Below are 104,231 nucleotides of genomic sequence, written 5' to 3'. Positions count from 1 at the left end.
AGACTTTTGGGATGTGTAAGTGACACTCCCTGCCCTCCCCCAGGGCTTTGTGTGGGGAATGGAGGGCCCTGTTTGGGTTCCCTTTTTATTAGCATTAAAAGCAAAAGAAATAAAGAGACAGTTGGGAAGCCACCTGTGTATGGCCAAGTGTAAGGAGCACAAAGAAGGGCCATTTTCTCCCCCCAGCCCTGACTGGTTTTGAATTTTAAGATGAGCATGGGGTTGTTTGCCTACAGTAACTTTATTTTCCCTTGTTATTTCTTCCTTGACACCTGACTGATGCTGAGTGTCTCTAAAGAGGAGCAGAGTGTCCCAGTCTTAGTTCAGTTTGTCAAAAGCAAGGAACACTGGATAAAACAAGTGTTTAAAATTATGTTTCCCCCTCAGATTTTAAACCTCTCTTAGAGGCAGTTTTAAAGGTTAATGAATCAAACTGATCAAAAGTTTTCAGCAATCCTGAGCTTTTCAAGCAGACTGACTATCCTGGGCCATTAATGATTTATTTTATGAAGGAACAAAGCAGGCTCAGGGTTATTTACTGCTGCTGCCTGCTGCCCTGGCATACCCACTGTGCTTCCCTTCCCTTTGGAGGACAGCTTGTGAGCTGGGGCTGGCTCTGGGGACGGCTGGAGAACCCTTTCCGGGACAATTGCATTATTTAACAAAGGTGAAAATGAGACATCTGCCTGACATTTGGGTTAGGGAAGGATTTCTGGGCTGTGTTTGATGCTGGCAGTGAAGGAGAGGGTATTGCTGAAAGCAAAACTTGTGTTTGGCTATTCAGTGCTGCAGAGTAGGGGTGGAGGAATGGGACAGTGGGATTTGTCCTGGCCACCATCCCTGTGTCTGTGCAATAACCAGAGAACTGGCCCTGTTCAGGGCATTTATCACAGAATTGTGGGATGGTTTAGGTTGGACCATCCCACCCCCTGCCATGGCAGGGACACCTTCCACTATCCCAGGAGGCTCCAAGCCCCATCCAGCCTGGCCTTGGACACTGCCAGAGCAGCCACAGCTTCTCTGGGCACCTGTGCCAGGGTGGGGAGGCTGCAGAGAAGCTTTGATATTGTTGCTGTGAGACTTTCCTGCCCTGCTAGGGTAGGTCAAGCTCTGCTTTACACCAGGCTGGGTGTGTGTCACAGAGAGGCAGGCACAACACCCAGAAGGCACACTATACTTCAGAAGGCTAAGATCTGTTTATTACAACAACACACCATCTTTTATACCCTTTACACAGTTTACATTTTCATCATTGGTCACAATTAGTCAACATAATATTCATTGGCAGAAAGTTTTACCACTCCTGTTCTTCCCAGGACCTTTCTAAAAATACTCTCCACAGCTGTGGGGTATTTTTTCTAGTTATCTTCACTTTCTCCTTCTTCTCCTCTTGGTCTCTGTGCCAACAGCCTTGGTTGAAGACTACTTCTCTAAACAAACCTGGTTTATTAACCCTCTCTAACCCACAGACCAGCTGTGGCTCCTACTAAAGGTGTGTGGGTGGGAGGGCAGAGATGATCCCTGGCTGCTAAAGAGACCCAAAGCAGGGCCTGCAGAGTGAGCTGGGAGCTGCCATGGCTGCCTGGTGCTGCTGGAGCAACCAGATCCCTGTGCAGAACCCTGTGCAGATCCCTCACCCAGGAGGAACTGCTGGGACCCAGCTCGTTTTCCCTGCATCAGCACAAAGGTGACCTTTGGATAATAGCCCGAGCCGTGCACTGCTCCCCATTTGTCAGGTTGTGTTTGTCTCCCTGGCTCATGGCAGCCTGAAGCAGAATGTGTTTTCTGATGCTGCTTTTGAAACCTAAAAGATAAGGGAGGAGGGGAAATAAGGCGTCGTGTCTGCCTGCCACTGTTAATATTTTTGGAGTGTTAATCTTGAGTTTTCAACCTGTGTGTTCCTACCAGATTGCTGGAGGAGGTAACTTTTTTCTTTACTTAGAAGAATTTTCATGTCTCTGGTGATGAGGAGGGAGAAACACAAAATAAAAGCTCTATAATACAGGTATTATTACCTCTGGTTTTGATATATATTTTGTATTCGTAATTGCTGTGTAATCCAGGCCCTGATTTTCTGACAGCATAAAGAACATAAACTCAGGTAACTTATGTGACACTGATCAGAATGCTTGTAGAAATATCTTTGGTTTTTTTTAAACAAAAACCAAGAGAGGGCAGGGGTTGTTGATGTAGCTCTGCCCACTACAAATTGCCTTGTATAACATAATTGTGGTAATTATTTCTGTATAATCACTCTTTGAATATGACAATACTGTGCTTTCTCTAAAAATAAAAATCCTAATTTTTTGTCTTTTTTTACTGTCATATTTTTTAAGCTAAAATCTATGATGCAGTGCTTGATTATTACATGTCTGTAGTACTGGATGTAGAGAAGCCATGGACAAGGTGCAGTTTTGGCATGGCTTGGGCTCTGGTGTTACCAGTTTGGAAACAACAACCAGTGCTGCTTTGACCCCACCATCAGATTTAATTCCTGCAGGGGTAAGGATGCCAGCTGCAGAAACAAATTGGGATGGCTGACACCCTTTTTCTTTTAAATATGACAAATAGAGAAAATAAAGATGCCTATGGATGGTTTTGCTGCCTCTTCCAAGCTAAAAGTTGAGGGAATGTGCTGTAGAGGTGACTGCTGTGGCAGTGCAGATGAAGCAATTGTGTGTGTAAGACCAAACCTCCAACTTTGTAGCTGCTGAAGTGCTGGAGTGTCCAGCCTGGGCCCATGAAAAGCCAAATTAACACCTCCAAACTGATGCCAGTCCTACTTTGAAGTGTTTTTTCCTCCTTACAGTGTGTCATACTCTGTCTGAGCCCTTGTTCTGCTCCAAGTGAAGCTCTGGTGACCTGCAGGTTTTGTTCTGACGAGAGCAAAAATGTTCCAACACTTCTGCTACATTTTGGGTTCTCAGTGCCACTGACCATGCCTGGAGTGCCGGGAAGTTAACCTGGACTGGCTGGAGACACTAAGGAGAGGTAGAACCTAGAGCCTGGCATACTCCTAAATCACTCTTCAGTAACCCCCAGGCTCCCCAGAAACACTTCAGCCTCTCCAGCCTTCCATAGGTTTTGAGTGAAGGAAATGGAAGAGCCTTGTGGAATGGAGTGGCCTTAAGTGTTTGTGCTGCTTTGGCTCAGAGGATGAGACAAGGCTGCCCTGGCTGGGTGTGAAGAGCAGAGCAGGAGGGGAGGGGGCTCCATGCCTATCGCTTCCACTGAGAGACACTGCATGCTGTGAGCTTTAAAAACAGATGCCACCACAGGAGAGGAGGAGATCTCATTGCTGAGTCTCCAACAGAGGAGCTGACCTGGTGTCCTGTGAAAATAAGGGCTGTGTCATCTGTAAAGATGCAAGGGATCCTGCTTTTGGGACTGGACTCTGAGAGGAACACCTAAACCAGGGCTGCTCCCTTCTGCCTGGCCACCTTTAGACGCTCAGTTTGTGCTTCCAGAAGATGGCTTTGGTTTGCACAGAACAAAGTGATGGCTCAGGTGGCAGAGATAAGGGACTGTAGGGTCAGGGCAGCAGAACTGGGGGGGTCTGGGCTGTCCCCGGCTGCCTGTCCCCACCACAGGAAGATTGTACCACACTGCCAACTCACCATCTTGTGAGGAAATCAGTGAGCTGACAACAGGGACATTGGCAGGAGACCCCAGGGAAGCCCTGCTCCCCTTCGTGCCATGTGCACATTCCGGGTGGGAACTGCTGGAGGCAGGACCGGCTGCGATGCAGGGACAGTAAATGTGCTCCTCCACTGAGCACCCTGATGGGTGCAGGTTGCATCCTGCCGGCTCTCCTCCCACCCTGCACACTGCCAGGTGATGTTCCAGCGCAGGTACCAGCTCTAGCTCCACCTGCAGCCTTTTCCCAGCAGAGACCAAACCCAGCCACTGCCGCGGGCTAAATCCTGCTGGGGCACGAAGTGTCTGAAGTTTGCAGCCTCCCTGCTGGTGTCCAGGACAGAGCAGGGCTGTGCAGACAGGACTTTATCTGGGAGCAGCACCTGCCAGACAGCTAATCTGGGGAGCACGTCTGCACTCCTTAGCGGGGCTGCGGGGGCCGGGGGGAGGCTGCAGCTGTGTGGGAGACGGGATTCATCTGCTTACCCTCATCCCCATGCAAGGAGAGCCCTGCCCGCCCTTCTCCCACAGCGTTTGCCTTCCATTTGTCTGCACAGCCGCCCCTTTCGCGCCGCCGGCGCTCAAAGCCTTGGAGAAGTCCGGGCGAGGGGGCAGAGCCGGCTCCCCCCGAAAAGCTCCTGCATGAATTAGGGGAGGGGTGAAGCCAGCCTTTGTGCGCCGAGCGGGAGCAGCTGGTGCAGCAGCTGTGTCCTAAACCCTGCCTCATCCCAGGAAGCGCCGGGCTGAGGCTCCCCAGGGATGGCGAGAGCACCGCCAGCCATGCGCTCCCGCCCGGCTGCTGGGGTTGCCTTGTCCCCCTCCCCAGATGGAAGAAGCATTAACTGTGTGCAAACATCTGGTCTAACTGTTGCTTATGCTTCGCAGTAATGATAATATCGCAGTGGAAGGGCTCTGGAGAGTGGGGCCTGCAATATTAGAAGGGCCAAGTGTTAATTAACTGTATTAATTTCCTTTAAGCAAGGCAGTGTCTCTATTTGCTCTCTGCTGATGAAGAAATGAGGCACAGCGAGTTGATTTGATTGGTCACGGACATGCACCATGTTGCTGCTGTATTTAAGGATGGAGGGATCCAGGGAAATCACGGCCCTGTTCCCAGGAGAACTGCAGCCACTGCCAAAGTATCCAGCATAAAATCCTTTAAAGCCAGAAACCTGTTAGGCCGGCACAGGGGCACTGCATGTCAGGATCTGCTCTGCAGCAGAGGAGTTAACTCATCCCTGTGAATGTCTCCTGCATCCCACGCACTGCTGGAAGAACAGCCCATCTCCTGCATCCCAGGCAGGTCAGGGTTGGCAGCAGGGCCGGCAGCCAGCGCTGGCTCACGGCCCTGCCTGGCAGCACCAGGGGGCTGGGGCCACTGTGCTTGACCACAGACCTGCAGGGACATGTGGGGCAGCTCATGGGGGGCACAAAGGGGTGAAACCCTCTGCTCAGTGATGGTTTGGGTGGCTGGCTCAGACCCCACTCCACACTTTCCTCATGAGCTTCCCCACAACTGGGCCCTGCAAAAGGCCTGATCTTTAAATGCTTTTTTTCTTTTTATTAGCAGGATGTACTTTTTTCCTTTTTAATTTTGCTTCCTCATGCAGCAGGAGATTATCAGTGTCCTGCAGGCAGGAGATACTGGTGCTGGGAGCCGCCTGTCCCGTGTCTCGTGTCTCGTGGGTGGACTCTCATCTCCCTCAGCATATGGGGCCACTCCCAGCTCCATCGGCGTCCCCTGTGTCCCTGCCTCTCGCCAGCCACACAGTCCCACGGCCGGAGATAACGCCTGGCAGGGTCAAGGGCAGGTTGTGCTCCCGGCAGAGCTTTTCCTCTGCCCTCTAAGGGGTTATCAGCCAGTCCTGAAGGAGCTGCCGAGATCCGCAGCTGTTTGGTGTTTGGAAACAGAATGCCGTGAATCATCCGCCGAACGGATGGAGCAGATTGCAGCATCCCAGTGCTTCCGTGCGCGCTGGACCCCTGCAGCAGCATCTGAGCCTGACGCCTGCAGACTTGCCCGACAGCCTCCTTCATGGTCTGGGGGCTGCTTTGAACAAGGGAGATGGACAGCCCTGAACTGATCCCTTCATTGTTCCAACACTTTTAGACTAAAATCCTGCAGACACCTAGGCCCGCAGTACAGGAGAGCTCCTGCCCCAGCACAGCTGGGCACCCGCTGATGTCCCAAGGCATTGCTGCGGGGCGTGCCACGGGCCTGTGCCAGGCTGGGGGTGCTGTCACACCCGGGGAAGGGGAGCACACGGGGGGCAGCCGCGCAGAGCCCAAAGCCATCCTCTTCCCCAACAGTGACACCCGTGATTGGGCAGAGTCCGCAGGGCAGGGGAGCGAGATGAACTTTGCTCGTGGGTGCGTGCCGCTGTCCTCCCGGGCCATCCGGAGCGGGGAGCAGCCGCGCCCGCAGCCGGAAGCCCATTACCCCGGCGGGGCTGAGCCCGCCCGGGACCGGCTCTGCCTGAGGCTGAAAATCCCCACGAGTGGGCACACCGGGAGCCGGGGCCGGTTCGGAGCGAGGAATCCGCGGCGGCACACAGGAGAGGGACACCCCCATGGGGAACATAAACAGGGACACGAGAGAGGACACCCCCACGGGGGATACGAGGGAGACGGGAGGGGACACCCCCGGGGGGAGACACCCCCGGCGGGACACAGGGAACACAAACAGGGACACGGGAGGGGACACCCCCGGAGGGGGCACACGTCCCGCGCGCCGCACCCACGCGGCGCCCCCGCCGCGTCCCCGAGCCGCGCTCCCATTGGCCGCCGCCCCGGAGCGGCGCCGCTGATTGGCCGCCTGTCAGCGCGTCCCCCGCCCGCCAATGGCCGCGCGGCACCGCCCGCCTCCCCGAGCGCCGCAGCCAATGGCAGCGCGTCCTCTCCTCCCCGCCGCGGCGGGCGCAGCCAATGGGCGGCCGGCGGGGCGGCTCGCGCCGCTTTTCGCGGCAAAAAGGATTTGGCGCGCAAAGGCGCGCGGGGCCGGCGCGCCGAACAATCCGGCGGCGGGCGCGGAGCGGAGCCGAACGGAGCCGGAGCTGGAGCGCAGCGGCCCCGTGCCCGCCATGGGCCGCGCCCCTGTCCGCACCCTGCCCGCCGCGCCGCCCGCCGCACCGGCGGCACCGGCTGCCATGTGAGCCATGGCGGCGGCGGGCGGCGCGGCGGGGCTGGCGGCGCTGCTGGGCAGCGCCTCCCCGCACCTCCTGATCGTCTCCTCCGCCGCCGCCGAGGAGCCCGCGGGCGGCGGCCACTCCGATACCGACCTCCTGCTCTTCGCCACGCCGCAGCCCGCCCGCCCCGGCGCCGCGCCCAGACGGCCCGCGCTGGGCCGCCCGCCGGTAACTCCCGCGAGTGGGATGGGGAGGGGGCGGGGGCCGGGCGGGGGCTCCGGGGACCGGCGGGGCCGGGCTGTGTTCCTGGCTGTGCAGTGTTTGGCCTCGTCGAACCGGCCGTGTCCCGACCGGGCCGTATACCCAACCGGGTTACACCGAGCCGGGCTGTACAATGGGCCCCGCTGGGTACCGGGCCGTGCTGTGTAGCGAGCCGTGCCATACCGAGCCGGGCTGTACAGCGAGCCGTGCTGTATACCGGACAGGGCTCCGGACCGGATAGGGCTCCAAACCGGACCCGGTTCCATAGCGGGCCGGCCCGTACTGCTCCCCGCTGTGCCCGTGCTGTGCCATATGCCGTGCCCTGCTCCGTGTCCGCCCGTGCCCGGTGTCCCCGGCTGTGCCAGGCTGTACGGCCGGGCCGTGCCACGCAGCACCTGCCGGGCCGGCCCTGCCCCGCCGCCGCTCCGGAAGCCGCAGGCCCAGGCGCCGGGCCGTGCTTTGCCTCCCCACCCACGGCCCACGCCGGCTTTGGGGTGCTCCCTGCAAGGCCCCCGCGGCTGGGACAGCCCCCATCCCCACCGGCGTGTGTGACAGCTCCTGCCAACTCTTTCCTGCTGGGATCTGGGGTGTCTGCACCCCATAGTGCTGGGGGGTTCCTAACAGGGGAAGGGAGCCTCGGGGGTGGCTGTCTCTCTGCTGACCCCATCCCTTGCAGGTGAAGAGGAAGCTGAATTTGGAGACAGATCACCAGTACATAGCAGAGAGTTTGCCAGTGAGCCGGGGCAAGGCCAGGAACCCTGCTAAAGGTACCAGCTCCACTCCCCCTGGCCCCCCTTGCCAGCCCAGCTCAGAGCAGAGGTCCAGCAGCCCCACTGTGCTCCCAGGCTCAACCCTGTAGGTTCTTCCAGTCCCTTTGTGTCGGTCTGGATGGGCTCTTCCTGAGGCTGGCCTGCTTCTGCCCACTCTCTGCACCCACTGCTGTGCCCTGTGCTGGTGGCATGGTTGTCCTGCCCATCTGCTGGCCATCACACTGGTTCTGTCCCCTCCCTGTGAGATGGAGCTGTAGGTGCCAGCATGGTGTCGTGCAGTGTCCCAGGTGGAGCTGCTGTTATCTCCCCCCTGAGCCTGCCACCACTCGGTGTCTCAGTCACAGTTGTGGTCAACACCCTTCCTACAGGGGATTTGGGCAGATCACCCCATTGCCCTGAGAAAACAGATTGGGTTTGGGGTGCCAGTCCTGGTCACTAGTCCACAAGCCACCTGCAAGTGAGGCAGGTTTTGTGACCTTTCAGCTTCAGCTCTGGGTTTCCCTTGTGGCTAAATGACACTTGTCCTCCACGCCTGGCAGGGGCAAAGTCTCCTGGAGAGAAGTCCCGCTATGAAACCTCCCTGAACCTCACCACCAAGCGCTTCCTGGAGCTGCTGAGCCAGTCCCCAGATGGTGTGGTGGATCTCAACTGGGCAGCCGAGGTCCTGAAGGTGCAGAAGAGGCGCATCTACGACATCACCAATGTCCTGGAGGGCATACAGCTCATCACCAAGAAGTCCAAGAACCACATCCAGTGGCTGTATGTCCCCTGGCTCATGGGGCTGTGCCTGGCTGTTCCCTGGGGTGGGGGAGCTGTCTGGGCCAGACTCTGGGTGGAAGAGGTTCTTACTTGGGTGGAGAATTTCAGGGTAGAGTCACCAGAGCTTCTGCTGCAGGCTACGTGGTGGCCCCCTGTAGGGAGGGCTATGCTCAATGGCACGAGGCTCCTGACCAGTGTTGATATCACCTGCAAGTCCCCCTGGGGCTCCCCAAATCATCCAGGGGAGTGGGGGGGGCTGCATCCAGCCTTGGGGAGTGGTCTGCTGCAAAATCCCTGCAGGACCAGTTCCCTGGCTGTGGGGTGGGGATGTGGCCTGGCCTCGGTGGGGCAGAGGAAGCTGTGGGGGTTGACTCCTGATGGACATGGTGCTCCCCAGGGGCAGCCAGGCCAGCGTGGGAGCGCCAGGCCAGCACCGGCTGCTGGAGAAGGAGCTGCGGGAGCTGCAGGCAGCCGAGCGGCAGCTGGATGACCTCATCCAGATGTGCACGGTGCAGCTGCGCCTGCTCACCGAGGACCCCGCCAACCAGCAATATCCTTTGGTTCTAGGGTGGGGCTGGCTGGGTGGTGGCTGTGGTTGAGCCCCAGTGTCACAGGCAGGGTGTTTCCCAGCCCACATCCCCTTTTCCCTTCCTTGACCCGCCCCACCGCAGCCTATGTGACCTGCCAGGACCTCCGCAGCATTGTGGACCCCGCGGAGCAAATGGTGATGGTTATCAAAGCCCCCCCAGAGACCCAGCTGCAGGTCTCAGACCCAGCAGAGGTGAGCTGGGGTCACGCTCTGCTCCTCCTCTGCCCTCCCTGGACAGCCTGGTGTTCCCTGGGCATCCTTGTGCTGCCTTGTCTCACTCCTGTCCCCTCCCCCAGGCGTTCCAGGTCTCTGTGCGAAGCACCCAGGGCCCCATCGATGTGTTCCTCTGCCCTGAGGACAGCTCAGGGGTCTGTAGCCCTGTCAAGAGCCCCTTCAAAGCCCCTGCAGAGGACTCTTCTCCCAGCCATTCCCAGCCCAGAGCCGCCCTGCTCCTGCATCCTGCCCAGGATGTGAACATGCCACTGCTGCCTGGAGAACAAGGTGGGGCTGGGGACACCAGGGGGCTGTGGGATGTCACAGTGACTCTCATCAGCCCCTCTGCTGCTGGCACAAGCAAAGAGCTGGGATGCTGCTCAGGGACCACAGCAAGGCAGGGAGGTGGGAAGGCAGGATCTCCATAGTTAGAAAAGCTTTTTGGGGTTTATTTAGGGAGTACTGTGGGGTTTACAGCTGCTTTCCATCCCCACAGAAACGCTGCTGCCAGGGCCGAGCACGCTGCCCAGCAAGAGCCCGGAGGAGGAGGAGAGCCTGTCTCCACTGGCCTCCATGGACATCCTGCTGGAGCAGCAGAGCAGGGAGGAGGACTTGGTGGGCTTCTTGGCCGATGAGTTCATCAACCTGTCACCGCCACAGGCCCAGGACTATCACTTTGGGCTGGAGGAGGGCGAGGGTATCAGCGAGCTCTTCGACTGCAACTTTGGGGACTTCACCCCCTTGGACTTCTGAAGCTGTGCCCGCCCAGCTGCTGGGGGGAGCTGCCAGGGGAGGGGGCAGCCCTGGCAGGGTGGGCAGGGCAGCTCCTCTGGCTCCAGCACCCGCTGTTCCTTCCCCATCCCTTTTTGCAATATTTTCTCTTTATCCCCCCAGCCCGGTGGGGGCCAGTGGCATCCCCAGCTCCAGCCCCACAAGGAGGATGCCAGGGTGGGGTTCCCATCTCGGGGGACCCCCCCCAACAGGGCCCTGATCAGGGGGAACTGCCCAGGGCAGAGCCAGTGCCCCCCAGGAGCCCATTCCAGAGCTTTAAGCAGTCCTGTGTATAGATTAAGGATTTGATTAATTTATTATTGTCCCCTGGGGACAGCGTTTCATTTCCATGGGGGTTTGGGGGTGGGGCTGTACAGCAGAGTGGGGGTGCTGAGAGTTTTTGTTGTGCTGGGAGGGGGTGGTTGAGATGGGGGTGCTGGGCCAGGGCTGTCCCCTTGTGTGGGGGTGCCCACAGCCTGGCTGAGTGTGGGGTATTTATTTATTATTTATGGCATGTGGAGCTCTCCCAGGACATGGAGGGGGCAGGAGGGAGCAGAAGGACAGTGCTGGTGCTGGTGGGACAGACAGGGTCCACCAGGGTCTCACCAGCACATCCTGGCTTTGCTTGTGTCCAAACCAAGGCTGGCAGGGCCATGGCTGTGGCAGGTGGCTGTGGGAGCAGGGATGAGGCTGGGTGGGGCTGGTGGCCCTGGGACCGTGTGTGTGTCCCCTCAGGGGACACAGAGGTGTCCAGGGGAAGCGTCTCTGCAGGTGAGCACTCAATGCTGTCTCCAGGCTTTCCTTCCCCTCCCTGTGCAGCCCTTCAGCCTTTTGGCTGAGGCTCCCCAGTCCTGGGCCACTGGGGCTGGGAGAGGAGATGGGGGGGTCCTGGGGTCCCCCTGGGCCGAGCTGGAGATGCACTTTCACTTTTACTGCCATTTAACAAGCTTGTGTTCCTCTGAGCTTTGTGTTTAATAAAGGTTTCTACTGACTGCCCTTTGGCTGTGCTCAGGTGCCTGAGGGGGGTGTGACAGGTGGGGGGACCTCAGCTGAGAAACCAAGAGGTTTGGGGTTATTTTGTGGTCTGTTTTCCACTTTGAACTTGAAATACATGACCAGCCATGTCCATACCTGGGACTGCAAGAGGTGCTTTAGTCCTTGGTCCCACACAGGATGGGATCTGTGCCTGATCCTGCTCTCCCTGCTCCTCCAAAGAGGCTGTGCTGCAGGAAGATGGGATGATGGATTTGGATAGTGTTTCCTTTCAACAGTCCCTGTCCCCATTTGGCCCCTCTCCCTCTCCTCTCCTGCCTGGTCCCGTTCCCACCTTCCCCCTGGTTTTGGGGCAGCTGTGCCACTTCATCCCCTGAGTTCCCAGCTTGCCCTGTTCACCCCAGCTCTTGGTGCTGCCTCAAGGCACCTGCTGGCACCAGTTTCTGGCCCAAAGTTCGAGGTCCCCGTGTCCTTGCTCGCTGGGGACACGCTGTCTGCCAGCAGCAGCCCCGACCCTGACTCCCTCTGCAGCACTCCAGGGCTGAGGGACATTGGGGACCCCCAGGGAGGGATGCTTGGAGTTGCCAGGGCCACCCCAGCAGCCAGGATGGGGCTCAGCAGGGCCGTGGCCACTGCCACAGTGGCAGCCATGGGTGTGCTACTTCCTGCCCGTGTTTGTGCACTTTTCCCCTCCTCCTGCCCAGCCTCCTGCCTGGTTTTCCTTTAAACAGCCTGATAAATATTTCACCCTGACCATGTTATGTAAACTCACCCTGCACTGGCAGGGAATGGGATCCCAGGCTCAGGCCAGGCTGCTGGTGGGAGCTGGGTGGCACAGAGAGCCCACCACCACTGCCTGGCCTCCTGCCTGCATCCCTGTGCCTCTATCCCCTCACCTGAGGGATCCCTGGCTGCCTGTGCTGCCCCTGGGTTGTTCTTACAGCTGGACACGTGTGGATGGCAGTGTGCAGGTGAGGGTGCCAAAGCCCACAGCTCAGCTCCACACTCCATTCCCCTTCCCAGCTTTCCCAGCCCTCCAAAGCAGGGCAGCACGGCCAGCCAGGGCCCTGCCAGCTCCAAACAGCAGGGCAGTGTCACACAGAGGCTGTCATGGGTGTGACAGGGGTGTGTGTCACCCCTTCTGATGGGGCTTTTTCAGACCATGACACTGGAGCAGCATTCCTGCTGCTCTGATCCATGGGACTCCCGCCCCACAGCAGGGCAGGAGGGTGGGGACCAGGAGGGAGGGCACAGACCTGGGTCCCCGCCTGCTGTGTCCTCCATTGCCGGTGTTTGTCACCTGAGGTGGCAGTGCTGGAGGTTTTATGAGTTCCTGCAGGGTGCCCAGTCCAGCCATATGCCAACTCCTCCTCATCCATCTCTCCTCTGCTCAGTTCTGTCTGTGATGGATGCTGATGGTGATCTGCAGTGCTGCCACCCCAACACAGGCAATGGTTTTTGTGGGAGCCAGGAGACACAGGGAGAGGGGAGAGGACTTACACTGACATCCTGAGCTCCACAGGGCTGTTCCCAGAGCCAGCCAGCCCCCAGCAGCAGCACAGCTCTGCCTGTTTCCCCTGAGTGAAGGCAAACTGATGGCATCACCATCACACTGCCCTCCTAGGGAACCTCCTGGGACTCCCAACACCCATGGGAGCAGCCCAGGCAGGGACAGGGCTGTGTCCCACTGCAGCAGCACAGCCCAGGCAGGGACAGGGCTGTGTCCCACTGCAGCAGCACAGCCCAGCCCGGCCCTGGGGGCTGCATTGGCAGCTCCACGTGAGCCACAGCACCGCAAAAATAACCACTCTGCCTCCCAGGATGATTCATGATGCAGCTGAAGGGCTTCCCTCCTGCTATTTCAGTTCTCTGGAGAAGGAGCTGATGGTAGCTGCTTTGGAAGAGCACATGGCAGCATTGGGAAGCAGCCCCAGGCACTGCCTGGTTTTATTTATCTGCTCCAAGATGCTTTTCTCTGTCAGGTGAAGGCACCATGCACACATCCTGCCTGCTCCATGGGCTCTCAGCTCTCACTCCCAGGCAGTGTGACCCCCACAGGGACCATGTCCATCCAGCCCTGGGGTGCTGTTGGGCTGCAGTGGTGACTCCACTGGCACTGGAAAATGCTGTGCAGGATCTGGCCACGGTGCTGAGCCCAGGCAGCCCTGGGGTCTGCTGTCCTTGTGCTGTAGGGTTGGGATCTGGGGGAGTCAGGAGAGCTGCACGGTGGGATGAGCTCTGGGACAGGCTGGCCATGGCATTAGGTGCCCCCCCATTAACCTAATCCCCCTCAGAGGGTCCTGTAGGGGCTGGGATCTCTGTAGGCAGAGGTGTTCTGCTCCATCTCTGTATCCCACCCCATGCTTCCCTATTTCCACTTCCAAAAATCTCTCCTTTTCTTCCACACAGAAGGAACTTGGGGAGGTGAAGAGCAGCATCGTTTATTTCTGGGATGCTGTTGAGTGGGTGCTTCCTTTAAATCCACCTCTTTGAGGTGCTGGGGAGCAGAGCATAGCCCTGGTGTCCCCCACAGCCAGGGCCATGTCCCTCTTCCCTGCCATGTTTTTCTGGAAGCACCTGTGAAGTTGGAAGCATCTGTTACATCCTGTTATCTCCTGCCATCAGCAGTTTTGCCCTGAACTTCATCCTCGCTCTCAGGCTGCTCCTTCCCTCATGGAAACTCATGCTGACTCTGAGGGGTCCCATTGAGCATCAAATGTGGATTTTTGGAGCAGATAGGAGTGTGGGAAACCCTTCCAAGGGGGGGATTTTGATCCATGGCAGAGCCTCACCATCACCCAAACGCCTTTCATGCCCCTGTCAAGGTGATTCTCCTGTCCTTGCTGCACCCCTTGTCTGTGTTTTGTTCCTGCTCCCATTTCAGTTGGATTTGATGATGGCCACACTCAACAGCTCCAGCCCTCGGACCTTGCTGCCTCCCTGGGGACTGCCCTGTGCCAAGTGTGGTGAGTGCATGTGCACCCCGGAGCCCTTGGATGCCCCTGCCAGGGCCCAGGTGCACTTTTTCCACTTCATTTGCCTTGCATACACCTGGAACAGCTGGGAGATGGTAAAAATAGCTGTGATGCCATGGGCTCAGCTTGGAGCACATTATCCCCAAGGGAGCAGGAGCTGAGTGAGCTCCATGTGCTGCAGCTCGGTCACATTGGGGTGGGGAAGGAGCTTGGATCAGAAGCAGAGCTGAGCTCAGCATTCAGTGTCCTGGAGAGCTCCATGTGAAAGCAGAGGTGTTGGTGAGGGAGGCAAAGCCTGTCTGGGATTTTGCAAAATCCAAGCAGAACTGGATCATGCCCCTTTCTCAGTAAGGGAAATCCTGGAATGCGGGCACAAGCTCCCACGTGCCTGTGCCAGCAAGAGATGGGGACAGCTCCTCCTCCTCATCTCCCCCAGCCTGCTGGGGCAGGGGGTTTCACATCTCTGGAAGTACTGCAGTCTCAGCATGTTGCCCCAGAGGGAAGGAGCACGGAGCAGAGGCTGCCTGGCACTGTGGGCATGGAGGAGTCTGTGCCACCAGGAACTCATTTGGAACCACCCTGGGTGTCAAGAGACCACTCCAGGGCCACCAAAACCACAGCAGGACCACCTGTAATCAGACTGGGACCAACTGGGGCCACAGTGGGATAACCAGGGCTATGCTAGGGCCAGCTATGACCACACTTCAACCACCCATGGTCAAACTGGGGCAGCCTCGGGGCCATCTGGGACTACCCTGGGGGCAATAGCAACCACACTGGGACCACCCATGGCTCAACTGGAACCAGCTGGGGCCACATTGGTGTGATCAGGGCTGCAGTGGGACTGGCAGCAACCAAACTGGGACCAGTCATGGTCAAACTGGGACCACTTGGGGCCTCAGGTGGGGTCAACAACGATCAAACTGGGGCCATCCATCATCAGTGTAGAACCACCCTAGTGCCAGCTGAGGCACCCAGCGCTCCTATGGGGCCAACAGCGACTACACTGAGACCTGTGGTGACACTGGGACACTCAGGGATGGCCACACAACCCACGAGTGGGAGCGCACTGGGCTGTACTGGGTTCGACTGGGACCAGCCCAGGGCGAGCGGGCACCGGGACCCAGCGCGGCCCGGCCCCGCCCCTCCGCCAAGAACATTGGTGGTTTCTGGTGCCAATCACGGCCCGTGACCAATCGGATGGCGGCGGGGGCGGGGCCTCCGCGCAGCCAAAGTTGGCTGGGGCGGCGGAGCCGCTCGGCTGAGTCGGGATCGGCGGGGTGCGACCTGTGCACGGACCGAGCCGAACCGAACCGAACCGACCGAGCCGGGCAGAACCACCCCTGCCGAACACAAGAGAGCCGAACCCATCCCTACAGCACCGCACCGAACCCGTCCCTACCGCACCGAGCCGATCCTACGGCACCGAACCAAACCATCCTTACCGCACCGAGGCCATTCCTTCTGCACCAAGCCCATCTCTACGGTACCGCACCGAGCCGTGCCCTAAGGCACCGCACCGCGTCCTACCGCACCGCACTGCACCCCGCGGTACCGCACCGAACCCGTGCTTACAGCACCGCTCCGTGCCCTGCGGTACCGCACCGAACCCATCCCTACAGCACCGCTCCACGGCACCGCAGCGCCCTAAGGCACTGCACCCTCCGGCACCGCTCCGCTCCCCGGTGCCCGCAGCACCGCGCCCGGCGGGACCATGATGTCGTGTGCCGAGCTCCTGGCCGTGTGCCTGCTCTCGGCAGATCGCGGCCCCAAGCCCCACCGCCAGCCGCTGCCCATCTTCCACGACGTGAGTACCGCGGGCGGGACCCCCGCACCCCTGCCCAGCCCCGGGAGCCGCCCGTGTGGGCGTCGGGGTGAGGGTGAGGCTCCGGCTCCTTCCCGGAGGAACCGGCCCGAGGGATGCGCCAGAGGCTCTGCGCCCCTGCCAGCCCCGAGCTGTGCGTGGTCGTGATGGCTTAAATAATGATGTCGTGTCCTCCTGCTGAACGCTGGGCCTCTGGGTGGCTGGAAACAGCCCACGCCTCATCCAGAGCTGGCTGTCGTGACTCCCGGAGCGGGAGCTGTGTCTGGCAGAACGCTGTGGAAGGTTCCCTGGAGCTGTTCACAGCCACGGGATCCGACAGAGCGCTGCCCCTGGGTGCAGCCCCTGTCCCTGCCCGCTCCCGACGCGCCGGGGCTCTGCAGGAGGATGCTCCGTAAGGGCTAGAGGTCGCCCGGGCATCCTGGCGGCTGTGGGCGGCACGGGGGAGTGGAAAATGCAGGTGGTGGCTGTCTTTGTGTTCAGAGATGCTGGCACAGTTCCTCCTGTCACGCCGCATCCCCGCCAGGCCGTGCTGCTGCTGTGAGAGGCTCCGGGGCAGGCAGAGCATCCCGGCCACCTGCCAAGGCCAGTGGCACAGCCCGGGTCAGAGCCCAGCTCTGGAGCACCTCCTGCTCCGGAGTGCCTCCCGTGAGCTGAGTCGGGACAGCGCCCAAATCTCCCTGGTCGAGAGCCCTGGCATTGCCATGTGTCTGGCACCACTGCGCTCTGTCACCCTGTGGACCAAGGAGATGTGGGGGCAGAGGTGCTGCCCCTGCCCTGCCGCCGAGGAGGAGAAGGTTAAGGATGGCGAGGGTTAAGGATGAGGGCTGGTGGTGCCCGGGCACCTGCACAGCCCAGGTCGGTGCCAGCTGGCATCTCCCAGCTGGCATCTCCGTCTTGTCCCGATACAGCTTCACCCCCGTGTCCCAGTCCATCCCAGAGGAGGGGAACATCAGATCCCAGGCAGCACTTTGGGAGGGTGAATGCCACGTCTGGTCCAGTCCAAGAGCTCCTGGCATCCCCAGCAGGGCAGCGCGGCTCCCTCGGCCGTGGTGCTGCTCGCAGCTGCCAGCTGGGGGTCAGGGTCTCTCTCCTGCCCGGGGGGTTCGGGCTGCCAGGCTCTCCAGCCAGCATCATTAACCGCACTAATTACTTGTCTGAGGGAAGATGGGCAGGAGGGGGCGGGTGGTGACAGCTGTGTTCCAGCTCAGCTCCTCAGGGCACTCGTTGAGTCGCACATCCATCCCTCAGGGTGTCATTAAAGCAATTAAAATGGGAAATGTTAACAACGCTAGCAGCTGCTTTCCGGGTTCTGACGGCTTCTCTTCCTCTACCCTGTGACTCCTTTGCTCCCACCTTTGCTCCAGAGCTTGGCAGGTGAGTTTAATCTCGGCACTTTTGGCTCTGGGCACTTGGCCGGTGTCCAGCTGCCCCCAGGCTGCTCGGGGTGAGCATCCCACGGCAGCAGGGCAGGAGCCCCGCCCGCCTCCCCACCACACATCCCCTGCTTCCCCTGGGACCTGCCTGCACATCTCCTGCCTTTGGAGAAGTGAGGAGGAGGAGGAGGAGGAGGGCTTTGCCCGAGACGCTCAGCTGCAGGTGCGGTACGAACCGCAGTGCTGCCATCGCCCTGAGCAGCATCTCAAGCCTCAGGGACATTTGTCCCTAGGCTGGTGCCTGGCGCTTGCTCGCTGCCCTCCGGGGATACAGGAGCTTCAGGAAGGACGGAGCTCTGGTGCCTGGCCAGCCTGCCTTAGCCTGCCCTGGATCGATGGGTGCATTGTCCCCAGGGCAGCTGTCCCCTCCCCAGCAGCCGCGGTTGCTTCCAGACGTGCAGGCAGAGAGAAAGAAATCCTATAATCTCCTTCCTTCTCGGGTACTTGTGGGGCTCATTCTGTAAATAAATGCTGTTTCAGTGCCTCTTCTCTCAGTCCTGGCTGCGGCTGCTTGGACACAAGCCCGAGGGCTGAGGGAAACATCCCGGGCTCCAGGCAGTGCCCCTGTGCCTCTGAGGCTGCCAGTCCGCCCTGAGGCAAGACAGGGATTGCTTGTAGGGCCCTCCAGCAGCCCGTGCAGACCTAATCCCACTCCCAGCCTGGCTTTGCATCACTTTTCCCTGGCTTTGTCCCAGGGCTGCTGTTGGCACTGGGGACAGTGCTGCCATTGCAGAGTGTGTGCCTGTGCCCAGGGAGGGGACAGGATTGGCCCTGTGGGGCATGGAGGTGGCTCTGTACTGGTTGTGCTGGGCTGAGCTGGGTCCTGGCTCAGCCAGGCTGCAGGCAGTGTGGATCCCTGCCGTTCCAGGGGCTCTGCAGCAGACATGGCCCTGCCTCGGGGGGCACTCACAGCTCCCTGCTCGTGCCATGTTCATTTTGAGCTCCAGGCAGCTGTCGTGTGTGCACTGGCTCGTGTAACTCACTGAGCCTTGTGTGTGAGGGAGAGGCATCCCCTCTGTTTGCTGAGGCTCCTGCTGAACCCAGATGGGCTCACCCCGGATTAGAGACCTTCTCAACCCCAGGGGATCTTCCCTGAAATTGTGTTCTCCCTCTGAGCCCACAGATAAACCCTGCTGAGCAAGGCCAACCTGCCAGTGGGAAATGTTTGCCCTCGTTCAAATCTGCACCCAGTGCCTGGGTGACTCTTGACGGCCCCTGGGATGAGCTGGGTGGCCTCTGTGACACCTGGAGCCATAGAGGTGTCATTGCACGAGCCATGTGTCCCTCTGATGACACAGAGCTCTGCAGGATGAAGCTTCTCCCTTGGCAGAAAGTCCATGGCAGGGTAGCATGGACATGTGGTACCCACAGGGGCTGCCCTTGCAGCTGTGAGACCCCACAAGGAGCCCATTAGCCTGGAGAAAGCTTTGCTTTGAAATCCAGAGAAATCACCACTGTTTGGGAGCTGCAGGTTCCCATCTCAGCTCCAAAGTGCATCCAGCAGGTCCTGTGTGGTTCTCAGGGAGTGCCTGCCCCACTTTCCTGCCAGGGCAGCAGTCTGGCCAGCTGGAATCCCGGGGGATGGTTACCTAATGCTGCTCAGCCCAAGGCAGCCTCCTTCCTGCAGCAGCTGGGGGCAGGAGCAGCTCCCTTTGCTCAGAGGAGGATCCTCCAAGGAGCTCTCCCTGCCCTGCTTCTGGTCCTTTTTGGGGAAGGAACCAGGGAGCTCCAGCACTAGAAAAGCCTCTGCCCAGTTGCTAGCCAGGGGTTTTCCTGGGCAGCTCTTACTTTACCTCGGAGCAGTTTCTCAGGGAGATGTCAGGGCTGGATGTGAGACCCTGCAGAGCTGGTGCTGCAGGAGGAGCTGGGGGCAGAGGGACAGCAGGGCTGCTCTGGGGTGGGGTGTGGGCAAGAAAAGTTCTCTCTCCATTCCCGACCCTTTTTCTTTCCTAATCTTTTTTTCAGGCCTGCAGATTCCTTCATCACCTAGGATGATATAAAGGATAGTTGCCACATAGACAGTTTTCTGTAATTGATTCCATTAGGATGTGCTAGACAAAACCTCATACATTTTGGTGTGGGAAAATGTTCCCAGGCTTTGGAAGTGATGCTGTTCCTCACAGACCTTGCAATAATTACTGGTGAAACAGATCCAGGCAGGGCTGAGCAGCCCCAGCTTTCTTCTGGGTCATGGGAGAAGCCTCATGGCTGGGAATCTGTGTTGAGACCCTGAACTGGAGCAGCTCTCCAGCTGTGCTCTGAGGCAGAAGCAGTTACAGATTAATTAATTCACTAATAATTCATTACAGAGTGTGTGCACACCGAGGTGTTGCAGGAAGGGCTGTGCTTACAAAGCTCAGGGCAGGAGCTGCTGCTCAGAGCAGGGGTTTGAGTGTTGGTGATGCACAAAGTGCTTCCTTACCGACAGGGTTTATACCTAATGTTCTTCCATTTAAATGGACTGAAAAATTAAACAGTTACTATCACAAGGATGAAGCAAAATCCTTTCTGCTTCACTTCTGTGTTCTCTAAAATGTGCTTGCTGTGAGTGTGGGGCTTGCTCAGCCAAGGGCTCTGTGCATTAGAGGCAAGAAATGGGTTTAATCATTGGCAAAGGGGAATTTCCCAGAGCAGCCTGTGCAGTCCCAGCAGCTGGGGCTTCTCCACGGCTCCCTGAGCTCCTGGAGGTGATTTTCCGTGGTGCTGGGTGCTGCCAGCCTCACTCACTGTTCAGCTGCCCTTCTCTCCCTGCTGCCACACTGAGTCCTGCTGTGTTTTGTCTTGCAGATTTTCCGGCGAGCCGACAAGAACGGTGAGTGCTTTGTTCCAGCTTCTGCCTCCCCCTCCCTGCCTGGCTCTGGCTGAAGCAGCGTGGCTCCTTCCCACTGGGAGGTTTGCCTGAAAGAGGGAGGGTGAACAATGCTTTTCTGCTTTCCCTGGACCCCAAAGCCTTGGCAGAGCCTGGGGATTGGGCTCCCCCAATTCCCCATCCTGCATCCTGCAGGACACAGCCCCTTCCAAGCCCTTCTCCTGCCCAGGGGCTGCCAGGCTTCTGCTCGGTCCCTCCCAGGACTGGTTCTGTCTCTGTGCTCAGTCCAGGGTTTTACAGGTGCTCCTGGTTGGATGATCCTGTTTCTGGGTCCCCCTGGAGCCCCTGGCATTTGGGAGTTAGGCTCTGCTTCCCAGTTTTTAATCCAGCACCCATGAACCAAGAGGTCCAAAATCACAAGGAGGTGCTTTTATTGCAGATCACAATGCAGCCCAGGAGCTGAAATCCTCCACAGAGAGGAAGGAAAAAGCTCTTGAGTCAATGGAGATCACTTTCTTTCCATGAAAATCTGATGCTGTTTGTTCTTGGACAGTCTGCATGCATTTCCAAGAACACCACGATGGGGCCTTTTGGGAAGGGTTGGAATTCCCACCTGCAGTTCCAGCAGCACTCCCGTTTTTGCTGGGCTGGTGGGCCACCTTCCCAGGGAGATTTGTGCTGTAATTTCCATACAGAACACACCCAGCTGTCCCACATGCCCCCGGAGCATGGCCGGGGTCGGGATGCTGCTTTCCACAGATATATAATTACTCTTCCTTTTATCTGAATGCAGATGATGGGAAGCTGTCATTTGAGGAGTTCAAGAACTATTTCTCTGATGGCATCCTGAGCTCGGAGGAGCTGTGGGAGTTGTTCAGTGGCATTGACAGGCGTCACTCAGAGTGAGTACCGTGGTGGCAACGCAGGAGAAGCTAAAACTGCCTGAGTGGAGCTGGAGGACGCTTGGAGGCGGGTGTGATAAATAGTCAGGGTGAGACAAACCCACCTCTTGCCACAGGCAGGTGTTCAAAGCCTTAGAGCACCAGCAGCGAGCCCTGGTGCTGAGAGCACTCAGACATTTTGAGAGCAGCCATGGGATTTACTGCAGTTCCAGAAAATGCCATTCTTTTGGTTTGGAAAATGCAGTCCAGGAATAGCCAGCCCATGGAGCAGGGTGTGTGTCTGCAGGACCATGTGGTGGTGTGGGGACATGGCACAGACTGTGCAAAGTCACAGACTCTGCCACTGCTGACTCAGGGAACTGCTTCTCACTTATGTAAGAGCTGCTTCCCACCACAAGTGGGCCTGGTGCGTGTAACGGGAATTTAGGCCAGCTACTTGTAAAAAAAACAAAGCCCCAAAGAGCAGGAGGAGGAATTGTGTTTAGCTCTGATCTCTTCATGAGTGGTGCTATCCACAGGGGTCTGTTGGGCTCAGGTCCCATCTTTTTGGGTATTTTTGGTGTCACTGGGGTCTCTATGCTCAGCTGGTTGCTGTGGATGAGTCTGTCCTGGCACTGGGAGGAACTGGGTGCTGCTGAATTGCATGGCTGGGTTCTGTCCAAACCCTGGGTGCTGCTGGGGACAAGGGGCTGGGTGGCAGGTTTGGCTTCCCCAGCATCTCCTGCACGTCTAAAACCCTTGACCAGGGCACAGGTCCCTGCCAGGGTGAGGAAATTTGGGGCTGCCTGAGCTGCACACGCTGGTCCCAGGGCTCTGCAGGAAGCCAGGGCAGTGCCACTGAGGGCTCTTTTCACACTGAGATGCCAACAGCCACCAAATGCCACCAAGAGCAGACAGCCAGGACTGGGGCAGTGGGAATGATGGACTCCAGTGCTGCTGGAGCTGGGTTTAGTTCCCACTGCAGGGATGGGCAGAGGAGTGGACAGGTGTGGGCAGCCTTGTGCTGCTTTCCTTGGAGCCTGGCTGCTGCCTGTCCTACTGGTTGGGCTTGTGGATATGGGCAGCAGGAAGTGTCTCCTGAAAACACCTCTGTCTCCTTGGGCTGTGATCCCAGGAAGCTGGCAGTGAGTGTTCCCTTTCCTCTGGAAATGCTCCTTTCCTCTCACTCCATTTCGGGTGATCTTGGAGTAACAACACCCCTGGCAAACACAAGGTGCAGCCAAGCTGGGAGCTTTAACCCAGCTCAAAGCTGAGCAGGGAAGCTCTCCTGCCTTCAGGGTTTGTTCCATCTGTGTGGAGCAGCTGAGGCCCTGACTGGCCAGTGCTGCCCGGGGAGCTGTGGCTGCAGCAGTGCCCCCACAGCTCGTCCCCTAACGAGGGGCTGTGGCAATGTGGCACCTGTTAGCAGGGCAGGAGCCTTGGCTTTGTTCTCTTCTTGCCACCAAGGGACCCTCAGAGCTGTTTCCAAATTCCTGCCTTCAGTGGCTTTAAGCAAATGTAGGAAACCTGGGCTTTGGGCTGTGCAGGATTTGGTGTCCTGTGAGGGCTGTGCTGGTGTCCTGCTGTCCCCATGCTGGGGGCTGGACTGCCCTTCTCCCCTGGGCTTCTTCCTTGCACTGTCAAGAACTTAATATTTCAAAATGTGCTGCCAGACTGAAGAGCTGGAAAGCAGCTCCAAGTTCTCCAAGCGTATCTGGGGTGCTGCTTTTGTGTCCTGAAGCTTTTGTGCTGCTGGGGAAGTTTCACCCTTAATCCAGCAGGTGGGTTTGGTGATGTTTGTCATGTCTAGGCTGGAATTTGTGTTTCCTGCCAGCCTGACCCAAGGAGGGGCAGTAACAGAGACCTCTGTGCCAGCACTGCCCAGACCCATCCTGACCCTCACCCATCCCTGGAATGTGCAGCTGCTCCCCTGGGCCCCAGAGCTGACAGCTGGGAACATGAATATTTCAGAATTTTCCCACATTTCTTATTCTCCTTCCAGAGAGCCCCATGCTCTCCTCTCTCCACCTCCCACCCCTCTGGCTCTCAGGTGGGATGCTGGGGCCTGTGCATCACACACCTCTGCTGGGCTCACTTCAGATTCTGCATTTCCACATGAGGCTGTTTTTGTTCTCTATTTCAGAAAATGGTTCCATTTTGGTGTAAAGTATCCCCTCACTTTAATTCTGTGACATTTAAAAGTTTATATTGAAACCAGATTCAGCTCTGGATGGCAGCTGTCCAACAGCAGGTCCTGGTTTTGTTTGGCTGCTCCAGAGCTCCACACCAGCTCTGGCAGTGGCACAGTGAGGTTCACCTTCCTGGGAAAGAGCATTCTGATCCTCTGAAATGTGGGTGAGAAGAGACTGATGGTTTTGGAGGTGTGAGAGCTCCACAGCTGAATCCAGAATTTCAGGGGTTGAATGCCTGCACTGTGAAACCTGCCCAGGGAAGTGCTGTTTGCTTTTACCTGTCCTTCTGTCCTGCACCTGTTGGGAAAATTTAGAAAAAGAAGGTTTGGAAAATCCATCTTTCCATGAGGCTGTTCAGGAACTGGGTGCAGATTGCTCAGAGCCTTTAACCTGGAGCCACAAGGGGTGGAAGTGCTGGCCTGGTGCTTCTTTAAGTCTCTCAGTGGAAATAACCTTAAGCCTGTGATTGTCTGGAAGAAGGGATTTGAGGGAATTCCCTCCTCTCTCTTTACTCAGAGACTCAGAGCCACAGCATCTGCCAATCCCTGAGGATGGAGAATGACTGAAACAGTCTTTGTCACATGAGAAAGGTTTGGAAACCAGATCTGTGATGGCAGTGGAGGTTCCCAACATGATAAATGATAAAAATAAAAAAAATCCCGTCTGCTTTTCTGCAGCTGATTGCTGTTTTCCTGCATAAATTCCAGGCACATTCTGACAAAATCCCAACAGCATAATGATGACAAGATCCTCCATCATCAGTTCAGGCTTAATTACAGTTAATCAGTGGTTTGAGCACAGTCAAAATACAGCGATGGGAAATGTGGAGAGTCTCAGGATGAGTGCTTTGGAGGCAGAGGATGGCTCTTCTCGTGGAGTGGGAATGGCAGAGAGGAGCAGAGGAAATCCTGCTGCCCCTGGCAGCCCTGCAGGATGGGTCAGGATTTGGTGTGCACATCCTGTCCATGAGCTCCACCTGGTTTTTGTGTGAATTAGTTCTGCTGGAATGAGAATGGCCCCAGCAGCCCTGGGGTTTGTCTGTCCCACCCTGCCTGTGCTCTGAGGCTGCTGTGGGACGTGGGGAGAGGTTCCTGTGCAGGGCTGCTGATGGAACAGGCTGCACCAGGGAGGGAAGGGACCAGATCTTCCTGGACAGCTCCAGAAGGATGATTTTTGCCATGAGACGTCATTGATTGGTTCAGTGTTCAGTGGTTTAGTGATTGATTAGTTAACATTTCTTTTTAAGTAGCAAGCAGCCAAGATCTAAAGAGTTATTAATGACCTTAGAAGCCACAGGGTGGGAGCTGATGGCAACTCTTTGTCACACCGTGCTGGAGCTGAGCTGGGAACTGGCAGTGGGTTGAGCTGGGGGCTCCTTGTTCCTGCTGAAACCAGTCCCAGCCCCAGGTGCTCACTGGGACCAGTAGGAATGCCTGAGTGACAAGTGCCCGAGGTGCTCACATCCCCTGCTCGGTGACTTTCCCCTTCCCTCCGGTGGGAGCCAGTGTTTCCCTGCAGCTCTGGGGCACAGGGCTGGCAGGCTGTGCTGTGCATGCTGCAGTGCCAGGGCTCTTGCAGCACTGCAGCAGCTCTGCAGGCTCCACACAGCTGCCAGAAATAAAGGGGAAAAGTTCACAAGGAGCAAAACCTTTTTCCAATGCGCACTGCTGCTCCAAACCTCAGTGTGTCTGTCTAGCAGAGCTGCCCAGAGATGGGATCAGCAAACTTGGATGGAGTGGAGCTGACAGGAAGAGGGGCTGTGGCTTTGCAGGTTTATCTGTATTGAGTCTCAAGGGAAACAGGATTTTTTTATCCACCTTTGAAAGTGCCAGGTCAGTGCACAGAGCCCTCCCTAACTCAGCTCCTGCGTGTTTAAAATAGCTGAGCTGAGTGCCAGCCTCACACTGCTCCTCTCTGTGCCTGCAGAGCTCCAGAGGCACTCACAGAGACAGGCTCTGCAGTGCCCTGCCCTGGCTCTGCCACCCCTCACACCAAAATGTTCTCATGCTCTGAACCACCACTACTGGTAAAGTGCTCTCAGTAGAAGCCCAGAAGGAAGTGAGACAGGAACCAGCCTTTGATGTCTCGGGAAAAGCTGTGAGAGGATTTTGACTTAATTATCTCACCTTAAATGGCATTTTGGACACTTCACAGACTGTCCTCTAATTTGCCATGGGGGTGTTTTTGTCCCTTTGCCCTGTGAGCAGTGTCAGAGGGGGGATGTGGCTGTGGTTTTCCACTCCCTGGGCAGCAGCACTGCAGCATTCCTTGTTCTTGGAGCCTGGCAAACTGCAGGTACCACCGATTCCTCCATGTGTGACAGCACTTAAACACTTAAAAAACACTTCAAAAGCTCTCTTTGGGGCTCTCTTCTACTTTCCCAATCAGGATTAAAAATGGTTGTAATCATTTGGGGATTTTGAGGTAGCAGAATGCCTTGAGCAGAGGCTGATTTGAATAAATGACATCCTGGGGTCTGTCCCTGCAGGCTCTGGGTGATGCTGGGCATTGAGAGCAGCTCTGCCTCCATGGCTTTGGCCACCTGGGCAGATCCTACAGCCCCATGCAGACCCATCCCAAAACCCGGGGCTGGTTTTGAGCATTTCCTCCTCCCCCTCCACCCCAGCAGCTCCTTTAGCAGCCCCAGGACCTGTGCAAGCCCTGCAGGGATGCCAGGGTGGATTGTGCAGTGCAGTGCTCTGTGTTAGTGAAAAGGGTGGGGGTCTGGCCCTGCCTCCAGATTTTTGGAGCCAGATTCAAGTGCTTTATCGTCCTTCAGGGCAGGAGCAGCCACTCAGGAGGGCTGTGAGGTCATCCAGCCCCTGGGAGCCTGCAGACAGCCCCACATCACCTGGGCTCTGAGCGAGGGAAGAGCGGCTGGAGGGGGCAAAGGGGAGAGGAGGGGGTCTGGTGCCACGGGAGAACCTGGGCTGAGGTCAGGGATAAACAGAGGGAGCCTGGCTGGATGGGGGAAGAGCTTGGGTTGAAGAAGCAGTTCCAGGGCTCAGAAATGGGGCTGCCAACCCAGCTGGCCAGCCAGGGCTGTGGGGCATCTCCATCCCAACCCCACTCTGTTGTCACAGATGCTCTCCCAGCACACTCCAGCTCCAGGAGATGTTGGTGGAGCAGATTTTCCTGCTCTTTCAGCCCCTGGGTGCTGCATGGCTCCTGAGCTGCTGGATCTGAACCTGTGCAGCTCCTTATTTTCCTATTGCAGCTTCTGAAAATACATGAACAAGCAGTAAATCCACTGGGACTCAAGCCAAGCCCCCAAACCCCTGCTCAGCACCACTGTTCCCCCCACACCAGCCCCACTATCTAATGGGAGCTTTTTTGTGTTTCTTGCAGCAACGTGGACACGGAGAAGTTGTGTGGTAAGTCAGGAAATTCCTGCCCTGGAGAGCTCCCCCTCCCCAGGTGTGTGTGCTGAGGTTGTGTGTCCTGGGCAGGGCTGGGTGGCATCAGGGGTCCCATGGCTGGATCCCAGCATGGATTTTCCCAAGGGGATAGGGAAAGATTTCTCATTTCAGTCCAAGTGGGAGAATGATTCTGGGAAGGGAGGGGAATGCCCCCCTTGCAGCTGTGGCTGTGTGTGGGGAGCAGGGATGGAGGTGCTCAGCCAGCTGACCGTGTGTCCTGTCCTGCTGCAGATTATTTCTCGGCGTACCTCGGGGAATACAGGAATGTGCTCTCCGCCCTGGAAACCCTCAACGCTGCCGTGCTGGCAGCCATGGACAAAACCAAGCTGGTAAGGATGGCACTGGGGAGAGCAGCTGGGAGTGAATTGGATCTGTGCTGAGCTCAGCTGCTCCTTAGTGTGAAATCTGGGGGTTGGAGGCAGCAAACCCCTCAAATCAAGGGGTGTCTGCATGTGCAGGCAGCGCTGCAGCCACACAGCCTGGAGGGTGCAGAGGGGAAGAGTAAATCTTGTGTCAGGAAAATTGATCCACAAACACCAGAGGTTTATGTCCAAAAAGGAGACAGAGGAGTCCCTTTTGCTTTATTCTAATAAAGGCAGAGGCCATGGGGCATTCCCCTGGCATCTCTCCAATTTTTGGAGGACACAACCTCCCTTATATAATATTTTCCTGGCCACATTTCCCTCTCTCTTTTCCCATTGGCTGAGGTACTTGAGAGGCACAGACTTCCCAGAACTACTGATACTTGAGATTCCCCTCTAATGTATAACCCTCCCTTTTAATTTTTAATTCTTAATAGAATTCATAGTTTTTCCCTGTTGTTTCTTTCATGTTTCAATATCCAATTTCATTTATCAGCAGACCTACAGTTTGTTTGTAAAGGCAAGTATCTTGTTCCATTCATCAATCAGTGGAATCCTTCCCATTGTTTCTTTTATCTCTCAGTGCTAGTCTGATCTACCAGCAGACCCACAGCTTGTTTGTAAAGACAAATCCATCATTCCTCTCACTTTGTTCGAAGCAGATGAGGGACATCACCCGTGTGAACGCTCCTCTGACCTCTTGGTCAGTCAGAGAGGAAAAGGAGGAGCAGTCCCACACTCAGCAGAGTGCTCTTTGTGCCTCTGTAGTGTCAGTCTCTCTCTGAGTTTCCCTCTGGCCAGAGCCACCTCAGCAGGGTCTCCCTGTCTGTGTGGAAATGTCATGACAGGAGAGGGAATCTCCTGAAAATGCATTTTCTCATTGGTTCAGGTCCCTGGTCCCACTCACAGTTATTAAATATAAGTCCAGAGGGAGAGGAGGAATCCTCTCCAGAGAGCTGTGCTTTATTTCAGTTCCTTTCTGTTCTGTTTTTTAGGTAATGAATGTGTATAGTATTGTAATTCTCCAAAGGGCAGCACAGTCACTGTTGGTGTGAGGCTTTCCTCCCTCCATAGCTCTGCTGTTCCCTGGAAAAGTGAAGCAGGTTTTTCCTGTTGAAGCAAAATTTGATGGAGTCATTTCTCCACCTGTTTGGCTCTGCCTGGAGCCAGGGCAGCCCAGTGTTCCCAGCAGTGCTGAACCCCAGGAAGGGTCTGTGCTGATCAGGTGCTCTGATCCCAGCCCTGAAGTGCCCCAGTGCAGCTATTGATCCTCCTGGGAATCCCTTCCCTGCCCTTCCCTGGTGTGCTGGGCTCTGCTCTGGAGAGCAGGCAGGAGTGGGCAGGGCTCCTGCAGGGCTGTGGGACAGCTGCCACTGCTGGAGGCTGCCAGAGGTGATAAATGCTGCATTCCTGCCTGCTGGGACCTGCATTTATCCCATTTTTGTATTTCCAGAGACAGACTCCAGCTAGAGTTATGATTATGCTGTGGGGTTAGTGGGCTGGATTTTAGCCAAAGTTCACACCTCTGGGAGCCAGGGCAGAGAGCAGATGTGCCATATTGCACCTGCCCCTCAATTCTTGTGTTTCAAACACCTCTCTGAGCTCTGGGAGCCCCACTTTGGCACAGAGAGCACCCTCATGGAAGAACCCAATGAATTTTCGTCCCAGGGAGCTGCTTGTGCACTGAGAAAACTGGAGGAGCCCTGCTAGAGGATCTGCATGAGGCCTTTGCCTGACTCTGGAGCAGGCAGTGATGTCCAGCTGGCAGGAAGAAGGAGGAGGAGGAGGAGGAGATCTCTGGCTTGAGCCATGTCTCAGCACAGCATCTCTTGGTTAGGGCATGATCCATCTCCAGTAGCTCCTCAGTGCTGCAGCCACAGGGCTGCTCAGCCCTGCATCCTGCAGGGACCCACAGCTGGAAATGTGAAAATGAGCAGGAAAACAGCCTGGGCAGCTCCCTGGGGACTGCTCAGACATGGCAGTGAGCTACAGCCAGGAGGGAAATAAAGAAATCAAGGCTCAGAGGGAATGTGCCATGGGGGTATTTGGGAACTGTGGTTTGAGGCAGTGCTGCCAAAAGCCTTTTTGGGATTGAATGTTCCCAGCTCTGTGCGTGCCCCTGCGGGCCAGGATACCTGGCATGGATCACTGGGCTGTGTCCCAGCTGTCTCCTGCCTGGCAGGCTCCTCGATCTGCTCCTTGTCAGGAGAGCCCTGGGGTGAAGTGTGGGCAGTTCCAGCTGGGTTTGTCCTGTGTGACTGCAGTTTCTGCAGAAGTTTTGTGTGTGTGAGAGCAGCAAACCTGCTCGTGCTTGTTTCTGTGGATCTCCAGGTCAGCAGGAGGAAATCAAACCATTAGGGGTTCCCTTGTCTCCATCCTTCCTCACTGGGCTGCTAGGAACATGCTGAAGAAAATATGCCTTGCCAAAAAGAGAGCGTTTTTTCCCTCCACATTCTGTCATTCCCACTTATTTGTAAAATATAATTTGATAGCTGTGCTGTAGTGTGCTAATTACACCTTATTTTGTGGCTCAACTTCATGTTTGCAGTATAATTGCATCAGGGTAGGAGGTGAACAGTGGAAGTGCCTCAGAAAACAGCCTGATGTCTCTCACAGGGGGTCTGTATGCTAAAATCTTCCAGTCTCCAGTGTGCAAACATTGCAAACCCTCACATAAATATCAATATGGCCAGGCAACCTTATTCATCCTTTGACAGGAATTATGTGGCCACCCATTCCATTCTGTCCTGAGCTTAACTATCACCCTAAGAAATTCAAAAGCAGAATCACAGCGGCTCTTGGCAACTTGGTGATTTTCATCTGGCTGAAATACCAGTGCACCACCAAAATTCCTAGTCTTGTGCTTGCTGAGTTGTTTCCTTTGTGACTCCCAGCCATGGGGCTTTGCCATGAGCCGAAAATGCTGTGCTTGGTGAGTTTATTGGACCTCTGATAACAGAGGGTTTGAGCTCTGTGCAACATCTGATGGGAGAATTTGGGTTTTTTGCCCCAAAATGAGGAGTGTGATGGGGGCGGGACTTTGGGTTCTTTTTCTCCCCGGCAGGAAATTTTCCAGATTGATGCTGAAGGGTGAAGCAGAATTTGGAGCTGTCCTGAGGGGTGGTTATTTCCATCCTTGTCTGCAGCAATTCCCCTTGCTGTGCTGTGTTTGACAAGGCAGGAGGAGCTGGCAGTGCTGCCGTGTCCCCGTGGGACCCTCTGGAGCTGAGTCCCCTCCAAGCACTGGGCTGGCACTGGGGTTCTGGGGGCTGTCACCCCACACTGGTGCCTGGTTTTGGGGTGTAGGGACTGCCCTGGGTGAGCTGTGGGGCTCATGGCAGGCTGAATGTGGTGTGGGTGAGAGCAGCTCTGCTCCTGCCATAAAACTCCATCCATGGGGGACGTGGGGCTTGGCCATGCAGGGTGGAAGCTGAGAGGATGGGTGTCCTAGTTTAGAGGACAGGTGTCTGCTGAGAAAGGCAGGAGCTTCTCTTTGAAATGGAGAATGTAAACCCCCTCCCTCCAAATTATTATAATTTTGAAATCAAGAGGCTCTCAGGCAAAGATATGGGAATAGGAACAACAGTTCTTTACTAGGGAAATTAAAATAGAAATACAGCACTACAAAGAAACAAACTCCAAACCCTGACACAGTCAGAGTACAACTTGACACCCTCTCAGGCAGGGTGTTGGCAGCAGTCCCATTCCATGGTGGCTGCATCCTCCTGCAGTGACAGATGTCGCTCAGTTGGAGCAGTGCTCCTGTACAAGGTGCAGTTTCCCTCTAAAGGTCCAGTGGTGATGTGGAGAAATCCGGTTTCCCTCTGGAGTCCAGTGGAGAAAGGGGCTCCCTTAGTGTCCCAAAACCTCTGTTTTATCTTGGTAAGAAATGTTGGGCTCTTCCCCCTGGCTGGAGCAACTCCCAATGGGATGCAGTAATTTTATCAGTCCCACAGTGGGACTCAATGGCCATGAGCAGAAAATGACTGGCTGGAGGAAGGATGGGTTGAGAAAAGATAAAGAACAATGCCCTGCCTGGTTTCCATGGATGGGCCATTAGCAGAATATCTCCCATGGAGATAAGGATCACTGCCCCCACCCTCAGCAGATGGTGATAGAATGGATACCTTTTATCACACTCTGTATTGTAACCCAAGACAATGGGGAGTGCTGGGAGCCAAGGCTGGGGCTTCTCCCAGAACCTGGCCCTGGGAAGGGCAGTGATGTCCTTGGGGAGAAGCCTCCAAGCCCCAGGCGGGGGGAAGTGTCTGTGTCAGGCTGTGGCAGGGCTGGAAGGACACCTCAGAGGTGGGAGCACACCTCATGTGGCTGCTTGCTGGGGGAAGGGCCTCGGTGGGGCCAGAGGGATGGCAGCGTTTGGATTTGGATTTTTGGCACAGAACAGACTGTGCAGGGCTATGTGGTGGGTGAACAATGCACCTGCTGTGAGCAATGCTCACTCCAGCTGTGTCCTGGGAGCCTGGAGTGTCCCTTGTTCCCCTTCAAGCAGGGAATGAGTCCAGGCTGGCAGGGGTTGGGCAGGCACAGAGAGGCAGTGCTGGCAGGGATTTCAGTGCCTGCACACCCTGGGATGAGGAGGGGAAGGGTGGACAGGGATCCCCAGCCCTGAGCTCTCCATTTCTGGGGCTGTGGGCAAGGAAGGCTTTGTGGGAACACGTGGGATGTTTGGCTGGAGAGGCTGGAGGTGTAGAGCTGGAACTCAGTTTGCTGTGGCTACATCTTGTAGTGTTGCTGCCACCCTCTTCCTGAGGCAGGAAAATGAGATTCATTTTCCAGCAGAGATGAAAGCCTCCACCCCCCTGGCCCCTGGTGCTGGGGGTGGGCTGTGAGCATCCTTTGCTGACTCCAGCATGAGCCCAGAGCTTGGGGGATGAGCATCCATCCTCTCCACTCTTTCCACTTCTCTTCCCATCCCACCCAGCTGTACCCAGTCAGACATAGCTCCTGGACTGGGCTGGTGGCACAGGGCAACCAGAAAACCACGAGAGGCTCAGGACCCTCCCCTCTGCTCCCTTTCTTTGGCACCAGCAGTGGAAGGGTTACAACAAAATCCTTCGGTGCAGAGCTGCTGGAATTCCAGATCCTCAGTGTGCTGGAGAGAAATGCAGCAGGAATTGGAAATATTTGACCCGAGTAATGGGGTGGCATTGCTGGACATGATTTTGGACATGGTTCATGGAGCCTGGGGGTGAGGGCAGCCTGGCTCTGGGTGCTGCAGCCTTGGGGTCACACGAGGACTCCATGGGGAAGGCAGGGATGCTGCTGAGCCTGGCTCCTTGTCGAGGAAGGGTGTACCTCTCCTGCTGGATGCTCCTGGGGAGCACCCAGCCCTCCTGCATCGTGTGGAGGCTCCTTCCTCCACCTGCCACTGCTGGTCCTGTCTCTCCCAGTGCTCACAGGGGCATCCTGTGGTTTCTGTGTCCCTTGAGGAGCTGGCACGGGGCTGGCCATGGGGACAGGAGTGTGCTGTGACAGCTGGGCTGTGCTCCCCAGCTGCTTCCTTCACAGCCTCTGATCCCTTTCTAATCTAGATCTGCCGAGCTGAGTCAGTTCAGCGAGGCAGCAGCAAAGCCAGGTGAGAAAATGCCTGTTCAGGGAGCTGAATCAGCTCCCTGAAATGCTAAATGACCTTTACACCAAAATGACAAGGAGTGAGGGCAGCTCCCTGGTTTTCAGCTCCTCTTCCTCAGCCAGTGCTGACCTGTTCCAGTGCCAGGATGAGGAATCACCTCCAGCAGCAAGTGGCTGCTGTGCAGGTGCTGTGGGGACCTTCCCCTGCTCAGCTCCTTCCTCCCACACTTGTGGCTCTCCTTGGGGGTCCCACAGTGCTGACAGCAGGAGAAGGTCCCTTCCTCATCCTGGCAGCTGCACTTCCAGTTGGGAAATGCAGCCTGGAGCATTAGGATTGACTGAGTGTACCCAGAGCAGACACTCAGCATGGCCTGGATCCCCAGCATGAGCCCCAATTGTTTTCCAGCCTGATGGGACACACCCTTGTTAGATGGTGGACAGGCAGTAACCTGGAGTGTCAGTGAGAAGCACTTTGTTTCTTTTGGAGCAATTTAATTGACTTTGCACCCCTGCAGCAGCACAGGAGCGGCTGGGTCAGCACTGCCGCAGCTGTGCCCGGAGCAGGGCAGGGTTTCAGAGTCACTCCTGCAGTGCCACAGGGATGGCTGCCACTCTCTACTGGAATCTCGTGTGCACATACTCAGCCCCGTGCTCCTGGTACTCGCCCTTTGTCATCCACGTGTGCTGGAAGGAGGTGAGCGAGGCTGCCATGGAGCCCCCGGCCCAGGCCGCCGAGCCCCTGCTGGGGTTGGCCAGCACCTCGATGCGCGTGCCCGTGCATTGCAAAAGGAAGTTCAGCTCCAAGCACATCCTCTCGGGAAAGCCAGGAAACATGGAGGAGCCCCCTGAGAGCACGATGTTCCCCAGCAGGTGCTTCCTGGCGTGCTCAGGCACCGTGTGCAGGCTCTGCCGGGCCAGCTGGGGCAGGCCGGGGCAGCCGTGCTGCAGCATCTCCGGCCGGAACAGCGGCTCCGGGCAGCAGAAACGCTCCTTGCCCAGCGTGATCCAGTGCCCGTCGGGGGTCTGGAACCGGGCTGGCTGATGGGAGCCTTTCTGCAGCAGGTCTCCCTCGTAGTCCAGGGACACGTAGCAGCATTGCTCCTTCAGCTTGGTCAGCACCTTCTTGGTCAGGGCCTGCAGCACCGAGAGCTCGGTGGGGCTCTGCAGCAGCAGCCGGTGCAGGTGCCCGGACAGGTGGTCCCCGGCCACCCCCAGGCAGCGGGTGCCCTTCCTCAGGGTCTGGCCTGCACACACGGGGGTGACGTGGGACATGGCTGCCCCCGCCTCCACGGCCAGCCCGGTGACTCTGCCGTGGGCGCAGAGCGACAGGAACCCCGTGTTGGCCACGTGCAGGGCGGGCACCCCGAAACTCTCGAACAGCACCTCGGCCGCCTTCTGCCTGTCGCTGGCGGGGCAGGACGGCGATTCTGCCAGCAGCACCGGGTGCTCCTCGGGCAGCACTTTGAGGCAGCAGCACAGGAGGTGCCTCCACAGGGTTCTCATGCCGTCCCAGTCCTCAACCACGCCGTACTTGAGCGGGTAGGAGCGGGGGTCTGCGGCGAAGCCTGCCGGGCTCTCCGGGGCAGGGGAGGGCTGCTGGCCATCCCTCGGGGTGCCTGCACTGCAGGGCTGCACCAGCACTGTCCTCAGCACGCACTGCGGCCGCTCCTGGCCTGCAAAGCCCCCCCGGGTGAAGCAGCTGCCGCTGTCTATGACCACTGCGCGCTTCAGCATGGCTGGAGCTCCACGGGGATGCTGAGCACGGAGGAAGAGCCTGCGGAGGAACAGGAGGGGTCTTGTGAGGGCAAACCCGGCTCAGGCACCTCTCTGCAAGGGGGGCTGGCTCAGCCCTGCTGCAGGACTGCAGTGTGTGCTCTAAGTGCCTGGGTATGGCACAGCCTTCCCTCCTGTCTCCTCACTCCCTGTCTCACTGAGCATCCCTCCTTGGGCACCTTGTCTCCATGCCCAGAGGTTTTGTGACAGTGCAAGGACACAACTTCAGGTGTTTTTAAGGAAGTAAGTGGACACTGGACAGGAAAGTTGAGTGCTTGGACCTGGGCTGCATCTAAAGGAGTGTGGCCAGCCGGTAAAAAGAAAAAGAAGTGATTCTCCCCATCTGCTCTGCTCTTGTGAGACCCCATTTGGAATATTATGCACTATTTGTGTTTCCCCAGCATAAGAAGGATATGTAACTGTTGGAGAAGGTTCAGAGCAGGCCATGGAATCACTGAGGGCACTGGAGCACCTTCCCTGCAGGGAAAGGCTGACAAAGTTGGGGCTGTTGAGGCTGGAGAAGAGAAGGTTGTGTGGAGACCTCCCAGCACCTTTCCAGGATGTGAAGGGGCTGCAGGGAAGCCAGAGAGTGACCCTTTGTCAGGAGCTGTAGGGACAGGACAAGGGGGAATGGGATCAAACTGAAAGAGGGAAAATTTGTGTTGGATATTAGCAAGAGGTTCTGTACTGTGAGGGTGGGCAGGCCCTGGCACAGGGTGCCCAGAGCAGCTGTGGCTGCCCCTGGATCCCTGGAAGTGTCCAAGGCCAGGCTGGATCAGCTTGGAGCAGCCTGGGATAGGGGAAGGTGTCCCTGCCCACAGAGGGGGTGATTGGTACTGGATGATCTCCAAGGTCCGTTCCAATCCCTCAACATCCTATGATTCTATGAATGCTGCTGCCCATAGTGCAGAGCCCACAGTCCATGGAGAGGAGCAGAGAGGATCTGTGATCCCAGCTGGCAGAGAAAGGAAGGAGTTTGGGGTGCCTCTGTGTGTGTCTAGGCACTTCCCTGTCTCTCTGTGCCCCCCAGACCTGCTCCTGTGGCATGGTGTGCCTCTGGACCCATTCTCTGGGCACCCTCCAGGCCAGGTGACCCCTTTGTTCTCCCCAGACAAATTCTCACATGTTATCATGTGCCTCTCTGGACCCACTTTTACACCCCCCCAGTGTAAATCAGAAATTCAGTGAATCTCCCATGGAAGCAGACAGGCTTGGCACTGTTTTCCTGGGCAGAGAGGGCACACAGCCAGCCCCTGGGCTATGGGGGTCCCTGCAAGGAGCTGCCAGCACCCAGGGGCCACCACAGGCTCTCAGCCTGGAGCCTTGGAGTGAGCAGAGCAGTGTGTGAGCAGGGGCACAGGGAATGCTGTGCCAGCCCTGGAGCCCTCCCTGGGGCTGGGGGCTGTCCCTGAGAGTGACCTTTACCTTGTAAGAGTGACCTTTACCTTGAGAGAGACTTTACCTTGTGGCTTGTGCCCACGTGCCCTCCTGCACGACTCCTGGAGCTGGCAGTGCCAGGGCTGGTGTGCCCATGGAACCGTGGCTGCATTCCTGTTGTGATCTCACAAGCAATGCCCCCCGAGGGTTCTCCTGCCCCACAGCATCATTTCTGCCCTGAAGTGTCACTTGTGGTGATAATTAAAATTTGAGTGAAATCCGTCCTGTTTGTTTTATTTAAGGGACAGCTCCTTTCAGGTGTGGTTTTGCTCTCTGACAGATGCTCTCCCCTCTCCCCCAGAGGTACGAGACTGCCTCGAAGATGGAGCAGTTCCTGACCCGGTTCCTGCTGCGGGAAACCATGCACCAGCTGCAGTCCCTGCAGGCGTCCCTCGAGTGTGCTGTGGACACGGTGGAGGTGCAGGCGGGACGGGACAGGTGGGACCTGCTGGCACCGCTGTCCCCAGCCCCTCCTCACTGGGAGGGACATCTGCGACTGGGATCTGCCCTTTCCCAGCCTGGTGTGGAGTTGACACCTCTAGGAATGACTTCAACCCCTCCTTTTGCATTTTTTTTTTTTTTAATTCCAGAAAGGAGATAAAGAAATCTGAGGCTTCGGTTGCCCTGAGGCCAGGGAGGCGGTGTGGGCGCAGGGGACAGAAGAACCTGTGCCTGTCCCCAACAGACCCCTACTCTGGGATGCTGACAACAGGTACCTGCTGTCCCTCAGGCTATTTGTGCTCTGCTGGAGCCTGGAGGGGGTGTGGGAATCATAGAACAGAATCACAGAATCAGTAAGGTGGGAAAAGATCTGCAGGATTGAGTCCAACCATTTCCCAGCACTGCCAAGGCCACCACTAACCCATGTCCCCAAGTGCCACGTGTCCAGCAGCACTGGGCAATGAGGGCCTCTCCAGGATGGGGTCTGGAGCATCTGAGATGCCAGCTGGAGCTTCTGAGGGATGTTGTATCTCTCAGGCAGTAGGAAAAAAATCAAGTTTTTTGGATAAAATCAGAGGTTTAGAAGATTTTGTGGGTTTTGGGTCTTGAGTAAGCTTTGGCCATAACAAAACTGAGCTTTTTTTGGATGACATCTCTGTGCCCTTTGCCATGCAGGTGTTTGTGTCGAGAACAACAGCCAGTGGATGGCTCAGATCAACAGGCTCCAGCAGCTCATCGAGAAACTGGAGTGCAAGGTGTGTGCCCAAGGGGCTGCTCCACACCTGGGCATGGCCAGATCAGGGCTGGGACCCTCCCCCTGTGCCAGCAGCCCCCCTCTTCAGCCCTGGCATTGTCACAGAGCTGCACCAGCCCCAGCCCTGCATCTGCAGAGCCACCCTTCCCTCCCAGCTCTGCGCCCCTCTGGCCCCACAGATGTGCAGGCACAGCCCTGCCCTCCGCAGGTGCCACAGGGAATGTCCCTGGAGCTGTCCTCTGGGTTAGTGCCCCTCCTGCTGCAGAGCTCTCCCAGTAACTCTGGTTTTCCCCTGGTGGAATGCAGAGCCCACGCCTGGAGCCGCTGAAGGAGGAAGCCATGTGCAAAGGACAGGATGCAGTAAGTCCCTGTCCCTGTGCCTGTCCCTGTGCCTGTCCCTGTCCCTGTGGTTTGCAGGGACCCCTCTCTCATGCTGCCTGGGGGAGCTCTGCTGTGACCTGCTGATGGAGCAGGCTGGGATTCAGGGCTGTGGGACCATCCAGGGGACAAATGCAGCTCCCTCCTGTCCCTGCCAGCCCCGGGCAGTGCCCACAGCCGGCGCAGAGGAAGGAGCCCAAATCCCCCAGGAGTGCTCTGAGTGCTCACAGACACGGGGCTCCCCCTTTCTGCAGCAGCCCCAAAACAGGACCCCCTCCTGGGGGATGAGCATCTCCTGTGTGTGGTCCCTGCAAAGACAACCTGTCCGGGTGGGACAGAGCCGCTTCGTGTCCCCACTGTCCCCAGCACGGTGGTGCCAGAGCCAGTCCCCCAGCACTGCACAAAGGGGGAGCAGGGAGGGCAGGGGGGGAACAGGCCAACCCCTGACACCCCTGTCCCTCGGCAGCACATCCTGGTGGCCAAGAGGCAGATCTCGGTGGCCACGAGCAGCATCGAGGAGTTCCGGCAGGCGTTCCGCTCCTACACCGAGGGCACGGCCGGGCACAGCAGCTGCCTGCAGTGAGTGGGGTGCTCTGGGGGTGCTCTGGGTGAGCTCTGGGTGAGCTCTGGGGATGCTCTGGGGATGCCCTGGGGGTGCTCTGGGGGTGCTCTGGGTGAGCTCTGGGGGTGCTCTGGGGATGCTCTCGGGGTGCTCTGGGGGTGCTCTGGGTGAGCTCTGGGGATGCTCTGGGGGTGCTCTGGGGTGCTCTGGGGGTGGCTCCCCCAGAAATGGGGGTTCTAACACAAGGACACGGGTTTGTGTGGAGTGTTTTGTGTGCTGGCCAGGGCAGGAGTGTCAAGGCTGCAGCAGTAACATCACATCTGCTGCAGGTATTCCCAGTAAGAGCCAGTGCCTGGTTTATGCACTGGTTTATGCCAGCAGGAGTGGCTGGGGCTTGTTCCTGTAAATGAATGCACGAGCTCCTCCAGCACTGAGGGACTCGAAAGCCATGGGAAGGTGAAGGGCAGAGCTCCTGCAGGGCAGTGATTTATGGACAATGTGTGGGAAGCTCCATGAGCACCTGGAGCTGCCCCTGGTGAGGCCAAGGCTGCCCCAGAGCCCTGCTCTGCCTGCAGGGATGTGGCAGTGCCAGGCTGGCCCTGGTGGCACAGCTGCTCCCTTCCCCTCTCCCACGGACACTCCAGGCCACTTCCAGCAGGGAATGTTCGAGCTGTTTGCATTTCAAGTGTCCTTTTTCAGCTCTTCACTTCCAACAGCACAAATTCACATTTTCAGTCCAAACAAAAGGAAGATGCTCGCTGTGACACGTGCGGTGGAGAGAATGGGAGGCTTTTTCTTTGGAATTGATGGGCTTTTTTTGTCATCAGGGCTATTTGTGGGCACAGCGGGGTGGCTGCGTGGGCTGGCTCTCCACGTAAGCAGAAAGCTGGAGCCGAGCCTGGGGAGACTCCATGGGCCTGGGTCACTCCAGGGAATCACAAAGCTCCTTTTGGAGCAGAGGATGCAGCCTCAGAGCTGCTGGATGACATGCTGTGCTGTCCCCCTGGGGCTTGGTCCCCTTGCCAGCAGCTGCAGGAGAGGCTCATCCTCAGCTGGAGCTGCTGCTGCTGCAGCCCAGCCCAGCTGCTTCCCCTGGCCCTGCACCCCGAGCACTGCACTGCTGCCCCTGCTGCTTCCCCTGGCCCTGCACCCCGAGCACTGCACTGCTGCCCCTGCTGCTTCCCCTGGCCCTGCACCCTGAGCACTGCTCTGCTGCCCCTGCTGCTCCCCACCCACCTGCCCGCGGGCTGGGGGCAGCCCGAGATTCTCCTGGATGTGGAAGCATCACTTTGGGGGCAGAGAGCTGTGGGTTTGTGCTGTGAGCTCAGCTCCCACCCCTGTGCCTCAGTTTCCCCCCATTTGAAGGGTGACAAGTGACACACACCTACTCCAAGGGCTGGCAGGATGAGCTGTGTCAGTGCTAGGGAGGAGTGAGAAATAATAAAAGACAGAACGTGCTGGCTCCTGGGCAGCAGCAAAAACTGCAGTAAGAGCTGTAAAGCTCCTCTGGCACCTGGACACAGGAGCTGTGAAGCAGGATTTGGGTTCAGGATCCTCTGGAGCTGTTCACAAACTGTGAATACCCCAAATTGTGCTTTGGGAGCCCTGTGCTGAGGCTGATGTATCCCAGGCTGCTGGGGTACACGTGGCCACACCATGCCAGGGCCATGCCAGGGCCATGCCAGGGCCATGCCAGCCTGGGCAGCCCCAGCTGAGGGTCACTCTGTCCCCACAGCGTCTCTGCCTGCAAGCTGTCGGACGAGGCGTGCTTCATCCTGTACGAGTTCTGGCAGGACGTCACCTCGTGGAGAAGGTGGGACAGGTCCATGTGTGGCGCTGGGGGCTCAAGGGGGTTCCCTTTCCTTGCCCAGCCTGTCCCACTGCTCTGCCCTGTGTGCCCTGGGGCCATTTGTAGCTCACAGGGGTGAACACCCCGATAAAGGATCTGGGGAGCAGGGCAGGAGCAGGGGCTGGTGCTGGGGGTGCAGAAGTTGCCCTGTCCCTGTGTGTGGGCAGAGGCTCCCAGCACCACATCCCCCTGACCCTACACCCTGTTTTACAGCCACTTGCAGTCCAGCTGCAGCAAGACCTTCCAGCAGTCCATCCTCAGCCTGCTGGAGTCCCCGGAGCTGCTGACCACCATGCTCTTCCCAGGTGAGGGGTGCTCAGTCCTGCCCTGGGTGTGTGCACAGGTGGGAGCAGGGCAGGAACAGGCACTGGGGCTCCCTTCAGAGCGGAAGATTGGTTTGGGGTGACCTAAATGAGGTTTTTCAAGGCAGGGTGAGACCTGCTGTCCCCAGCAGGTTTGGCTGTGTGAGCTGGGTCCCCTGCCCAAGGGTGCTGAGGACAGCCAGGAGCAGGGACGCTGCCTGGGGAGCAGATAAGCTGAGTCCTGTCCCAAATACACCTGGTGCCTCGTTTTGTATTTCACCTGAGCCCTGAACCTGCTCTGCAAAGCGCTGCTGCTCCTGGGTCAGGCTGCATCCAGGGTTACACCCAGTGCTGGGACAGGGGAAGGAACGTGCACACACAAATGGGACCAGGTGTGGGAACTGGGAACCAAATGAAGCCCCAGTTTGCTTTCAGGGATCATTTCAGGTTCTTGTGAAATATTAGTCCATAATGCATGGACTAATTTGGACTGAACCCTGCACTGCTGGTGCTGCTCCCAGCTTCCAGCCCCACTGAGCACATTCCCAGGGCTGTCCTGCAGAAGGTGCCACAGTTCCAGGGGATCACCCCTCTCCAGGCCATGCCATGGCCATGCTCCCTGCCTGGAGAGCTTTAGAGCACTGCAGGGTCAGGTGCCCATCTCTGCCAGCCCAAACCCCCATTCCCAGTTTGACACTGCTCTCACCTCCCTGCTTTCCCTCTCTTCCCAGCTTCCTGGTGGATCATGAACAACAACTGACCCGGGGCAGCGTCTCCAGGACACCACCAGCATGCGGGAGGATGTGGAGCCCTGGGCACAGCTGTCCCCTTTGTCACCTCCCTGTCCCTCCATTCCCTCCTGTGGCCAGCGGGGGCTGCCTGCTCTCGGCCCTGCCAGTGTTTTGCTCCTTTGCTCTTTTCATGTTAATTTATTTATTTATCCTGCTCCTAAGACAGTGTCGGACCTGCCTGGGGGAGCCGTGTGTGGGGAGGGCAGCCTGGCCCTTGGGGGAGCTCTGGGCTGGTGCTGCATCCCAGGAGCTCTCAGTCCCTCTTGCACTCAGCTCCTGTTCCTCCTGCTCTGAGGCTGCCCAGGGGAAATGGCACTGACCAGCTGGGACATCCTACCCAGGGAGCCAGGTGCCCTGATACAGATTGTGAAGTGGTTTATAGGGAAAAAATATCTCATGAAGTGCTTCTGGCAAGGTGTACCAGATCATGTGCTGCCACTATGGCAGCTTGTGCTGGAGCTTTGAGACTGACTTTCTGCCCCACCAGCTGTGCCCATGGCTGAACCTGTCCCCAGCACATCCCACTCCCAGGACAGGCCAGGGTGGCTCCAGGCTCTGTTGCTTCCTCAGTTCCCATAAATCAGTGTTGGCACCGGGCAGTGGTGCCAGAAGCTGGAGCTGAGTTCATGGAGGGGTCTGGGGTGGGGGGCACTAAATGAGGAAGGAAGGCTGGAGCAGATCCCACCTGCTCCAGGGCTGGTACTGGGGGTTTCCTTGGTGGTGCTGTAGCAGCAGATCCTCTGCTAAGCAGGGAAAAAATACATTGTCACATGTGCACTACCTGTGGAGGGAGTGGGAGGGCACAGGGGGCAGGAGGGACACCAGCCACCCTCCTGGCATGGCAAACATCATCCTCTTGCCCCTGCCTGTCCCCAGCACCCCCAATCGTCAGTCCCCTGGGACCTGCTACCACCCCCAACCTCTTCTCCCACTCCCTGTGGGTGCTGTTCCACCAGAAACATTAATGGTGTTTCTCCCCCAGGGCCTGGCTGCAGTCAGTAAAATCTGTGCCTGAAGGGGCAGTGGGTGCAGCTCCACCCTGGGGACCCCTCAGACACTCTTTGACACGGTGTCACCCCTGGCACAGGAGGGCTTCTCTGGGTTTTAGGGTCCCTGTTTTGCTCCAACAGAAGCTGCCTGGGTTTGGGGTGCCAGGGGGGGACCTGGCTGATGCCAGGAGCAACCTGCAGAGATGGGATCAGGGTTGGAGGAACAGCAGCTGCTGCTGCAGCCTGGCTGGACACTGTCAGACCCCAGCCCAGGCCAGGCTCAGGACCCAAACCACAAATGCCCCTCCCAGGGATGCAGTGGCAGAGCCTGTCCCTGTTCCCATGCTCCAAGCACCCAGTTGTTCACCTGATTATCCATACCTGCTGCTGTGCCTGGCCAAAGCCAGGAGTTGCTGTGATCCTGGGGCAGCTGCTGTGCCCAGGGCCACATTCCTGCCCTGGGAGTGACAAACAAGGGACTGGGGGATGTGCTGGAGCCACAGCAGCACCGTGGGCCATCAGGAAGGGGGGGTTGGAGAGGGGCACTGGGGCAGCCACAGAGGCAGAGCTGCAGCAGGCACAGGTTTGGGGTTCCTGAGCTGCCTCCCCAGCCCCCTGTGGGTTCACCCCTCTGGTTTGGGTTTCTTCCCCACTGGATTAATGTTTGCAGCAGCCCAGAGACCAAAATCCTCAGAAGAAGCCAGGTGTGGGCAGGGGGCATGGCTGAGGGGCACAGGGCTGGCAGTGGCAGCCAGCTGTGACAGCTGTGACCCTGCAGGCTGCTCTGTGCTCACAGAAACAAAGATCATTTTAAAAATGCTCAGAAAACAACACACTGAACTATAAACTCAAAGAAATCACTGAGGCTCCAGCTCTGCCTGCTCTTGCTCCCAGGCTTTGCCCACAGCATCACCACCACAGGGGAGGGAATTTTGTCCCTAGAAGTCCCATGGCCAAGGTGTGGCAGCATTCCCCAAAAACCCCAAGAGCTGCCTGAGCACTGCTGAAAACTTCTGCCCCTTCCCAGAGAGAAGGGGGAGCTGGAGGATGAATATAGTCTTTTTATTGACTACTTTTGAGTAGAACAAACTAAATACATCTGTAACAGTTTGGGTTCCTTTATACAGGACATTAAATAAGTTATGCACAGGAATGAAGTAACAAATTTCTATTACAGAATTAAATGTCAAAAAAAATAGAAACCTCAACCCAATGTCTTCCCACACCCCAAGTTCACATTTATCATTCCATCTTTAAAAAAAAATCCAACAAAAAAGAAAGAAGCAATCATTCTAATCATGACTGTTAGTATTTCATTCATTTACACTGGGGTTAATTTTAATACATGGCCATCAGTGTTGCATGAGAATTATGGAAGACAATCTATTTACAAGCAATTCCTTCCAGCCCTCCCCTGCTCTCCCTTCCCACCCCACCCTGGCACTGCCACCACGACCCACAGCATGGGGCTGGGGCTGCAGGTGAGGAGGGATGACAACCACGTGGGATTGACCTGAGGCTGTTCCAAATGTGTCCCTGTCCCCTCAGAGCAGGAAATCCCTTCCTGGCTGTCCTGAACAGCCTGAGGATGGGCTGCTGCAGGTCAGGGTGGCTCCAGTGCCACGCTCACAGGGAGCTGCCTCAAGGCCAGTGCCTGTGCTGGGCTCCAGCACTCCTGGGGACACAGAGGAGACATCCCCAGGGCCACTGGAGCTGTCTTCAACACCGGAGACCTCGTGGCTTTTTAAAATAAAACCTTGCAGACAGGGCATCAGCAGCTCTATCCCACAACAGCAGCTTCCCAAGGAGCCTTCCCGAGGGGTCAAGGCTGGAGCAGCAGGTCCCCTGCTCACCCCAGAGCACTGGGACAACTCATTACAGCTCCATTATTCACCTCCAAGTGAAAAAGTGACCCAAAATAACCTGGGAATTGCTTGCCTCATTGGGCTCCAGCCCAGCAGTAGCACACACAGCCAGGGAGGCACGGCCCTGCTGAAGAGATGGATTTCCAGAGCCTCTGTGTGGCTGTGGGAGCTGGGAGTAGCTCCTGCAGGGCACATGCCCTCCCTCCCACGGGCAGTGCCACTGCCAGCCTCTGTGACAGCCCTGAGACAGCCCTGCTGTCACAGCCTGCATGGCCTGAGCCCCTCCAGTCCCTCCTGGCACACCACAGCAGGGACTCTGCCATGGACAGCTCTGTCCAGGCTGGCCCCATCCCCACAGAACCTCACTCTCAGCCCTGTCTTTGGGACAATCTCTGAAGGTGGATGCACATCCCTGGGTGCAGCACTGCAGGAACCCCCTGGAGCTGGGGATAAGAATTGCCACAGGACACCCAGTCCTGCATTTCTTTTACTGGTGTGGCTGATGTGTGTGGAGAGCATAGGCTGTAAACAATCCCTCACACCAGGGACGATCCTTGGGCTCAAAAACAACAGCAGGAACTCCCAAACCAGCAGCTTCCAGGCAGTGAAAAACCAAAACAACGGCCCCCAGGTGGAAAGGGCACCTGCACCTAGCCCAGATCTGCTCTGCACGTGTTCCCCCAGCACAAACACCCAACTGTCTGCCTCACCACAGAGCAGGATGAAATCCAGCCATCCAGCAGTACCTCCCTGCCACTGCCACTTGTGTTAGAGCAGACAAATCCTCTCCTCCCCCTCTGCAACCCTCAGCTGCCAGCCTGGAGGCAGGAGAAGTGGGCTCAGCTTTTGCCATTGCACAGAGGATGAGATTGGCTCTGGTCTGTTCATAGCAACAACTGGCCCACAGGGCCACCTGAGGCACAGCTGTCTGGGAGCAGGGAAAAACCATTGGATAGCAAGGAGGAAAGGTGGCAGAAGGAAGCAGTGGTGGCTCTGAGACCTTGGGAAACGAGCATGCCACAAGGACAGGGCTCCCTGCTTGGGCACCACTCTTAGCATCTCTGGCGTGTGCCAGTGCTCTCCCCCAGTCCAGGTTCCCCAAGCAGGTGCCCAGTGTCCCCCAGTGTCCCCCAGGTCCTGATGCTGCTCTGGTGTCCCCCTGAGAGGAGCAGAGAGATGCTGCAGGCTCGGCTCAGCCCCGTTCACGAACCACAGAGGAGAAGGCAGGATGGGAGGGCAAAGCCAGAGTGTGTCAGGTGGTAACAGTTGCTGCGGGGGGAAGGTTTTCAGCTTAAAAAAACCCAGGGAACTCATCCAGCAGAGTGAAGCAAACCCTCCCTCCTAGAGTCCGTTCGTGTCTATGGCTGTCACAGACGCCGGCGTGGAGGAGCGCGAGGTGGTGGCCGAGGTCTTCTCCAGGGCAGGGCTGGGGATGCCATCGAGGCTCTTGGCTGCTGCTGCCACCCGGCCCGTGGGCAGGGCCAGGGTCTTGCTCTGGCCGTGCAGGCCTTGCCCACAGATGCGGTGGTGCCTCTCCCAGTCCTTGTGCTGGCAGAAGGAGCCGCAGTACCGCGCGATGTTGCAGCCGCTGCACGTCTCGCTGGCCTTGCGGCCGCAGTTCCAGCAGCTCTGCAAAACCAAAGACAATGTGCTCGAAAGGGCTTTAGTTTCCCTAAGAGCTACAGCACGGTGCTGAGTCTGGAGGGGACTGTTCATCCCCTCTGGCCCACATTTGGGAATATTGAAATGAGCAATCCATGAATTCCTGCTATTCCCCAGCTCTTTGCCAATGGTTCTAACCCCATGCTCTTTGCCCACAGCCGCTGTCACACTGCTCCAGGCACATCCTTTCCCCGAGACCCACCCGAATGCAGAGAGCAAACAGCAGGCATGGACTGAAAAACACGCTGCAGATGCTGCTATTGGGCCTTTTTATTTCCTGTTTTAAGCAGCTCTATTTCGGTCTCGCTCCCAGCCAAGCGCTCTCCGCAGGGATCACGGCGCGCTGCACAGGCACCATTTGCTCCGCACCCTGCCTCCCTGCACAAGAGGTTGGAGCAGGCCAATTTGGAAAAGCAAATGCTCATTTGAAAGCCTCCCAGCCAGGTGGAAGCACTGCCAGAGCCTGAGCCTCAATCTGGAAGCAGAGCAAAGCCCCTCTGGCCACGGGGAGAGGTGTCAGCTGGTGGCTCCCGGGGTGCCACTGCTTCCCCCGGAGCGCGGGGCGAGCGGCCAGCCCGGAGCGGTGGCCACAGCTGCTCCAGGGAGGGGAGGAACGGCGGAGCAGCTTCCCTGCAGCTGGACCAGGGCGTAGCAAACATCCTGGGGAGGGCAGGCTCAGCTGTGGGAATGCAGCCTCTGGCAGAGCTGGCCTTTGTGGAGACACTGCTGCTGTGCCACCATCCAAGAGCTGTGGGTGCGGGGTGGTGGGAGATGCTGGGCTGTTCCAGGCAGCCCTGTTGTGGGGAAGGGCTGGGAGATTCCCACTGCCAGGCTCAGCACTGCAGCCACCAGCTCACAGGGATGATTTGTAGGCAGTGAAGCACCTGGCCAGTTCACTTTGGAGTGAGCTGCTCCAGAGCCTGTGTGTCCCCAAGGGTCCTCCACCTTCCAGGAGAAGCATGACTTGGGACCAAAAGGCCCCTAAAAAAGGATGTGGTAGTTCTTGGAAAACTGGGTCACTGCTTTGCAGCTGTTTACACTTCAACTGTTTTTCAACTGTGTTGCAAAGGTTACAAGATGTGCCAGAACACAGGACAGCTTTTTGACAAGGGCTCTAGGGCTTGCACAGGGGTGCTCAGCAGCTCCCAAGGTCCCAGACTGCTCCTCAGCACAGCTGGAGGAGGAGGACACTCCTCTGCTAATTCCCCTATGGAGAAATCACTACTTGCCTCATTCCTTGGTTTCCTGAGCAGTTCCACCCACTCCCACCATGTGACTGGTGCATTCAACCCTCAGCAATTTCATTGGGAATTTCAGGATGCACATAATTCTCTGGAATGACACCTAATAATTCCATGGTTCTGGCCATGGAATTATTCCCAAGCCCCAGTTGAGCTGAAAACCACTAGGGGGAGGGGATGGAGCTGCTGCCCCCACAACCCAGCAGACATGAACAGCATAGTTCCATCAGATTTCTCCTCAGCAGACATAAATCCTCTGCTCTTGTACGTGTAGAGAAATTAAAATATGGAGCAAAGCCCAGGTGGATGGGATGTGGTAGTGCAGGAATGACCCATGTGATTCCCCTTGCCCAAAATCTCAAAAGCTCTACCAAGTGAACTTCCTGTTAAGCAACAGGGAGGGTAACTGATGATGGAAGAGTAAAAAGAGATTGTCTGAGGCACCCATTCAGCACATGTCACTGGCTGTGACAAACCAAGAGCCATCCCTTCTTTTCCAACATGCAAGTGAGGTACAGACCACCAGGAATCTGCAGGAGCTTTTCCTGCAGCCTAGCTTCTGCCCTGCCCTATTTTCAAGCCCAGAAACAGCAATTTCTTTTCTGCAAAGATCAAGTACCCCACCATAATTTCTGAGGTAAACTGCTGCATGCACCAGCATCCTTTTCTCTTGGCTTCTACACCTCTTTCAATCCCACTAAATCCCTGGCCATTATACTGAGCCCAGCTCAGGGTACCCAGTGGTTGCACACACACGTGTCCACAGACATTGTTCAGGCTGATTCCCTGCCAGCAAAATCTAAAAAGGATTTTTGATTATATTGGTGCATTGCTTTAGTTATTGATTGGAGAGAGACTTCTAAAAAAAAAAAGATTAGATGGAGCTTGGAGCACCCTGGTTTAGTGAAGGTGAGATGGACTGAGCTGATCTTTGCGGTCTCTTCCAACCCAACCCACTGTGTGATCCATGATTCTGTGAAAAGGGGGGGTACTCTGCAGCCTTGGTAAGCCCTTCCCAGGCTGTGCCCTGGCAGCTCACCTCAGTGGACTCCTCCTGCTCGTTGATGACGAGGAAGGCATCCTCGGTGGCCTGGCGCTTGGCGTCGGCGATGGTCTGCTCCATGCGCGCGCGCTCCGACGCGATCATCTCAAACGCCTTCTGCTCCGCCTCGGCCACCGCCTTCTGCACCTCCGACATGGCCTGCCGCTTCACCTCGTTCACAGCTTCTTCTGGAAGGAAAGAGCAGCCTCACCTACCCACCCTGGGAATGGAGAGCCTCCCAGAGAAACAAGGTTCCAGCAGCTGTTCCCAGCACCAGCACCCTGACCGCTCCCAGGAGCAGCGAGGCTGGGCTCAGCCCCACAGGAGCCCAGAGCCCTGTGGAAAAGCCAGGGTGGGATGTTGGCAGCCAGATGTGCACATCCTTGGGCGTTCCTGCAGCTGGGCTCCTGCTGTTTCTGACAGCAAATCTGCAGCATCTGTGTTTAGCCCGGGCAGGATCCCCGGCTGGGGTCACCGCAAACACTCACCGGCTTTTTTCCAAATCTCCTCCGTGACGTAGCCCGGTCCCGACCTGCTGCTGAACTCCCGCAGGGAATCTGCTGGAGTAAGGGACACAGGGAAAGGTTGGCAAAGCCTCATACCACACCCAGCTGCTGCTCATGTGCCCAGTGGTAGCTCAGGACACCACAGGGCAGGGAAGGATTGACCAGCTCAAACTCAAAGCAGAGGATTCCTACGGTTAAAGCCATTCCTCAAACACTCAGATGATAAATTACAGCATTTAATTAGCACCTTGCATAATTTATGACACTGTATAACCTATCTCCTGGTACTCTAAAACAACAGGAAATGCTTATAAATGTATGTTATCCAACCTCTGCACTGTCCAGAGGCTGTGAGCATCAATCTGCAGACCAGCAGTTTATATTAAGCACAGCACTTCCCAATCCCAGGGCAATTCAAAGGCTTGAACTGGTGGACAAACTGTCCTCCAAGACACCTGGAGATGCTGCTTGATGCTTAACTGCACCTTTTCACAAGAGCAATAGAGCTTGAAAATTACCCCTAGGTCCCACAAGGGGAGAAAGCAACAGCATTCCAAATTTACATCAAAATTTTAAATTATATCACATTTAACAACACAGGGCTGGAAGTGTATTAGTCATGATATACTTAAATATAGAAGGGCTAAAAGCTGACTGTGCCCCCCAGGCTGTCACACACACCCACTGCTCCTCAGGCTGGAGCCTGTGGCAACTGGAGCAACTTGAAGGAAGACTCACTCTGTATTTTGTATACAAACAAGTAGAATATACATCAAATTGACATTTATTCTTGCCAGAAGAAATCCATTTCTATTACTGAATAATCAGAGGGTTTTTTCCCCAGAACTTGATTTGCAGTGGGTTTGTTAGGATGGAAATCAGAATCACATTGAAATAAATCAGCATTTTAGACTTGTTTTTTCTATAGGGTCAAAGCCTTGCATACTGGAGGGTGAAACTAGTCAGCTTTGATAAAGTTGACTCATAATACAAAAATAGAATTAGTAACACAGGTAGCTATTACACTTACAAAAGCCTTGGATATTTTTAGAATAAATAGACCTTGACATTTAAAATCCTTCAGGCAAGAGGGACTGGAAGGGGAACAGTGGTGGAGACTAACACCTCTCCCCCTTTTCCCTCTGGGTTTTATCAGCTTTGGCCCAACTTTGGCCAGCAGTGACAACGGGTGAGCAAAGCCGCCTTTAGACATTGTCAAAAGCCGCTTCCTGTTTTGCCTCTCTTTTTCTCCTTGAGAAAACCACTTGAGCAGTGCTTAACCAAACCTATCCCAGGCTGGACAGCGTGCCCAGCCCTGCGTGCCCAGCCCTGCGTGCCCAGCCCTGCGTGCCCCCAGCCCTGCTCACCGCTGCCCACGGAGTCGGCGCTGGCGGGGCTGTGCTGGCGGCTCAGCAGCTCGGCGCCCGCCTTGCGCGGCTCGGCCGTCTCGGAGCAGCGCCGTTTCCAGTAGTTGAGTTCCTCCCTGTCGGCCTCCTGGCAGCGCCGCAGCACCGCCATGGAGCGCCGCGTCTTCTCCACCATCTCCATGATGCAGTTCAGGGCCTGCGGAAGGAAGGGGTCGCAGTCACGCAGGGTTTCGCCCTGGAGGGACCATCCCAGCAGCTGAGACAAAAGCAAGGTGCTTTCCCAGGGTTTGGCATTGCCATGCCCAAGGATACAGTAGCAGGTAGCTCAACACCTCCTGACTGTGATCCTAAAAGCAGAGAGGAAAGCTCCACCACTTTCCTACAGAATTAGGGTTGGTTGTGATCCTGGTGTCAGTGCTCCACAGTCACAGCCTTACTCCAAATATTCAGATACAGGGCCTCTGTTCCACCCCAACCCCATCCCCTTCAAAAAACCCATTAGCTTTAGACCATGAGGTCTCTCTGCATTTATGATCAAAGCTGAATTTTAATCCCATCTCTTTGAGGGAAACAGCAGTGAAGTGCTTGGAGGAGCTGCCTTGCTCAGAAGGAAAAAGCTCAGCATAAAATCTGCCAGAAGCACCAGGTCTTGTTGGTGCCTTTTTTGGTCCATAAAAAGCTGGCACCTCAGGGGAAAAAAAGTCTTAAAATACAGTAATGATAGATTTACTCCTTTTTTTAGTCCATATCCTGACTGCACTTAGCACACCTGTGCACTTGTGCTGGCCAGGGCTGGGGCAGAAGAGATCCCAGTGGGGATAAGGCTGGGTTTGGTTGCTCAGCCAGCCATGGCAGCACCTGGCCATGCCCTGCAGGAGCAGCTCCCCAGCTCCAGACACTTCATCCATATTGATTTTAGTTTCCACTGACCATGGGCAGAGAAACCTGACAGGAAAGTGCTACAGCTCCTCTCAGCCCTCCTCCACCTGCTTGTTCCTCCACCAGTCACCAGGAGAGCCTGGATATGGTTTCAACAAGGAAATCACCAAGTGAAGCAGGTGGAACACTGGGGTGCTGCTTCCCACAGAGCTTCCCACAGCCCCTGGAGTTCCTTACGTGATCGAGATGCTTCCACTCATCCGCCCACTCCCGCTCTGTCAGGCGGTGATCCACCAGCTCGTCCTGGTAGCCTCCATTCAGCCCTGCAACAAGCCAAGCCACACAGGGATTAGATGGGCCAGTGCAAAGAGAAGTGGCCCCAAAGCAAGAATAAAGAGCTCCACTTCCAGCTCTACACAGCTGGGATTTTAAAACACGTCTCCAGGTGGCAGCTCTACAGGGGTAATTCCATGCTGGTGTTTTTTTATCCCTGTCTGCTCCATTATCTGAGAAGTGCTACCAATCCACTTGTGGCTCCAGCTCTGACCTGCTTGTGGAGCTGGTTCTCCTGTTATAAAGTCACAGCAGCTCAGAGTCTGTGATTCAGGCTGTTGTGTTGGAAACACATCATACACCTCCCACACATCCCTTGGAAAAACAGGGCAGGGGGTCAATCTCTGCTCTCTTGCTTTGGAGATTTTGGAAAAGTTAATTTCTATTTCCCTGTCCTCTCTTCCTGCCTGCTGCATTGGCTACACTCAACTCACACACCCAGTCCTTCCTCCTCACCCCTCAGTGACTCCAGCTCATGATACAGAGAAATACAAACTCTCAATCTTCCTGTTTGTAACTTCCCATGGGGAGTTGTTTCCTCTGAACTCCCTGCAAAAACTCAGCTGTGAGGACATGTCCAGCATCACACATGTTTGGGTACGAGTGGCCAAGCAGAGACCAACACCAAAGCTCAATGAGGAGCCCTCCAGACTCTCACCAAGCCCGCCGTGCCTGTCCCGGATCTCTCTGTGCTCCAACATCTTGTTGGGGTCCCTGTAGAGGTGGGAGGTGGCAATATCTTCCAAGGTGTAGTGCTGGAGGGGTGGTGGGGTGGGGTGGAACTGCCCACTGGGGTTCATCAGGGGGATGGTGAGGGCAGGGCTGTGCCGGGGCGCGGGGCTGATGGTGCAAACCCTCTTGGCCGGAGGCTCTGTCGGCAGTGGTTCCCTCTCAAAGCTGCTGTCTTCCCTCCTGAAATCACAACAGCAGAGACAGGCTTTCCTTAGCATCCCATAAATGTACCTAGAAAGATGCAGATTCAGAATCAGCAAGGTTTGGGCAGCAATGATTTTACCATGGGGTAAATGCAGGGAACTCAAATAAATGTGCTCAGTTTCTGAGGTGATGCACAAAGTGACCCCATCAAAGAAAAGGGTTCAGGATGCCTGAGTGTTGTGATTCATCTCTCTGAGCATGACCAAATTAAAATTTCACAGTTTTTATAAATTTGAGGCATGCTCCACATAATTGCATAACAACTTTTATCTTGGAATAAAACGTGGTGAAAATGAAGCGCATCCTTCCCAGCCCTGCCAATGCCTCTGTTCTTTGCCTTGGGGGTGGGAAGCTGCTCAGCTCTCTGGCTCAGGCTTTTCAGCACTACCCAAAAGTCCCTCTGGGACGGAACCTGCCTGAAAGAGGAACTCAACCTGAATTCACAGTACAGTAGGAGCAGTCATTGGAGTCTTAGAACAGCCAGAATAGTTGTTGGGAGTGATAAGATCCTGGATGCTGCTTAAAGCTTTGTCAGCAGCAAAGATAAAACAGAAGTCACAACTTCAACAGCTGAGCAGAGACAAAAGCTGTTTTTCACCTGTCTGGACTGTGCCTCTTGCCATTGCCATTGACCTCGATGAGCAGCTCAGAGGAGTCAGCAGGGGACGTGGTGTTGGTGTTGAGCAGGATGTGCTCGTGCTGTGCCAGGTACTGGGAGGGCGTTTGCTTGGCAGCACGGGCACAGTGCAGCAGCTCCCGCTGCAGCAGAGGGAGGTTGGCCTGGAAAACAAGCACAGGATTGCATTACAGCAGGGCAGGGGTTTCCAGTTGTTCCAAAAGGTTTGGGTTTCATTAATACCTCAGAGCAGTAACACTTGTGGCCCTTGACCCCTACTCAGGATCCTCCAGCTCCTGGTGTCTGCACTGTGAGATTTACTTGTATTTTCCCAGGAGCCTGACGTCGGTGGACCCAAAATCCAAGTGTTACAGGAAGCACTTTGTGCTTCCAGCATCTGGTTACCCAGAGATGTTGTGGAATCTCCATCCCTGGAAGTGCTCAAGGCCAGGTTGGGCAGGGCTTGGAGCAACCTGGTCTAGTGGAAGGTGTCCCTGCCCTGGCAGGGGCTGGAGTGAGATGGGCTTTAAGGTCCCTTCCATCCCAAACCATTCTGCAATTCTGTGACTGAACCATCCCAGGCAGACTCCGTGTGCCAGCACTTCAAACATTCTAGATCTGAACATTTGCAAATAAGATTACAGGCTCAGAAGCTGCCACATTGAGCTTGGTTTGCCTCCTTTATCTCCAGCACACAAGCAGACATATGTGGCACACGGCACAACGTCAGCCAGTCCCACACGGCCAGCGCTATGCTCTGTGCAGTCTGACTTGGACTCCAGCAGAATTGCTGTGGTGCTTGCAAGGAGAGCTTTCCCAGCAATGTCACACTGCCAAGAGGCACAGGCAGGCACAAGGAGTGTCAGCAAGCCCCAGTAGCTCCCTGTCACCTTCAGGAAGGGGATCACAAACGGCCGGAGGGGGAAGTTGGTCGCCTCTTGCAGCTTGCAGTGAAATTCCTCGATTGTCACCGTTGAATTCTGAGAAAAGAAATTAAGAAATGAAATGACAATTTTCTCTTATTTTAGACATGTGGGAAATGTCTCCAAACGAACAGAACTGGGAGGGAGACAGCATCTGCCACTCCAGGACTGACAGTGTTTGCATTGGATCCTGCTGGATGCAGTCAGCAAGGCTCAGACCAGTGGAGCAGGAATGCTGCACTAGGAGAGGGGTGGGAGCTGCCTGGCTCAGCATCCCCCAGCTCCAGGGTGGGAGGCAGAGGCTGACTCCAGGGCAGCAGGACCCAGCTGGCATACCCAGCTGGCATCTACTGCATGCTGGAGCAGGCTGTGAAGAGTCAGACTTTGATCCCAGCTGCTCAAAACTACACACATTCCTCCCCTTCCTCCCTTTCAGTTCTCCTTATCTAACCTATCCATGGAGTCCCATCAGCCTTCTGTTCACTGTGGTCCTCTCCTGGTCCAGCTCTGCCTCCCCCAGGGCTGCTCAGGCTGGGGAATCCCTGGGACAGCAGCATTTGATAATCTGCATGTACAACACTGACCTCTGCAGCAATAAGCACAGTCTAGGGTGAGAACAACAGCCAAAGGGTCCTGGACAGCTTCTCCTTCCCTTCCCAAAAGGGCAGGCTAAGGTACTCCCCTACATCCATGGAATTAAATGCGCTATATAAATGCAGAAGTAGCATTTTATATCCAGTGCTTAAGCCCTGGGAGTGACCCTGAGGACATGGACAGACTCAGGTTTGCTGCCAGCCTTGGAAGCAGAAGTGGCCCAGGCTGCTGCAGTCTAGCTCCCTTCAGTGCCTGGTGACTCTCAAAAGAAAATGTGCCAAAAAGCAGAGGTCAGTACAGGAGCCCCACTGGGTGCCCTAAGGGACCACAGCTGCCCAGGGCTCCAGGGCCTCAGTCCAAGCTCACAGAATGGTTTGGGTTGAAAGCATCCTTAAAGGCCATCTCATTCCACCCCTGCCATGGGCAGGGACTCTTTCCACTATCCCAGGTTGCTCCAACACATGTCCAACCTGGCCTTGGACACTGCCAGAGATCCAGGGGCAGCCACAGCTGCTCTGGGCACCCTGTGCCAGGGCCTGCCCACCCTCACAGGGAAGAATTTCTTCCTAATACGCAATCCAAAACTCCTCTTTTTCAGTTTAAAGCCATTCCCTCTTGTCCTGTCACTCCATGCCTTTGTCATGCATGTGAAGTATCATATCTAATGCACTGGACAGCATTTCTCCCAGTTATTCTGTATAAACACAAATGTTGGATACTATTCTGCAGCAAGACCTGTTCACTCGGGTATGAAGGGTATTCTCATGGCAGGGGTAAGGATGAGATGATCTTTAAGGTCCCAATCAAACCATTCTGTGATTCCAGGATTTACAGAAAAGTTTTGTCCAATTCCTTCCAGGTTTCCTTCAGTTTAGCTGCACACAAGCTCACGCCTAAGCTACTGGACCAACAGCTTTTTGAAACATAGCAAAGGCAAGAAAAAAGTCATTGAGTTTCTCAAGAAGCACAAACATAGGAGTCTTGCTCAGCAAAGATGCAAACAGACAATTGTGTGCCAGGATGTGGGAAAAGGCAGGCAGCCTGGGATGGTGCAGGACTTACCACGAGTGCCAGAACAAGGGTCCGGACCTTCTCCCCGATCTCGGGTGAAATGTCATTCCCAAACTGCTGCAGGGTGGTGAGGAAGCGCTTCAGCTTGCTGAGCTGCCGGGCCCCACACGTGGCTGGGAGCTGCTGGTTGGTCAGTGAGGAGGAGGAGGATGAGGAAGGGCCGTTGCTGAACCTCTGGGGTGGGGATGGGGCCCCGTTCAGCGTCGGGGGGGAATGGTTTATTCCGTTGGGCACTGCAAAGGGGACACAGAAGCCATGCTGAGCACCAGATGGGCACATCCCTGTGCTCTGCTGCTGAAGTGGATCCAGCCTCCAGCCAGGAGGCTGCTGCTGCTGAGGGGCAGCTCAGGTGGCTCCACCTTGTCTGAGGAGGGCTGACAGACCCTGCCCTGAGCCTGCCATCCCTCCCTGGGGATTCTCAGGGAGTTTCGCAAACACAGTTGTTTTTTCCAACCTGCTCCCATCTGCAACTTTGCCTCCTGTAACTGGTGAGCATGTTGAAACAGACTGAAGGGCTGCAAGTCCAGGAACTCAGCAAGGGATTAGGATAAATTGTTGACATCCCCACACTGTGGTTGTGCAATGTTGAGCCCTGTCTGATGAGCAGCTGTGCACTGGGTCCCCAGCTCAATATAAACCCAGAATTTCAGAGTGAAAAGCATATCACTGGAAATAGAGTCATAGCTGATCTACTGGGTTTATCCTTAAAAACCCAGCCCTGAATCCTTTATGGATTTAAGTGCTGACAAGGGAGCCACAAGGTACAAAAACCATTTCAAGTGATGGTGTTCAGAGAAGTCCTGAAACCACCTGGTAGAGCTGCCCCTTGCCTGTGGGAGGAGCAGAAACTTGTGAGAAAAGATGCCAAAATTTCTGCTGCAGCTTCACAAGGATCATACCAAATCCTGGTGAACCCAGTGAGGGGTTTTTCAGAGAAGACAGGAGGTGCTTGAACAGTTAAACCACTCTGGGGCATCCAGGGTCAGAGGCTGGAAAGGCTCCACACACCTGGACCTTCGTGGTGAGCACAGGAGGGAAACTTAACCAGAGTCAGTTAAGATGCAAGGAAAGATAAGGCTACAGAGACCATCAAAGGTGGTTCCTGCTAACCAAGGGGTGACAGCCCTCACAGACAGATGATGAGATGAAGGTGAAGGCCAGCACTGAGAGGATGGAGGTGCACAGGCAATGCAAGTTCATGCCTTGTTTTATGGAGCAAAGTAAGCTGAAAAACTCCCGTTCACACTCCCAAAGCAGCAAAGCAACAGGGACATCAGGATGTACCCACAGGTACAGCTCCACAGAGTACACCAGAGCTGTGTGAAAGGCAAGGCCTTTCTGGCAATTACTCATAAAGGCCTTTATTTCACTATAAAAGGGTTATAGATAGGGTGAAGTTGCCAAGAGAAGCTCCTCTCAAACAGCAAGGGTTGTGCAGCTCCGTGCTCTCCGGCAGCCACAGCTGAGGCACTTTCCCCCTTCTCTATTTCACTTCCTCTTATTCTTTCAGATGAAAGTCTGGGGAGAGCAACGGGCTCTATTAATACCTCAGCAGAAAGAGGAGATGAGACACCCCTGGGGCTGTGGGGCACCTCAGGAGAGGCTGCCAAGGAGGGTGCACAGGGGGTGCCAGGGGTCGGGTTGCCGTTAGACACAGCCCCGTAACTGCGCTCTGTGTTTCTGGGTTCCCCCCTCCTGACCCTCTGCCAACGGCACCACCGCAGGGCAGCTGGCAGTTATCTGATCCTGCACATCACCAGGACCTGCTCCACCACACACCACACAGCCAGGCTGCCACCTCCACTTCCAGGTGAGAGAACAGCGCTGGAACAAGCGAGGCAGTGCACCAAGAGCAGTGGGATTGCAGGTTTGGGGACAGGATGATAACAGTCCTGGAAACAGAGTTCTCATCTAAGGCTACTCTTAAATTCTGCCTGAGGTCCTACACAGTGAAAGGTTTTGTTGCTTCTCCAAGCCTGTGTTAGTGATCTATAGGCATGGCTTTATTTCAGTGCTCCACCTCACCTGCCCAAGCCATGGGCTTTGACAGGGCAGGTCACACCCCCACTGAGTGACCAAGACCCTCTGGTGCAACTGAGAAATGAAAGAGCAAGGAGGAACTCCACCACAGGTCGCATCTCTCATCTATCTTGGAAAGAGGCAATTAAGTCATCTGCAATCGGCAGATTCAGGCTTCTTGGCCCTTAACAGCGTGCCAAGCATCCTCATTGGAAAAATTAATTTCTGTCACTTTGCTAATGGTCTTTTTCTGCCTGAGCAAAAGGAGAGCCATTAAAAACGCCTGAGCACATAAAGATGGGGACAATGTGTCTGGCGGGATAACCCGGTGATTAGTGCTGCTGCCAGCACCACGCAGCACATCACAGTGTGTCCTCCAGGAGGCTGGGCTGGAAATCTCCAAATCCCACTGCCAGCATGGAACTCTGAGATAGCCCAGACACTGTCATGGACAGCACAGCAACGCAGAACCAGCTAGGGAACATCCTGTGCAGGGAAAAGGGGTGAGGAGAGCATGGAAAATATGTACATGCCATGTGTGGGGGTCAGATAACTCCATGCCTAACAAAGTAAAGCAGCTTTGCTCTGGAACAATGCTTTTAAAAAGACATTAAATGGCTTAAATGTTGGCTAAAGAAGGAAAAAAAAAAAGACCCTTTCTAGGCTGTAAAAAAAGGCTGAAGGTCCTTCCCATCCATGAAGTCACCTCTGAGCAGCACTCAGTTAGAAGTGGGTGCAAGGCTGTGCTACAGCTGGGCAGGATCAGGACTGACTGTGGCTTAATAGGAAAGATTATAAAGAGAAGATGGAGAAAAGAGAATCTGGATGGACAGCAAGGAATTTTCAAGGCTGGGAAATTAAAAAAAAAGAAAAACTTTCTAATCTCAGCTGCAGGAATGGTGTCTGCAAAGTGAGATAGAGCAGAGTGGGAATTAACTCCTCCAAAAGATAAAGAGGAAAGCTCAGCTCTTGGCTTGCTTGAAGCTGACCTGATAAAAGATTCAATTTCTTAAGGAGTTTATGGTGGAAATCAAGGCTGCACCTGCGAAGGGAAAGACTCAAGGCAGCAGCACCAGGAGCAGGCAGCAGGCAAAGGGGGATAACACACCTTGTTTTATGTGCTGCATGCACTACAGAACTGCAGCACTGCCCCAGTCCCCACTCCCTCCCTCCCTCCCTCCCAGGCTGCATCACCCGCCGTGCCCCGGCTGATGGCTGGGACATCCCAGTGAGTTCCATGAGCACAGCCTTCCCTCCTGCCCAGAGCTGCTCCCTGGCTGGGACATCCCAGTGAGTTCCATGAGCAGAGCCTTCCCTCCTGCCCAGAGCTGCTCCTGGGGACCCCCAGCATTCCCTTACGTGCAGCTGGAGTGAAGGACACGGGCCGGGGGCCGCCAGGGTTCACGGGGGGCAGCGGTGGCATGTTGGGAGGAGAGGACCTGGACTGGATCTTCACTTCCACGGGCGATCCGGGCATCACTGGCACCCTCTTCTCACCAGCAACTGTACCAAGAGAAGGTGGCAAGGCTTAGTGACAGTCACCAACACGCATTTCCCCGCCCAGCACGCCAGGAACAGTGCAGGGGTGAAGATAAGAGCTGGGGAAGTCACGCAGGGCTCCCACGCTGCTCTGCTGGGCCCACGGTCATGCCCGTGGTGTCTGTGCTCACCACCCCAGTCTCAGACTCCATCTCCTCACCCCTCATGCCCAAAGATGCTGTTCAAAGTGTTTCTGTCAGTTTGCTTTGCCCCTGTTTAAGATCTCTCTGACACTCCCCAGATGTGCCCACACTCATCTCGCTGAGCCTTTCCAGAGGAATCCCAACCTCTGGGAGCCCTGCAACAAGTCATGTGGATTTGGGTTGTGCCAGAAGTGACTGGAATGGGCCTGGGGCTGTAGAGGTGAGCTGATATCAGCTACTCACACCCCACTCCTGTGTGCAGTATTTGTGTCTAATCTATCACCAACTCAAACTGCAGCTTCCTTTCCATCCTTGAGGGATGTCCCAGCTCAGGGGAACAGTGTGACCACACTCCCAGCTCCAGTTGCTGGCATCAGCTTCACAAGACAAAAAGGAAGAAACATCCTAATGTTTTTTTACTTCTGAGAGGGGTGTTTTGAGGTATTTTTGTTTTTTAAAATGCAGACACCTCAGCAGACAAAGTCTAAGAATCTCCAAAGCACAGCTCCTGTGGGAGCCAGCCCCATTCCAGGGGTGCTCTGTATTGCACTGCCAGCATCTCCAGTGTCCATGACCCCAGAGAAATCACCCCTCTGGGATGAGATCCCCACTCTCCTCTCTTCAAGCTGCCACTCCCCTCGCTCAATTAACTCACTAAGGAGATGTGAGCAGCTTGTCCCACCCACAAACACAGCCAGGTCCCCAGCACGTCCAGCTGCACCCCAGCTCAGGCTGTGACAGAGCTCAACTCAACTTCCACCTCTCCAGTGATGCAAGCTGGGCTCGGGACCATTACCATTTAATTTGTTATCCACAGTTCTTACCAATATCTGTCAGCTGCAAGAAACTCAGCTTTTGAGCCCGGGCAAAGCCATTAAATGCTGCATTCCCATAGAGCACTGAATAGGTAGCAAAATTCTGCACTGAAATACAACCCAAACCTGCTACTTCTCTACTCCCAACAACAAAAACGCTGCTTTCAAGAGCAGAGAAAACACAAACTGGCACCTGAGCCCTTGTGCTGCTGCCTGGGATCTGCTCTGTCAGCCCCAGCACCTGCTCTGCCACTGAGCTGCCTCATTTATTTTCCTTATGGCAAGTCATGGGGAATGCCAGGAGGTAACAAATGAACTTTGTTATTCCCAGCATTTCTTTTTGCTGTTTGCAGGAAGGGAAACAGGGATGATACACACTGAAAATCCATGTTTTCCTGCCCTGTCAGTACAGGTGGAATAACTTGGGTTGGAATTGCTACAAAACCCACGTCCCAGAACATTTGTGTCTTCATTTATCTAAGTCTGCTTTCAAGAAAACGAAAAAATTCTAGGCTTTGCTTTCATGAAGTGGGGAGATATTGAAGTCATGGGAAAAGACTATTAATTTTAATATATAATAACTACATTAATCCCATATTGCAAACTACTGTACATGTGGTCCAGCTTCCATACAACTGAACCCTGATGTGCAGACTCTCCCTGTCATTCCCATGCATGAATATGATATTCAGATGAATAACCATGCTTTGATGTAGGAACATGACATTATTTATAGATGTCAGCACCTATTCCAGCAGGTGAGTTTATCAGCAAGAGCACGGAAAACCTCCTGACTTTCTATCCTCTCTAAATAAATGCAGCAAAACTGAGATTTTGCACATACAGTTAAGGGTAATTCTACCACAAAAAGTATGAGTTCCCTCTCCCAGGTAAGGAAGGGACACACTGCTGAATGACCCAAATTTTTCTATCAAAACAGCACTAATTGTGCCTCTCCAGCACTCTGTGTCAGCTGTCTGATGACCATCCAGGGACCCACTGTCACCCATCTGCCTCCTCCCTCTTCCCATGAAACCCCCTCTCCCAGGTGTACATGGCCAACCTGATACTGCCATACTCTGGAGAGCATGAAATCCTTAAGTCTTCTCTTATTCCTTCCTAAAAGGTTCCTCCTAGGGCGCATTAAGAAAGCAGAACTAATTTGCTGAATTTACAAGGAGGGAGATAAATTTTGCATAGAATTTATAACCCCCCAAAAAAACCCAGCTACTGTGTGAGACACTGAAGCCCACAAGAAGCCAACACTTTCCTTTCCAAGCCCACTACAACAGATAAGAAGCAAACAGGATTGTTAAATTTAAAAGCTTCCTGCTAATGACCTAGGGCATCTATAAATGCAGATAAAAACCATCTTTCTGAAGCTTTTCATTTTTAGCCTAAACATGTCCATTTAATGAGAATCATCTGAGCAAACCAGGCTGTGACTAAGGGCTTGAGTTAGCTTTGTGTTGACCTGGGGCTAAAATTGAGCCAGTGAACTGCTCCCTGAAGAAAGGCTGCCTTCCTGGTCTCATTCTTTCACTTCCACCACTTGGAAATATTTACTGGCTCACCAAGAGCAGCTTTTTAGCACTGCCTCCAGATGCACAGGGAGGATGCTGAGATGCTCCTCAAAACATCTGCAAGTCACTCAGCTGTGTCACCTAAAGAGTCAAATGCCATCAGAGATTTTGGATGATACTCTAATAAGAATAATTGTTGTCAATGATTGAATGTTCCAAGCACAGAGCAAGATACCTGCCCAAACTGGAATCAAAAACTCCTCCTTCCAAACCTCACCTGGATTAGAAACACAAATGCTTTTGTTACTTCCCAAGCAGTGCCTGAAGGAGCAGGACAGACACGTTTATGGCACAACTTTTTGGCTGCCAAGCTGCCAATTGTCCAAACTTTGCAGTGACCTGTCCAGGGTGACCAGGGAAAAAGGCAGCAGCGACCTGGACACCTGGGTGGGAGAGCTCTTCCCCAGCCTCAGACATACTGGAATTCCCCATGGGAGGGTGACTCAGAGAAAATGAAACCCAATGAGATGCTGTTTGAGTCTTGGCTCCATGCAGGAATTCCATCTCCTCCCAGCAGTGGCGGGCTGTGCAGCGCAGATTTCACAGTGCTGAACTCCAGATCTCAGCTCACGGCTGAGCTGGGCACAGACCAGCCTGTGCTCCTGCCCTAGATATCTGTGTGTCCCATTTAAGGAGCCCAGGTGTGCAAGAGAGCAGAGAGCCCAGAGCTGTGACTGCACCTGGAGCTCCCCCTCCCTCCCCGGGTTCATCTGCCTCCTCTCTGGCTGTTGGTGTGCACCAGATTTCCTTCACTGCTCCACTTCCCATCCTGGCGGAACAAATTAAAGAGGAACATATGTCAGCATCAAGTGCAGCTGATGATTTTCCTTTCTGGAGAGGAGAAAGAGCAAAGTGAGACAACGGGATGAGATGGCAAGAGAAAATCTGGGGTCTCAATGGATTCTCAGAGAGGTGCCACTCCTGCAGTCCCAGCTCTCCAACAGCACATTTCAGAGGGGCAGTTTCAACACCAACTCCAGACAGATCTCATCCTATTCATTTTCTTTAAAAAGTCTTCCACCTAGGGTGTTTAGTACAAAGAGTGTTGCTGTGAGAGGTAACCCCAGTGTTTACTTGCACTATAAACTGTATAAAGAAGCTGCTTTATTAATCTCTTCATGCCTGTGGGCTTCAGAAAAGGGAAGAGGCAGAAGAAGAAAAAAACAGCAACAAGTTAGGGAGTATCTCAAGTACACTGGAATTTAAATTAATCCTTAAATTCCTTTGGCAATTAGAGAATAAACTAAGTGATGAAAAATAAGTAAAAACAGTGTATGAGGAGAACTGGATGTTACCTTCCCCAAAAAAGCAAGATAAGGAAGTGGAGAAAAATGAGAGTGAGGCAGACAGACACAAATGGTCTCCTCCTCATCCTCTTCCCAAAGTTCAAAATATAATTCAAGGCAGTATCAAGAGGTGCTCCACTCTGCTCAAGAGAAAGCCTTGATCTAGATTGCCTGACAGTGCCATGGATTTGCTGAGACCAAGGGAAGAGAGGAAGAGCCACTGCTACAGAGCAGAAAATGGGGATGTTTTATATGAATTTACACTGCAGTGTCTGCATGGGCACAATTGAATCCAGTCACCTCCCTGAGTGATCTCTTCAAGCCATTCCTGATGCACAGAGAGGATTCCCCTTGATTCCATGGCACGAGAGTTAAGGAGGAAGGATGAACCTGCCTGCCCTGGAGTGATTTTGGAGCTCTCATTTGTAAATAAACTGCAAAGAGTCAGAACTGTCTCACCAACTCACGTGGCAGACTTGAGCTCTCCAGCTTTTTGCAGAAGTCAAACCATGAAATATCTTGGAAGAAATAAGAGAAATCCACATGAAATATGAGGCTGTCCTGCCACACCAGCAGCTATACCCAGGTAAGGGTTTGCTTTTCCCTTTGGCAGCTTGCAGGACAGAGAACAGGCTCCAAATTAGACCTTGTCAACCAAGCTTTTACCACTAAGTAGTTACATTGCAAACCTGAAAATTAACAAAGGTATTTTTTTAGTAAAAGGCTGTGTACAAGAGTTTGCACAGTAGTTCAGTCTCAGGAGGGAAAGCAAGTAATGATTTCAGACAGAAAGAGGAGGTTTAATCAAAGCAGACGTTTTCAACATTCATAACCTAAAAAGCCTCTCCTCACCCCAAAAAGTTAAAACCCCCAAATTCACACCTCCCTCTTGAGAGCAAGTGACTGCAAAACTGTCCCAGTAACAACAGCCAAGGTCAGGCCCAGAAGGAGAAATTCTTTGGTCACCCACAAGCCAGGTCTGAGCTTATTCCAGAGCCAGGGGACAAACAGACACCCCAAAGGTGATCCAGACCATCCCAAAACATCCCTCAAAGCAGGGGAGATCAGCCACCCTCCAGCCACATCTCTTTCCACTGGCCCTGACACCTCAGGTGAGCACTGGGGCTAGAGGTTCAGTGAATTATATGAAACTATGAATGATATTAATCTATTATTATATGATCTGTGAATTATAGATTGTCTACAAGTCAGCAAAATGACCCTTCCTACAAGCAGTCCTTGGAAGTTCTTTCCCCACCATTTACACAGACCAGAATCCCTGGTTTCAGATAAAGCAGTGCCAAAGCTGGCTAAATGGATAGAGAGGCCACTGGAAAGAGGGAAGTGAAGGAGGGACAGACCTTTAACAGCCCCCTCTGACACAAACTATTCTGTAATTCTGCAAGCAGCTCCATGTCTCATGCTGGGGGACAGGCCAGGGAAATGCCCAAGCCCAGCCATGCCAGCCCTGCTGTCCCCAGAGAGGAGGAGTGCTGCAGTTGGCTCTCACAGGGTCCCTGTTGATCGTCTGAATGCAGACTAGAGGCAGCATCAGTGTAACCTGACCTGATAATGTAAATAGGGTGAAATGAAATATGGTTCGCCACCTCCCCAGCTTTGGCGAATGTTTATTTTGAATAACATGCTTATCTGCTCCAACTGCTCACCATCTGTTTTCAGTCTCCACCAAGCTAATATTTTTCACATTTAGGAACTGAGAAATGGGAAGAATTACATTTAAATTTTATTAACATCTTTCCTCCGCTCCAAGGTTGCCTTTCCCTCCCCTTGATGGCTCTAAGCCATCTGTAGAGCACCTTTGCAGTTCTCCAAGGCATGCAGATGAGAAGTGATCTACATGCAAAGCAAGAGCATCATTACTCAGGCTTCCAGAAGATGCCATTTACTCCTTCTCCACTGCAATTCCCTCCCTCACCTGCTTCCAGACAGCTTCCCCCAAGTGCAAACTCAAATCACATCGTCGAGGGAAAAGTAATGTTTTATCTTTTTGCAGCATTGCTGCATCAAAAAGCAATGGAGAGGGAAGACTGAAGATAAGCACCAGGAACAAGGCAGCCAACACAGCAGCTTTCAGAAAAAAAGGATGGTTGGGTCTGTCCCACTTTGGAGGGTGAGACACTGGAAGGTCTGCAGTCAAGATGACTTCTCTCTACAAATACTGACATTTATTGGTTTGTGGAGTGGTTCCTAGAGGTCTCTCTTTGCTCAAGTCAACAAAAGGTGATTTACAACCAGCACTGGGGGACAGGAGTGTGTGGCATAACCAGGTCACCAGCAAGGGCTGGTCACACAAGGTCTCTCCATCCTGTTCCCCCCATGCCATGGAGCTGGCCAAGATGCTACTCCAGCATCAGTGGCAGTGGGTAACTCATGTCACTGTACAGATATTTCCTCCACTCCATGTGATCAGCCTATTTTTACCCTGTTTAGCTCTGTTTTATGGCACATCCCAGCTCCTGAGCTGTAAGATGCTGTGGGAGTGGAGAGGGCTCAGCACCTCTCAGGAGAGCCTTGCATCACACAGGAGGGAGCTGCTGAGCCTGGGATAGGCATTTTATAAATCAAAAATAAACGCGTGTATCTCCATTGCCATCTAGTCCTCTCCCACACACAGCTGTTTCACTTTAAATCTCAATTCAATGTGAAACTCAGATAGAAGAACTTGAAAGAGCAAAGTATGTTATCGTTCACAAGCAGTCCAGAAAGCAGTTAATAAGGGAAATAAGATTAATAATTTATTCCTGAAGGCAGACTGCAGATCTTTATCTGTCTTGCCCTTCAGTGATTTTTATAAAATCCTATTAATGTGCCTGGCTCTACGAACTCAGCGGTAGCACAGGTTGGATTTCGGAGCAGTTCCCAGCCACACAAGGGGCTGCAGCTCCCGCTCTGCCTGTGCCATGGCCATGGCAGACCCAGCAGCACAAACCTGCCTGCATGGCACTCCTGCCCCCTGAGCTCTGCTCTCCCCTGGGCCAGGGACTCAGGCCAGGACCAAACCCTGGATGTGGGATTCACCCCACAAACTATCACATCCAACACACCCCACAGCTCTTGTACACCAAGCCCCCAAATTCTGGTCATCTCACTTCTACAGGAACAGACACCACCCTGTTGTGGTAATCCTCACTCTCCTGCTCTCTTTTCCATGAAGGAGGCAGGCAATAGTTACCCTGACAGCCATTTCCACCCAAGAGCTGTTGCTGCTTTAGCCACCACACCACAGCCTACAAATTTCCTACAAATAAATTTTGGGAACCCAAGTTCATCCCTTGATGTCCCTGGCCACAGCTTTTTCTCATCACTGTCTCAAAGGGATGCTGTGAGCTCTGCCAGGGAGCCCATGGTGTCCCAGGGCACAGAACCCTCCTCATCCTCACTGGCTGACTGCTCTGCCCTCATCAGAGACAGCCACCCTGGAATATAGCCCAGAGGAATACATTCCTGGAAACCAAGGCCAGCATTGCAGTCTTAGGCTAGGAAGCACTTTAGGGATTGAGGGGAGTCACACAGCCTCCCCAAACCACCCCTTTGGCTGGGTTATAACCTGGGACAGGGCACTTGTTCAGCAAAACCAGAGTTGCTCACTAGTTCATTTGCTTAGTTACTGATAAGTATTTCGGTAATTTTTCATTAATTCCTTGTTCCATTTAACATTACAGAATCAAGATTTTTTTTTTAAATCACCCACTCCCATAACAATATTAAGAAATATTTCCTCCTCCACACTATTTACTCCTTGGGCTAAAGCACTGGGAATGAAAAATGAAAGCAGTTACAGATATCAAACAGGCAATTATCACAATCACGGCAAAAAATTAGTTCTTAAAGTCTCAGCCTGCTGCACTGCTCTCCAAAGCTCTGACTGGAAACAACGGTGGCAGGAGCAAAGTTTCCAGATGGGAACATCTGTGTCTCATTTGCCGCAGGGAAGAAAACACCAGGAAGATTAACAGCTCCCGAGGCCGGCAGAGCCCAGACACAACACGTACAGAAGGGACACCATGGAGAAAGGCTTGCAGCAACAGCTATCAAAGACTGGCATTTTTTATTTCATCATTATTTTGTGGTGCTTCTACACGTGGGGAAATGAGATGTCAGGGCAAAAGAGAGCTTGGGTTTTATTTACTGGAAATGCTGTGTAGCGTGAAAGCAAGAATTGAGTTAATTATGTTCGTATTTAAAAAAAATAAACGCAGCACTTTTACCCTCTCATCTGCTTTTTTGATAGAAAAATTAAGAGTTGGCTTTAAGGGGTTACACTCCCAAATGATGCCCTGCCCAAGAGCATCAAGGCCATGGATTCACCTCTCTGGGGTCCAGTGAACACCAAGTTTACACCAGAGAGTAAGAAGTGATCCAACAAGTGGCAAACTCATGGTTGAATGATCAAGTGTCCCCTGGCAATGGCAGCAAAAGCCTGTTTCCCTCAAATTCTGCCACCATTTAGGGACTACATTTCCAAAGGTAGGCAGGCATATAATCCACAGGTTATACAGAAGAACAGCTGAGCACTGTAATTTTGAGAGCGTAAATCTGTTTTTCATTCTGCTTAGGCTAAATACCATGGAGTAAATAAAGCTGGAACTTTTGTACCTGTAAAATTTTGGGAGGTCCAAAAGAGGGGAAACATAGTGAAACAAGCTCTAAGTTTAGAAAGCATTTTCCACCTTAACAGAGGCTTCGAGACAGCCTTTAGGACATGATTTTATCTAGCCCTCATAAATCCTTTTAAAACTTGGATTGCTGGCCATTTAACAAGCAGCTCCACCCTTCTCCTGCTCTCCAGATGAAACACATTCGCACTGGGCTCCATTTTGTTCCCTCCTTCTCCGACCCAGCAGTACCAGCAAAGCACCAGAGCCTGGGGAACCGTGGTTAATTGGCATCCTCTAATTACTAATTAGCTCCAAGGGGCTCTCTGCAGCTTGGAACAGTCAACGGGAATGCATCCACTGATTTAAACAGGCTTGGGAAAAGCAGAGCTGCTGGAGCAGGCTCCTAGGAATGACCCAAGGAACTGCGCAGGGAATGCACAGCTCCCCATGGAGGATCCAGCACAGGGCCACCACCTCTGCAGTCCTTGCTGGGCTTCTCAGGAACGGCTCTGCAGGAGCCTCAGGGAAGGTTTCAGGGTTCTCCCATCCAAGGGGACCGTTCCCAGGGGGTTCTGGCTGCTCTGCTGCTTCTCACAAGAGCCTCTCGCACAGATGCTGCAATTAGAGGTGTCCGAGCAGCATTTGTGGTTTAAAAATCCATTTTAAGAGATTTACGCCACAAAATTATCCCACCACCACTCCATTTCAGACCCTGAGCCTCCTCCCTGCCTGACTTTACCATGACAGCTGAGGAAAGGGCAATGTGCAGAGAGCAGATCCCAGCAGGAGCTGCCAGCAGCACACGCAGTGAGGCCACAGCTCCTGGCCTGCAGCACTGCCTTTCTCCCTGCTGAGCTGCTCCAGGAAATCCAGCTGAGCACTGCAGGTCTGCCATGCCCACGGCTTCCCTGGGAGAACCCCTCCTCAGCTTCTGCACTGTGAGTCTGCTTCATCCCAGGAGTGATGGTCATGGGGTCAGCGAGCCTCCTTTCCTACTGCCTGGTGTTTTACATCCCAGCTCTCAGTTTCAGGAGGAAAAGTTGTGGCAAAGGAGGACATTTTCTAGGAAATGAGAAATTTAGGAGGTGTTGAGAAGGATGCTGTTTCTGGGTCAGTATAGTGAGCCCCTTTGCTGAAGGCTTCCCACAAGCAGTCCTGCTCTGCTCACTGCAGGATGAATCCCTGTCTCTCCAAGGACAATAATTTTGGGAGTTTCCTTTGAGAAAAGCAGCCCATTGAGCAGATGGGATCCCATCCCACTGCACTGCCTGCTGCATTTTTAACCCCAAGAAGCTGAGGGATGATGTGCTACCCCTTACTACAGTGAGTCCAGATCCCAATCCCACAGCTCCTGGCACTTCAGATCCTGCCCACCCCTGTGTCTCTGCTCCCAGTTAGCTGCTGGGAGTAAGTTTGGCCACATACAGGACAAGTTCCTACAGGGATGCACGTGGTCTGTACAAATCCCACAGATTGCTATGAGGGCAGCAAGGTTTACTCCAGCTTTTTGTCATCAGAGAACCCAGAAATCCTTCAGCCACAGCAGCTCCTTTGGGAGAGACTGCCCTGCCTGTGTTCTTTCTCCCAGGCATCCTGAGATCGGATTGGACCTCCACAGTGATCCTGCCTCACTGGGTACAACAAACACAGGCATTGTCCATGACTTGGGCAGGTCCCCATCCCACACTGACACACCCCAGGGGTCTGCACAGCAGGGCAAGACACCCTGCAGCACCGCAGAAATCCAAGCAATACAAGGAAGAAGAGGAACAGCCTCAAAAAATCATTAGATCTTTTGAAATAAAAGGATGAATTCAAATCCACCTTAAAATCACCTAGTGACTGAAGATTTGGGAGCTTTAAAACTGATTACTAAAGACATACAGGAAGAGTTTAAAGTCAAGCTTTAAAAACATTTAAGAAGACATCCCTCTTGCTGTCCTCCATCTTCCAAACAGTGCTGCTTGATGCTTTGGTCCCCAACACTATAAATCAAATTTAAAATCAGCACTGACATCAGAAAACTACCAGTACTGAGCAAATCTGGATTTCTTAGAGCACCATGAATATCACTGAACACACGGGGATCTGGGCTAATGAGAACAGGAACACAGGTCTGGGGTTTAAGAGTAGGGGTATCCAGTGAGCAGAGAGTACTCCAAATGAGTAAAATGCAAACTGGGATAAAAAGTCTCTGCATACCAGGCAGACACAAAGCAGCAGTGCCAGCAGCTCAAGCACCACTACCAATAACTGTAAATAACAGCAATTAAAAAAAGCAAGGTCACTTCTGAAAGAAGTGAGATCTCAAGGCAAAAAACCACATTTAATCCATAACAACCAATGTGACCACAGAGAAGCGCAAATAATACCAAGGACACCCAAAGCTATTACAAGAGCTTATATTAAACTAGGAAAAAAACCCCTAAAACTAACAACAAACCTGTTTGTTAAGCACAGAACAGGTACAAATCCTGACCATCTGGAGAAGGAAGCAGTCCAGCAGCTCATAGTCAGAGGGGCCAGTTTAGATGAAAACGATGGTCATTTTAGCAAAAACAAAACAGAAATCAAATCCAGTGCAAAACAAACCACTAACCAAGTTCTACCACAAACCCAAAATGAAGCAATCAAGGAAGGATACAGAAAAACATCCCCCTTGGGTGTCTGAAGTCATACCATTTCCAAATATAAAGCAGAGTCTAACACAGAGTCTCCCTTCTCCAGATGGAGGCTGAGGAGCAGGAACTCAGCACTGCCAGCCAGCACTGGGGCTAAAGCTCAACCAGACTTTATCCAAAACTGGGCAAGTTGTTCAGGAAATCAAAGAGGAACTTGGGAAAGATTTGGGAAATCTCTTTCATCCTCATTATTTACAACCTCCTCCAAGTGCCAGAGGGGACTCCATCCCTCTGTCAGTGTCTGCAGGGAAGGGTCAGAGCAGGGACCAGACTCTGCTCTGTGGGACAAGAGGAATGGGCAGGAATTGATGCCCAGGAAGTTACACCTAAACGTGAAAATTCTTTAGTGTTTGGGATTGCCCAGGGAGGGCAAGTATCTCCCTCACTGGAGTTACTGCAGAACTGTCTGGACACAAGCCTGTGCCACATGCTCTGGGATGACCCAGCTGGAGCAGGGATGTGGGACCAGAGGCCACGCTGTGGTCCCTCCCAATGGGACCCAGGAGAGTCTCCTGCCCCACAGCCAGGGTGGCTTTGCCAGGCAGCCCTGGCACGGTGCTGGCAGTGCTGCCCACACCAACACCCCTCTCCCTGCCCTGCTGATACTGCTGAGGTAGCCAAGCCTCACTAATGACTCCCCAGCTCTGTGGAGAGCTCACTTCATTCACTTGGGCGCTAAGTGCATTCAGTGCTGCCCAGCTAATAGTCCCTGCCATCAATGGCACACACAGGAGCCCTGCCAAGATGACAATTCTGCCTCTTAAAAACACTCCTCACACCACTACACAAATGGCTCTTCCTCTGTGCCCCAAGCCTGACCAGCTTGTGGGAAATTTCCACCATGCCCCAGAGCTGGAAACACAGGAGGAATGCATTTAGGGGTGTAGGGGCCTGATGATGTAGAGGGGCCCCAACATATCTGGAGCCCCATGAGCCAGCATCTCCTGCAGAGTCCAGGCACAGAGAGATCAGGATGGACAGGAGAACCATCAAAATTCACTATTAAGAATCATGGAATGGTTTGGGTTGGAAGGGACCTTAAAGATCACTCTGTTCCAAGCCCCTGGACACCTTCCACCAGACCAGGTTACTCCAAGCCCTGTCCAACTGGAATGTGAACACTAGCAGGGATGGGGAATCCACAACTTCTTGGTCTGTTCAGGGAATGATCCCAGCAGAGATGGATGCACAGCAGTGACTGTTTCTGCTGTGCCTCCTTCCCCTCCCTCTCATGGGCAGCAGAAGTGGGGAATAACCTCTGGACATTCAGTGATGCACAGGGACTGGAGAGTGAGGGCTGGCCTCAGCTGCTGCTGCACTTGCTTTCAACCCATTACACAGCAGCCCAGCACAGATAAAACTTCCCAATTCATCATTCTTAGGGTTGTCCTCAAGTAGTTACCAGTAACCTGCATTAACCTGCTCCACATCAACTGGAGCACAGGGAAAGACAAAACCCCAAAAAGCTCAATTACCAAAATTGTGAGCGAGACCAGGGCACAAAACAAGCCAGCAAACCCCCAAGTTTGTTCTAAACTGCCATTTTCCTCCCCTGGTCACAGCAAAGCCTGTGACACAGTGCCTATAAATTTCCTCTAATGATGCAGCAGTGAGGCAGAGCCCCATCTGTGCCTGGGCACAGGTGAGACTTTTCACTATCGTGTAAGTGCAGGCTGCCTTTCAATTACACTCACCAGCCCATTAGGCAAATTAGATTTGCATATGAGAGGATAACTAGAAAGTCAAGAAATAGGCCCTGAAGGAAAACACATTCTATAAGCTACATGTCCCTGAGAAGATGTGGGCAGGGAGTTTGCTGTTCAACCCTTTAGGGCTACTTTAGGGTTTCATGGTGTTCAGGTTTCTCTCAGAGCTGGCGTGGGTTTGAGGACAGCCTCTCCACCAGGCAGAACTGAAGCCAAACAAAGACATCTGCGTTCCCTGCATCCCCACCTCCCTAAAAAGATGCCCATATTTCTGCAGGGCTTTGCACCCATTGCAGGTTCTGCCTTGCAGTATGCTGGAAAGGAGATTAAAATATTACTGGTGTGAGAGAATTTCAGTTGATTCCACCTGGGTTTCAATAATGTATCACTGAACTACTGAATTATTTCCAGCACCCAAAGAAGGTCCAGAGGGACATGATACCCAGTGGTATGGCATTACACAGGTGTCCCATGTCACTGAGGACACTCATGTGGACTAAACAGTTCTGCTCAGGTGATTCTGAAGAATTCATCTGCCTGCACACACTTCTTTTTTTTTTCCTGGTGAGTGTATGCAAAACATAGACAACCTAGCTCATCTCCCAGAATCCAGATGGCACTTGCAAACCTTGTCTGTGTATCAAATGTTGTTTTTTAGATCAAGTGTCCCTGGTTGACAACACAGAACTTCACGATGCTATCTTTAGAGAGGCTTCTCTGCAAAGAAACACCCTTGGAGCATACGTTGCAGGAATATGCTAATGTGGCAGGGTGTTTTCAGCGGCCACAAATGGATCTGTTCCTGGGAGCTCACACACCCCACAACAAGCTGAGACTGGCTGGAGATGAAGGGTCACCCAGCCCCTATGGAAAAGATGCACCAACAAGTCAAAAATTGCAGAGACAGGTTAAGTTACACCACTGGAGAGATGCAGGGTGAGCTCACAGCAAGTGCACTCACACACAACAATGATGATTGCCAAAAAACCCTACCAAATGAGTGAGGGCAGCTCAAAACAGACAGCAAAACCCGAGACTTTCCATTCCTTGACTTCTCCTACAACTTTAGAGATTCTTACCCTATTTCCTGTACAGCTAAGTGCAAGGATCTTATAAAAACCCAATGATTTTTCTTCCTCGAGGTCTTCACTTCCTCCTCCACATTTCATGCAAAAATAAAAGCAGCACATGTAAAGTAAGTTCTTTAAAACCAGCCCATCAGTAAAGAACAAAACTCCACAAAACTTGCAGTTTCACATATTCCTGAGATGGTCATGCTACCTTCAATTAAAAAAATGGTAGCAGTTGTTAAAAGAAAACACCAGCACCCCCCAAAAAACCCACCCTGAGTTGTTTTCTATTCTCCTCAGCTCCAAGAACAAGAATCATCACCTGCATGTGAAAAAGGATGAAAAAACCCCTGACTTATACATACACCCCACTAAGCAGCTAAACAGCCTAAGAAAAACCAAGAAAAACCAAAGAAAGCTGCAGAAACAGGTTATGGTTCAGCTCAACCCTGGGATCAGAAGGTGACACCAACAGCACTGAGGTGGCAGAAATAACCCCTTGCGCCTGCTGCTGAAAAGAACATTTCAGAACAGTGACATCAGGTAAAGCAGCAGCTTTTGAAAAAAGAAAGTGATCCAGGAGGTAGCTCCTTCCATATTGCAGGCGCTCACAGTAAACACCATATGGCCTGTTAATTTAATTAGGGAGAAGAAACCCCCTAAGTTTGAGATTTGACTTTGAAGGGTTTAAAACAAGCCTGAGGAAAATCGCTCGAGATATTCCATGAAGTTCCCTTGCCTCCTTCATGCACCTTCTGACCCTCTGTACCTGGTGGCTCTCCCCAGGCTGGACAGCAACCCTGCAAGCTGGAATTGTTTTATAATTCTAAAATTCACTGCCTTCCCCACCACTGCACCTGCATGGATGCTTCCCAGGAAGATCTGGGTGGTCCATGCCAGGCAGCCAAGCCAGGAGAGGTCTGGATCAGGAAAGAGGGACATGCAGTAAATAAACCTGCTGAATAATATTCTCAGATAACAACCAGAATTTTTATTTTAAATCCTCCCCATCTACATTGGCAGGTGCCACCTGTCAAAGGGAGGATGGAACTCATGGTGAAGGTCAGTGTGGACAAATGGTGGGAGCACCAATGCTGAGACACAAAGCCTCAGGGCAAGTCCACTCCCCATCCATAAGTAAGTTTGCATTTGTAATGTTCAGATCAACCAACCAGGCTCCAGCTGTCCCTAAAGACTTTTGTATCTGAGCAAATTCTCAGTGTAGTGTCTAATTCCAGACTAGCCAGGAGACTCTGCTGAATAAAATGTCATTCTACACTATGAATGTATCTTGCATGTCTCTTTGTGAGCAGAGAGGGGCATTTCTAGGATCATTTCCAGCTAGGGGTTTGCTTTCCTGCATCTGTACCATGATGGGACACTGCAGCACCATGCCACACTGCCCTGCCAGGTCTCAGCACAAACTGCTCAGTGCATCACCAGCAAGAACAAGAGAGATCCTGTGGAAGGGCTGCTGCGGCACCACCAAGAAATGAAAGGTGATGATTCCCTGAGGAATGGCCTCCCAAGCTCTAACAGCTGAGGCTCTGGTAGGCTCTCACCTTCCGTACCCTCCAAGGCCCAGAGAGAAGCAGGAACATCTCCATGGTGCTCCATGGGCCACCATGCCCTCATGAGCTGCTCTGTCAGGAGCCTCCAGCACAAACCCCAGCAGCGCAAACCCCACCAGCGCAAGCCGAGTGCAAACCCAACACAAACCCCACCAAACGCAAACCCAACGCAAACCTCAAATGCAAACCCAACGCTAACCCCACCAACGCAAACCCCACCCAACGCTAACCCCAGCAGTGCAAACCCCACCAACGCTAACCCCACCTAACACAAACCCCACCCAATGCTAACCCCACCCAACTCAAACCCCACCCAACTCAAACCCCACCCAATGCTAACCCCACCCAACTCAAACCCCACCCAACGCTAACCCCACCAAGCGCAACCTTTAGTGATCCCAGCTGGGTAAGGGAAACCCAGCATTTCTACAGAGAGGTGTGACCCACCAGCCTGGGCCAGGGCTTTGACACCCAGGCTGCTAGGGCACAGAGGGAAGCTCTGACACTCTCCTCTATTCCTGCCTGGCACAAAGGGGGTCAGGGCTGTGTGGGCTAGTCCCACGTCACAGGAGATGCTCTGTGCCTCTGAACAGCAGGTGCACTTCCCAGGCACAGGTAGGGCAGCAAGGGATGCTCCCTCCCTCCCTCTCTCCTCCTACTACCTCTTGTCTTGAGGAAAACCCAGGGTGCTCCATGCCAGCACTACCTCAGGGAATATTTTGGGAGGTTTGGACTTTCACAGAACCTGCTGCCCTGTAAATAAATATTACCAGGAGAAAATCACATTGTTCCTAGAAATTTGTAACTCTCAGTTGGCATGGAGTTTCTCCTTGGCTCCTCTCAACAGCTGACTACACTCACAAATTAACATCCCACTTGTTTAATTATGGTTTCCTTTTCTATCCAGACCCAGGCTGGGATCTGTGTGTCCCTTTAATAGGTGTGTCACAGCAGTATGCCAGACTTTCTCATTTTCTAGTAAAGAAAAAAAGAAAAAAAAAAAAACCCAAGAAACAAGCCCAAACCTAAATAACAAAACATCTAAAGCCCAGCAGTCTTCTTCCTGCTAGCAAGGAAACCTCCTCTCAGGACACTGCAAAGATTTAATTTACTACCAATTGCCCTCTGGTTATTTTACATTTATGGGGTGGGGGCTGAAGAAAGGAAGAAAGCAGAGAGGGTGTAATTAGCTTTGCTTGTAAAATGTTCATCCCAGTTGTAACAGCAACCGGAGCCTATCGGGGGCTTAATAGATTTCAGGGTTTTGTTGAAGCTGAAGGGTCTGTGTGGGGTGGGAATAAAAAAAAGGGGAAAGATATTAAAAAAAAAAAAAAATCAATAAGCAGATCCTACATCTTGCCACAGCCCCATATGGAAGTAATCAAGCACAAGGGTGGCAGCTGGGGCCAATAACAGTCACCTGCAGTTGAGGGACGTGGGGGTTTGGGATGGGTTTTTAATGCTAATTTCCTGCAGGAACAATGCGGGCGCGGGCAGCCGCGGGCGCTGAATGGGAGCAGCGGAACAATGGCTGCACCTGGCGCTGCGGGCAGCGCACCGAGCGCGGCAGCGCCCGCACATCTGCTCGCACAATGCCGCTCCCCCGCAAGCACAGCCTGCAACAGGTCCGGCTGCAGCCTGCCTCGGCTCCCTCTGCCACGGCTGGCCACGCTCCTGCCGCTGCCCAGGGCTGCTCTGGGGAGGGATGGTCACACTGCATCCCGCCGGCATCCCAGTCACATCCCAATCGCATCCCGATCACATCCCGCCAGCATCCCAATCGCATCCCAATCGCATCCCGCCGGCACAGCCAAGGCCAGAAAGGAAAACTGACTCTTGGCTTCGACGATCTGCAAGTGCTGCTTGTTCTGAATTGTCTCCTGGCCACCTGTGACTGTCCTCCTTCAATAGCCCGAGTGCTGCTGCTGCCACCAGAGATGGGAATCCCGCGGCCGGGAGCGCGCCGAGGAAATTCAATACGCATTATTCTAAAACCTTAAGCTTAGCTTATAAAAATGCCACTGCCCAGCCCAATAAAAGGCATGATAGTTACACTTTAAAATGCTTTGAAACCTCTGAAATCGCTATTGTCCTGTCGGACATAAGCTGCTGACACACAAAGCCGTGCTAAGGTCAAGGTCCTGCCTCAGAAAATTGCTTGCAGACCCAGGAACTGAACCCAAGCCTCTCCGTGCTGCACTTTAACTGTGGGATCACCGCTCACCATTTCTTCCTGGCTGCTGCTCCCACTCTAAACAAAGCTTTTTCCAGCCGTTCCCTGAACGCTGCATGAATTAAGGCAGTCTCCATCATAAAAATAAAAGTTGAACAGAGTCCCAGAGACCTGCAGTGACGCTGCCCCCAGGGACTGCTCTGGAGTGTCTGTCGAAACACATTTCATACCTAGCTCCTAACGAGCAATCAGATATGGAAATAGTCACTAGATAAAGGCAAGCTTACAATCCAGCCCAGAACAAGTATGGAAAAGCCAGCTCTTATAATGGCCAACAGGCAACAGATCATGACCATCTCCTGCTCAGATTTAAAAACAGCATTGACTTAAATCTGCTGCATGTGCCCAAGTCCTCAAACGACTGTGTTCAGCTCCTCAGCTATACTATAAACATCACACATATACGTCAAACAAATCTTATTTTTTGTCCAAACAAATCTTATTTTTTGTCCAAACCTTAAAAAAACAGATCTGGAAAAAACAAGAGCCCACCTGGCTCCCCCATCCCATCCATAACCGTGGGAGAGCGCTGCCTCCTGCTAAATGCTGCTGGTGGCTACTGCATTTATGGGTCAATCTGGGGACTGGAGGGTTGATTGACTTCAAAACTCAGCTCCTGCAGTCAAACCACACAAACCTGTCAAACCAGTAATAACCTCTACAAGCCCAAATCCACCGTGGGCGATGCAAGACAAAGCTCTGTAAAGCAGCAGTAAAATCACTTGGGACTCAGACTCAATGTGACAGGAGAGGCAGCATTAAGTGAAACCCCGCTCTCTTGGGGACACCAGTCCTGTGAGACTGAGGAGAATAAACCAGAAAAAAAACCCAAACCCAACTGCCTGGCCCAGGCTTCATGTGAAGCAAAGCTCCCTTGGCTTTGGCGGGTTGAAACAAGCCTCTGCAACACCGGCAGATGCAAGTTGCAAAAATAGCAGCATCTTGGAAGTAAGCAGGGGCTGTGGCTCCAGTCCCTGGGCAGAGCAGAGCCTGGCTTGGCAGCACTGGTTTGGCCTTTTCACTATTAAATGGAGTTTCTGCTCTTTTCCTCGGGGCATTCCCTGTGTAATAGAGTTCTCAGATTAACGATTTATTCTCCTTGCCTTTAGCAATTCTGCTCCTTCCTCAAACCCTTCAAATCCTTTCCTTGGCTTAGCTGCACTTTCCTGTTGGCAGTATTTGCTCAAACTGCCTTTGCTTTGCTCCCTTTTCCTTGTTTCCCACACTGGAGTCTGAGTTTTGCATTATTTGTGTGTTTTTCTAACTGCTGGATGTGCTGGGCTGCCTGGCTGTGAAGGGCACACAGACATTTGGGTGAAGCCTAGGTAGCTCCAAGTATCAGACTAAACATCTTTTCCATATTAATAGTGAAAATCATGTCATCCAGCAGACAACAGCAAGGGGGAAATAAAGTGTCTTCACTTAGATGTCCTGCACAATTTCTATAAAATTATTAGGACAGGCAACAGAGTTTCAAGCCCCCCTCTTTTCCAAAATACAACCATCTCTCATCTAAGCACTCAGCTCACCAGGCACCCAAAATCCTTTTTAAAAACAAAGCCCGAGTTAAAAAAAAAGAAAGTTTCCTGCAGGGCTTGAGCAAGACTCTACCAAATTAGTTGTTTAATGGCCAAATTGTGCTGCCCTGATGCCGGCAGAACTTCCGTTTGCTTAATCAGGGCTCGACCCGCAAGGAGACCGCAGGAGCAGCTGCTCCAACACCCTGCACTGCCTCCACAAATTCGGGAAGAGCAGCAGCAGAGGAGCACAGCTCTTTGCTCCTAGGTATCATCACACCCTGTATGGCTTTGGTGGACATTTTTGGAGTTTCAAACCTCTTTGTGTTGGTGCATTTTGAGACACTGCAGGGCACGCACTCCTGTCCCCTCTCCAGGGACACACAGGAGGTGTTTGGCATGTCTCTAGAAGCAGATTTATAATATATAGTATTTTTAAAAGCCTCTACCCAAATGCTTACATGCTGCAAAAGAGGGAAAACCTTAAGGTGGCCCATGGAGTGGCCAAAGTGGTGGAGCATAGAGCTGCAGCCCAAGCATGCTGCCAGGGAGCCCAGCCAGGCTCTCCCTCAGGAAACCCCATCATTTGGCATGTTTGAAGCTAACCCGGACAAAGTAACACCAAAGGGAATCATCCTGCACCAGGCAGCAAATATTCCTCTCTCTCTTTCCATCCTGATAGCAAGCGATGCTCAGCCACATTTCAGCTCCCCAAACTTTGAGTGCTGATTTTGGTGCATCTCCTGTACCTGGGTAGGATTTCTCCAGCACATAAAATGGACTGAATATCATTGCACAAGAGCTGAGTGGTGTAGGGGGTAGAAAAAGCTGGTAATATTTGTGGGAGCAGCTTAAACATGCAACCAAAGGATCTTTACAACAAGCTACACCAGAAGGTCAGAGGAATAATTTCAACTGCTGAACCCCTCCCAGAAGACAGGGAGAGGGGAAAAGGGCAGGTTTAAACTAAATATGCAAGATCCAAGGATTACAATAAAAAAAGAGAAAATACAGCATGTCAACAGCCCATCAGTGAACAGATATACGGGAGGTGTGTTCTGGTATCACAAGATTGATCTGGGAGATTTAGATGCTGGGAGCATCAGTTGCTGCTCAAGGAGTGCAAAGACAAAAAGGGAGCAGCCTCTGCCACAATGCAGAGAAGCCCTGAAAACATGGGGAAATTAAGGAAATTTGGGAGCCAATGGAAGAAATCCACCTCTGCAGTTTACCCCCCCCCGCCTCCAGTTTCAATACCAGCATGCAGAAACCAGAGTAAACCTAGGCACAGCAGAAAAACACGTTCTGCTAAAATACACAAAACCCTTCCTGCTTTGCCATTTCCCCAGAAAACACCAAATCCCAGCCCTCTGCTCATGGATGGGGGGTGGGGGGAAGTCTTAAAAAAAAAAAAAAAAACCAAAACCATTCCATAGCAACCCAGAACGAGCTGTACCGCAGCTCTCCTCAGAGAGAGTTTAGTGTTTTTTCAGCTGCAGAATCCTCGCATGCAGCCGGCTGGGCTATTGAAGTTTTCCCCAGCACTGCAGAGGACCGAGGCAAGGCTGGCAAAGCGCTGCGGCCGCCGCTCCCACCCTGTCCCTGTCCCTGCTCCCGAGCTGGGGGCTCTGCCCAGCCCTGCACAACCCAAGGGCTCCCCAAACCTTGCCGGGGCACCGGGGCTGAGCATCCCCCCGAGCATCCCCCGCGGCCCCGGGCACGCCGAGCGCTGCTTCGAAATAATCCCGTTCCTCGCTTACCCTACCCAGCAAGGTTGCGAGGATCCAGCTGCCGTGCAATACACCTCGTTTCTTTCCAACAGAAAGAAAAGCGCTCTTCCTCCTCCTCCGCCCGTGATCTTCGAGCGCAGCCGGAGCCCAGCCTGCCTTCTCCTTTCATTAGCTGGACATGTGTCAGGTCCCGCACATCTGCGATTTCTCACTGCCTGGAGCCGCCTGTCCGATTCCAGGGAAACACAGATGGATCCCAGATGGGAAGGTCCTGCCAAACAGACCAGCTCTCCACCTTGCCAGAATACCCAGCTTAGAGGCACACACCCTCGGCTCGCTGCCTGCTCCCTGCCTGCGCCGCGCTGCTGCCAGGCTGCTCGCCAGCTGATGTCACCAGGCACACACCTACCAGCGCCTCGCCGCCCGCCTGACATTAACTTGTTAAATACACGGAATTTGTTTATGGCCGGCAGCGACAGCGAGGCAGCGAGGAGCAGCAGCTCCCCAAAGCAGCCCTGCCTTGTGCGGCACCTCTGGCTCAGCCCTGCCTTTGGAAATCGGGATGAGCTCTTGGCTACACCGGAGGATTAATTTTCCGAAGGTTTCCCCATGCACGTAAATCTTCGCTGCGACCTCCCCCTTCTCCAAGCCCAGTGCCAGAGTTTGCGGCGCTGGAAAAGCTGGCATGTGTTAGCAATTAGAAGCAACAACAAGATAACAAGATACTGATGTTGCAAGGGTACCAAACACGGAGTGGAAAATTCAAAGGAAGAGCAATTAAATGTGTAACATACTACCCGGCTCGAAGAGGAAGTGTTCAAGGAAAATGTAAATCCGAAATGTTTTATACCGGGAGTAAACTCCAGCAGAGATGTCAGAGCAGCGAGGGAGGCTCGGAGCAGGAACCCTCTGGCCCATTCCCCCTGCCATTAATGCACAGACGCGGCTCTGCCACCTCCAAGGCTCCTGGTAATCCTGACAGGCTGCTCCCCGAGGTGCGGCGTGAACAGCACATATTAACTGCAGGCCCCTGACTAATCCCATCAGCCCGGCACCATTCACCGCCAGCCGGGCGCTGGGCAAACACGGATTTACACAGCAGCATTCCCGGCCACGCCGTGCCTGGCTGCCGGGCACTGCCCCGAGCAGGGACAGCCACCCCCCCAGGCTGCCCAAACCATCCTGCTGCACACCCTGTTCCCTCAAACCACCCCAGCAGGAGCAGCAATGTCTGCATTGTGCCTGCAGACCATGCACAGGCACGTTTTAAGATCTCAGGAGGGACCCACCACTCCAGCCCGTGCAGCTGAGAGGTTCAGGTCTTGATCCTTTCCAAATCTCTGCACTCAACACCACCTTTCTCTCCAGCTACTTTTTTTTGAGAACCAGGGACCTCAATACTTTCCCAGTTCAGCCTGCCACTGCCCAAGCTGGGGGATGCTGCTCTTTCAAAAGACCAGAAATCATACATGCCAAATTCTCCACAGTTGGGGGAGGCATGACGGGACAGTTATTTGTTCACAGGCAGCAAAATGCTCCTTTTTATGAAACTCCCAGTGCTCTGGCAGGCTACTGCTAAGTGCTATAAACCTTCTGGAGGTACTGCCCCTCGGCATCTCACCTCACCCTGGCTTCTCTGCTGCTTATTCCTAATTAGTTTAAGGTACCTCTGCTTCCCCTTGGGAGGGGAAAAAGCTGTAAAGGGAGAAAACTGCTTTAAAGGAAGCATTAAAAAGCATTCTGCAAGCAGGCACGGCATGAGATCATGAACAGGGGCCACGATCTCCTCCTGCAGAGCACAGGCCTCCCAGTACAGGCAGGATGCTGCATGATAATGGGGGGCAGTTTGGGCAGGAGACTTTGGGCTGCTGGAGGAGCACATGAAGCTGCTGCTTCCCTGGCTGGGCAAACACATCACTCTGAGAAGAGCAGCCTGGCTGCAGGCAGAAGAAATATGGGTTTACAGCAGCTCTCCCTCCTCCAAACTTCACCCAAGAGCAGCAATTCCACATGCTTCAGTCAGGAAAAAAGAAGTGAATCACATTCAAGTATCAGCAGGCAAACACCTGGAGCATCCCATGAGATGATGCTCAGGCAGCAAAACAGGTTGGGAACAGGCAGATCCAACAGTGCCTCCCAGCACCCCTTCTTCCAGCACCCCAGTCCTCACTGGAGGGGCTGCTGGCAAGGCACATCAATAAAACATTTAAGTTTGGAAAGTTCAGCTCACTGGGGCTTCTGACACTTCTGATGGAGGTTGCGCAAAATACTGAAGCTCTCAATATTTCATAAGCTGAGATGGAAAAACCATCTCTAAATTACACAGACAATGAAGGGAGGCACAACCCAAGCAGCTCCACCAACACCAGAACTAATGAAGTTAATTTTCCTATGGACTTGCATCTCATGGTTGTCTCCCTGGCACCTCACGCTGTGAGGTCCCCAACAGGAGCCGTCCCCGGCCGGGTCGTGAAGACAGCGGTGGCTCTCATGTGGATTCTCTGATGTCTTCTAAGAAGGAAGCTCATGTTGCAGCTCTGTCCCCAGTGGAGATGGTACCAGGCAGATGGATGCAGCCCTGTGCTCCCAGCATTAATCCAGCATCACACATCACTGCTCCCTGTGCAGCCCTGTCCCAACATCCCCAAACCAGCCTGAAGCTGGGCAGGGATCTCCAAAGCTGACTTTGGTGTGTGTGTGACAGAGGGGGGGATGCTGGATGATGAACAGCAGATGCTCAAGAGATGCAGCCTGGGTTCTGTCAGGTCTTAGGGTCAAAACCATGAGAGAAGTACCCTCAGAAAGCACAGCAGAGATCCTGGGGCTGGGAGGCTTTATGTGAAATAGGTAACCAGCACGAGGTATTCCCTCGCCTGCTTTTTTAATCACACTTCAGCTTAAGGACCCAAACAGCTTGTAACACTCCACACAAACAAAAGCTGTCCACAAACGTGACAACTGGGTTCTAACTATCCTTTGTCAACCCATGGCCAAAAAAATCTCTTTAGTGTTTTTACAACCTAAAGCACTTTGAAATATCAAGAACTCAGGTCACTGCAAGTATTTAAGTATAGTTACAACGACTTTATAAATCTTTATGAAAAGATACACAACTCTTCCTCACGGTGTCCACAGCCCAGTGTCTACCAAACCCCCACCATCCTCAGGGAAGACATCCTCACTTCTTCCCATATTTTGGCAGGAATATGCCAGACCTCATTAGAGTGAGAAATGGATGTGTGCTTTTGGGTTTTCCAGGTATAGAAACTATGGACACCAGGGTGTCCTGAGTGGAAGCCATTGCCAAACCTCCTTTGAAAGGCTCATGGATTGTGTCTTGCACATGATGCTTGTCTCAGCTCACCCAAAGCATGACCTGTCCCCACAGCTCATCCCTGAGCTCACCACTAGCAGAGGCATGTCTGTGAAGTATAGAATCACAAAATCCCACAGTGGTTTGGGTTGGAGGGGACTTTAAGCTCATCTCATTCCACCCCCTGCCATGGGAAAGAACACCTTTTATTACCCCAGGTTGCTCCAAGCCTCAATGTTGAACCTGACCATGGACACTTCAAAGGATCCAGGGGCAGCCACAGCTTCTCTGGGCACGCTGTGCCAGGGTTACAGGTTGCTCCAACCCCCATCCAACCTGGGACAGGGAGCCCATCCACATGTCATCTACTGACCCCCCTCACTGTTCCCAAGAGGCTTGTCTGCTCCTAAATATGCATTGAAGCAGATTTTGTAACCCAGACATCACCAGCATAGCAGAAGGAAGCAGAACTGCAGGCAGCACAGGGAGAACTGCTTTCCCCAGCTCACCATGCTAATCTGCTTCTGCTTTCTTCTCCTGGGAATGTTCCATGGAAAGAACGATGCAAGCAAAGTTTGAACACTGGGAGCTATTGATACCTGCTGCTCAGTGTGGTTTCTGAGGAAAGCAAGGAAATCTGAAGAATTTTTCCAGTTTGCAGTGGAATTTTTATGCCTATCACAGCCCATTGCCACAGTGAGCACAAGAGACCCAAACTGCTTCTGATTTTTCTGCTATTCCACAGATAATTCATGATGTGCTTCGGCTTTATCTTTTGCCTGCTGTGTTCTTACCTCAGAAAGAAGCTTCACTTGAATTCAAGGCAACCCTGGAAAGCCTTTGCCTTTTTAAGCTGACCACTTTCCATTGCACAGAAAAATAAATCCAAATGCACTAAGGCAGCCAAAGCCATTTATCAGGCTAAGTAGAAACCGTAAATTCATGCTAACTGGAATCTGATGGAAACCAATTGGGATCCTCCTCCTCCTCCAGGCTCAGGTCTGGCAGGAAAGTCAAACATTTTATTGCCTTCTTTATGCCTTACATGACAGTGGAGCCAAGAAGGGACTGCTCTCTTTGAAGTGATGCTGATGAGGTTGCAAGGGACACTCAGTGACTTGAGTTCAAGCTCAACCCCCCAAAACAAACATTAGACTTCTCCATTCCTGGCAAATTTATCACATTTAACAAACATCCTCTTTTCAATACATCCATTATTTGAATTAGCACATGGCAGATTATGTTAACAAGCTTAATTTGTCACAGAATCATGGAGAAAGGTTTGGGTTGGAAGGGACCTTGAAGCTCAACTTGTTCCACTCCCTGCCAGGGACACCTTCCACTAGCCCAGGGTGCTCCAAGCCCCAGTGTCCAACCTGGCCTTGGACACTTCCAGGGATCCACAGGCAGCTACAGCTTCTCTGGGCACCTGAATTAAACACAACTGACAAAGTTGCTGAAACTACTCCTGGCCACCCATTAAGGGAGGGGACACCACCTAAGCACATGATGCTTTATTCCCACAGCCACATATGTAAAGAAAAAACACGTAGGAACTGATGTCCTATGCAAAAATATCCCCTCCAAAACAACAAACCAATTCCTAAATCTAACACCCTTGCTCTGATTAGAAATCCAAGCTTCTGTGGCTGTCACGGGTATTTAAACCAAACACAGAAATATGGAAAAAATGAGTAATCCTATTTGGAGAGAGTAAAATCCAGCCTGCAGAGGATTAATTCTAGTCCAACAGCCCTGCAGCTTGACAGTATTTTCCAGATCAATAGCAGTGCCTTTTGATTACAGAGATTTGTTCAAATACATACATCCACTCCCCTCCAATTGTCATTTTGGTGATTCTCAACTTTAGTTGCCCAACATCCAGACCAGGAGCATTGCTGTACTGGAAGCTGTGTGGATGGAGCTCTGCTGCAGCTCTCAGCCACCTCTCCACTACTTTAGAAAACCCGATTTCGTGCCTTCATCTGACAGTTTTGCCCCACTTCTTGCAGGACCAACCTCTTTAGCAGCTGTTTATGATGCAGACAAGCTTTGGAAGCCAACATCCTCCCCTCTTCAGGTGAGGTTTGACCAGGCACCCTACTCTGGGCTCCCAGTGCCCCTCACCACCAGATATGGATATTTATAATTAAGCAAACACAGGTTAAAGCCTTACAAAGCAGCAGGATTTGGGTTTTTTGCCTCATTCCAGGGACCACTGTGAGCAACAAAAATGCACATTATGGATCCCAAACCCCTTCCCTACAGCAGGCTCACTACATCCTGGTTTGCTTCCAGCACCTCCCTCCTCTGGTGCCTTCCCTGCCACAAGCTCTGGCTCTTCTCCCGAGAATGGCTTTTCCTTCTTTATCTCAGACTTTTTAATAGAAGCCTTTTTTTCCCAGTTTCACCCTGAGCCTCCCTCTGCTCCAGGCCCTGGGACTGCACATCTGTGAGGGCTGCTGGAGCTCTGCTCCTTTCCCGGTGCTTTGGAGGAGGAAAGTGGTACCTCCCCACCATAGAGTCACCCAGGGAGGGCTCTTTTCGCATTAATTAGCTGTCACTAACCTGGTAACCTTGATTTAAAATATCCCAATTCCAGTCTCCCTTGAAAAAAAAAAAGTTGTTTTGTTCATTGCACCCAGCAAAACCACCAGCTGAGGATTTTAAGCAAGCTTTCCCAGTAGCATCCCAGTTGGCTTTGCAGGTTTAGCACCGAGCAGGGCTCCCTTCCTTCCACCCCTAACCAACCACAAAAAACACATTTCAAACGTGGTTTTTGCTAGTTTTTCCTACATTTATTTTTTACCCATTTGTCTTTGCCAGCTCCCTTCTCCTGCTTTCCGCTGACCCCTTAGACCTAACAAATGCTGGCTTAGGGGAGAGAAAAAAGAAGAAAGAGCCCAGCTCAGCCCTTTGCGCCTGGCCCGGCATTCCAGCGCTGCGCTCCCGGCTCCACAAAGTCTGATTTAGGAGCACTGCTGGGAGCGATTAGTTTACGAAAGGCCCAGCACGCCCACCCAGGCTCAGGGAGGGCGAGAGGCTCCCCTTTCACCGCTGCCATGTGCCTCCCGTCCCGGCGGAGCAGCCCAGGCTGCGCTGGGCTGGGGCAGGCGGCCAAAGCACAGCGGGCCCGGCCAGGGCTCAGGGCACAGTGCTGGGCTGGGCTCAGGGCACAGCGCTGGGCTGGGCTCAGGGCACGGCGCTGGGCTCAGGGCACAGTGCATGGCCAGGGCTCAGGGCACGGCCCGGCCCGGGCTCAGGGCACGGCGCTGGGCTCAGGGCACAGTGCATGGCCAGGGCTCAGGGCACGGCCCGGCCTGCTCAGGGCACAGTGCCGGGGAGGGCTCAGGGCACGGCCCGGCCCGGGCTCAGGGCACGGCGCTGGGCTCAGGGCACAGTGCATGGCCAGGGCTCAGGGCACGGCCCGGCCTGCTCAGGGCACAGTGCCGGGGAGGGCTCAGGGCATGGCCCGGCCCAGCCCGGCCAGGGCTCAGGGCACAGCGCTGCACATCATCCATAGCTCCGTGTGCCGCAGGACAGCACCATAATTAATGGCATGCTTATTAGGAGAGTCCATCCAGAGTCTCCTTTTATCCTGCCTGTTGCCCCTTGTTGCCATGTCCTGTAATCACTCCTTCCTTTCTGTATCCTTTTTTTGTTTCCACTACCGTGCTTTTAATCTCTCTTTTTTTTTAAATCTACTTTTTTGCCTTCTTTTTGCTTCCCTTCCCCACTGTTTCCACCATCTCCAGGCTCCTCGTCTGCCTCCATCTCCCTTCCCCTACAGCACAGAGCATCCCCAGCAACCCCAAGAGCTGATCCTGAAAATCATCACAGTCCTCCCAAGCACTGGCAGCCCATGGAACCTGCTGAGCAAGCTCAGGTGTGTGCTACCTGACCCTGTTACCCTCCCAGAATTAAAGCATGCATCAGCCTCCCAAAAACGTGTGGCATGGGGGAACTTACTGGTATGCCCTGCCAGTAGCTGCCATTAGGGCCAGGTCATTATCCCAAAATGCCTGGTGTGGATGTAACACAGTTAACTCCCCAAAACTGAAGAATGGCTCAGTAGTGAGAGAGGCAGTGAGAAAGGAAAGGGGAAAATAAGCAATGAAGCATCATCTTGGAGTCACCAGGGTTTTGACATTCTCCAACTGGCTTCCATTAGCATTGCATCTGTGCTTGGGTGCCTGAAGGAGGAAAAAAAAACAAAAGGAAAGACTAATTTCCAGAGGTACAGAGCAATCAGCAGGATCTCTGTGCTGCCACTGCCTCCACAGTGCTTGGATGCAGCTCAAGGAGGACCAGGCATAGTGAACAAGGACCTGAAATTTTATTACCTTCCCCTCCTGCCGGAAGCAGAGCCTATTTGCAGATTTACAGCTCGTGTCAACAGGAAGTTCATGTTTACAAGTTTCCTGGAAAAAACGCCAGCATTCCTCTCCTCCACCACAGCCTGGTGGGAAGGCTGCCTCATGGGGCAGTGCTCAGATGGGTATGGGAGACAGGAATGAGTTTCAGCCATGTAAAACATACAGACAAATAGATAAAGCTATGAAAAAAAAAAAAAAAAAAAAGAAAGAAAACTGAAGGCCAGAAGGAGAACAGTAATCCAGCAATTTGGTGGAAAATGCACAGCAAGACAGCACAGCCGTGTCTGGAAAAATACTTTTGTAGCATCTGGGATTCACACTTCAAAGAAGCAGAAGAATTTTAAGAGGATGAAAAGCTATATTCAGGCTAACATGAATTCTTCTCCTCTGGCCCAACTCTCCTGTCATTCCCATTACACTGTTCCTCCAAGAGTCACAGCCAAGCTCAGCTGGTCACACTGGGGTGGGCCCTCCTCTCCCAGTAAAGGCATTAACAGAGTGTCTGGTGCTGCTGATGGATCCACCAAGATCCATCCATCCATCCCCACGCTCAGATAGAGCTTAGGGACTTTGGTTATTGCCTTCACAAGCTGGAGCCCTGGGTCTAAACAGCCCTATCTTGTGAAACCTGAATTTAAAATTGTCCCGTTTCATAGGGTTATTAAAAAAACAAAAACACCCCCCCACCAAAAAAAGAAAGAAAAAAACTCCCACAAAACTGAAACCAAACTAAAAACTCCAATATTTGTTCCAAAATTACACAAAACAAGAGGACATGAGGACAGCCAAAGGTCAAGCAGCCAGAGTTCTACCAGGATGCCAAAGACCCAAATCACTAAATATTTATTTAGGCCACACTGTATAGTTTAGTGAAGACAGATATGGAGTGCTTAGGGTGGTATCTGATCTCCTGAGAACATACTGCTCCCAATGAAAGTTTCTGCCCTGACACATGGACATTTTCCAACAGAAGGATGATCCAATCACAAGTTCTTTCTGAAACAAACTCACACAACAACACTCAACAGGTACAGAAAACCAAGTCTCAAAAAGTCACGCTTGGCTTCTCCCTAGAGAAAGGGCTGGAGAAAACCAAGCTGACAAAGCATTCAACCTACCCAGCCTTACCAACTTCCAGGATCTAACATGCAGAAACTCAGAACAACCAAGCTGAAGAGGAAACTCAGAATGGGTGCAGGCATCAGACCCTTCCAACACCACCACAGCTGTCCCCAGCCCTTGCACTCACAGGTGTCCCCAGCACAGATTTAGGGTGATCCCCCCAGAGCTCAGAGCTGCATGTCTCATTCCCTGAGTATCTGAGCTCTTTCCACATCAAACAGCAGCACTAAGAACAAAATTCCCAGTAGAATCAGAGAGATGAGAAAATCATGCAAAGGTCCCAAAACTTATTTTTCCACCCTAAGTCCTTAGCAGGAGCCATTACTGAGGAGCTGCCTGTAAGCATTTCACATCCAGGTGTCACCATCCCTGTGCAGGAGGATGGAAGTTCAAAGGGAAGATTTTGCAATAGGCTGAAAGGAGCATCTGGTGAAAGCATCCCATCAAGGCATGCAGGTGTGTTCCACCCCACACAGTGGATATACCTGTTCAGACAACTTCAAGAGCCAGGAGAGCCTCAACACCTGTAGGGTGAAGTTAATTTACATGCACAGAGAGGAAAAAGCAAGAAAACAACTACCTTCAATCCAAACTTCACATTTACTAAACTTGGAACTTCAAAAGCTGTCAAAATCTTAATCTTCTACACCATGACTAACAGTAAAAAAAAAAAAAAAAATCAAGGAGAACAATGAGACAACTTAAAAAACAACAGTAAAAAGCTGGAGCAGGAGATAAAAAAAGAGAGATTCATCAGCAAAACTCCTCTTAAGTGGGGTTGATAGCAGAGGCAGTTAAACTGCACCATTCTGGGAACAGCCAATTCGATTTGGCTGTTACTGCTGGGGGGGTGGGAAACAACAGAACTAGATCTTCACAAACACAGGTTTACTTCCTTTTCATTTCATCAATGCTACGCAGGGCTGTGGCTGAGGTGAAGCTGAGTTTATTGCCCATGACCCTGCTCTAGGGTCTGCTCTGCCCAGGTGAGCCAGCACCTCCTGGGGCTGTTCTTAACTTTTCCCAGCTGTGTTTTCCCCACGTCCCAAACATCTCCACCTGGTTCTGCAGATGGAGCAGCTGCACTTGAAGGCAAACACCTGGTGAGCCACAGCCCTGCCCTGCTGCAGGGCAGATCAGAGTTCCAGCAGCTCCTGCTCTATTTAAGGCTGTATCAGGGCTCTAAGTGCTGTGTTTGTGGTTAATCATCTGCCCCCTTTAAGCCCAGGGAACCTGAAAAGCTCAGCTGGGCAGCTTTGCACTGACCAGCCACCAAAAACCTCGTGAAGATGTGGGGAAAAAAATGCTAAATCCAGTACAGGTCCTACTCAGAGCAGAGCACCACTAGATGCTCCAATGATTGTACCTTTACAGCAGCTTTGGGCTGCACCACCCCAACCAGCACAGCAGCTGCAGGTGAGCCCAGGCTCCCTGATGGGCTCCAGGCTGGCAGGAGGCTCACTTGGGACAGGAAGGAAGACCCTTGTCCTATTCACTGCTGATGTCTGACCTGGTAAATGCTTGGAAATTCACTGCTCTAGAAAAACATTTGATAAATACCCATCCTCTAGGGAATGTCATGATGAGCAGAGCAAGAGAAGTACGAGGGCTGTTTTTTAAGGGATTTTTACAGCAGTCAAGTAACACCTCTCTTCAAGTCAATACTGCAGTCTGAGCAGGCTTTTAGTCCAACAGTTCATTCTTCTTGGAGATTCCTTACCACTAAGCAGCAGTGTCATACAACTACCTGGTTAGCAGTGCTGCTTCAGCATTTCCTTGCACCATTTTCCTCCAAGTTCTTGGCCAGTGATGGCAATATTTATATTAAGAACACAAGGGTATATAACTGTAAGGCTACAAACTGGAGAGGCAGACAGTGCATTAAAAAAAACCCCAAACCCACTTCCCAACAGGCTCCACACATTCTTTTGCACCAGCAAAAGAAGCTGTTTGTTACTTAGCAGTAATTTTCAAGTGACTTGAGCTGAATTTAGTATTGTAGTCACACAGCAAAAAAAAATCCATGATAAATGAGTAAGTCCAGCTTGCAATGGGTTCTCTGCAACCTAGGACAGGGGAAGGTGTCCCTGCCCACAGCAGGGGTTTGGAACAGGATGATCTTTAAGGTCCCTTCCAACCCAACCACTCTCGGAGTCTATGTAATAAAACGTTGGGGGAAAGGGAGATAATTTAAGGGTTAAATTAAATCTTAAATTTTGTGAGACCAAACTGACAGGAATCTGTTCCAGAAAGCCTGCAGGGTCAACTTGTATTGACTATAGAAGATCCTTGTGCAAATTAAAAGGTTTCCCTGCCTGTTTGCTTCGGCATATGGAAAAGCTGCAAATTCACTCCCTGAGGTTCGCTCCGAGGAGGCTGTTAAATGCCAGGACGAGTCTCAGCACTGGGATGTTTGCATGGGAAGGAGTGCTGGAGGTGCAGCCTGCTGCCATTTTCCTGCATGTTAAGAAGTCAAGTCAAATCAAGCCAACAATTGTAAAAGCCCCTCTCGGGCCCCGTTTCCAAACACCTGCATCCCTGTGTCTCCTGAGTCCCCTGCTCTCCCGGGTCTCAGTGCATCTCTGCAGGCAGGAGCAGCTTACTATGAAAATGCAGAGTGCCTGTCTTCCTCACCCATGCAGAACAGCTAATCCCAGCAGGATAATCCTGCTTTAATGAGAAAACTATAGGGCCTTTGATAAAGCATATAAATCTTATAAAAGCCCCACTACAACATTCCTTAGTCTCTGGGACTGGATGACTGACCTCTAAAATGAATTTTGCATGTGGCTGTCTGAAGTTGTGGAAGGTAACACGTGGCAGGGAGAGCAAACTGCTGCCTCTTGTTTGCAAGACACCATAAAATCTGTAACAGTGCTGGAGGCAAACTTCCCATACCTCTGGACATGTGTGCCACTCCATCAAAAAAATACCTCATCCTCTGCCTGCCACAGGAGCCAGAGGACACCATCATCCCCCACTCCTTTTCTCCAACTCACTGCACACCTCCCCAAATGGAAATGGCCATGATATAGCTGAGCTGCCCCAAGTCAGTGGCTCCAAAGGTCCAGTAATTTCCTACAGCCCAACAAAGAGCTGGGAGATGGCAGGAACTGCGTCAGAGCCAACCTGGGCTGCAGCACAGCTGCTGAGCTCCAAGATAAACCTTGGAGCCTCTGCCAAACTGGGAATCTGTGTCAGGTTTTGTATGAAAAAAATAAAAAAAATTGAGAACAATTCCTCATTAGAACTTAGGTGTAGAAATCCACAGACACTTTTTTCTGACCTCACAAGACCTTGTTCCAGCACTGGAGAAGAACCCAATGAACTGACATTTCAACACTTTCTTTTCCCCTCAAGTACAAACACACAACTGCTGAGAAAAAGCAGTGATGCTCTGACCTGACATGACCAGTTGTATTGAGGGATAATTCCTGTCCTGTATCAGTGACTGGAATTACCAGGGCTTTGCCAACAGCTTAATGAGATGGAAACTCATGCTCCCACTGCCAGAATTTGTTTGTCGGGCTATAAACTATTTAGCTGCCCTGAATATTTTGCTCCTGTGTTATAAAACAGGTGTGAAGAGGTGCATCTCCATGCACGGAGCTGCTGCTTGGAGCAGCACAGCCTTTTGGACAGATCTGAATTCCTGCTGTGCTGCATGTACACAGGGAGAGCTGTCCACTGGCTTGTCCTTCACCAAAAGGGGCTTTCAGAGCCCGGATGGCAACTGGGTCATACCTGCCCAGAGTCCATCTGAAGCTGGACCAGCTCTGAGTGGTGCTGACAGGTTCTCCAGCGTTTCCAGGGCCACCTCAGACCAGCAGGAGCAGCAGCAGGACAGTAAAAGTGCAGTGCTGGTGGAAAATAAGGCAATCCTTACACACTCACAAGGGAAAAGTGGAGATTCTGTGCCAACCAAACCATCTTGTTTGGTACCTGTGAGACTGAAGGCAAGAATTCCTGCATGGGTCAGATCCTGATCTTTGGTGCTCAACTGTCCTTATACCACCAGGATAGTCCCAAGCTCTGATGGAAGATCAAGAAGTGGTAAACAACATTCAGGAACAGTGTCTGAGTCTATTTTGAGCATATTTCACCATAAAAACATAACAAATTTCATTCCATTAATTTTATCTCAAACTTAGATTTCTTAATTAGAGGTACAGGCTCGAGGGAAACTGCTGTAATTATTAAATGGGAAATAAAACCTGATGAACACAGTAACTGCAGTGACTGAAAACTTAAATAAAACTGGTAGAGGACAAATCAAGAAATATCTAAAAATCACCGGCTCAACACTTTGTGTGCTCTGATAGTTATTTGCTTATTCACATGCACAAAGGAGTTTTATTCTCCCTCTTGCTAAAATCAATACAACACAGGAAAAAAAAGGGTTGTACAACAAGACAAATATATTCAAGAAGAAAACAGTCCAACAAGTGCCAGTGCAAAACCAAGACTCTCCCTCAGAAGATTGCATTAAATTAACTCCTAGGTGCTCAGTACACCTAGATAAAGAGGGAAAACCAAGCTTTCTTGGAAAAAAATCATCCCCTGGGGGGATAAAAGGACACCACCAGTGTATTCTGGAATGTGGAAACTCAGGTGGGCCAAGGGCAGTAATTTGAAATCAGGTGTTTTGCAGCAGAGGGGTGAATAAATACCAGTAAATGGATGCAGGTGATGCACCCACAATTCCAGGTGGAGCTGATTTGCAGTGGCTGATATGGGAGTGATAAGAACAAGGCACTGCCTGTATGACACAGTCCCTGACCGTGCTGGTTCAGGAGTGGCAGTGCCTCTCTGGAAGAACATTTCTGAGACTGACACAGTTTCCCAGCACCACGTGAAGTACAGCATGTCTCCTTACTCACTGTGGAAGGTGATCCATCAGAATCTGTAGTGTGAAGAGGGAGGCAAACAGCAGAAGGAAAGCAAAGTGCTAGAAAGAATTCCTGGCTAGAATTTGCTGCTTTAAATCTTCCCATGAACATGGGCTGTGAGCTGCAGAACGACACACTCACACCAGGAAAGCAAAATGGGTACAAGGCTCCCATCCAACTCAGATTTAATGGCAGAGAAGATAGATCTGCTCTTTGAGAAAAATCCCAATTGTTGATTTCTATTTTGTCTGGCGATGGAGCACAGTATTCCTCCTTCCTTCCTGCCAAAAGTGGTGGAAGTACGATGTGCTTTAAAGTAATTACAGCAGCTCATCCCAGAAGTGGCTGCATTTCAAACGAGGCAGGAGATGCTCAAGTGGGGAGTGGCTGCTCCCAGCTGAATGTTCAACCTGCCTTCAGACCTGCAGGTAAAATGGTTCTCTCCAAGACAAACCACCACATTTCCTTCCTACACCTGTCTAGTTTGTCCCCTTCTGATCTGCCTGGCCCTGCTGCACCTCCATGGATGGCTGGAAAAGCCAGGGCAGCATAGCCCAATGTGGCACCATGGGCAGAACATGCCTTCCTACTGGGACTTAGCTTGTTCTGAGTTTTTTTGAACTGGTATCTCTCTGACTCCTTAGCAAAACTGGCAAACACTTGGCTGTGCCAACCCTGTATCCCTCTAAACACTGCAGTATTTGGAAGTGTGCAGTATTTTCATTATTGGTAGAACAGCCATAATTATCCAAATAAAACTATTACTATACTGGGCCTTTGATCATAAATAGAACTTAATGGATTTTATTACATCCCAGGAAGCGAGAGCTACAGAAGGAAAAGTACTGCTAAATGTGCTTTGCTACTACCTATCAATTTCTCCTAAACACTCAGCACTTAAGAAATACCCAAAGAAACACTGCTCCCACTGCATAACCATTGCGAGTTCCCCTCTGAGCTCTTCCCCTTTAGCCAGCTCGCAGGGGACGCTTCAGCAGCTGAAAATTAAAGGGTCACAATATTGAGCCTTCAGGTATCAAGTTCACAATGGAAATAGCAGCTGACACAGAAAGGGCTCTGCTGAGCACGGCGGTGATAATTCTGTTGCCTCGGAGCTGGAAGCAGCTCACTTACACAAAGTTTGTTATTTAACTCAGCGAGGAACGAAATAAAATGCCACAGCCGTGGATTTATTCCTTACACAGCCTCTTTCAAATCATACTCCACACTGGAGACACGCTGGCAGTGAGTCTTTAACTCTGGCTGCAGTATCCTCTTAAATTCAAATAATTCCCTGTCAAGTGCCGGGGAAGGCAGTGATGGCCTCAGCAAGGGCTGCCTGTCCTGCAAACCTCTGCAAACTCTTCTGCTGGAGCCCATCTTCTGGAAAACTTCACAGGAGCCAAACACCACTAGATGCCACGGGTCTGTGAGCAAGTGACAACTAATCCGGGATGTCCGACAGCCACCAGTCCAAGCGGCCTCACGGAGACGGGCAGGAACAAGGAGGACTTCAGTGGGATGGCCAGATATGCCAGCCTCCCACTTGCCCTGCTCACAAATCCAGGAAAAGCCATCTTGCCACCCCCGGGGATCCCCACCTGGCCCCGCTCCGCGGTGACAGCCCAGGCCTGCTGCTATCTCCCAAACAGATGCATTTACTCTCCTGAGAGCCTCCCACGTCTTATCTGGCTGGCAGTTCCCAAACATCGAGCGCCAAGTCCAGCTAAAACCACTTTAAGCTCTTTTAGGCAACAATTCCTGAAAGCGTTTTGGCAGGGGAGCGAGGGAGGCGGGACGGCAGGGTCCCCCCGCGCTGTCCTGCCGGGATGGCCACGGAAAGCAACCCCTGCACCCCACTCTGGAGATGCTGTAAACAGGACCTGGCACAGGAATGGATGTATAGTTTACAGAGATGCCTTGCTTCAAGCAAATTTGCCTCTCAACACATGGCCAAACTCTCACGCAATAAATTAACTATTTGGCAGCCACCGAACTAGTGCTGGAGCCAAACCAATTAGGGTTTAATGTGATCCCAATTTCCTATTTCTGAGACGAGGGTCGGGGAGGAGGGGGAAGAAGGGGGAAGAGAAGGGAGGGAGAGCAAAGTAAATCCCCTCCTGGTTTATAAATCCTTGCCAATCATCCCAGATAAACCTGTCACCCACAGCTCTAAATCTGTATTTGCACTCGCATGCTCCGAGGGACGCGGTGGGAAAAGGCGCATCGGACGCAGCCAGCCTGACTCCCGACATGTGTTTCCCATACTTGGGAAATTCAATCATTTAAAAAATATTTACCAAGCTTTGTCTTTAATTAGAAAAACATGACGACGGATAAGGCGAGTTATTGTTTCTAAGCTAGAAATGTCAGAGATCCTCATGATGTCAGAAGATAAACCCCATCGGCGACCCACGGACACGCTGCCAGGGCCGCAAATGTTTCGAGGGATTTTTTTCATCTCCCCTCAAAGTTCAGTGCTTTCCAGTCACAATTCATCGGTGGCTTCTTGGCCCCCAACAAAGCTAATCATGAAGGAGGAGGAGGAGGAGATGGAGGGAAGGCTCCTGCAGCAGATCTGCCAGACGGGTGTTTTAATGCAAACAAGCTCGCACAACAGGGGAGGAACAGAGGAACATTTGACTTCTTTGTGTTTTAACATCCTGACTCTGGTACCTCCCCTGCACAAATACCTGCCCTCAAGTAAGATAAGCAAATTAATCTCATCTGCACCTGGAAATGCCTCAGGCTGAGCTGTCCCCATACTTTGAAAAAGTGTTAAATTAAACCTCTGCTGAGCCAAGACCCAGGGAAATGCTCGCTCTCAGGAATACAGCCTCAAAATATTGCAGCCCACAATACCCACCTAAGAAAAGGAAGCTGCCTGTGCTCCAAGCAGACTAGCAGGAGCCCTGCCTGCCCAGGACCATGTGTAACCCTACAGCTGTACCCCACACTACAGCCCCTGTTCCACCTCTGATCCAACAACTGCATCCAGATCCGGAGAGGCTCTGCAGGCAGGATGCACAACTTTAAAGTATAAAGCAAATATTTGTTGGCCAACAAACAAAAGATAGCCGGGATGTAATGAGCTGTCAGGCCCGTTTGTGTGCTCACCACTCCTGTTAAGGTGACTGAAGAGTCTTTGCTGACAGGTGGGGGTCAGGAAGGGTCCCTGGACTGGCTCCTCAGCACTGCCAGGCTGTTGTTGTGCCACCAGAACCTGCTCGACCCAACCACCCATGGCCAGACCAGCCCACTCCCACACAGCCCAAAACTGCTTTATCTCCTGCAGGGCTTTATCCCTCCTCCTCCTGTTGCCTCCTGGCAGAAAAGGAGGATCAAGCACACACGAAGGCCAGGTGGGAGAGTGTCAGGTGACACATTTGGAGGAACTTCCTGCTGCAGCAACCAGGTGCACTACTAGGAAGTGAAAGCCAACTCCCAAGAGATCATGAGGATTAAAAAGTACAGATAAGCAGGGAAAAGCTGGTATTGATGCAAACAAACTGGTGTGTCCATCGAGTCCAATCTTACAGCAGTAGATCCGTAAGCATTCACTAAGTATTTTTCTGATTATTTTACAGCCACAGGTAAAAAAAGGCGAATTCTGCATTTTCCATTCAAAACCAAACCCATAATGAGAGAATTCTGTAATATTTTAAAAATATTTTTTAGCAAGCTTTGAAGTGTCACCTATGGCCCCGAAGCCAAGCCAAGAGCATGCCACGTATCTTGTGAAAATATCCTTGCAACCCAAGGCTGAGGGCTATGAGCAATGACTACCTTAAATACCAACATAAATCTACACTGCAGAAAATCCCTGCCTGAACAGTCTGATCCTTTAAATTATCCCCAGTGTGCAAAGCACGTCATTGAGGAAAACATATGTGCAAATTTGTCCTCAAAGTCCAAGTGCTAGAAAAGTTGCTACCTATAGAAGTTAGTGGTGCTCTCTCATGAAATGGAGTAAAGAACATTTTAACTGACCAGGGGCTGATTAACCTGGAATGCACAAATGTCCAGGATACATGGGTAGCTGAATTAAACAAGGGTGTGCACACACTCAGGATCTGGCACAAAGAGATGGGAAGGTGACAGGGACAAAGGAGAAGTTTTAAGCCCCAGACACTGGCTGGAAAAATGCCCTCAGGAAGGTGGGTTTCTGGAAGAGTTCCAGGTAAATCATCAGTCTGGATGGAAACATCTCTCCTGGGACTTTTTACATCAGGGAGGGAGAGGTGGATTCACTTCTCACCTTTTTGAGTTTACAGCCACCTCCTTCTTCTGAAGGGGAAGAGTTCACCTCTGATTCCTGCCAGCAAGAGGGAAACCTGAGCAGCTCACCCCCCTCTCCAGTGGCTCATGGCAGCCTCTCGAGGTGCCTGTGACTCCTTGGCAGCTCAGGATGATAGAAAGCACTCAGCTCACTATTCCACTCCAGTCCTGCTTCCAACAGTCAGCTCCACAAGCTCTTCCCCAAGTACAAGCTCTCTTCAATCCTCAGAGTGCCTGCAAATCAAAAAACTCTTTTTCTTTTCTCTGACTGCTTTAAAACACCGATTTATTTCACTCTCCTGAACACTAGCACAAAGGAAGATGAACACCTAGAGCCTTTCATTTTACAGCAAATGTAAATCAAGACTAAGTCCCTGAATGATCCATTTCAATTTCTGGCCATTGGAAATATCCACATAAGAAGAGCATATTCATGAGAGCCAGTATGTGCCTCAAACAAACATGGAACGTCCCAAAGTTTCAAAGCAGTTCCACATTTCTTCTTTCTTTCTTTCCTCATTGCTAGTTTCACACTGAGCACTGATCCACTTTTCTGTTAACACACACCCAAAAAGTCACACAAACTCCTGACATTGCCAGGATCTGTAAAATACAGCAGAAATCACCAGGCTATGCAGATAATTAGATTTATAAAAATTATGAGACTATATTTGATTATTCATTTTCTTGAGACCAAAAATAAACCCCAGCAGTGTTCTTGGGCTGACACTGGGCCCAAGAACTGAGTGATGTCTCCTACAAGTGTTCACACCGTTCAATAGCTGGCACTAACAGGGCCATGATCTATCTACAAAGGTCCTGATAACCACAGCATATATCTATGTGCTTATCTTTATAAAGCAGCTACATGGCTCACCAGGCTTATCCTTAGCATTCCCCAAAGGATGCTGGGCTGCAGACATATTAAACTGAATAAAAAATAACACTTTAGCTCCCACTGAGTCACTCCAAGCATTCCAGGTGCCCTCACCCTCTCCTGACAGGGGCTATGGCCTTGCTGTCCCTGCTGCCACAGGGTCAGTGATTGCTTGCTCAGTTCTGTCAGCAGGACCCAGATGAAAAGCCCTAATCACAGAATAACAGACTGGCTTGGACTGTGAGGAACCTGAAATACCACTTTGTTCCACCCCCTGCCATGGCAGGGACACCTCCCACCAGCCTAGGTTGCTGCAAGCCCTGTCCAGCCTGGCCTTGGACACTCCCAGGGATCCAGGGGCAGCCACAGCTGCTCTGGGCACCCTGTGCCAGGGCCTCACCATCCCTTGCAGGGAGGAATTTGTTCCTAATTTCAGACATGGTTTAATATTGTAAAACTCAACAGCCACATATACATCGATACACTGGTGCCACAATCCAATATTCAAGCAACTTGTCCCGTGTTGCAGAAAGTATCACAGCTCAGAGGAACCGGTTTCACACCCATCCTGAAGCTAAGAAGCAGGCAAAGATCTCCCTTAGCTTCAAATATTTTCAGCACGATTTCAAAGGTCTGGCTCTCCTCCCTGCGCTCAGTCTGAGGGAGGCAGGGAACCTGACCAGGCTCTGCATCCAGCACGGAGCTGCACCACCAGCACACACACTGGGTGGGATTTGTTTCATCCAGCTCCTCGCTGCCAAAGCCTAAGCCAGCTCTCCTGGACTCCCCTTGCAGTCAATGAAAAAGCCCAGGCACCTCCAGAGCAGACTCCGTCTCACTCAGAGGGTGTCCAAGACGGGAGTGATGAATCACCCTCAGCAGCGCCTGTTTCTCCGATGTGACTTCAAAGGGAGCTCGGGTAAAGGAGACTGGGGACAGCAGGGTTAAAGCACATGATCTCACCCCAGCTCCTTCTGTGGGGCCTTTCCTTCAGGGCTGACGAAATGAAGGTGAGGAGCCAGCTGCCAGGGCTCTCCAAAGCCACGTGCACATGGACCGGCTCTTCCACCACGGTGCTCTGCAGGCACCCAGGACACGGGCGGGGTAAAGTCCACACACCTTGACAGACTCACACTTCTCACTGCCCTAAGGGGTAACAGCCTCAGCCCAAAATCTCCACACACACTGCCCTAAGCAGCACAATAAAGTATAAAACCACACTCTGCAACTTCTGTCACTTGGGTAATTCCTTCTCCATATCGGGAATGCAGCTTTCAGAGTGGTTTCCACATTAGCATCAGCATCTATCTTTACACTGCTTCCCTAGGAGCAGTCACACTTCATTTTAAAATTCCTGAATTTCCTGAGCTTTGGGATGTGTTTTTAACTGCTTTTTCCCCTTTCCTGAACAATGCCTTATCCACAGAGTCACCTTGAGGCCATGATCCAGCCCACGTGTAATGGGCATTGCTGGACACAGACATCCTGGCTCCGTCCAGCGCCCCAAACTCCTCATCCCGGGATGGCTCCACTTCCATCCCCAACTGCACAAACAAGCACAGGCCACAGAAACGCTCAGCAGGCTGAAACACGGTGAGAGGAGCTCTGCTGCCAACCTCAAGGCTTTCAGAGGGCACGACACAGCTGGCAACAAAGGCAGGATTTTGGGGCAATGGAGCTGAAGACAGGCACGCAGGGAGGGTGCTGTACCAGCAGGGTTATGAGAGCACAGCACTCACACACACAGGTGCCCGCAGCCTGCAGGAGGCAAATACCCGTGCCCAGCTCTGCACTGTGGCAGCGCTCCCCGGGACACTCCACGGACATGGTTTAGTGCCCATGTGGGCAGTGCCAGGAGGGTGCAAACCCGCTCTAGCTCCAGCACCCGAGGTCGGGCACTGCCGGCCGAGGGCGAGCAGGAGCTGCAGCCCTGGGTCCGGAGCCCCTGCAGCCTGCACAGGCCACGCAGGGCTGGGCTTGCGGGCGGGGGTCCCGCGGCCCACACTGGGGGCAGTGAACCCGCCTGAGAAACGCACACATCCAGCCGAACAACCACGGACTGCGATACAAAGCGTGGCCCCCTCCCGCGCCCCGCAACCCGGCCCGGCACTGCCTCCCGCCCGAGCCCCGGCCCCGGCCCCGGCCCCAGCCCCGGCTCTTACACTGGCAGCTTCCCGGGATCCCCACCATGGCCCGGATCCGCGGCGCCTCCTGCCCGGCCCGGCCCGGCCCTCGCCGTGACGAGCGCGGGGCGCGGCTTCCCCCGGCCCGCCCCGGGAGCCGCCGGGAGCGGGAGCGGCGGAGGGGAGGGTGAGGGGATGTGGGTGAGTTACAGCCGGGCTGTGGGGAATGTGGGGATGTGGGGATGTGGGGTGAGTTACAGCCGAGCTGTGGGGAATGTGGGGATGTGGGGATTTGGATGAGTTACAGCCGGGCTGTGGGGTGCAGCCCTCACAGACCCAAGCGCTGCATTCCCCACCTCCACAGAGATCTCCGGCTCCCCTCAAGGTGTTACAATACCTTTACACATCCCTAAATGCGTTACAATACCTGTACCCCAAAAAGATGTTAAAATTCCTGTAGACCCCCAAAAGATGTTAAAATACCTGTACACACAACCCCAAAGGTGTTACAATACCTGTACACCCCTAAAATATGTTACAATACCTGTACACAACCCTAAAAGTTCTACAGTACATGTACACCACCAAAATACGTTAAAATACCTGTATACACAACCCCAAAGGTGTTACGCTATCTGTTCACGCATCCTCAAAGGTGCTACAATACCTGTACACCCCCAAAAGATGTTAAAATTCCTGTACCTCCAAAAGATTATAGAATACCTGTTCACACATCCCCAAAGGTGCTACAATATCTGTACACCCCCAGAAGATGTTAAAATACCTGCACACAGCCCCCAAAGGTTGTACAATACCTGTACCCCCCCGCCCAGTGTTACAGTACCTGAGGATGGATAGGTTTGTCCCCAGCCCCAGTGGCTCAGGTGTTGTTCCCAAAGTTTTGCTTCCTCCTGGTACTTCCCATGTTCCAAGCCCAACTCTAAAGCACATCCACAAAGTGTCCTATGGAGTCTTGCTGCCGACAGATATCCTTGGCAAAGGTGGGATGTGTTTCCACTCCTACAAGCTAAAGCTTTCGCTGCACAGGTACCTGAAAACCTAGAAATGCCAGAGTTTGGGATGGTGAGAGCTTCACTGATAGCCTGAGACTCCTATCCAGGGTTGGTCAAGGCTGCAGCCTCACAGGATCATGGAATGTCCTGAGCTGGGAGGGACCCCCAGGATGAGCCAGCCCAGCCCCTGGCCCTGCACAGACACCCCCAGAACCCCACCCTGAGCATCCCTGGCAGCGCTGTCCTGGAGCTCCTGGAGCTCTGGCAGCCTCGGGGCCGTGCCCGTTCCCTGGGGAGCCTGGGCAGTGCCAGCACCCTCTGGGGAAGGACCTTTTCTTTATGCTGAAGTCCAGTTGGCATTTAAAACTAAGCACAGCTTTGCTCCCATCCTATAGGGGTTTGCCATTTTAGGTTCTCTTGGAAGCTAAAAATAAACCAGCTAGGTCAGGAATGTCCCAAAAGACTTGGGAGTAGCTGTAGGAGGAAGATATGTGTCTGCAAATTGGGTTATAGCTGAGGTTTCCCTTCCCAGAAATAAAACATATATGTGGTCCTGGAAGCAGGGCCAGGACACAGTCCCCTGCCCCAGGCAGATGTCCTCACCAGTAACCAGGTCATGCTGGTACCAGTGTGGCTATGGATGCCCTGCTTCAGCCTAGGAAGAGCTCACTCCAGTGAAAGAGAGCTCTTGGGATGTGGCAGGAGATGGAAGCTGCCCTGTCCATGCCCTCAAGTCACTGTACAAACAAGGCATTAAGATCTGTGCGCAGGGCACGGGGGTCAGGGCTGCTGTTTGCAGTAGGACCATGCTCCCAGCACACTGGGTTTGACCTGCCCCAGCTGTGGGCTGCTGGTTGCTGCCAGCCCAGCCCTGCAGTGTTTCTCTCCTGATGCTCAGTGAGCCACAGGCTCCGTTGGAGTTTGCTGGCCAGGACCAGGCATCTCTTGGCCCAGATGTCCCAGGATGGAGCAGATCCAAATTCACACTAAAACAACAGGACCATCCATCCATCCAGTCCCATTGTCTTGGTTTTAACTTTGTGGCTTTGCCTCCTGCCCGGCCCCCTCTGTCAGAGTCCGCATCCCCCGCGCCGCTCTTATCTCCTGCTGCGCTGGCTGCAGCTTGGCTCTGGCCTGTGTTTGCCACCACTTCATTTCTGTGTCATCTACAGCCTCGCTGGAGCCAGTTTGACACCGCTGAAGCAGAAAGGGCCATTGTGTGGGGAGCTGATAAGGGCTTTGTTTTTATTTAGCTGGTCCTTAAAGCCTGTGAGGCTCCTTGGAGGGTGACAGACTGGGCTTCTCAGAGCCCACCATGATGGGAGCAGCTTCCCAAGATACCTGAATGTGCCAGTCACAGCCTGGCATCTCCCTGTGGCCCACCCAGGGAGCCCTCTTTGGGCTGAGGGCACAGGAGATAGAACTGCTGTGGTGACTGAGTATAGCTGTTGCTGCCCTGCTCCGTGTCCCATCCCTCCAGAGCACCACAGCCTTGAGAGATGAGCCCTGGCATGAAGTGCCATTTTTCAGATTGAGGAGAGGGTGATGAGGACTGGGGGACCAAAGCAGAGCACTGGGATATGCTGGGGAAAGCTTTGAAGGAGCAAAATACATTTTCATCTTCCCTTCTCTTCCACAATTTTGATGGAGCCCAAGGTGGGCAGCTCCATTACAGGGTTGGTTTCTAAAGATGGAACAGCTGCTTTGGAAACTGAGGGGAGGGTTGTCCAAATAATACCCCTGGAATACCAGGAAAAGTACACACAAAGCCTGGTCTGGCAGGCCTCAATGCTGATGAAGGGTGTAGCTGCTCATGACAGCAGTTTTGGGAATGTTTCCATAGGTTTATGACTTCCCCACAGAAACAGGATCATGTTTGAAATGGCCATCCTGCTGCTTCTTCAGCAAGTATGTTCTAGGGAGGTGGAATGGTGTGAGCAGGGAATGGGATCTCTGTGCTCTTTCTCAGATCTGAGACGAGGTACCAGGTTGTGGGGGAGATGTGGGCATGGCATTGTAGGGAGGGTGAGCTCCAGACCCTGATGTTCTATGAGCAAGGGGAGCACGTCACATGGAGATAACTCTGCCACAGCCTGCCCTGCAGGCAGCTCTCCTTCCCCACCTCTACCCTCCCCCAGATTTTAAGCCCTAGAGAGAGCTGTGCTTGTCTCATGCTCTGTGGAACAACAGCCATCAAAGGAAGGCGTCACATGCAATTTTTCCTCTGCTGGTACATTGGTACACAGAGCAGGGTTTATTTGCTCCAAGAGAAAAAAAACCCACCCAGCCTTTATGAGTCTGGATTTCTGTGCTGCGTCCAACCGAGCAACACCTGTTCACTCAGCTGATGCTGCTGTATGTCCTTGAAATAGGCTGGTGGATGAGAGAGGAGGCTCTACAGGCATGTGGACTTCATTTGGAACCCTTTTCTTTTATCACTTGAACACATCATGTATTTGGGACAAGAAAAAGGCTTCTCAGCCTAGTGCAGTGTGGGGACAGACATGCTGGAGAGGTAGATGTGTGTCTCAGTATTTATATACATCTATCACACCCGAGTGAACAGCCACAGTTTTGCAAACAGCATTTCTAGGACTATAAATACACAGCCACTATACAGGGTATGTATCTATGGCCAGCAAACCACTGAAATATTCATACATGTCCTCCAAAAGTCAAGAGGTGCTCCCACCCTCTTTAGAATATTCAATTGGGTATCAGGCAGTTAGGTCACAGGCACTTTTTCCATGCTGAATTCTCTATCAGGTGCTTGCAGTATGAGCAGGTACTTGGCCTCTGCTCTGGTTATTTG

General features: G+C 52.9%; 4 protein-coding genes across 11 annotated transcripts; 2 read left to right on the top strand and 2 right to left on the bottom strand.

Annotated features, from left to right (window-relative positions):
* The first annotated feature begins 6,791 nt into the window (after positions 1 to 6,791).
* E2F1 (E2F transcription factor 1) lies at positions 6,792 to 10,519 on the top strand. Its single transcript, XM_033075033.1, has 7 exons — positions 6,792 to 6,989; positions 7,699 to 7,789; positions 8,332 to 8,551; positions 8,949 to 9,101; positions 9,218 to 9,332; positions 9,437 to 9,641; positions 9,850 to 10,519. Exons 1-7 carry the CDS (start codon positions 6,792 to 6,794, stop codon positions 10,104 to 10,106), a joined length of 1,239 nt encoding a protein of 412 aa, XP_032930924.1. The 3' UTR covers positions 10,107 to 10,519.
* A 4,842-nt stretch (positions 10,520 to 15,361) lies between these two features.
* On the top strand, positions 15,362 to 41,053 carry NECAB3 (N-terminal EF-hand calcium binding protein 3). The gene is made up of 13 exons (XM_033074786.2): positions 15,362 to 15,899; positions 20,138 to 20,162; positions 20,953 to 21,061; positions 26,581 to 26,606; positions 26,883 to 26,980; positions 36,117 to 36,253; positions 36,406 to 36,527; positions 36,932 to 37,011; positions 37,317 to 37,370; positions 37,855 to 37,967; positions 39,686 to 39,763; positions 40,013 to 40,104; positions 40,833 to 41,053. The coding sequence occupies exons 1-13, from the start codon at positions 15,807 to 15,809 to the stop codon at positions 40,859 to 40,861; spliced, it is 1,056 nt and encodes a 351-aa protein (XP_032930677.1). The 5' UTR covers positions 15,362 to 15,806; the 3' UTR covers positions 40,862 to 41,053.
* Positions 31,136 to 35,101, bottom strand: ACTL10 (actin like 10). Its single transcript, XM_033074785.1, has one exon. The coding sequence runs from the start codon at positions 34,337 to 34,339 to the stop codon at positions 33,221 to 33,223; it is 1,119 nt and encodes a 372-aa protein (XP_032930676.1). The 5' UTR covers positions 34,340 to 35,101; the 3' UTR covers positions 31,136 to 33,220.
* A 1,869-nt stretch (positions 41,054 to 42,922) lies between the features above and the next one.
* CBFA2T2 (CBFA2/RUNX1 partner transcriptional co-repressor 2) lies at positions 42,923 to 100,513 on the bottom strand. Of its 8 annotated transcripts, none has more exons than XM_033074776.1 (11): positions 100,446 to 100,513; positions 58,295 to 58,438; positions 54,908 to 55,149; positions 53,219 to 53,308; positions 52,311 to 52,492; positions 51,435 to 51,688; positions 50,681 to 50,766; positions 49,565 to 49,760; positions 48,180 to 48,251; positions 47,689 to 47,879; positions 42,923 to 45,375 (listed from the first exon to the last, which is right to left on the bottom strand). In XM_033074776.1, the coding sequence occupies exons 1-11, from the start codon at positions 100,471 to 100,473 to the stop codon at positions 45,088 to 45,090; spliced, it is 1,773 nt and encodes a 590-aa protein (XP_032930667.1). In that variant the 5' UTR covers positions 100,474 to 100,513; the 3' UTR covers positions 42,923 to 45,087. The 8 variants fall into 8 exon arrangements, with proteins under 8 accessions (XP_032930667.1, XP_032930669.1, XP_032930668.1 ...); XM_033074778.1 differs by having other exon boundaries at positions 47,689 to 47,876; XM_033074777.1 differs by having other exon boundaries at positions 48,180 to 48,248.
* Positions 100,514 to 104,231: the final 3,718 nt, after the last annotated feature.

The sequence above is a fragment of the Catharus ustulatus genome, chromosome 17, assembly GCF_009819885.2.
Source record: "Catharus ustulatus isolate bCatUst1 chromosome 17, bCatUst1.pri.v2, whole genome shotgun sequence".
NCBI classification, from domain to species: Eukaryota; Metazoa; Chordata; class Aves; order Passeriformes; family Turdidae; genus Catharus; species Catharus ustulatus.
The sequence above is the reverse complement of the archived record's forward strand: the minus strand, read 5'-3'. Positions and strand labels throughout refer to the sequence as shown.

Excerpts from the sequence above, each read along its gene's own strand:
- ACTL10 (XM_033074785.1), bottom strand. The coding sequence starts at position 34,339 with ATGCTGAAGCGCGCAGTGGTCATAGACAGCGGCAGCTGCTTCACCCGG.
- NECAB3 (XM_033074786.2), top strand. The coding sequence starts at position 15,807 with ATGATGTCGTGTGCCGAGCTCCTGGCCGTGTGCCTGCTCTCGGCAGAT. Across the intron at positions 15,900-20,137 it reads CGCTGCCCATCTTCCACGAC|ATTTTCCGGCGAGCCGACAA; the intron begins GTGAGTACCGCG and ends TTTGTCTTGCAG. Across the intron at positions 36,528-36,931 it reads CTCTGGGATGCTGACAACAG|GTGTTTGTGTCGAGAACAAC; the intron begins GTACCTGCTGTC and ends TTTGCCATGCAG.
- CBFA2T2 (XM_033074776.1), bottom strand. The coding sequence starts at position 100,473 with ATGGTGGGGATCCCGGGAAGCTGCCAGT. Across the intron at positions 51,689-52,310 it reads AAGAGGCACAGTCCAGACAG|GAGGGAAGACAGCAGCTTTG; the intron begins GTGAAAAACAGC and ends TTGTGATTTCAG. Across the intron at positions 48,252-49,564 it reads CGCCGACTCCGTGGGCAGCG|CAGATTCCCTGCGGGAGTTC; the intron begins GTGAGCAGGGCT and ends CCCTTACTCCAG.
- E2F1 (XM_033075033.1), top strand. The coding sequence starts at position 6,792 with ATGGCGGCGGCGGGCGGCGCGGCGGGGCTGGCGGCGCTGCTGGGCAGC. Across the intron at positions 7,790-8,331 it reads GGCCAGGAACCCTGCTAAAG|GGGCAAAGTCTCCTGGAGAG; the intron begins GTACCAGCTCCA and ends CACGCCTGGCAG. Across the intron at positions 9,333-9,436 it reads AGGTCTCAGACCCAGCAGAG|GCGTTCCAGGTCTCTGTGCG; the intron begins GTGAGCTGGGGT and ends CCCCTCCCCCAG.